This window comes from Ambystoma mexicanum, chromosome 11 (genome assembly GCF_040938575.1).
Source record: "Ambystoma mexicanum isolate Mex_15411 chromosome 11, UKY_AmexF1_1, whole genome shotgun sequence".
NCBI lineage: Eukaryota > Metazoa > Chordata > Amphibia > Caudata > Ambystomatidae > Ambystoma > Ambystoma mexicanum.
In genome coordinates, this window is record NC_090934.1 from 197,778,853 (window position 1) to 197,923,031 (window position 144,179).

Consider the following 144,179-nt stretch of genomic DNA (forward strand, 5'->3'; position numbering starts at 1 on the left):
TTGATTCGGACCCTGTGGTGGAGGGCGAGCGTTATTAATGGGTCTGTGGAAATTGGAATGGCAATGTATCACATGCATTGGGGTGGTACCTGAGGGTGATTTGGGTCAGGGTCTTGGAGGTGGTTTCATTTTTGTGTGGATTGAGGGTGCAGTTGTATTGCAGCCTGCAGTTAGGGGGTGCCTGCTGCACGTGTAGAGGGTGTTTTTAGGAATTTTAATTATTTATTTATTTAATTTGACTTTTAATGTCCGCTATCAGGCCAATGTAAGTGGACGTTCTCCTGGACATGTGTTTCTGTTGCACTATGTGGACACATGGTACTTCACATGATTGGACATTGTGGTTTTAGCATAGTTTTATTTGGCCCACCTACCTGATTCTTCGGATGTCTGCACTCCTTTCTCCATCCCTCCGACTCCCTCTATGGTCTCCATTCCAATGGTGGAGGCACAGATTTCTTCCCAGGGGGTCAACTTGATGGGTGATTCCGATCCTCCCCCGGTAGCTGTGGCAATGTTACGGTTGGCGGATAGTATGCTCCGTACGCGTATCCGCAAGTCGTCCCATTCGCTTTCTGCATTGCTGTGGGTTGCGGGGTGCGGTCCCCACCGCACTTACCCGCTGTGCCACCAGTGCCCATATGGCCTTCTTGTTCGCAAGTGCCGTCCTGGTCATTTGCGTCGAGAAGACGACAGCAGCATTCTCCTGGAGGGTCTCTGTGAGCACCGTGAGTTCCTCACGTGAGAAGTGGACCTGCCGCTTGCGGTCGCATGCTTTTTTCGCTACTTTTCCCATTGTTTTGGTTTCACTAGGGTGGATGACGGGTTGGGATGTCTCTCAGGGTAGTATTTTTAATGGTTGTGTGAATATTCTGATTTTATAGGTGTACGGCGTGCTGTTTCCCGTTCCGGGACCATGTTTTTGCTTCCGTTTCCGTATATTTACGGTCACCGTATTTTCCGATTGCCGCTCATTACGGTGACCGCTATGTCCGGTGGCGGAATTGCACCTAGGTCGCCGTACGACGGCGGTGAGGGGCGTTTTGGGGACATTTCCGCCATTGCGGACTTTGCACTTCCGCCAAGGCGTAGTGCTCGTGCCCGATGGGTCAGAATTAGCCGCACTTTACTCTGTCGTGCCATGGCGGAAACGCTATTTACGCTATGGCGGTCAGGTCAGTTGCTTTCCGCCAGGGTCGTAATGAGGGCCAAAGAGTTTTAAAATCTATCCGTTCCTTCACCGCTAGCCTATGTAAAGACCGTCTTAAATTGGAGATTGTGGAGGTCGATGGGTTGCTGGTTTCTTTCAACACTAGGAACTGGCAGTTGGGCATTACTAAATATGTGCACACCAGCCATCCCTGTTTGTTGACATTTATTTTCTTGCAATATAATCTGAACTGACATATATGTCCCATAGTAGACCTACAAGTCCCAGAATGCACATGGGATTTGTACATAACACTTGCCCTCAGTGTTTAACCATGTAAGGCACCATATACACAAAGTGCCAATACCTATTGCAGCTGCAATCTGCTGGTACACATAAAACCCTGAGTATATGCACCAGTTTGGCCGGCTTACTTCAGAGTTGGCAGTGATCCCCTGGAGCTGGCACGAGCGCACCATGTAACCCTGAATGGCTCTGTCAGTGCTGGATCCAGCATTTCGGCCACTACTAAGCGTGTGAACATACTCTAAATAAAAAGACTTCATGGAAAATTCCATTCAAAATGCCGCCAGGTCTTTAATTGAATGAATTTGCATAGTTAAGCATTTGCATGGATGCATTTGCGTCATTACGCATTTGTATTTTTTGTTTTTTTATTTATTTTGAGGGCAAGCACACCGAATTCCCCACAAGCCTTTCCCCTTCTTCACCTTTACCTTTACTATCACTCTTTGGCAGTTTTACAATTATTTGGTTTGTTTTCTTGAAAACAAGCAGAACCAATGCAAACAGACAGATGCTATACATGTAAATGTACAATGATGCAAATACATTGAAGTAAAGACATGATAGGGTCACAACAGACATTGCATAACAACATTCATCAGTTGTAAGACCCGTTTTTGTGTACACATCATGGTTCCCATATGTGATATATAGAACATATATGAGGAACCATCAGAGCCCTCAAAGAAAGAATCCTTGAAAACCATGGAGCAATCACGTTCAAGGATGTAAAATGTCCACTGTCAGCACACTGGGAAACACATGATCCAGACAGTAACAAAATGCAGCCTTGCTCTCCAACATATACAACAATCAGAAAGAGCAGGAGACAGAGAATGCCTGCTATATTGATGTGAAGTCAAACCCTGGGCCATCTGAACAGTTTCTGGGGCCCAGGGCACAGGCAGCTTTGCCCCTCCACCATTCTGAAACCCATGCCCTCCTCCCACCACCCTGAAACTGATGTAACCCCCCGAATCAAATGCCCCTTCCCATCCACAAAATGAAGGCGTTACATACAGCGAGTCAAATTCAACAAAAACGAATCTCGGCGTTGAATGGGTTACCTAGTTGTCAATAAAATATAAACATTACACCTCTCAGTGATCTCTTTCCCCAAGAGGGTGCAATACTAAAGACATTTCAACTTTGTTTTATGAATAATATATTAATTTTGAAAGAAAATAAAAGAACGTTATTTTTAGGCAAGTATTTATTTAATACAATGAGAGCATAACAGTTCAACCTGCCCATTTTCTGTATGCATGTGTCCAAAGTACATGCCCTTGGAAAAACATTGCATGACTAGGCAGCAGAAAAAAACAAAAAGGCATGTCACAAACATTAAATTTCACTTTGCCTTTCAGTTCATGCCCACACAGACACATTCAAGTAATCATGGAAAGAACAAAATGAGAAGCACTCCGTCAGTATGTGGGATGTTTTAACCCACTAGGCTCTGCCCTGCGACATCCCTGCGTGCTGGTGGCACCAGAATCAGCAAAATGGCCGCAAAAGTCCCATGTGTGCCAAAACCTAAGGGAATGGCGCTCCACCAAGCACAAAAAGATGGCTGCCAAACCTACCATGCATGTTGTCAGTGGTGAAATGGAGACCGCACTCTGAAACATGTCATTTGGTTGTCAAACATGTAAAAATGGTGCACAGATTAAAAGCAGTACTTGCTGAAAGAAATCCGAAAACTGCTTTTAAATCTTTTCTTGGTTGCTAAAAAATACAGAATGCTGTTCCCAAATATCCGCAAACATCCAATCTTCTTGTGGGGTGTCCCATGCTACGGAATACAAGGAAATATTGTTCATTTGCAATATCCAGGAAAGTTGAATTTGTCACAAAAACATCCACAGCCAGTTTGCCTGCCTGGGAAAGCTGTCAAAATCTGGGCACAGTACCAGCGGCCGCCTCCGACTGTTTCAAAAGCCTGTTTTAAAACTATAAAAGTTGTGCTACTGAGATCTAATGTCTCAAATCAAAGTGACGTGTTATCAAGAGCAAACTAGGTTGTCACTATTTAAACTTCATGGTTTAGAGCCTAGAATCAGTGTTCTGGATGATTGGTTCTAAAATTGTAAGTTTATTTGCAACAAAGAAAAATGTAACAAATTTACTTTTATAGTAACCCGGATTCAGCAAAACTAAAAACAAGCTTCCCCCAACAAAAGGCACCTCCCTTCTGCATCCCAAAAAAAGGCCAGGGCCTTACATTCAGGTGTTAATTAAGAGGGGAGGATATTTTGGGCTGCTGCTCCTGGGAGAGACAAAGGACCTTCCTGGGCTGAAAAGATATGCAGATTAAAGTGTCAACAGTGCTCTCTGCCAGAGAAAGAAGGTGGGGATTGCTCTTGAACTACAAGAAACCTTGGAGGCGGAGAGAGACAGTGTTGTTGATTCACAAATGGACCAAAAAGCAGACTTATAATAAGACTGATAATTTATTGTGGACAATTGTTAAAAATATAAAAAAAACTGGACTTCTGAATCTAAATTTTGGGGGCACATTTTAAGAGGTGCCAGAACTCTGTGCCATGTTCTGGGACATAACTGTAGAAATTGTGGTTTGATTGCAAATGCATTGATGTCAGAAATATGAAACTTCACACATGTATGCCCCTATGCAATGCACACATGTGTACCAAGTTTGGACAAAATAGATATTGCATCCCGGACAGAAAGTGTGAAAAATTGTCAAATCCAGACCCAAGATCTTACAGAGACGGGGCTTGGATGAATACTTGCTCCACAAAATATGTGATCTAGATATGCTGTTGCTATCAAGTTTGTAAAATTGCAAATATGTATTATATGAAAAGTAGATTTCATGTGCAAAAACAAAGGGGATGGTTTTCCTGCCTCCTAAACCACATCGTCATGATGACACTCTGTTTTCTTCTCCAATCAAGGGAGAGGAAAGACCCTAGCCAATAGAATACCTAGGGGGTGCGCTTAGTATAATTCAGAATACCCACCCTTTTAGGAAACAAATAAATAGAGACAGCAGAGGGCTCACAGACGCACATTCACCCACCAACTGATTGCTGGTGGAGCACTTTGCAAGAGAAATCCAAATTCCAGACTCCAGAAACTTTGAAAGCAGAAAGGCCCATTTTCAAAGCTGAACCATTCTCAGCTTGGCCTTTAAAAATCCAGAAACCAGATTTTACCACAGACCTCTAAGGGGAACCAAAGAACAGCCTGGCTGTGCTGCAGCTGCTTTCCTGTTAAGAATTATTGCCAGAATCCAAAGATCCAACCCAGTAGAGCTGTGCTGTGACCAGATAGCTTTGAACCAGAACCAGAGCAGATCCAGTCCAGTCCCACCATGCGGTGCCCAGAGCACCTTGCTGATTGCAGACCAGAGTGCCTTGCGGTCCAGTCCGGTGTGTCCAGCAGAATTCCTGTCCAGAAATCTTGACTGACCTGAATACCTGACGGTTCTGTCCAAAAATATAGTGAGTATCCTTAGTATAGGACTGTCACTAGCATATGTACTGTCCATAAGTCATCCATATCCAAATCCATCCTATCTCATATCCCGAAATGTATTGTTAGAAATCCTTTTTGTCTTACCTGAACTCTCCATCTCATTCCCTATTATCTTCTGTACTAATAGTGTTAAAATCATCTTTGCGCTGATATATTTCCTGAAGAAGGCAAGCGTCTCGGCAGGCAAAAACCATCCGGTGACATCTTGGTATGGTGGCTATGTTGTTGTGTAGTTTGCATCTTCATAGTTTACCCCTAGCATAAAGAAACCTTGTTTGTAATTTTAAAAGCACATTCTTGTTTTGCAATTTTGCCTCTTTCTGAAAAAACGACCTCCACAAAAACCCCCATAACTTCTTCACCGTTATGGTAACATCCTAAGCTTTCCAATGCATCCAAAACCGCATCTCAACTCCTTATAGTTTTTCTGCAATCGTGCTTACTGCGCGCAGACAAGTTTGCCGTAAAATTTCATTTGGCTCAAATCTATATCATGTGAAATAGCTGTTCATTGCACCCATCCTTAAAATTAAGTTTTCAACTTGCTAGTAACTCTATAATCATTGCTAGTGTTTGCCTGATACAATACATAGTGGTTCCCATTAGTATTTGAATAACTTCAGTGAATTAAAACGATTTTCAGTGTTTTCCCATTTCATTCAAGCCAATTTTAAAACCATTTTTGAGAAGTTTGCCAATCAATTCTGTTTTCTCTGGTGTTTGCTGGGGGAAACCTGTTTTCTCTCCTTCCATTTCTTTATATTGCATATTAGTAACCTGGCGAGAGACAATTTGAATGCAACAAGCATTCTGATTGGCTCTCGCCAGGTCCCTACCTGGCCGGGAATCCCTCTGTCGGGATTCCACGGCCGTTGTCCCCAGCGGGGGGCGTGGCAATCCGTCAGCCAATGAGGAGGCTCGAAGCGGGGCCATCCCCGCTCCGAGCCTGCCTGCGGCTGAGAGGCTGCTTTCGCCCCCCGCCGGGAGTCGGTAAGTTTTTTAAATTTATTTTTAATTCCCTTCCCTCCCTCCCACCCACCCCCCCAACTTACCTTCTTGGTCCTGCGTCCCGGGCGGGGGACGAGGGAAGCCTCCAGCTATGTGGAAACTCGGAGCTGGGCCATCCCCGCTCTGTGCCTCCATACGGCTGGGGGCTTCCCTCGTCCCCCGCCTGGGACACAGGTACGTTTTTTTTTTCCCTCTTCCCTCTTCCCCGTCCCACTCCCGCCCTCCCAACCCCACTTACCTTCTTTTTGATCCTTTCTCGGGAGGGGACGCGCTGGGAACACTTGTGTTCCCAGCGCGTCCGCTCCCGATGGCTGCCATGAAAAGGAAAAACGGACTCTGTTTTCCCTTTCCATGGCGGCGGCCATTTTCTTTTTTTTTTTCTCCTGAAACGCTGCAGCACCCGAAACACCACAGCGTTTTGGGACAAAAAAAAGCTTTTAGTGCACCGGTCACGCAATTTTTGCGGGCCGGGATACTAATAGCAATAGAACCCGAGCGTCGGGGGCATTACCGACTCTCGCTCGGGTCCTTACCTATGGGCCATGGGGCATTACCCCGACGCTCGGGTTCTATTGCTTAATTGGGGGATTGAGTAGTGTGCAGGGGGAAAGAGTAATCACATTGCATTTTGATTGAAAACACAAAAGTGATATTTCTGTGCTGCATGTTTTTCCCATCATTACTCCTTGTGATTAAAGAGGTTGTTAGTGTGACATCACCCTATTGGTGATTATTGTAAATCCTTTAAATAGTGTGATATATATTGTGCAAATCATAAATAAATCTTTTTAACTTTGCAAACCAGCCTGATTCCTGGTTCAGTGTGACTGTGGGGGATCCAAAGAGAGGGGCGTGATATAAGTGGTACATCATTCAGAAATAAAAGAACTTATAGACATAAATAAATAATTAAGGGTTTCAATTGTGCATCCCACGCTAGGCATTGACTTGGGTGAAGTGCCGGATTGAAATCACTTACAAGATTGGGGGCTCGTCACGAGATTTCTGATTTAGACATACCATTTGTGACAGTCTAATAGAGCATGCTAACAGATGGGGTACATAAACCCTGTTGGGCTACCACGCTGTGCTACACTGTAAAAAGCACCCCTCAATAGGAACGCTCTAAGGAACTTGGTCTGTTTTGCAAAAATAAAATAAACTCCTGTAAGTCAAAAAGGAAATTAATATTTCCGGAATGGTGACCTTGGTAGAAATCAATATGGCAAAAGAACACCTACTGCACAAACTATTTGTCAAGGGTGAATGGGCAGAGCAGGATCAGAATGTGTGGTTGCAGGGAATTAAAGAACAGGCCACTGCAACAGGATTAGACACATGGCAAGATCAGGTTCCATTACATATGGCACTGAGTGAACTGTATATAGCCCCTAAGGTAAAACAAGAGCAAAGTAAGATTGCCAAAATAGCGGCATATCTGTACCTCCAATTGGAGCAATACAGGACAAATATGCCGAAAACTTAGATCTGGCAAACAAGCAATTACAATCATTGGAAAAAGCCCAAACTGATCTGGACTCTGCAGACAAATATGCCGAAAACTTAGATCTGGCAAACAAGCAATTACAAACATTGGAAAAAGCCCAAACTGATCTGGACTCTGCAGAGCAAAAGCTACAAAAGAGCCAAGAATCAGAAAATGAAACCAGAGGGGTGCTGTTGCGCACAACAGCGATGGCCGCCTGATTGTAGAGCTCCTGCTCCACTGAAAAATCCTGGGCATTAACATCCACCCCAGAACTGCCTGGTGAGCCTCAAACATAGGCACCGATAGACCAACTACCCGTGGCCAGCCCTGCAAAATCCTGAACTCCGGCGGCCGAGGGAGCCGAAGTTGCGGCGTCCCAAACATCGGCAGGCCCACGCGGCGGACGAGACCCGGAATTGAGTACCAGGACAACCCACTTGAGTGCCGCGGCCTCAGCTTGGCGACGGGCCCCAGATGGCAGGATCCTGAATTTTCGACCCGTGCCCACTCTCCAGACCTGGGCTTCGCGACTGGCTTCCCTGTCCGGCATGGGAGGGTGAGCCGAATAATCCGACACATCACCGGTGGTGAGCCTAGCACCAAGCGATCCTGGACTTCTGTTCTCCGGAAAGGACCCCAAGCCATCTTCATACGGAACACTCGGATAACGCTTCGCCGCCAAGTAAGTGGGACCGGAGCTGCGACCAGGGGGGGAAAGGAACACAGCGCTCACTGAAAACGGAGGGGGATTCTCGCCTGTTGGCGGTTCCCCGGGGACTGGACAATACCGTTCACCAGGGGTGAGGCGGACCTGACGAAACACGTGTGGTCCCTAAGGGATTGGGGCACGTCCACCACCCGGGGAACAGCCCCAGTGCTACCACATATCCTCACCGGATCTCCCCACAAACTTCCCTCCTTGTGAGATATCACTTGGCGGGCAGTGTTGGACTCCTGCCCCGGCGAAATCGGTAGGCATGAATCAGAGGTGCACTGTGACCCCCTGGGGTAGACCATACACCCTAAATTGCACCACGCTCGGGAGCCAGTGATAGGGAGGCACACATAAGCCAACTACAGTCTTGGGTGGCCTGAAATTTCCTAATAACCTGCCACGAACCTGCCACGAAGTGACAGTCCCACAACATAATACATCGGGGGACACAGTCCACTTGTGTAAACCGGGCGGACGTACAGAACGCCTGCAACCCCGCGGCCCGCTCCCGCCCCAAGGCTGTGCAATCGTTACAAAGAGGTGCAGCAAGCAAAATACTGCATTTCTACAGAAGCTACAGAGGGCAATAAAACCATCCAAAGCAGGCAAAGGCTCCAAAACTCCTGGAAACAAAAAGAAAGGCCTGATGGACGCCTACACTGGCAGCCAAAACCAAACCACTGTGGCGGATATCCACACTGACACCGCTGAGGCCTCTAACCCTGAACCTGGTGATCAAGTAGACAAGCTAACAGCAATAGCGCAAAGTGGGTTTCTCTCCATCAATACAAAGCTGGATGACATTGTGTCCACCATAGGTTCTGTTAAGGCTAGTGTGGAAAAGGAGAGTGCAGAATAAGCACCAATGAAGACACCATCGCACACCATACCCGCGACATTACCCAGATCAAAGAAAATATGGCCAAACTACTAAATAAATTTCAGGATCTCGAATCGAGATCAAGGAGGAACAACAACTGTGTGGTAGGAGTATAGGAATTCTTCGGGAAAGGTCAGATGGAATGACAACTTGAGGACCTACTCAAAACCTTGTTTGGACAAGAAGCATTCTCTTAGCACTTCTTGATTGAAAGAGCGCATCGTACACTGGCCCCAACTCCTAAGCCAGGTGCTCCGCCACGCACTATAATTACAAGACTCCTGAACTACAGGGACAGGGACACAATCCTGCGAAAGGCAAGAGAGGCGGGAACACTCCAATTTGAAGAAAATCACATACATATCTATCCTGACTTCTCTGCGGGGGCTCAGGCGAGCAGAAGATCCTATGATCCAGTTAAGAAGCTCTTATGGGAACATCAAAACCCATACACCCTTATTTTCCCAGCCCAAAATGAGGATCCAACAGGCAGGCAGAGCACACTTTTTTGAATCCCCAGCTGAAGCTACACAATAGATTGAGACTTCCATACCTCTACCTCCCAGAGGGGGTAGACCAGCACAAAACAACAGGCCAGACCGGCAGACTAAGTAAATACTCGCAAGGCAAAGATATGTAAATTCTACAGTGCATTGAAGGCCGTAGTTGAAAAGATGTGAAATATTAAACGGCCCAGGCAATGTGTTTAAGTGGAGACTGGGACCCAGTCGGCGGCCATGTGAAGCAACACGGCTACCCTTGGAATATTCCATGAGTTTGGTTTGGTACATCGTCAAGTTGGGGGAGATGATGAGGGTGGGGGGAGGGTAGAGGAGTTGGGATCAGACGTTATAGTTCTAAAATGGACTCATTGTGGTACAAAGTTGGTGATTGGGGCTTGAAAAGTAAAAAAAGTGGTTGCATTTGGACTGGCACTGATGAAGCTGCACGAACATTATACATTTGCTATACGAGACAGTGTCAAATATTCACTTATAATGCACAGGTGATGGATTGAATATTAAACTGTTAACCTGGAATGTGCGAGGGCTAAATAATCAGATGAAAGTCAAGAAAATTGGAAACTACATAGCCAGACATAGCCCTCAGGTACTTATGTTACAAGAAACTCATATGGTGGGGGTGAGCAACATGCATATATTGCCCAAGTGGGGCTCCCTAAGGTTTTACACAGACTACTCATCTCAGTCTGGGGGGGTCATCACGCTTATTCACCCAGGGTTGGGGTTCGGGCCAGAGGGCCGCAAGGTTGATCCTCTGGGAAGATATGTCATGGTATGGGGAAAGATCGCTTCCCAACACCTCCTCCTAGTCAACACATATGGGCCTAATATTGATGACCCCGCCTTTCACGTAGATATGTATCAAATAATTGTCTCACTTGACATATCAAGGGTCGCCTGGGGTGGAGACTTCAATCTGACCCTTGACCCGGTGCTTGATAGAGCCTCAAAGGTTGTCAGAGCCCCCAGTAAGTCAGCCCTCAGCCTGTCAAATGTCCTATCTCAACTTCTGTTGGTGGATTCCTGGAGGGAGCTGCATCCCGATAGTAGAAGATACACATTTTACTCTTCAGTTCATGACTCTGATTCCAGAATTGATTACTGGTTTGTCTCCTCTTCCTTGGTGATTGCATTGCGAGGGTGTGAAATTTTGCCACGTACAATGTCAGACCACTCCCCAGTGCTGTTGGATCTATTGCTCCGGAATGCACCCACACCTTCTAGAAGGTGGAGGATGTCTGGAGGCATGCTTGCGGACCCTGGGGTGGTGGAAACATTGCATGTTGATATCATGGAATTTTTTGTTAATATTGTGGGATCGATTGACAAAGTTTCAACAGTATGGGAATCCTTTAAGGTTTGGATAAGAGGTGTATTGATATCCAGGTCTGTTGGTATGTTGAAGGGGGTGAGAACCAAATTATCAGATGTTGAAAACAAACTAGACGCATTAGAGACAGACTACACGTGCACCCAAAACAAGGACATATTGGCTGACATACACATGCACCTTCAGGAGTGCAACAAGCTGGCCGCCAGTGAGGTTCAATATATGGCGGCCCCCATGCGGGCACGTAGATATGGTGAAGGGAACAAGGCAGGCAGCACATTTTCCAATTTACTTAAACAAGATAAACAACCCACCCAGATCACAAGCATACACACAGCACAAGGGGACATACGCCTCACTGATGAAGAGATTAACAGGGAATTTGTAAACTTCTATAAAAACCTCTATTCGAATAAAGATACGAAATCACTCATAGAAATTAAAACATATCTTGGGGCCCTCTCCCTCCCTAAGCTCCCCGATGAAGACCGCCTGGCCATGGATCAACCGATAACCCCGGACGAGATCACTGAGGCAATGAAGACACTGGCGTCGGGCAGGGCACCGGGGTCGGATGGGATAGGAGCCAAATTCTACAAAGAGTTCAAGGATGAACTCATCCCGATACTGATGCAAGTGTGGGAGGAGGCCCTCGAAAGTAGCATACTACCCCCAACCATGAGGGAGGCCGTGATAACTGTGCTCCCCAAGCCATGATGACCACCACAGGACGTATCATCATATAGACCCTTGTCACTTATAAATACTGATGCTAAGATATTCGCTAAAGTCCTGGCGAACCGACTTCTTCCGGCAGTCCCTACCCTTGTCCATCCCGATCAGAATGGGTTCGTTCCCACAAGATCCACTGCCCTGAATCTCCGTAGGCTTTTTGGCATTATGGCGCAAACAGACCTGGGGCGAAGCGCGGTGGCCATTTTCCTTGATGCTGAAAAGGCATTCGATTCTGTCTCATGGGTCTACCTCGTGGCGGTTCTTGAGGCATTCAGGGTGGATCCCAATTTTGTAAAATATGTAAGGTTGCTATACACAAAACCTGGTGCACGAGTACTAACCAACAGCACCATCTCCGAAATGTTCCTATTGGGCAGGGGGACTAGGCAGGGATGTCAATTTTCGCCCCTACTGTTCGCATTGACCATTGAACCACTGGCAGCCATGGTTAGATTAAGACACACAAATAGAGGGATTAATATGAAGGGATCCACGCAGTTGATCTCACTCTATGCAGATGACACACTACTATATGTTCGGGAGCCCGAGATAAACATAACACCCATAATGGAAGAGATACAGGAATTTGCAGAATATTCTGGGAATACTATAAACAGAGCCAAATCTGAAATGTTCCCACTCACCCTGGCCACCAAATGTCCTGTTGTCACTGGAGGGCTCAAATGGTCGGAGTACCACATCAGATACTTGGGTGTCCTGGTATCCAGAGACAAACTCATGTTGTACTCAGATAATTACGAAAATTCATTGAATACTTTGAACACGAAACTTCAGGTGTAGGGATGCCTCCCAATCTCGTTAGCCGGTAGAGTTGCTGTCCTCAAGATGGTGATTCTGCCCAAGCTATTATATTTCTTCGTTAAAATCCCCATATGGCCGGGAAGAACCTTTTTTCGCCAAACTACGATCCATAGTGGTAACATTTCTCTGGAGTGGGAAGACGGCGAGAATAAGCTGGGAAAAAATGACAGAACCTTATTCCACAGGAGGCATAGTGGCCCCCGACTTCGAGCTTTATTATTATGTCTCCCAGGCACAGTTTGCAAAGTACTGGTATGAGGCAGATAGTACACCCCGCACATGGATAGAGGCATACACTACGCACCCCACAAACATACAGTCTGTTCTTTTTGATTCAAAGTACAGGGACACTTGTGAACACAACCCTGTGAGTTGCACAGTTAGGGCATGGGAAGTGATATTGAAAAGGCTGAAGCTTGAGAGACCCTACAACCCAGAGGTACCTCCTTGGAACTTCCCAGGCTTGCCTCCCACACATGACACAAGCATATAGGAATCCTGGCACCCTAATGATGAAATGAAATTGGGGGACATGTTTGTAGATGGGAAATTCGTGGACTTGAGGTTATCCTTAAGGGCACTGGGAGATGGACCACTTAAAACACTCCAATACTATCGTATGAGATCCGCATTCCAGAAAAAGTGGCCGCTGTTTCCGGACGAGCCTATGTCTCATCCGTGTACACAGTTAATAACGTCTAAAGATGGTCTGGGAATCTCCAGGCTGTACTCTGCGGTTCAAGCCCATACCCCCACGTTAAACCACATTAAGGAGAAATGGGAAGTAGATTTGCGGATACCCATCGGAGAGGAGAAATGGGCTAGGTATTGCGTGCTTACTAAGAATATTTCACTGATTTCTGGGCTGAGGTTGATTCAATTTAAAATCCTAAACAGGTTTCATTATACGACTGCCAGGGTGGCAACATTTGCACCAGATACCTCAGACACTTGCCCCAAATATAATTCACCTCATGCTGATGCTTTTCATATGTATTGGAAATGTCCGGTGGTGGCAGGTTTTTGGAGGGAGGTGGCAGAATTGCTGGAAGAGATAACACAGGTCACCCCCAAATTGACCCCCCAGAAATACTTATTTGGTGACCCCGGCAAATGCTCTCAAAAAATTAGAAGACTAGTCAACATTACTTGTGCCGTAGCCAAAAAATGCATCCTACAGAAATGGAAAAGCGCCGCTCCACCCAACATGAATCAATTCCTACAAGAACTAACACATATTAATGAGGCAGAAGAGCAGTTTGTTTCAACCCAACCTGTAACATGCAAACGCAAGGACATCTGAGGCCCCTTCAGAGTTTATTTATGTAACATGATTGTGATGATGACATGTCTTTGTAATACTGGAAACAGAATTATACTAATGATGTATTTTTGTTGTACATGCAAGATAAGATGTGCTATGGTGCACAGATCTTTTTTGTAACCACTAACAAAGAGAGTTTAAAAAAAAAAAAAAATTAAACCAGGCAGTACCTGATAAAAATAAAAGATGACATGGATATCCTGCAGCAGGAGAAGGTAGAGCAGGATACCAAAGTACTGGCCCTGCAGAAGGAGTGCCAAGAAGGTTTGGACTCTCTACTGCAGAGCCAGAAAAAGCTGGAACAGCACATACATTTTAATAGAGCATGCGCGGTGCAGGTAGTCACCCTGCAAAACCGCCTACACCAAGAAAAAGAAAAGAATAATAAACTAATCCTGAAAGACCTGGACACCCAGTCAGAATTCGATGAGGAGCGCCAGAAAGCTGGTGCACTCCAAAAGCAAAGGGACGACCTGGCTGCACAGAGGGGTACTCTTATTCAGGAAAGGGACACCTTAGGCTAGGAGGTCAGTTATTTAAAAGATAAGATGGAAAATCACCTGGCCCTCCATGGTCTGGGTGAGCTCCAAAAAGTTTACACAATACTGTTAGAGCACTCCAGGAGGATGGAAGATGCTCTGGCAAATAGTGACCAGGCCAGTAAGGACAGGACTCCGGAGGTAACCCTCCTGCAGCAATAATTGGCCCAGTACTCTAAAATGGCACAGGAAGCACAGAGAGAAAATGAGGCTCTCTGTGAGAAAAATGACAGGCTCCACAGACAGGTGGCTACACAAGAACAATTGATAGAGACTAGCAAGGCCTTGATAGAGGAACAGAAAGGTCAGGTTCTTATATGGCAACAAGGAGCAGGGGCTGAGAGAGATGAAGTCCGCTGGGAAAGGGAAACACCTGAGCATAACCTCAGGAACCCTAGTAGCAGAGGTTTTCATCTCCTCAACCCATGAGCCAATGGCCACAGGGATGGCAGACTTCAATCCAATGAGAAATATGGGGCTCATAGATCAGCACCTCCCAAGAATGGATGGGCGGGCATCTGGAATAGTGCTGTAAAATTTAGTAGGGAACTCCATGAGAGTAGGCCCCCTAAGGGCATTCTGAAAACCTCCGTCCAGCTAGGACAGTGGGGTGGGGGGTAGTCAGCACATCCTGGGAGCAGGGAGGAATCAGAAGACTCCTATGAGCACCACAGGAACAAAGAAACTAGGCCCCCACATTCTGCCAGCAATTCCCAAGCTCGCAGAATCCGGGAGAGCCTAGAAGACCAGACAGGAACCTCTGGGAGCAGTGCCTCTGAGTCAGAGAATGAGTGGACCAGGGCTACCCGAACCAAAAAAGCCAACAAGCTCAAGGATCCCCTAAAACAAATAAAGGCCACTAGGAGCTTCATCATGCCCTATCATAAGAACGCGGAATATTCAGTTTGGGAGCACCTTGAGCTCTTTGAACAAATTAGGAAAACTTTCCATTTGAAGGACAGCCAAAGCTGTATTCAATATGTGAAATGGACGTTATCTCCCGAGTACTCCAGCTTCTTTGCGGGGCTGGAGGACCAGAATCATTCCAGATGGTGCACCTATAGGGCGGACATCTTGAAACACTTTTCTGTGCACAGGAATCCTCGGGATGCTCGTAAGGCAGTCTATAACTTGCAATGTGGGGAAGATCAGGCCCCACAAGAATTTGTTCAAGAATTGAAGCGTTCCTTCGCGCAGACCACTAGAAGGGTGCGTACTGACAGAAAAGAGTTTGTGAATACTTTCTTCCATGCTCTCCCCAAGTACATCATGACACAGCTAGTGAGAGACTTTCATGAGAAAAGATCACTAGACAGGGTCAATGAACAAGTCACACGCATTTATGAGGTGCAACGGCCAGTGGAACACAAAAATAATCCAAAAAGCCTCAAAACAACCAACACCCCTGCTGCTGCCAAAGTGGCGGAGGTGAAGGATGCCCCCATTTTAGATTTGGAGATGGGGGGCCTAAAAACCGGCCTGCACAGAATCAAAGCAACCCCAAGCCCAGAAGGCCCTCGGGCCAATCACAAACAGGGAGCCAGGGAGGCAACCCCAGAAATGGGACCCCTAACTCCCCTGACCACATCAGCCCACGTTACAAGGGCAATCGACCCATCCTGGGTTATGTGTGGACTCCTCCAGCCCATAGGGGGTGGGGGGATCCAACCAAACAGCAGTTAACCCAGGGAACTTCCCTACTCACTTCCCCGTGGAGGGCAGTAATCCCCCAAATACTGGACAGAATTTCTTACCAAGGTACCCCCCAAACCTTAACCCCAAAACAATCCATCCTTCTTTCCCCACTTTCCTGAGCCCAGACAACCCAATCCGGGAGAGGGAGGCTAAGGGTGGAGGGGTACCTACATTTTCCTGACACGGGGTATTTTGGGAGAAGGGATAGCTACCCTTCCCGGGATCAGCCCAAGGGAGACATGAGGACCCCATACCAGCAATAGCGGGTGTCCCAACTCGAGCGCCAGGTCCAAAACATGGCACAGGATCTGGATCGCATGCTGAGGGCTAAACTGAACCCTCATATGAGCATGGCAACGCAGAATGCCTCCAACCCAGAACCTGGTGCTCCAGAGCAATGACGGGGAAAGAACCCAGACAATCCGCCGGTTCCCAGGGAGGAGGCACATGGGGAAGGGGGGTGTAAAGCCTTGGAGGAAGCTCCCTTCCCCACTTGTAAAAATCCCCTGGAAACCCAGGAACCGGAACCAAAATCTCCTGCCCCCGAAAGTCTGCCACCCAAGGAGCAGACGGGGGGCAGGAGAAATAAAGAGCCCAAAAAGACCCATTTTGAGGAGGAGGTACAAGTCTTCCAGTTTGAAGGAGAGGGATCCTCAGAGGATCCTGGTAAAAGGATCTTCTCCTTCAGAGATGGGGGAACTCCTCCCAAAGAAAAATGGGTCCCAAAGGATCCAAATTCAGACTGGGCAGATGTGGGGACTGAGTTAGCACCGCCCATCATCAATCCCCAGAATCATCAGCATGAAAATCCCCTGGTTCAAACCCATCCTGGTGACTGCCTCCAAAAAGGGGGGTGGGGAGGCAGCCCAGAACCAGAACCAGGGAACCCAAAACTTCTCCCATATCTAGCTGTCCCCTTCTTCTTTCAGATTCCCTAGACTCCAAACAGAATCATGTCCAAATCCCCTCCCTTTCAGTGTCCAAAACCAAGAAACTAACCCACCAGTTGTCCAAAATTGTACATTATCTTTGCCCCCTTGAGGAGAAGGAGGGAAGATTCTATGCCCCGTACAAATACAAGGGCAGTGTACAATTTTGGCACTGGTGGACACTGGATCCCAGGCTACCCTTCTGTCAAAAAGGGCCTTTGATAAACTGAATTCGGGAAGGGGGGAGAAATACCAAATTCGTCTCACCCCTCTTCCTGGACAATTTCAGAACTTGGACGGGAAGGGAATTCACGTCGAGGGGACTGCATTTTGGACATTAAAATTGGTCAACACAAGGTGAAGCACCTGGTCATATTTGTGACTCCAGAGGGCACACCTTGTTTATTAGGGAATGACATCCTGCAAAGATTGTCACCCCACAGAGATTGTGTAAACAAGGTCCTCTGGACCCTTATTAGACGAACATAAAAATGGAAACAAAGTTTCAACCATGTTAGTTTAAACGGCACATGCCACATGGTTGAACAAAAACCTGACCAAATAGAATTTCACTTCCAGGACAACCAAATCCCAGACGTGACAGTAATAGCAGTAGGACAACAAACTGGTGATGGTGAGTCCTCTCTATTTCTCAAAATCAACCTTCCTTCCAGTTTAAGGTGGCATTCCACACTAGAATGAATCACTCTGAAATTCTTTACAAATTCACAATCAGAAAATCCCACTCCTATAGTCCAGGAAGATGAAAAATCAGCTCAAAGCCTGGCTGATATTCAGAAAATTGGAGAGCAGTTGTTCATCCCTATTAAATTAAATGAAGGGAAGCACTCTGTTCTCGCTAGAGTGTGTGCGAACAGCGGTAAGAGCTTTATCAGCGAAGCCATGTTCCGCAAACTCCCAAAAGATCCAGCCATTCCCACATTTAAACTGATAGACAAATGGGAAATGCACCTGGAAACACCCAATTCCAAACATCTCCTGCCTAGCAGGTGTATGCTCAAAATTCCCATAGGCAACAAGAGCATAGTCCATAATTGTTGGGTCGTGCGTGATGTCCCTGCGCATTTTACTTAGGCAGTGACATTCTCAATCGCTGTGCCATTAGTTTGGACCTAATAAACTTCAAAGCTTGGTCCCGATTAGTGGATAATCCCATGGGCTTTGATGACCCAGAGAAAGCATTCAGTTCAGCTCAACTGCTGCCTTATGTAGTTGAAATTCAGATTGGAGAGGAAGTCACCATCCCAGAAAGGACCCAACAATTCTCCCTGGAAGTGAAAGTTAAAAGAGGACAGAAACTGAAAAACCCTGACGCCTATATTCATCTTAATGCTCACTTCCAACAGCAAGGGTTGGGGGTAAACCCAACAACACTAGTCCACCAATAGAGGTGGATAACAGCGACTAAAAAGAGTATCACTCTGGCCGCAGGCACCATTATTGGAATGGCAGTTGATGACCGACATTTTTCCATATATTTAAGCAATGAACTGTTAGGATCAATCCTTAAGGACTGTTTTGACAGTGATAGCGACGATGACACAACACCAGACAGGATATTTACCCGGCATGGGGGGAATTTCCTGGTGTACACTTGCTGCCCTTATGGTAAGGAAGATGTGACCTGTGACTTCCGGAGGGATGAGGTCATTTTCCAAGTCTGCGAGGACTGCCTTCCCCACCTGAAGCCACCAGTTCAAATCAGCACTTTGACCAGGGACTTCTCCATCCAGCTGGAGGAGGCCGCTGAGATAGCAAAACTGGAAGTCTGTCCAGGCTTCAGGCAGATGGTTGAATAGGGAGTCAAACTAGCTGATGCCTGTTAGACTCTGGAGCAAAAGCAACAATTGAAAAGTTTTCTTAGATTTTCAAGACCTCTTTGCGGTGGACTCATATGACTGTGGTCGCACTGACATCCACACAACAACAATTCCCACTGACCCTGGCATGACTCCAGTGTTTGTGAAGCAATATTCCTTGCCTCTCGCATCAATGGAGTCCCTTACTGAAATAATTAAGAACTGTGAGTCCCGTGGGATAATTCGTCCAGTCCACAGCACCTTCAATAATCAGGTGCTGGGGATTTTTAAGCCAAACGGCCAATGGAGACTCTGTGCCGACCTTAGGGAGCTCAGAAAACGGGTCCATACTTCCCGATGGCCTCTTCCCTACATTGACCAAGGGCTGGCCCAGATCCAGGGGTCACAGGTATTCACTGCAATAGACCTGACCAATGGGTACTGGACTGTACCTGTCTGTAGGGAGCACCAATACAAGCTGGCTTTCACCTTCGGGGGGCAGCAGTACACATGGACCCAGACTCCCTTTGGATACATCAACTCCGGCAATTAATTTAAAATTTGTATACATAAGGCCATGCCCAACCTGGGTGAAAAGGGTAACCTGGCCAATGTAGATGATGTTTTTATCAAAAGCTCAACTGTGGAGGAACACATAGTGGAGATCCGTTATGTTCTGACACAGTTGAGGGCTGCCGGAGCAAAACTCTCATTTCAGAAAGCACAGTGGTGCAGAACCCGTGTCAATTTCTTGGGGCATGAGATTATTCCTCAGGGTCTCTGTCCCGAGGAAAAGAAAGTAGAAGCACTTTAGAAATTAAAAGACCCCACAACTCTGCAGGAACTAAGGAGCCTCCTTGGACTAACTAATTACAGCAGAAAGTTCATTGAGCACTACGCAGAGATCACAAGACCCCTATCCATTTTTTGAAGGGGGGGTCAAGTGGGAGTGGGGTCCAGAACAAGCCGAGGCAGTAAGACATCTCAAAAGAAGCCTCTCACAAGTGCCTTGCCTAGCTTACCCTGTCAAAAACAAGGAGTTCTTCTTGGAGATAGGGTTCTCAAATATATGCTTGACTGCAGTATTATATCAAAAGCATGACGAGGTCAATAAAGTAATCTCCTATGCGAGTAAAACTTTATCCTCTGTAGAGGAAAAATTTTACAATTGTGAGAAGGCACTCCTGGCAAAATGGTGTGGGCATTGAAGAATTACCACCCATTTATCCAGGGGGAACACACCAGCCTCTGCAATATCTCCAAAGTGACAGAATCCGGCCCGTAAATGTAAGTAATTCCCGAATTACTTCCTGGATTCTGTCAATGCAAGGCTTTCCTGTGGAGGTCAGATATGGCCAAAACAGGAAGAGTCCCCTCGCGCAAGGTCTGGCTGACTTGCTTGATTGTGCCAGAGAAAACTGTCTCGAGGAGGAAAGTCTTAAAATCAAGGACAACATGGAGGCATACCTTAATTCCCCACACAAAGTCTTTTGCCCACTGGCTATGGGAATGGGTGTTCCTACCATGTTGACAACAAAGGGGAAAAAGAACTTGTGGCCGGCTTAGGGAATGCATGGGTGAATGATGCCCAGAACCCTCTGCTGGGTACAAAATTGGTCTCTGAAGTGGTCAAGTGGCAGAGTTGATGGCTGTGCATCAAGCCATCCTCACTGCTGTCGAACACCAACTCCACAAACTGGTCATAATCACTGATTCGGATTATGTATGAAACGGGTTTGTGGAGCACCTGGTTAACTGGAAAACCAGAGGCATGCTATGTGCTAATAACAAACCATTGAAACATGGACAATTAATCCAAAATATTGATGATCTGGTCACCTCGAATGGGATGACCATCTACTGGAAAAAGATCAAGGGACCTTCTAAAGTAGAGGGACCAGACAAAACTGGAAATGACCTAGCTGATCAGCTGGCCAAAACCAGAGCCATCCAAGGGGATTTACTTCAGATCGAGTCCCTGTTGAGGGAAATCCAGGTCACTACTATCACTAGGTCGCAGACAAATGCTCACAATGAACTCTCAACTGCACAATGGAGTAAGGAAACCCCAGATGCTGATTTGTTTACGGCTCAAAAAGGGGATCCAATAATTGGTAAGTTTTATCAACACATTGAGGACCCTGAGAACTTTCCCCTGACGGATACCGATTACATAGGGAAAGAGGACCTCAGAGTGTTGATGAAATGTCCAAAAATGTTCGGAATCCAAGACAGTTTGTTGGTAAGGAGATCCCTAGCTGGCCATGATCAGTGGGTGGTCCATACCTCATTCCGAAGCCTGATTCTAACTCACGCCCATGATGCGGCCACAGCCGGTCGTAGGGGGTTTCATACAACACTTGAAATCTTAAGAGAGGTTGCATACTGGCCACACATGGGGCAGGACCTCGACCAATACTTGAAGGGGTGTTTTGTGTGTGCACAATTTCAGCCAACATCCCTCACACACCGTGTGCCTCTCCAAAAGAGGGGGATGACACTGCCTTCGTCAGATTTACAAGTTGATTTTATCAGGCCTGTGATTCGTTCCTCTAGGGGGAACAAGTACCTGTTGACCGTGACATGCTTGTTCACTAAATGGGTGGAATGTCTCCCGGCCCCAAATTGCAAGGTAGAAATAGTAGCTGCCCTGATGATCATTAACATCTTCTCGCATTTTGGACTACCCCAAAGGATTGAGTCAGAGCGAGGTAGCCACTTCACTTGCGAAGTGATGACAAAGATTTGGGAGATACTTGGGGTCAAAAGGAAATTACACATTGCCTACCGGCCAGCCTCTAGTGGTGCAGTGAGAGATACAACAAGACAATTGTGAGCATATTAAAAAAGTTTGTGGCAGATTCTGGGCCAAGTTGGGACATTCGACTACCTCTTGTCCTGATGTCCATCAGATTTACCCCTTCTTCTGCAACTAAAATGTCACAGTTTGAGCTGATGACTGGACGAAGGATGGTGCTTCCCCAGCATCTGCTCTACAGAACCCAAGAGCAGACATTGATAAATGCCTCCACAGCTCATGAGTATGTTCAAAATCTGAGAAAACACCTTCAACATGCTTTTACCTATGCTCAGCGAAATCTAGAAAGATCTGCAGACAGTATGAAAACCCACTATGACCTAAAGACTACTAGAAAAGAATATCAAGTAGGAGACCGGGTCTACTTATACAATTTCCAAAGGAACTAGGCCAAACAGCGCAAATGTTTGCCTAGTTGGAGGGGACCTTTTGAAATTGTAGACAAAATCTCACCAGTCGCCTACAAAATCAATATCCCAAAAGGCAGTTTGACAGAGGGGGAACATAAGTGGGTCCATATCAACCAACTGAGGTGTTGCCATCCTAGACACACTCTGCAGCAACTAGAGAATTCATCTGGAAACCCAGAGGGGGACATTCCAGCTCCCTAGAATTCTAACTATAAAACTATTCCACCTGTTGAAAATGAGTAAAATCAATTGCAAATAGAAAAGATTTTCCCGATATGTCAAATGTATGTGTCTGCCCCACTACATGAATAGTGGGGGGAAATGGCTAAAAATATGCTCTATTTTGTCATCCTAGAATTTGAAACCATGGATCGTAAGTATCCAGGAGGACCACCCGCGGAACAGAAGGAAAAACCCAAGGGGCCCGAAGTATCGCTCCATACTCTCATCAGGAACCGGCGAGGAGAACCTGTCGATCTTTTTCCACTTGGACCAGAACAAAAAGAAAACTGAACATCCCAATCTCGCGACTTCCGCTTGATGGACGGTCAAAAGTCAATTGCGAGGGGGGGCTTTGTGGAATGTTTTAACCCACTAGGCTCTGCCCTGCGACATCCCTGCATGCTGGTGGCTCCAGAATCAGCAAAATGGCTGTGAAAATCCCATGTGTGCCAAAACCTAAGGACATTGCACTCCACCAAACACAAAAAGATGGCTGCCAAACCTACCATGCATGTAGTCAGTGCTGAAATGGAGACCACACTCTGAAACATGTCATTGGGCTGTCAAACATGTAAAAATGGAGCACAGATGTAAAGCAGTGCTTGCTGAAAAAAATGAGAAATCTGCTTTTAAATCTTTTCTTGGTTGCTAAAAAATACAGAATACTGGTCTCAAATACCCGCAAACATCCCATCTTCTTGTGGGGTGTTCCATGCTATGGAATATAAAGAATTATTGTTCATTTGCAATATCCAGGAAAGTTGAATTGGTCACAAAAACATCCACAGCCAGTTTGCCTGTCTGGGAAAGCTGTCAAAATCTGGGCACAGTACCAGCGGCCACCTGTGACTGTTTCAAAAGCCTGTTTTAAAACTATAAAAGTTGTGCTACTGAGATCTAATGTCTCAAATCTAAGTAACTTGTTATCAAGAGCAAACTAGGTTGTCACTATTTAAACTTCATGGTTAAGAGCCTAGAATCAGTGTTCTGGATGTTTGTTTTAAAATTGTAAGTTTATTTGCAACAAAGAAAAATGTAACAAATTTACTTATAAAGTAAGCCGAATTCAGCAAAACTACAAACAAGCTTCCCCCAACAAAAGGCACCTCCCTTCTGCTTCTCACCAAAGGGCCAGGAACTTACATTCAGGTGTTAATTAAGAGTGGGGAGATTTTGGGCTGCTGCTCCAGGGAGAGACAAAGGACCTTCCTGGGCTGAAAAGATATGTAGATTAAAGTGTCAACAGTGCTCTCTGCCAGAGGAAGAAGGCGGGGATTGCTCTTGAGCTACAAGAAACCTTGGAGGCGGAGAGAGACAGTTTTGTTGATTCACAAATGGACCAAAAAGCAGACTTATAATAAGACTGATAATTTATTGTGGACAATTGTTAAAAATATAAAAACCCCGGACTTCTGAATTTTAATTGTGGGGGTACATTTTAAGAGGTGCCAGAACTCTGTGCCATGTTCTGTGACATAACTGTAGAAATTGTGGTTTTATAGCAAATGCATTGATGTCAGAAATATGAAACTTCACACACCTATGCCCCTATGCAATGAGCATTTGTGTACCAAATTTGGACAAAATAGATATTGTATCCCGGACAGAAAGTGCAAAAAATTGTCAAATCCAGACCCAAGATCTTACAGTGATGGGGCTTGGATTAATACTTACTCCACAAAATATGTGATCTAGATATGCTGTTGCTATCAAGTTTGTAAAATTGTAAATATGTATTATATGAAAAGTAGATTTCATGTGGGTTTTCCTGCCTCCTAAACCACATTGTCATGATGACACTCTGTTTTCTTCTCCAATCAAGGGAAAGGAAAGACCCTAGCCAATAGAATACCTAGGGGGTGCACTTAGGATAATTCAGCATACCCACCCCCTTGGGAAACACATAAATAGAGACAGCTGAGGGCTCACAGACACACATTCACCCACCAACCGATTGCTGGCAGAGCACTTTGCAAGAGAAATTCATATTCCAGACTCCAGATTCCAGAAACTTTGAAAGCAGAAAGGCCGATTTTCAAAGCGGAACCATTCTCAGCTTGGCCTTTAAAAATCCAGAAACCAGATTATACCACCAACCTCTAAGGGGAACCAAAGGACAGCCTGGCTGTGCTGCAGCTGCTTTCCTGCTAAGAATTATTGCCAGAATCCAAAGATCCAACCCAGTAGAGCTGTGCCATGACCAGATAGCTGTGAACCAGAACCAGAGCAGATCCTGTCCAGTCCCACCATGCGGTGTCCTGATCGCCTTGCTGATTGCAGACCAGAGCGCCTTGAGGTCCAGTCCGGTGTGTCCAGCAGAATTCCTGTCCAGAAATCTTGACTGACCTGAATCCCTGACGGTTCTGTCCAAAAATATATAGTGAGTATCCTTAGTATAGGACTGTCACTAGCATATGTACTGTCCATAAGTCATCCATATCCAAATCCATCCTATCTCATATCCAGAACTGTATTGTTAGAAATAATTTTTGTCTTGCCTGAACTCTCCATCTCATTCCCTATTATCTTCTGTACTAGTAGTGTTAAAATCATCTTTGCGCTGATATATTTTCTGAAGAAGGTGAGTGTCTCGGCAGGCAAAAACCATCAGGTGACGTCCTGGTATGGTGGCTGTGCTGTCGTGTAGTTTGCCTCTTTATAGTCTACCCCTAGCGTAAAGGAACCTTGTTTGTAATTTTAAAAGTGCATTCTTGTTTTGCAATTTTGCCTCGTTCTGAAAAAAATGACCTCCACAAAAACCTCCATAACTTCTTCACCGTTTATGTTAGAAATGAAATGTAAGTGTCTACTTGAAGCTAACATCCTAAGCCTTCCGGTGAACTGCATTATATTTTTTCACAATTGCGCTTATTGCACACGGAAAAGGTTGCCGCAGATTTTTTGTTTGGCTCAAATCTATAACGTGTGAAATAGCTGTTCATTGCACCCAACCTGAAAATTAAGTTTTCAACTTGCTACTTACTCTATAATCATTGCTAGTGTTTGCCTTGTACCATACAAAGTGGCTCCCATTAGTATTTGAATAACTTGAGTGAATTAAAACCATTTTCAGTGTTTTCCCATTTCATTCAAGCCAACTTTAAAACCATTTTTGAGAAGTTTGCCAATCAATTCTGTTTTCTCTGGTGTTTGCTGGGGGGAAATTGGGATTGGTATATTGTAGTAATTTCTGTATTCCTGAAACCTGTTTTCTCCCCTTCCATCTCTTTATATTGCATATTGGGGGGATTGAGTAGTTGCATTTTGATTGAACACACAAAAGTATTATTTCTATGCTGCATTATTTTTCCCATCATTACTCCTTGTGATTAAAGAGGTTGTTAGTGTGACATCACCCCATTGGTGATTATTGTATAACCATTAAATAGTGTGATATGTATTGTGCAAATCATAAATAAATCTTTTTAACTTTGCAAACCAGCCTGATTCCTGGATTCAGTGTAACCGGGGGGGGGGGGAACCAAAGTGAGGGGCACATCATTCAGAAATAAAAGAACGTATAGACATAAATAAAAAAAATAAGGGTTTCAACTGTGCATCCCACGCTAGGCATTGACTTAGGTGAAGTGCCAGGTTGAAATCACTTACACGTATATGCTTTCTACTGCCCATGGCTGATGTGCTTGAAACACGGCTAAGATTAAGGTATATATTTCCATATAGATTTGAATATTGCAAAATCATTAATTATGTCAGAATATTCAATCTCTTGAACCATTACATACTCAATGCCTGACAAGCCAATGAATTCAATCTGGCTTCAATCATAAAGGTAAAGCAGGGACAGTTAAGCGATATACCTCCTTTGACTTTTGTGGGAATGTGGGCAGAGAGCAGGCTATTCTCTTAAGAGGGGTGTGAATGTGGCCCAAACAAAACAGGATCAAAGTTCAAAATAAAGAGAATGTCCAATCAAGGCTCTACACAAGTACTTTAATGAAGCACACCGCCTGTAATAGAACAAATAGAAAATACTGTACAAAATACCCCTCCGAAGAAATAACAGAAAAGATGTAAGAAGGAACTAACATTCTGAGCGTGGTTTCAGGGGTGGTAGGAGAATTACTAGCCACATAATGGATATGTCTATGTTGAATATCAATCTGATCCTGACATAACCAGTTTCTAGGGCCCAAGTGGACTGAGGGGGGCGTTCAGGGTCAACAGTGCCTGGTTTGATTTTTTGGTAGGCACAGAGTAGGTGTGAATGTGATCGATTGTGCAGCAGAAGGGGTACTATCAATGATGCAGGTCTGAGAGGTCACAGGATTGCCTTGCAGTTGAGCCAGGCTGAGTCAGGCTTTAGCCACATGGAGGGGTCAAACAGTGACACTCCAGAGATTCGAGTGTGTGGGCATCAGTCACAGAAGTGGTGACTTTGGGGGCGTCGATGTACAAGTCGATGAGGTGGTCGTTCAAGGGCTAGCTAGGCTGAGCGATATGTTTGTCAGTTTGTGACTCACCAGTGATTTGGAATGGGTCCGGCATTGAGCAGTCAATTCGGGCCTAGCAGGTGATGCGCTTAGCTAGTCATAAGGCAGCCTCAAGCTGGTTCAAAGTGCAAGCAATAGCTCAACATGGTGGTGGACCACAAAGGCCAGTGCCAGTGCCTTCCTTCTCATTCACCTTTCTATAAACATTGAGCACCAGTTTGATAGAACAGAATGCTTCAGTTGGTCAGGCCCACCAGCTGCTGTGAAGCCTGCTCAGGATACATGAAGACATGACGGTTCTGTTCAGGGTCTTTGCAGAGTGGTAGGTCATGGTCCACAGCAAAGGTAACTCCCGATGGGCCCTGGGAGTGGGTGGGGGGCAGACCTTCCTTCCACCTTGGACAGCTTCTTCTCCACCTCAGGCTGAGAGCTTTGGACAGCACATCTTTCCCAAGGGAAGTCCAGTGAGATCTTCTCAGGTGAATCTCTGTGTCTTGAGAGGATCTGAGAGACTCTAAAGAAGGGGTGGAAGACCCCTTCTTTTAAAGGCAAAAGTTCCCAAGTGATTGAACTAAAGCTAGCCTGACTTACTGGTCCAAACCTTGTCCTTGAATGAAGTGTACTTTGCCCTTCTGAAATCTCACCAAAAGTGCTTTCCTCCATGGGAAGTGGAGGGGACAGGAAAGAGAAAGAGAGACAGAGAGAAACAAGATGGTGGAAGTTGCCTTCCATTTACCAGGGCCTCCGGCCTACTCTAATCCCGCCCCTTCCCACTAAGAACAGAATGCCCTTAGAGATGCAGCAGCCTTGTATGAGGCTACTGCTTTTGAATGGGTGTGCTACATTGAGGCCTAGGCCCAGGAATGCTGCAACGGTGGAGGGTGTTACCTGCCCTCACAAAGAGATCAAAGAAGAGGCCCAGCCCTCTTGGTTCCTGCCCCGCCATTTGGTGGTCTCCACCCAGCTGACCAGAATACACATCACCTTCCACAGCACAGCTGGCTAACAGGAGCTGACACATGTGTTATATCAATTGGGAGGTTGTGGCCATTATCATAAGTAGAACCGTGCACTATGCCCAATCTCAGGGATAGCTTTATTTAGAGTTTACCCTGCCACTAACATGGGTTAATCATGAGGGTCGTAGTTTTGGTATGGGGGCATATCTTAAATGCTGCCCCTGAATGGCAGAAACTCGGCTGTCACTGCAGCTGTCGAGTGGGCATTGTGTAACCTTTGAATCTGCTCCACGCCATGAGAAGAGCTGGGTCTTGGGATCAGGCTACTGATGCAGCAGGGCACACGTGCACTATGCTCTTGGCATGGAGATGATGAAAAGGGAAATCTGGTTGTCAGGCTCCTTGAGCCTTGTCATACACCTTAGATATGTCTTCCAAACATTTCCACAATCTGTGTAGGTCTGTGCCACCTCTTCTTCCGATAATCCCCTCATTCGTCCAGCTCTGTCTCTCTTCATGCCTTGCTCTCATTGATTATTCAGTACAATAGACTCTTCCAAATTCAACGGGACACTATACAGTTCCATACAAATGTACTTGCCTGTTTTTGATGGTTTGGTATAGTGCAGTTGCTTTAGAGCCACAAGAACCTGCTCTTCAGGCATCACTACCTTTCCCGTAAACTCCTGTCTTCACAGCAAATCTGTTGGTGAGAGAGCACATTGCCTCTTTGCACAGAGCTCATTCCCATCCTGTAATGCTTTCTACTGCATTTCTATAATTTGGAGCAAAGGGATCGCTATATACAGGGTTGGTAACTTTACTTGTTGGCACACAGTTTCTATTTTCGGGAAATCTGTCATGGAAAATACATGGACACAACCACTACACCATAAAGGAACAATGCTAAACATACAGGCACCCCTCTTATGTACAAACCTGGGGCCGAGCATGCTATGCCTACCTCCGTGAAAATGATTGTCATGTTCAGCTTGCTTAGGATATCTCTGACCAAGAGATGTTCAGGGTATCTGTACAATACAACGGAGCAGATAGATTGTTTGTACTAACCTTAATACATTGGGCCTCAGTATGAGTCTGGTGGTAGCCGTGCCAGTAAAAATGGCATGGCTGCTGCCGTAGTCATTTTTTTTCTGGCGCTGGCAATGGGGACTTACCGGGGAATTACACCAGTGGTCCCTGTAATTGCCCATTGCCGGGTGTTGGGAATAGTTACTCCCCATTCCCATTTGTGTCCCAATGGACTCAATGGGAATGGGAAGGTTGAATGCACCAGGACCATTTATGAATGGTGCCATTGCATGCGACAAGGTCTGTGAGCAAGAGCCGTCCAGCCCGCCAGATCAGACCTGGTAGGCGGAAAGGCACCTACCCGCAGAACTTGTAGTTTGCCGGTCTGGAAACAATGATACCGGCAAGCTTACCGGTGCCATTGTTTCTGGACCGGCAACCTTGTTTTGAAGCCCATAGAATAGCCCCAGAGAATTTTCCTTCCTTGATACAAACTTTAGTAGCCCCTGTATCATTCATAAATTAAAATGTTTGATCACAAACTAAACCCCTATTTGATCACCTGGATGTCCTTGGCATATCTTACACAAATTATGCCGACAACACCCAAATCCTCCTTTCTCTCTAAGGCCCCTACCACCTAGATGTTGCAACCATCAACTTAGTTTATGACATTGTCCAGAATTGGATGGCATCATACCAGTTATATGCTATGTTATGATATGATATGATATGCCATGTATAATGCGCCTATACACAAGTGTTTCAAAGCACGATGAGGAAAGGGAGGGGAACAGAGGGAAGACAGAGACAACAATCTTACTAGGCCAGGTGACCTGGAGATCGCACAAGTGCAGGGGAGGGGGGGAAGGGAAAGTGCGGGTAGGGGGAGAGGGCTGTGCAATACATCGGATCAACAGTAAAAAAGTATCAAATAAATAAAAACAGTAGGTAAAAGTGCAGCCAGCTAGTGGCAAGTGCAGAAGTAAGTGCAGACATCAATTATCAAAAGCTGGAGGAGACTGTAGGGATACAGAACAGCCCACAAGTGCAAGGGTTGCCCGGGAGGCAGTGCAGGTGTGCAGCTGGTGGGGGAGGGGACCTGTGCCCGAGATCAGAGGGTAGCCATGTGACCAGTGCATTTTCAGTCAGGAGTTCAGCAGGGGAGAGGAGGAGAGAAAGCAGAAAAAAGAAGAAGGTCTTGAGGTGCTTCCGGAACCGGAGATGGTTCTCCTCAAGTTTCAAAGAGGCACAAGGATGTTCCAGAGGGAGGCCCCAGCCAAAGAAAGAGATCTACCACCAACTCATTACTTGGAGAAGCGACTGACCCTAAGGGAGTTGAAGACGGATGAGCGAAAAGCTGGAGAAGGAACAATATTTAGGAAGAGAGAGTTGGAGGTATTGCAGGCCCATGCCCCTGAAGGCCATGGGGACAATGCAGAGGGATTTGGAGTTATGTCTAAACGATTACAAAACTGAGATGCTCATTGTAGGCTTGCACACCAATCTCCACAACATGGATCCACCTTACAAAGCCTTTAACATTGACGGTAACATGATCCAAACCTCTCCTACAGCCAAGACCATGGGCATCTACCTAGACAACCTCTCTCACGAGGTAAACGCCATTGCCTTCACTATGGCCTATAAATTCGTCCTCACCACATCCATCCGCCTCACCATTGCAAGAGCCATCACCAGAGCCAAATTGGTCTACTGCAACACGCTCGTTGCAGGCACTTCTGAGTGTATCTTGGGCAAGTTACAAACAATCTAAAACAATGTCCTCTGCACCACCCTAGGCTTGTACAAGTACGATCATGTCTCAGAAGCCAGAAAAGATGTCCACTGGCTTCTAATCTACGAGAGGATCAAATTCAAAACCCTTCTCCATTGCACAAAAGTACACAACCAACACTACCCCAGCGTACCTCTCATGTCGGGTGGAAAAATACACCCCACCTCGGCCACTAAGGTCCACGAACTGCCACTTCCTCAAAGTGTCAACCTTCACCATAAAGAAAGCAGGAGAATCAAGCTTTGCAGGGATTACTGCTAAACTCTGGAATAATCTCCCCATCACCCTGAGAAAGGAACCCTCTTACTGGACCTTTATAAAAAAAAAAACTAGAAACTTGGCTTTTCGCCTAAAGCTCCAAAGCTAGACTCTGGACACTTCCTCACCTGCCTCCCCTCACCCTCTCTCCAATGTACTTTCATGTATAAACTTTTGTGTAGTATCTGTGTATAATCCCTTGTGTACTTTCTATTTATTCTTTCATCCAATGCAACTAGATCTTTGATACCTAAGGGTTCAGTGCACTGCAACAAATGCAAAAATAAAAATAAAAATAATAATAGACATGTACACCTATACAGGGTTCTTCTTCCGGACCGACAGTAACAGACAGGACTGGACACATTAGAGATCTCTATTGACTGTTCTAATCCAGTTACATGTTAGTACATAGTAGCGGGAAGGGATTCCCTTCCAAAAACAATTGCTCCAGTGTAATGAGTGACCATTCCTTGGAGTAGAGGATTATTTTCCTTGCCTGTACCGGTGACTGTGCTGGCATGATTGACTGAAAAGTATATGTCTGTGCAGACCCAGACGCCAGGTTCTGCTCAACCCAAACCTGCTGTGGTTGCACAGAGCCTGGGATATATGGCATGGTCAGCGTTGCATTTGCTGAGCCCATGGGTTAAAATACTGTGTCCTACTCTGACAGTCCCATGAAAATGTCCCATTCTCCCTCATGACCAACCCTCGAACACATACAATTCTCCATGATTATCTCACAGTGGACCATTGAACCAGGGTCTTATACCTCCAGACCTGCCAAATGACCCACCTCCTCTTGGAAATCCTCCCCTTCCCCTCAGAAACCCTCACATTTGCATCTGATCAGGAGCATACCCAGTCAATCCAACCCTGTGCCATCCTTGATTCAATATGTCCCTGCTGTCTCAATTTTCCCTGCTGTCCCTCCATGGAGCTAGTTATTACCGCTCCTTCTAAACTGATTTTAGCTAGTATTTTCTGAACAAGATTTGCTTCTGCTTTCTGCGCCTGTTCAGTACTCTCCTTCTCCTTTTACTGCCATCTGTTACAAAAATGCACAATATGCACCTGAATTTGCAGCTAACCCTGGGCCTCCAATCGCACCACCTTATCTAAATCATGCTGGAAGTCCCTTTTTTAACATTTGTTAAAAAAAGCCACATTACTGTCCCAAGCTTCTCCTGTATCTGCTCTCCACATTTTCTGGCTCAACTGGATATGCGCGACAGGATCATCATCCAATTTCATGGTTTTAGCCAGGATCTAATTTTTATCTTGCATGGCGGGATACATTACCCGCAGGGCGCCCCTTACCTGTGCCCTGTAATTATTAAAGGGTGACCCATCATGGGTGTTCATAACTAGCAGAACTCCCAGATACCCTGAACACCTCCATAGTTCATTTTACCGTTCCCCCATTAGAGCCATAAACACGCTTTTCATGTCCCCTATGGCCAATATGACACTGGAAGTCTGTTTCTCCAATGCATAAATCCACTTCACCCGCTGCAGTGAGCGAAGGGTGTGTCTTCATCAAGTTCTTCCGGTCCATGTGTGACCACTGGACATAATATGCCTTGCCCCGTCCCTTCAGGAGCAGTGGAAACTGGGTTACTTTTGCTTTTACTGGGGCTCTCACCATCTTTCCCTTACTTCTCACTGAGCGCCCAGGGTGTTGTGAGAAACCTGACGGTGTTCTCCCATCTACTCCCCTGGGATCTTTCATTCAGGTGACCTGAGAAGGGCCATTGCTTTTGTATCCCGACCCTGGGAGTGGACAAGTGAGGGAGATCACCTGAGTGGAGGATCGCAAGGGATTGGGAGGAGAATACCCAGGGGCAAGATGTGGTATTCCCCCCTCTCCCCATTTTCCATCAGAATCCCCTTCCTCAGCCTTCATGGGGTATTTCCAAACCCATTCAATCTCCCCCTCCCCATTTCTGACTAATACTGGGAAGAAGCGGCAACTGAGAGCAGTGAGTATTACCACTACCATTAGGGTATCCCATTAATAGAGTTGGGCAGAGTCAGGCATTTAACACTGACTACTCACACCTGACTCCACTTGACTCTCATTTCAAGAATAAAAGGTGTGGTTTTCCACAATCCGAAAAGCAAGCTGACTGGACCCAAGAAGCCAAGGAGCAGGGTGCTGCAGGGAGAGCAGCCTGGAGGATCTGGAGGAGAATAACGTCTCAAGCAGCTAGCCTGCTGTTTGTGCGGGGCTGCAGCGTGGCTAGGGAGCTGTGTCTCCAGGAAGATGCAGCGAGGCAGCCTGTGCCTTGCTGGCAGTGTGCAGAAAAGTGCTTGTTCCCTTGGGACGTGTGCTGGTCCCAAGGGGGTCTGTGGAGCAGGTGGTGAGACCAGAGAGACCACTCACCAGCGCAACGCTCTCCGGGGAGTTTCAATCAAGTAAAAGAGAGAAACTCAGGAGCATGCAGCAAGCATGACCAGGAAGGGAGAAAGACAGGTTTTGTAAAGCGGCATGGAGCAGAAAGCAAGAGAGAAAACAGAAAGTGAGCGGAAAGCGAGAGAAAGGCGCTAAGAGAGCGTAAAGAAAGAAAAAGGGCTGAAAAGTTAATAAGAAAGGTGCGAGTGACCCAAATTAAAGGAAAGGTGCAAGTGAGCACCGAAGAGCGAGAAAAGTGTGCAAGAGGCACGACATGGAAAAGGACAAGTGCAGGGTGCACGAAAGCAAATAAGTAAATGTGATAGAGGCACAATGGAGAAAAAGTAACTGAAAGAAAGGTACCAGGGGCACGAAATGGTGAATGAAGTGAAAACAAAAGAAGGTGCAAGTGTGAACAGCAAAGTGGAAGATAACAAAGGGGTGCAGGAAGCACCTGAAGATTAAAGGATAGAAAAAAAGCAACTACACAAATTAAAGAGAGGGGCCAAATATCAGAGTGGTCGCGCTTGGGAGGAGCAAAGAACCTGGCCTCTCTGATTCTACCCCATGAGAAGGCTCTGTGTGAAAGGAACTGTATGTGAGCAAAACGTACATCCTGTCAAACTGAACTTGGAACTAGAGGGGCCTAAGCTTGGGGAAAGGAACCCTAAGAGGCCTAACAAAGGTGAATACTTATTTATTTTTTTTTATTTATTAATTTATTTGACTTATATTCAAGAAAAAGCCTGTAATTTTGTCAAAGAGTGTGGCACAGTTTTGTCCTGCAATTTATTCCTCTTAGTTTCATCGAAAATGATTTCCTCGAGAATGGCTTTTCACAGATCCGACTTGTTAGAGTACTTGTGGGAGACCTCCGAAGTCATCTGACTAGTGGTCCCCTAGCCATGCTCTGCTTCAGTAGGTTCCGTGGGCAGGGCCTCATTTATCTGTTTGAAAGCCATTTCGAGTAATTTTGTCATGGTCATTGTCCACCTAGTGGCTTCACCGGCGATGAGTCTGTTCCACAAAGTTTCTTCTTGAATCATCCAATGATTCGTGATCAGCGGTGATAGGTAGGTGATTCTATTCTGTTTCGTGCAGGGGCAGTTTAGAATTAAATGTCTGATCGTTTCCACAGTGTCTGAGTTTTTACATAGTCGACATACTTGGTTTTCCGCCATATTTCGAATGGCGAGTATTTGTTTAGTTTGCAGTAAATTTAGTCTTGCTTTCATAAACAAATATCTTTTTTTCTTGTCCGGGAATTTACTCACGTATTTCATTGGAACCTTTGGTTTGTTGAACGTTGGTGGGAGATGTTGTAATAGTTTGTTTTCTGTTGCTGCCTCTATTGTTTTAATCTAATCCCTTTCTTCGAGTTTCCGTTTGATTTTATCTGGATTTTCTTTTAGGTCTGTTTCCGTGCACAGTATTTCAGACAACCTTTCCTTTCTTAATTCTGCCCACTTCTTGAATAAGATGCAATCTCCATTGTCAAGTTCTTCTTTAATCAATGCATAGATTGGCAGGGAGTCAGCAAGGATGATTTTTCTGAATAGTCTCATTGCGTTGACATCGACTATCGAGGCCAGGGATATTAACCCAAGCTCCCTTCTGATAGCCGTTATTGCGGTTGATTTGGGAAGCCCCAGAACGGTTCGCCAAACCATGCCTTCTATTTTGTTCCAAATGTTCTCCGGGATACACAGTGATGCTTCCGTTCCACATGTCAGCGAGGGCACCAATTTCATTTTATAGAAATGTATTGCCGGGGTTAGCGTAAATTTACCAAATTTCTTATCCAACGTTCTCATTTGCGCTGTCAGTCTCTTCGCTTTATCCCAGAGTGCTACTTGCATTGCTTTATCTGTTGGTGTGTTATCTAGTTCAAATCCCAGGTATCTGATGTTGTTTACTTTTTCGATTTTTGTATCGTCTAAGAACCATGACTCCATTGCTGTAGTAGTTTTCCGTTGTTTCTCAAGTGTCATGATTTTTGTTTTGTTTTTGTTTATCTCCAAGTGATTTTCCTCTAAGTATTTTGTCAGATTTGTCAATTTCCGCTGCAGGCCCACTTTCGTCTGGTCAATCAGAATCACGTCGTCTGCGTATAGGAGACGAGGAATTGTGGTTTTTTCCTAATTTAGGTGGAAACGTTCTGATCTTGTTTTCTGAGTACTGCAGGTCCCCCAGAAAGTCGATAAAGTGTGCGGGAGCAAGTGGGCAACCCTGTTTTACACCCCTTTCCACTTGTATTTCTTCTGATAAGGTTCCCTGTTGATTAAGCTTTACTCTCACTGTTGTGTTTGAGTGGAGCGCAATTAGTGGGTTGAGTAGTGATCTGGGGCATTTCCAGGCTTCCAATTTTTTCCATAGCATGTTTCTGTCCACTTTATCGAATGCTTTTGACAGATCAACAAACGCTAAGTAGATTTTTGGCGCCCCTTCTTTGACTTTTGCTTTAAAGATGTTTATTATCAAGATGTTAATTGCTATTGTTCCATTTTTTTGGAAGCCCGTTTGCAAGATGTCTTTGCACTCTGCCGATTTTTCCCATATCCTCAGATGGTCCAAGATGAGAGAGGAAAAGATCTTTCCTAGGATATCTAGCAACGCGATCGGTCTGTAGTTCACGGGGTCCTCCCGGCAGCTCCTTTTATAAATCGGGACGATGATTGCTTTAGACCAAGACTCCGGAATTTCGTGGGTTTGTTCACAAATGCTAAATATCATTCCAATTAGTTCTGACCATTCCTTCGGGAATTGCTTTAGCATTATATTTGTGAGTCCATCGGGACCTGGTGCTCTAGATGTGTTGAGGTTTCTTATTTTTGCTTCAATGTCTTCTGCGTTCGATGTCGTCACCCATGTTGTGTTTTTTGTTATTTCCAGGGGCTCTACCGATGTCTCGGGTTTGTCAAACTCTCTCGATAGGTATTCCATCCATTTTTCTTCTGAGACTGCATTTGTCGGTGCTAGATTGGATGCCCAATTGCTCTCTTTGATTAGGGACCAGAAGTCACTGGATTTATTGGTTGATAATTTTCTCATCATTTCTTCTGCGTCCAACTGGTATTGTGTTGCTTTAGATTGTTTTCGCCAGGTTGTATATCTTTTTTTTTCACATTTTCAATTTGCCCAGTCTTGTTCAGCTTTTGATTTCCTTGCCTTCCTTTTTAGTTGTCGGCCTAATTTCCTTTGTTCAACCAGCTCTTTGTTGTATACATGGCTGGGTTGAGAGGCCACTGGGTTTCTAGTTCCTATTGGTTTTCGGTAGGGTGCAAGGAGAGGAAGGTAGTTTGGTTTCTCGCTTAATTTAGAACGATGGTTTGCTGTTACTTTTTCTTCCCAAGCTGATTTTATTTGTTGAATATTGGCTTCCGTTATTCGTAACCGAGTTTGTTGAACGTTAGTTTCAACCCTGGTTTTGTATACAAGTTTCGTTGGTCTCCGACTGCTCCACGTACACGTGAGTAAGTTATGGTCGCTGTTGGTCGTTTTTACAACTTTAAAGCTGACTATGTTTGCTGCCAAGGCGGACGAGGTGAAAATGTAATCTAAGGTTGCTTTTGATGCTCCCTTTCCCAAGTAGGTAAATTCTGTTGATTTGGAAACAAAGTTGCTATATCTTGTAGGTTTCTGGAGCTGATTACTTCCAACCAGGCTTTTCCACGTTCCAGTGTTGAGGTCTTCCACGTTCTCTCGGTTACTTTATTACAGTTGGCGTTGAAGTCGCCGCATATCATAATCTCAATTTCATCAAACTCTTCATAAAGCTGATCAATGGTTGCACTCATTGAGGAACAGAAGACTTTCGCTGGCGTACGCTGCGGGTTCCAATAGCAATTTATGATTGCCAAGGTGTTCCTTTTGGCCCTCATGCTTTTCCCCGTGGCTGGGGACCATGTGGACAGGGTCACCAGCATTTCGTATGATTCTCTCCATTTCTTTGGTGGGTCTAGACCTAGGCCGTTTTTGATGGCTGTTAACAGGCCAGATGATGGTCTTCCTAAAGGACCCCTAGTTGCAGCAGAGATTTCCAAACAAAATCCATCCAGCATTGGTTTCTCCAGTAACCACGTCTCTTGCAGACATAGAATATCAAAGGCCCCCAGATTCACGTCTCCAGGTGTTGTTAAGTGGTTATGTCCTATGGTGTTCCAGGATCTTACAATATACTTGTCTTTGTCGGTCCGTTTCTTAGAGGGCGTCGCAGCATTCTCTCCCTCGAGGCTCGGCCCTTTTTGTTGCTATTTGACAGCTTTCTTTGACCAGGTAGATGTGAACCAGTCCCACGGGCCTCTCATTGGACGAGTGTCCTTTGTTTTGTCAGCTGAATTCCTCTCTGGTGTTTCTACACTGTCAAAACTGTTTGATTTTGATGGTTCAACCTTTTTCCCACTGTTTCTGTTTGGTCTCGTTTCGTACGGTCGCTTGGTATATTCTGAGGCCCTTCGTGGGTGCGAGCTTGGTCTCTCGCACTTCAAGGTTCCATCCAGGTCAAACGGTGCTGGTCTTCGGCGATGTTTCCGGTCGTCTCGAGAAATCTCATCCTCCTTCCTTCTATTCCACCGATTCTGACAATACCGTTTTTCTGTTATGGAATGGTAATGTATTCTGTGATTGTTGACTGTTGTTGTTTTTTGGACTTGCTCCTCCTGCTGCGGCTTTGTTAGTTCGGTCAGCCGAAATCCCATCGATGAGAGGTCTTCGAACACCGATTTGTCCATGTGTGTGATACTCTCAGCTTTTACGTGTAAGTAAGATTTCGCAATGTTACCCTTATGGTATGGTTCGACCAATACCAGATCTTTTGTTCTCACGCCCTTGAGAGTCTTAGATTTTTTCAAGATCTGCAAGATGGTTGGCCGGTTTAGGATTAAATTGATTTTTTTGAGGTCTTGTTGCTCTAGCTTAAATAGGCGAGTTGCGCCCTTTTCTGCTGGTTCCGTTTTCTCCGTTACTCTTGTGGGCATTTGTTTTGTCGGGCTGCTTCTACTTCTTGAGGTTTGGCTCTGTGGCGTGTATTTGTTGTCCTTCTGAGTTTTACTAGTTCGCACGTTGGCTGCTCCTTTGTTGGATGAGTTCTCTCTATCTTTTACTACTTCCCATTTATCCTCTTCGTCGCTCAGAGCTCTTATTTCTTCTGTGTTGCTTTTTTCTTCCCTCCTTATTTTGGTTACCGGCAAGGCGGTAGCCACCTGTAATCTACTGGCTGTTTGAGTTTGTTCCTCGTACAATGAGACATTCATCAACAACGAGTCCAACAAAAAATCTTCTGCCTTCCTCGGTGACCTCTGAGCGGGGGACTTTGACGGGGACAGACCGTCCCGGGTTAAGCACTCATCTTTCTTCACCTCTGTTTTTTGTTTTAAGGTTGGCACCCGAGGTCCCAGTTGCACGTTGCTATCCCAGGAAAGTGTGCGTGGTGCACTCGATGTTACTAATTTGTTTTTGATCAATGGCTGATTTGCCATGTTCTTTTCTGTATTGGCCACCTGCGTATTTAGTCCAATGCACAGGTTCTGTGATTTGACTGTCGCGTGCTTACCCGCTGCTAAATCTTGGGTTACTACGGAGCTGATGTTTTGTTTCTCCAAGTGTTCTATTTTTCTTTCCAGAATCTCGATTTTATTTTACCAGAGCGTTTCCTGAATACCTTTTTGTGCTTTTACTGCTGTTATGTAACTTTCCACATGTGACAATTTTGCTATCATGTTGGTAAGGATTGCTGTGTTGTCCTGCAACTCTTCTTTTAGTGCTTCATATAGTTTACAGAAGGGTGCTAAGACAATGGACATTGCCGACATAATTGTTACCATATCAGGATTCTTGTTTGAAGAGTCTTTGTGAATTGCCATGGCAATGTCGCTTAGCCGGCGATTTTTTGATGATAATTGGGCTTTTTCCGTCCTTTTTGATGTGCCTGGGGTTTGTAGGCCTGAATAGTCCATTATGGAACTATTGTCCTGGTCTATTAGCTGTCGACCCATCCTGGTATCACTCGGAGTGCGTGTCGGCTCTTCGTTCCTTTTTATTAATTCCGCCGTGTTTTGCAGACCCTTAGTCAGGTGCGGTTTCGTCCATGTTAACCGCTGATCTTTATCATTCATTGCTTCGAGTGGTCTTTGTGTTGCCTTCGAAAACGGGTTTGAGGTACGGTTTTCTTTTGTCATCACTGCCTCACCCCCCTTAGTGACTTCCGAGGATGGTTGTGGCTTGTTATTTTGTTCCGAGCTGGCCTTATCAGGGTCCCATGTGGGATTCGTGTGCGTTGACTCTATGTCTCTGATCTGAGGTTGGTTCTCCCCCCAGATCGTAGTCTGCGTTTCATTAGCTCTCTCGTTGCTGTTTTTTGCATTTTCTAAGGATTTCAGTTGGGGTTCTGGCCTCACGGTCTTTGAGGGGTTTTCATCTGTTTTTCTAAGGTTCGACCCTGACGTCGAGTCTTGCATCACTTCCAGCATCTCTGCATCTGATACCTCTGAGTCCACTGTCAGTTTTCATTTGTGTTGCTGGGTGAAGAACGCTTTTAAAGGGCAGGATAATGCAGGTAAGGATAAATTAGTGGTAGAAAGTCTTTTTTTGGATGGTCTTTCTTTCCTCTATGAATTTGTAATTTACGTCTTTTGTATTTTTTTTGTTTATTTGCGGTACAGGTATCTTCCTAGGGGTTTGGTTTTTCTTGGATTTCACTTTTTTCTTTCTTTGTTGAGTTCGACCTGTCTTTGTTTGCTCGTCTTCTGTTTCCTTGTTAGAGTCCTCCTGTTCACTTAGACTAGGCGGTTCTTCTGATGTATAGCACTCTACGAAGACTTCGTCACTCTCCCTATCTGAGGGTGATTCACCAGAGTTAATCTCAATAGGTCTCTTATTGATATTCGTTGAAGAACGGCCTGGTTGTGTCGATTTTGATCCATTGGGCTTGATGTTCTGGTCAGTGTCCTGAACTGTATTTGAAGAATGTATCATTGCTTTGATGATAGAAGACATCTGCATAGTATCCGTTTTGGGTTCTAAGTCCAAAGGTGCGGATGATAAATTTGCTTTTCTTTGATCCATAGTAGTCTGATTTTGAAGGTTGCTTGCCTGTAGTGGTTCCGCATGTTGGCTGCAGTGGTTATGTAGTCCTTGCAACACCGGGGGATTAGATCCCAGCGAGATCTTCCTTTTGCTCGTTGAGGTTGGGCCTCTCTCATCTTGGGTGCTGAGACTTTTTACGGCTCCCTTTTGTATCGGGACCCTGTGTTCCACTGGTCTCTTCAACACCTCCAGTGCCTCGAATCCGGGCTCTGATTGTTTTGCGCCACTTTCCCGCGGGACTGTCCCGCACGCGGTTACACCGCCTCCGTTCCCCCCCACCCACCGACCCCCCCCCTCCCGCCCCGCAGTCTGGGCCCCGTGAAGGGTCCGCCGCTGGCCGTCCTCCGACAGCTTCAGCGTCTTCCCCGCTCGTCACCAAGACGGTACGGGCGCGGCTGCTGCTTTCCTCACACCGCACACGTCCATCACCTCGGACTCGCTGGACCGCGGCTCCTCCTCCCTCGCTGGCCGGACTTCCCGGGCTCCACTCTTGCCCACCGTGGCGCCAGGTGGATCAGAGGACTTCTGTGTTAAGACCGGGGAAGATGACTTCGTCACCAACGTAGTAGGTAAGCCTGTTTGTAAAAGTTTCTGCTGTATTTTTAGTAGAGGCTTACCTCTGGGGTTTCTTGGCTTTGCTGGACGTACGTCCTCTGATATCTTACAGGCGGCAGCCATCAATGCCTTTTCTTTGGTGGTCCGAAATAACGGCAACAGTTCTTCTACCTCTGGCGTTTCCGGTTGGCCCCCTGATACCCCTGATACCGGGGCTGTTCCGGAGGTTTCTGTAATCACTAAGAGCGGCCGCACTTCTGTCTCCATTGCCCGCTTGCTACGCGTCTGCAGCGGACTTCTGCAGACTGGCTCCACCTCGGCTCACACCTCCGCTCACCGCTCCGCGCTGTACTGGCTGTGATAAGGACTTCCTTACACAACGATGTGGTCGGTATGCACGACTGCTGCAGACTGGCTCCACCTCGGCTCACACCTCCGCTTAAACAAGGAGGCATAGGCTTGGGGAAGGAAACCCGAGAAGCCTGAGAGGAACTGTGTTATATTTTCTGTTTTGTCTGAAACTTGGAAGAATTGAAGCTTCGGGAAGGGAATCCCCAGGTACTAAAGACATTGGAAGTTGTTTGAACAGATTGGACAAGCTTTGTGGAGAAGAGTTAACGAACAATCTCTTTTTGATTGTGGTAAACTTTGATGATACTGACAGGGCCACACCTGGTGAGAAGACCTCCTGAAACCAGCCCTGATATATATTTATTTTTTAATCACTATTTTCCTTTAAAGAGGTTTCCTACCACATTTTGTGAAAGAGTGAGGGCAAGCATAGGTTTAGACACAGATGGATGGACTTTCACACATACACGGCCCTTAGAAACATCAGTTATGGGAACAATCCCTTTAGAGTTATGGCCAGTTAGGTATTACACCAACCCCAGCATTAAAGTAAATAAAGGTTTTGAAACTATACCACTTGAGTATTTGTCTCTCTTGATACCATGCCTGCCTCACACTGTCCTAAGACCCGAATATGTAATTTCTGTAGCTGCTGCTGCTCGTGCAGGAAGAGGGGCTGCTGCACCATGATCTCCCTGCTCAATATCCGATTTCCATTATTTCTCCTCGTTCTCTTTACCTTCTACCACATCCCTTGGCCTTTCCATGGGCATGGAAACATACTCAGCATTACCGTAGTATGCCAGCACTCGTTCTCCTCATTCAAGTCCTGTACCCAGAGCACCACTTCCCTCTTCAAGATCGACACGGACATCCTTGATGACTGACTAATCAAACCTAAGGACCTTTCCATGCCTCCACTTCCCTTCTTCTCCATCTTCTAGCTTCCTATTCCCTTTTTCCTGCTCTTTACTTCTATGCTGCTGCAACAGCACTACCTCTTCCTCTGGTAGTCTTAATGCTTCTTTCAAATGTCTCTGCTCTTGATTTTCCATTACCATTCGCAACCTAGCCTCTATTCTAGCGGTTGGAGGGACGATCCTTCCATTGTATACCGTTCTTGACCCTTCCACTAACCTCTTGGTTGCCTGTCTCACTCTCTCTCACTCCTCCATTCTTAACCACTTTACTAACCTAACAGTTGGAGGAGTCACTCTGCTTTCAACCCCCATTTGCAATCTTTCCATGTTTTTAACCATAAACGGAGTTACCCTTCCGGTTCCCCCGGTATCCCATCTTTTGCAACCCATAGCTGAAGTAGGCATTATCTGTGTCGTCTCGTAACCACTGGAGTGACCGCAGGCAAAAATGGGGGTTCAAACTCAGGGTTGGTACATCCCCCTGGGATAAAGGATTGCACCCAATAGGGGCGGTGTGGAAGGAATTCCAACATCAACTTATCAGAGGTCCCCTCTTTGGCCACGAACTAAGCATTCTACCCTTAGTTTCCCCTCAGCCATTCTCAATGATATTTAAAAATCTTTACCTTATACCCTGGACGCACCTAACACAAATGATCATGTGGAGCCTCCATACTCCTAAACAACTTAATGTTAACAATCTTATTCCCAGAAAAAATCTAAACATGGAAGTCGTACCTGTGGCACAAAATTTCAAACAAAAGAACTCCTTTTTTCGCTTTACCAATTTTCATAACGCTTCCCCACAATCACTCACCTCAATTGCTTTCACCATGATCACCTCACTAGCTATTCACCTTGAATCGTATTTCCCACTCTTAGACAAAAGAAAGCAGGTTATCAAAAAAACACAATGCCTGCGCAAATCCTCCTTACGTCTTCAATTCTTCTTCATCGCTTTTACAACATTTTTGTCTACAAAGTTGTCTTTTTCCGACTACGGAAAGATACCCTTCACTACTTCGACTAACCAAGAACTAAAAATAACAACCTGGGTAATAAATATTGCCTCAGTGGGGTGAGAGCTCCAGCAGCCCAGACAAGCAAAATGAAGCATGCTGAAACATACTCCACAAAGTTATCTACAGGAGGACTTACTATTAAAATGCCACCTCACCCCACTTGCAAAATATAAAAAAGGACTTGCAACACGGAACAGTTCCTCCACCCATCCAAAACACTCACTCTTCCAACCCACCTAACTTCATCTGACTTCTCACATACACACCTAATTTCTCCTGTCAGAAAAAAACACATATCACTCTCTTGCTTTACCCACCAAGTGCCCTCACCTAATATTTTCTCTGAAGCACTCTGAATTTAATTCCCTCCTGCACAGCCGGATTGCAGCACCATGCTTTAGGGAGCAGACAGGCAACAATCAATATGGCAACTGTAAACCCTTCTTTTAAATGTCCCCGAAAAACTGGTTGCTGCAGAGAGGCACCACAGCCGATATATGCGGACAGGAAACTCCCAGCATCTCGGAAAGCCTGGAGATCATCGGGTCACCAAATGTGGGGATGGGTCTCCAATCATCTTACCGAAAATATGCCCACCTCATGAAAACGCGAGTTTTGTCCGTAAAGCAAGTTTTTGTATGCAAATGGCTGAGAGTGGCTAGTTGACACCGTAGAGTCAAACAACCCGTTTCTCGCAGAACCACAGAAAGTCTACATGTTATATACATTTTGCAACACTTAAAACAATCCCATACATTTTATTGCAGAGTCACCCTCCCCAAACAATATTGGTCAAACCAACACAAAGAAATCTAATCTCCCAAGTTCCAATGTTTTCATTGGATACATTCAACTCCTTTCAACACATATTTGCATAAAATCATACTATTAGCACTTCCCTTTTCAGGATCTTTCGGTAGTCAGTAGTGACATCATTACATGGTTACATATTCACGTACAACAAACCTAATTTATTACAAGTTCCATCTGGTTGGGGACCTCTAACCCTGATCGTGATGCACATGGCTTGACAAAGACACTTCAACAATATGAGAAGAAATAAACAAGTTCCCTTTGAACAGATAATGGCCATCTTATCCGCCCCAACTTGCTGGTGTCCCGGCATCTCCCATTTCATGCTAATCTATAATGACTACTATTTCAGCACGCGTAACCTCCTGCCATATCATGGACATTTCTGAGATCCTGATTGGCCCACATAAACCATTGACCAGCTCTGCTCTTAAACAGCCCTTGCACCAGGTTTATTACCTGGCTTTGAGCTGACTCTACCAGGTGCCCAGACTTCCCTGGTCCCTGAATAACAAACTCCCATGTACTCAGGAAGATTACATCTCCTCTCCACAATAGCGCTTAGTCATAAATGCTTGCCTGGCCGCAAGTGACCATCTGATGTGATCTCAGCTGCCTGGATGCAGTTAGCCGACCTTAACCCATCCTTCGTACTCAATCAGCCAGCTTCCCAGATCACACATAGTTTATCTTGCCTTCCCAATTCTCTGTGGCCTACACAAACCCCAAATATGAGAGACTCGTGGTATACAGATTCATGTATTCGCCATCTACCCCTTGTTCCCCAAATATCCCAAAGACATTTCTCTGAAATCTCCCGTGCACATATGGCTGCACATGTGTGTTTAACATTACTGCATCCCCTCACAGTGGCTTTTCTATCTGAGAATCTCCTTACTCGTGTGCGCATATGAAGCGCCTTGCTTCCCATCTTTTAGACTCTGCATTACACGCCACACGATTACATTGTGTTCACATTATATCAGCAGATGGGTCTTGCGACACATGTGCAAATCTACAATGTATCAGCTAAATACAAAATAACACAGATAGTAACACTCATTTCATTCCCATTAACTACACTAGATACATTCTAACTCGCAACATTGTGATAACATTGCGTCTACACCAGTCACCAATATGGCTCACACAATGCAAACCCTGTGTTCCCATTGAAACCATCATCGGCCACCGCAACAAAGTGCCTGTCAGTGTTTTTTCAAAGGTTTTCTGAGAGTTAATGACTTAATTTGAGTTGTAAACACACTACTGGTGTAGTAAAATTACCAAACAGGTCTGCCTTGAGCCACTTGATTTATAAGCACTATGCAAGTTCTTCACTGAAGTGCTGTTGAAAACAAGCAATGGCAAAGCCAACATTTTTGGCTTGTGTATAGTTTTTAGGCATTTGCCATGCGCTGCTATTCGAGCTCAGGTACTCAACCATTCTGCACCTGCTCCCATCAAAGGCCAGTTAGTACCACTAAGCAGTGCTTGGCAAGTGCCTGTCCCATGCCTACACACAACAAAAGCACAACTGTTGGCATTGTCAATGCTTGTTTTGTTGTGTTAAATGTGCCTGCAGGCATACACGCACAAAGCATATGTTCTTTTAAGGGTCCAAATGTTGATTTAAGTGAGTAAAAAAAAGAAAGAATGCTAAATGTTTTCTGGCTTTGCGAATTGGCCACACACCATGAAGTGCCCCCTCCTTCCCCAAACAGTGTTTGACAAACAATTAGTACTCGGCGAGTGTCAATCAGAATGCAACAAACAATCTGATTGGCCCTCGCTGGGTCGTTAACCCACGCAGAATCCCTCACCTTCACATCTCTGGCAGGGAGGTGTGCAGCCCCTTAGCCAATGACGAGGCTCGGAACAGGGTAATGCCCGCTCCGAGCCACGCTACGGCTGGAGGCTGCCATCCTCCCCCACCGGGGATTCAAGTAAGTGTTTCCTACCCCCCCATGCAATACCCTCCCCTCCCTCCCAATCCACACTTACCTTCTTTTATCTCCGTTTTCGAGAGGGAACACGCTGGGAACCCTTCTGTCCCCAGCATATCCGCTCCCGATGGCTGCCATGGAAAACTGACTCCGTTTTCCTTTCCCGGTGGCCATTTTTTTGACAATGCTGTGGCGTTTTTGAACAGAAAAAGAATCCTATTAGTACCCCGGTATTGCAGGGCGGGGTACTAATAACAATAAGCCCCTCACTGCAGGGGCATTACCGAGTCAGGTAATGTAACCAGTGGCCCCGGGGCTTTACCTGCCTCAGTAATAGCCTGTGGCTCGAGGCTTATTGCTTAAATATAGTGGGACACACTGAGATCCTAGATAGAATCTATAACTGCGCTCCAACTTCAGTCATAGAGACAGTGGGCTTAACCTCCTTCAAATGACTCCCTCACCCACTGATGCTTTTTGGTGCTGAGTACATGTTGTCACTTAATAGTCTAATTTTTCCATTGCCACACGAAGATGGTTACAGCCACTGAATTTAATCTTCCACTGCCTGCAAATAATTATACAATTTTTTTTCTGAAACTAGCAATCGTTATGACCACTAAAATACAAAACAAGTTTACAGCCACTGAATATATTCTGCTGCTGCCTACTAAGAAACATGACTTTGCCTCTGCAGCTAGTATTGAGTATGGCCCCTGTAGAATGGTGTCCAATTTGACCCCAAATATTTACTTTGCAGGTTTCAATTTCACAACTTGCAAAAAGTATTTGGTCTGGTTACTAAAAGAATATGCAGTCACGTATACCCACTTGCTAACATTTCCTCCTGCCTACCAAGACATATGAGAAATGTTTGCTCTAAAACTAGTAGCTGGTATGGACACTAAAAGACAACAGAGTCAGTAACAGGCACTGAATACAATCTCCTGTTCGTCCAAGAATCATAGAACTTTTCTCTGCAACTACTAATAAATACTATTAGGTCTGGCTGCTAAAGGATGGTGCAGTGACTTACAGATACTGATAATGACTATTTACTAAAACTTAGTAGACATTGACTGCAGGTTGTATTTGCTCTTTAAAGCAACATAATCAGGTGCAGCCACAGAATTGTGCCTGTCAAGATATATAAGACCTTTTCTCTGCAACTAGCATTTGGTATGACTGCTAAAAGAGAATGCAGAATGCACTCTGTTGCCTCAAAAGAATTCTTTGATTTGTTATTTACAAGTCCATAATATTGTAGATTTCAACAAGTATTTTGTCAGACCACTGAATTACATAATCGTGACTTAACAATCACTGAATGTAATCACATTCTGAATATCAATAAATGTGAGATACTTGTATTTGGTATGGCCCCTTTAAAACAAGATACTCAGTTACATCCTGTGATGAATCGCAGGATGCTGTCACTTCTCCCCACTGGGGAGCCGTTTCCTGTGAGACTAGGGAGGTGAGCCTGCTACGCAATACCCTCCATAGGGGCAGATGCAAGCGGTACCTCACAGGGATAAACTCCCCACATGGGGAAACGTCTCGCGTTCTTGGGAAGAACTCCCTAAACAACATCCGTCTAAACCTCCTTCCAGAACAACTTGTGAAGAAAGGGTGGAAGAATGCCTCAGAATTTGTTATTGTTGTTCAAAAGCTATAATGGTACCTGTAAAAGAAAACTTGAATTATACAGAGACGAGGAAAAGCAGTGAATGAGTAATGATCATGAGTCAAAAACAAAGGAAGGACTTCAACGCTATGTTGAGGAAGTCCCACCATAGCATAAAAAGAGGAGGAACCAGAGACCTACGCAGAGTGATCTCCTGTAAGTTTCAAATAGGCTTGTAATGAGAAACAGAAGGACGATAGGGCGTGCAGTGCCCGATGCTGACCAAAACCCCATGTACAGCAGTGGAAGCCTGGCAATGAAGAGAAGAGAAGCAAAATATCGAGAGCAACATGATGCGTCCCTACCTGGACCAAAGAACAAGTGGTGACGTGACCACGAACAAGCCATGTTGGACTAGTTGGTCCATTAACTACACTAAGGGCCTCATTACATGGATGGCGGTAGGGATTTACCGTTACCGGTAATGGAATACCGGTAACGTTAAATCCCCATGCGGATCACGACCCGGCACACCGCTATTAGCGTCATCGCAAATTACGGTGCCACTAATAGCGGGCAGGCCGTGTGCGCGCGACCCTCCATCCCGTAAATTACGCCATGCCGCTATTAGCACAGCATCACAAGGCCAGTGGACATGCTAATAGCGGCATGGTAAATCCACCCAAACCCCTTACCGCCATGGTGCTAATACCGGCATCGCGGACCACCCGTTAAGAGGAATGAGCAGTGTTCCCACCTGCCACAGGTGGACACAATCAGCACAGGTGGAGGCAATGGAGACTGTGGCAGCTCAAAAGGAGCACACCACACCCCTTCCCACACCCCTTCCCACACAAAGATGGTTCCAATACTGGCAGCAGTACATGGCCTGGGGGACCTCATTGCAGCGCAGCTGCTACTACAACAGGCAGCACAAAGGAGACGCAGGAGGAGGAGGAGGAGGAGGAGGGCAAGACAGGCACAGCAAGCACCACAACGGCACCTATTCATACCACAGAGGCACCCACCAATCCCCAGGATCAGAGCCAGTCCATTCAACCTAACCCCTGAGCAGATACACACCCTGTACCGTCTGGACAGGGTTACCATCACCAGCATCGTGGACATGATCCATGACGACATTGTGTGCCTCATAGACATCAGAACTGCCATCCCCCCGCTACTGAAGGTGGTGAGTGTGCTCCACTTTCTGGCCACAGGCACCTACCAGCATACAGTGGGACACATGCATGGCATCTCACAACCAGTATTCTCACGCACGCTGAACCAGGTACTCGATGCACTCCTGAAGCATGCACCTGAACACATATCCATGCCACGGACTGCCCAGGAGATTGCAAACACAAAAGTTGGCTTCTATTCACTGGCAGGCATCCCAAGTTTCATTGGGGCCATCGACTGTACACATGTGGAATTGGTGGTCCCACATCACAATGAAGTAGTGTACCGAAACAGGAAGCAATTCCACTCTATCAATGTCCAAATGGTATGTGACGCCAACAAGATAATCACACATTGCTGTGCCAGATTTCCAGGATCAACACATGATTCCATGGTCCTGCGGAACTCAACTATCCCACGCTACATGGAGCAACACCCCGGACAACGTTTGTGGCTACTCGGTGAGTAGCAGGGCAAGCACCTGGCAACGTGATTGGGGGGGGGAGATACATACTGCAACTGGGAGTGATTGGGGGGGAGAGATACATACTGCAACTGGGAGTGATTGGGGGGGAGAGATACATACTGCAACTGGGAGTGATGGGGGGAGATACATACTGCAACTGGGAGTGATTGGGGGGGGAGAGATACATACTGCAACTGGGAGTGATTGGGGGGGGGGGATACATACTGCAACTGGGTGTTGACTGTCGTCCGTGGGAGAAATGGACATACAGATGTACACCAATGTGCATCCGGGAAGGCCACGATGTACTTGAGAAGAACCCACATGCAATTTGAAGCTGCACAACATCGACAACAATGCAGGTTGCAAAATATCACACATCCATCCACATTGAACATCCTACCACGCCACATCTCACACGAATCTGCAACATGGCGTCAAGATAGTAATACACAATCAGCGCAGCACAACATCAATCCAGCAATGCTCACTTGAATGCATGCAAAGGGATCACCCCTAGACATAGCACTGAACCACACACCTATAGCACCACTGAAGTGATGCCTCACAGCATGGCCACATTGGTGTCAGAATGTCAGTACACTCGCAGTGTGGTACCAAATTTGCCTGGGACAGGGACACCTAAGACCTGGCCTCACCCAGGACATGTCAAATACTGTTGGAGGCATTAATGTTGCATTACTACTTGCAGGGTCAACCTCCCCCTTGCACGTTGCTGCCACACAGACCATCTGCATTTATGCTGTCAATTCAGTACTTGAATCACAATGCAATGTCAATTAGTGTGATGTGAACAGGCCGCTCTTGAGGTGAACCGTAACAGGACCCTGTTCATTCCCCCATACAGGTGATGCGGGCTATCCCCTGAAGACCTGGCTCCTCACACCTGTACGGAACCCACAGAACAGGCACGAGGAGGAATACAATCGTGCACATACCCGTACCCGCATCGTGATCGAGCAGACTTTTGGACTTTTGAAGTCACGTTTTAGGTGCATTAGCAGGTCTGGTGGTGCTCTCCTGTATGGACATGAGAAGGTGGCCAAGATCACCATGGCATGTGTCATGCTGCACAATATGTGTATCAGACGGAATGTGCCACTGCCCCCTGACGTTGAAATAGAAGCACCTGATGAGGATGATGATGGTGATGAGGACGGAGGTGAAGGGGATGCAGGTCTTGCAAGAGGGGATGGGCAGGAGGGACGTGCTGTGAGACAGCATCTGATCAACCAAATATTCTGAGGAACATGTTTTCGTACTGTCACATGGTAATGGGGAGTAATGCACTGGTGTATGTTTTCGAGCACACAATGGACCCTGTCCCCAATAAAGTACACACACACAATGAAGTTGTCCAAGCCAGTGTTTAGATCAGAAACCAGTGTATTGAGTAACATTAAGGTGTGAAAGTGCAAGTCCCAAAACATCCCACCACCCTTCCCCCCACCCCCACAACAGACCCATAACACCCTTCCCCCCACCCCCACAACAGACCCATAACACCCTTCCTCCCACCCCCACAACAGACCCATAACACCCTTCCCCCCACCCCCACAACAGACCCATAACACCCTTCCCACCCCCCCCACAACAGTCCCTCATGTGTTTGCCAAGTTTGCCCTGGCCTATGCACATATAGGGATCTCTATCGACCCCCTATTTTCAATAGTCCTCGGGGGGATTCAGAGGGTTGGCAGATGTGCGCCTGGTGGTGCGCGTTGAGCGACGGAGGGGGCTTGTTTGTCTCGACCCAGAAGATGAGGATGGGGCAGACTGGCCTTGTTGGGAAATGTGGCGGTCCATAGTGTCAGCCATGCGTACCAGGACCTCCCTGAGCCTCCCTATCTCATCGCACAGCCTGTTGGTGTTGGCGTCCATCCGCTCTGTGGAGTGCCTCAACGCCTCCACGATGTTCTCACTGCGATTGGCAGCCTCCTCAACATGCTGGCCAACCAGCACAGACAGCTCTTGTTGGCGCTGCATGATGGTGGTCAATTGGAGGGCTGTGCTGGGTGACTGTGCACTTGAGGCTGTGCCCTCGGATGCATCCACTACAGCAGGTGATGCCAACATGGGGGACATGATTGCAGGGTTGGTGTCCTCAACTGTGGAATCAGACGCAGGGGTCTGGATTGGCACTGGCTCTGGTGATCCAGGGGGGCTTGGGGTGTGCATCCCCATGGCCTGGTCTAGGGTGTCCTCCAGATCGGATAGGGGGGCAGTGGCGGCTGCCTCACCAGTGGAGCTTGCCGCAGCTGATGGTGGGCCCTCGGTGGCTGGCATCGGTGCGGGTGGGTTCACCACCGGTGGTGGGGCCGCAGTTGGTGGTGCAGCTAGTACTGCCGTGGCAGTGGCACTCCGACGAAGTTTGGCACTCGTCTGGTGCGGCCTGCCCCCCTTGCCCCTTGATGTTGTTGGGGTATCCGCCGGCTCCTGTGCCCTTGGCCTCTTGCATGTAGCTGTTGCCTGTGTTGCATCAGCGGCATCCTCCCCATCTGTATGTGAGCCTGTCAGGGACGAGACGGGGGATGGCATTGGTTGCATTTCAATATACTTGATGCAGATTACATAAATGATGCAGTTGTGGCAATTGGGACTTAGTGGTTGTGGATGCAGGTGATGTGCCAGTTCAGTGCCTCATCCATGCATGGTTGTGTTTGGGACTTGTCTGTGGTGTTGTGTGCATGTGTGTGTGTGTGGGTCTGACACAGGCATGGTGAGGGATGGATGCATGTGTGGATGTGTGTCCATGCATGAGAGGAGTCTGTGCTCACATATGGGGGGTACAGTACATTCACATCGCATCCTGTCATGTGTACACTCACCTCCATCAGAAGTGGTACCCACGCCGAGCTCCATGCTGCCTACTCCCTGTATTGACTCGACGGCAATCATGTTAGCGCACGTCTCCTCCCATTCCTTCATCCGGATTGGGGATCCATCTCCACCAGTACTGGCAAGGCGGTGGTTCTCAGCCAGGATGCCCCTCACCCGCAGCCTGAGGTCGTCCCACCTCTTCCTGCATTCGCGCACAGTGCGCGTGCTGGTGCCCACTGCACTGACTTTGGCAGCGACCTCCTCCCAGATGGCTTTCTTCCTCAACAGGGTTGGCCGGCGCATGTCATTCGCGAAGACCACCTCAGCATTCTCCGCAAGGGTCTGTGTCAACATCACCAATTCCTCATTGGTGTATTTTTCTTTGTGCTGCCTGTCAGTTGATTTCTTGAGTGCCTTAGGCATGATGCAGGTGTCCACAATTGTTTGGCACGGCTCACGAATCAATACAGGTCCAGGGGGCAGAGGATGGCAATGGATTGTGTTTTTAAAGATGGCCGCCGGGCTCTTTCCCGTTCCGGCGCGATGACGCTATTTCCGGTTCCGCAATTTTACGGTCACCGCTAATAGCGGTGACCGCTAATGGCGGTCACCGCAATTTGCATGTAGCGTGAGGGCGGAGGTGCTATCTGCACTTTCGTCAAAGCCGGTAAGGGACTTTTTTGGGACTTTTGCGGCATGGCGGTAGGGTCATTACCGGCATGGCGCTATGCTCGTGTCCGCGTACTCGTAATGGTACGTAATTAGCGCCCTCTTACGAGGGCGGACACGTTAATAGCGCCATGCCGCTAATATGCGGTTTTTAGCGCACAACGTGTAATGAGGCCCTAACTCTTCGTTTGCTGAGAGAGAGTGAAGCGAACTGTGAAAAGAAAGAGAGCCTGCACAAGAAACTGCAGTGAAGCCAAAGAGGCAACCTGACAGATGACCAGAACGGTCCTGCAAGGTTGTACCACCCAGTTACATTATCCCTGAAGAACACAGGTACTGGGAATACAAGAGACTCGGGAGGCGGACCGAAGATAACGATTGGAACATTCATACGTGACTCAGACTACATAAGATATGGTGAGTGCATGATAAGAAAGAGTTATTATTGGGATGCTCATATTCATCCCAGTCAAGATACCATATCAAGAGTGTGAGAAGAGCATAAGGAGCTTTACAGGAACGCTCATACTCGCCTGAGCAAAGGTCAATTTTGGGTCTCATATCGAGTTTGGCAGTGCGGGAAAAAAGCAAGGTAATTCAGTAAGCCTCAATGTTTCCTGCATCAGCAAACTACAAGTATGTCGGTATTACCTCCAGCGGCATCATCGGATGGACCAATTTTTGGAGGTACAAGTGGAAGAGTTACCTCCAGCTTTGTAACCTCTCCACTTTTACCTCCAACAATCTGCAGTATTACCATCCAGTAATGCCTCCGGAGGTAATACTGGCAAAAATCCCCTATGGAGTCCTATGCACTCCATAAAATAGGGATTTACACTGCCAGACCACCACTTGTAATCTAGCAGTATTGTCTCTGGCGGTAATACCTCCAGTGGTAACACAGCCTGGCCAATGGGCGGTATCAGTAATTCCGTTTGACAATATTCCAATGGATTTACTGCTAAACTACAGGCAAACTTCCAATTTTATTTATTTATTTATTTATTTATTTATTTATTTATTTATTTATTACATTTATAAAGCGCCCAAGCCCAAGGGCATCAGAGCGCTGTTGCAACCGGTTACACTGAAAATCATAAGGTATGCAGAGCTTGTAGTTGGAGGTCAACTGCAGGGGGTTGCAGTTTAGGCGAATATCCAAGTTTTTAGAGCCTTTTGGAAGGGCCAGTAGGAGGCTTCTGCTCTTAATTCGTACAGTAGGGAATTCCAATGTTTAGCTGTGACTGATGGAAAACTGATCTCTTCTTCTCTTGTCCTTTTTATCTTGGGCACAATAAGGCGGTTTGCATGGGTTGGTCTTACTGGTCTGGTAGGAGTGGATCTTTCAATCATCCGGCTTAGATATTGCCGAGAAGTGTTAGAGAGGCATTTGTGCATGATGGAAAAAGTTTTGAATATGATCCAAATAGGTAGCCAGTGAACATTTTTCTGATGGCTGAGATGTGGTCTCTTTTGGAGATATTCAGGGCTGCTTGAAGAGCATTATTTTGTATGATCTGTAGTTTGTCCAAATTGTGTTTAGAACTTCCAGTGAGGAGGACATTGCAATAGTCTGATCTTGCTCCGATAAATGCTGTGATGAATTTTGTTGTGCAGGCAGCCGAGGAGTTGATTGTTTTCCCTTGCTTGGTAAAGGAAAGGGTGGCGTCCAGGTGTACCCCAAGTGTTTTTACTGAGGTGGATATTGGTGTCTGTAGACCATCTATGAGGAAGGAGGTGAATTCACCACTGTGCTTTTTGAGCAGAGCGGGTGAGCCGGCTAGCAGAATCTCTGTCTTGTTGTTCAGACCTAAATGGTTGGCTGCCATCCAGGTTTGGATTGTTGCGTAGATTTTGTTGATGGTGAGTGTGTCGTCCGGGTAGGATCCGGAAAAGTGGAGGAGGATTTGGGTGTCGTCAGTGTAGTTAGTGTAGGAGATGCCCATCAAGTCTAGGAGGTTGAACAGGGGTTTGGTGAAGATATTGTATAATGAGGGGGAGAAACAGGACCCTTGCGGGACCCCACAAGGTAGGGGGTTAGGATGTGCGCTATCAGTGTCTGAGAAAACTCTCATAGATCTGTTGGACAGGAAGGAGTTTATCCACAAAGTGACTTTCAGGGAGAAGTTGGCTGCTGAGTTGAGATAGTGGCATAGAGTGTGATGGTCGACCAGATCAAAGGCAGCCGAAAGGTCCATGAGGAGAATAAGAGCTGGTTTGCCTTCATCTTTAAGTGAGTCAAGTTGCATTTTTAAGTCAAAGAGAGCAGATTCTGTGCCATGGCTTCGTTGGAAGCCTGATCGGCGCAATCCTTAAATATGGTTGGCTTCGAGGTAGACTTGAATTTGTATGTATGCTGCCATATCTAAGATCTTGAGGAGGAACCATACTGTGGCAATTGGGTGATAGCTGTTAGGGGAGAGTGGGTCAAGTGAGGGATTCCCAGGATTCTTTTAGACTATTTGGAACTAGGCTGGAAGCAAAGCATGAGTTGATAAATCTGGTTATAAATGGGACTATAGTTTCAAAGCATTCTTTGATGATTGTGGTTGGACATACATCCCCTTTGAACCTCTAAGGTTTAAGGGTTTTGAGGATCTTTGCTTTTTCAGCTTCGTTACACTTATGGATTTAAAGGTGGGATGGTGTTATATGACTGTGTGGGGGTGGGCAAATAAGTAGGGGTAGATTCTACTTGTTTCTTGGCAATTATGTGCTGCAGTGAAGTTATTTTGACGTGTAAGGCGTTCTGGATACTACTGCCCCAAGTTTTGTTCTTGATGATGGTGCTAGGCGGGGTGGAGGGGGGCTCTAGTTCTCTGAGAATTTTGAAGAGCCCTTGTGAGTTGTAATTGGCATTGGATATCCTTAAGTTGTAGGCTAAGGCTTTGCCTCAGTGATGCATGCTTATATTTGTTGGCTAGGCTTATAAAGGTGGATTTGGTGAGGGTGGTGAGATTTTTCTTCCAGGCACTTTCCGCTAGTCTCTTTTTAGATCAAAGGGCTGAAAGATCAGAGGAGAACCAGGAGTTGATGTGGCTTATGGGTTTAGCTTTTATTGGGAGGAAAGGGGCTACCATATTTACTGTGTTGGTTAGGGTTGTGGAGAAGAAGTTGGCAAGGAATTCAGGTTCAGAAGAGACAGCGTGATCTAAGGCAAGGGGGTGATGAGGGGGGGATGGTGTCTTTGGTAATGTTTCTAGAGCTTCAAGCTAAAGTGGGTGGTAGACTCTTGGTATTGAGTGGTGATTGTTTAAATAATGTGAGTGAGAAGCATATGACATGGAGGTCTGACCAGGGGTAGGGGGTGTTAGATGTGATGGAGATCGACTGTTGAGGTCTGATGTCCAATCCAGGGATCGCCCTTTGATGTGGGTGGGTTTGCAGACTCAGTGATTGAAGCCTAGGTCTGTGAGTGACTTTGTAAGTGTTGTCGCAGTTGTGTTATGAGACTCGAGGAGACCTAGGTTGAGGTCACCTAAGAGAATGACTCTGGAGGTGGGATTAATGTTGGTTCTGATTGTATGGATAAGTTCTTCTTCGAAGGACAAGAGAGGGCCAGGTTGTCTATATATAATGTGGATTGTGATAGCGTCTGCTGGGGAGGAAATGAGTTTAACTGCTGTAAGTTCAGAGTTTCTTATCAATGGGGACTGGATAGGTCGAATTTGCAGGGAGTCTCTGTAGATAAGGGCAATGCCTCCGCCTCTGGATTTGATTGGTGAATCCCTCTGGAAGAGCCAGGGAGAGGGCAGGGCCCGAGGCAGGATGCAGCCAGGTTTCAGAGATGGCCAATAGGTTTAATTTCTGAGAGGTGATGAGGTCATTCATGTCCAGCGTGAGTCCTGGGTGCGCAATGTAGCATTAACGAGGGCTGCATGGAGAAGATGAGGCTTGAGGGTGATTATGGGTTGGTTACTTTGTATCTTTGGAGGTCTGTGAAGCGTGTGTTTTCATGTACTTGGGTGGGGCTGGGTTGGTAGCGTAGGTCTTAGCACAGAATGTGTATATGATGTGTGGTTGTTTCTTGTCAGTTTTACTGTGGTGTTGATGTCCCTTTGGACTGGACAGGGGCTCAGTGTGCAGTTGAAGAGGCGCAGTGACTGTCCTATGCGTCCTGGTGGCCTGTGGAGAGGTCTTCTGAGTAGGCTTAATGGGAGGTACTTGGCCTCTGTAAGGGTTGAGATGTGGGTTTATTATAGAGGTTCGTGCTCTAAGGTGGGCGTTTTGGGTAGTGATAGGAGCCAGATGACAGTGCAGGGAGGGCACTGTTGTTCTAAAGCTCAGATTGGAGTTTCTTAGGGCTTTAGAGGCTGGGGTGTATTGTGTGGGTTTCGTTATGCGAATAGGGCGGGATGGAGGGTGAGAAATAGTGTGTGTAGATTTATGGACTTGGTAGGAGTTAGCAGATTTTTCTGTGATTTGGATGAGTTGTGTTCCTGCAGATGAACACAGGTCTTTGGGGTGCTGTTTGCTGCTGACAATTGGGCCATGAGTTGAGGAAGGACTTATGGAAGTGCTCCAAGATGTGGGGAGGTGTTGGTGTCTAGCACCCGAGGGTGACTTACGTGCAGATCACGCAAAGTGTGGTACGGAGGGCTTGGATCTGCTAGGGCCTGTGTAGGCAGTGCAGGTATTACACAGGTAGTTACTGCTCTAACAGGTGCAGTAGGAGCAGGCGGTGCTCTCTTACTGCAATATCGTATGCCTAGCATTTGAGTGAAGATCTGAGGTGGTGCTGCTAGCAGTGCACAAAGGATGGCTTTGTTTGGGGGGGTTAGGTGTGAATATGCATGCTGGTGGGTAGAAGGCGGGAGTCGGGGGTAGGATAGGAGTCCGGCAGGGTGTGGGAGAGTGCCTTGGACAGAACAATATTGCGAGCCCATTATTTACGGCATCAAATGTGCCATGGGTACAATCAGGTATGAGGGGGCTTACCTTGCGTAATGCAGGCAGTTGTGTCTGCTCAAGGCATGGATTCCAACATCTCCCTCGGCGTGCAGCAGAGAACTGCAGAGAGGGTCGTTGACCTTGTTGTCTGGTCTTTGGGCACGGCCGCCTTCACCTTCCAGCTCGGATGATCCAATGGCTTAAGGACCTTGCTGGGTCAATCACAGGGCTCACAAGGCATCGACGGAGTGCTGGTGCAGTCAGGTATTTCTGGGGTGGCCATCTTAGCAGGGCCTGCCATAGCTGTAGAGGTGATGCAGGGCATTGATTCTGTTCTCTTCTGAGAGTCTTGCAGACCCGATATGGACAGCAAACACAGCAGAGCTGCAGAGAGGTTCGCTGGCCTAGTTTTCCAGCCTTTGGGAGCAGCGGGCTTCGCCTTTCAGCTCATATGATCCAATGGGTTAAGGACCTTGCTGGGCCAATCACGGGGCTCACAAGGCATCAATGGAGTCCTGGTGCAGTCAGGCATTTCTGGGGTGGCCATTTTAGCAGGGCCTGCTGTAGCTGTAGAGGTGACGCAGGGCATTGAATCTGTGCTCTTATGGGGGTCTTGCTGACCCTTTAATTAACCCCTGAAGTGTCACAAATACATGAATAGAATACAAATCATTACTGGAATGCTCATACTCGTCCCAGTCAAGATGAAAGATTAGGGACAGATGAAGAGAGTGAGAATCATTATTCGAACACTCATAACCGTCCAAATCAGGGCAGAGTATCAAGCATAAGTATAGAGAGTGAGAATCTTTGCTGGAGTATTCCAATTCAACTGAGTCAAGCACAAGGATGGACATTAAGTAAAACTAAGTATTCAAGTCTGAAAGAAGAGAATGAAGAACCAATAAATAAGACAAGACAAACATGTAGAGGAGAAAAGGAATAGTCAAAGAGAAGGGATACGTGAAAGTTGTAAAGATCCAGTGTCAGACCTATGGGACTTGATAAAAGTAGTAATGAAGAACGTATTAAAGATCCAATATGGAACTGAACACTGTGAAGAACCAGCTCACAGGAGAAGGGGGTCATTCACCTGTTCTTTATGTTGTTCTAATAGTGGTAGGGTCATAGTAGGGTAGATTTTGGACAGAGGACTGATATTGATTTTGTACTACCACTGACGACTGACGAGCACCTTAGTTGGTTTGGTTAGGTTGGGAACACCCTTGGTAGAGGGTAAGTTAGGAGTTTTTGAATTTTTATTTAATAAACCTACACTGAAATGGCAGACCGGAGTCCATGCCCATCTTCTGACCCGCCGTAAATTCACAGAATATAATCTCCTCTCCCTGTAGATAAATATAATAATTTTTCTCTGCTAATCGCATTTGGTATGGCTGCTGAAAGTGAATTTTGAATGCATTAGTCAGCCAGCAGGGGATCCAGGAGAATAGATAAGAGAGCCAGTCACCATCTAGAATGTCTTCAACCTCCTCTACCATTTTATTGTGTAGATCTGTTAACAGTGTTATGGCCTCTTTGAGGGTCCCATTTTCCTCATCAATGGCAGTTCGGTATGTGCAGCAAGACGGGCCAAATCAGCTCTTCTCCTATGGCATTAAAGCCTTTCACTGCTGTGTTAACCGTTTGCAATTGCTCCCATCTCGTAACTTGGAGCATTTTGTGTTTGCAGCTGTCTGTATTCCAGGGAGGAATATAGCAGAGAAATTACCACCGTTTTGCTAAACAATTTATGCTCGTCTGGTATGTCATCGTGAGCATCCTGTGATTTTGCTGAGAAATATTTCTCTTTTTCCTGGGAAGGTGATGCAAGTATTCCTTCTCAAATGTGCATCCATTTTAGGGTAGTTAGAAATGTGTAGGTTTCATTGGGCAACTTCAAGAGCAAGTGTGCCTATCATTACTAAGGAACAGAGTCCTCCCCAATTAGGAGGGCAATTTCATATAGGTTCTCGACCCATAGGCCCAATAGTGGTGTATTAGTGCAGCTGTTCCTACATTCATTCTGCGGAAATCAAACATTTTCTTACACCCCTTGTTTTCTCCTACTTTTACTGCTCTCGGCTTTTTTCATACATAATGACGCGTTTTTCTCCAGGAGGATATGTAGCGGGCCTGCTTCTTCCTCCATTCTGATATATTTATCCCAATCTTTATGACATTCGTGATTTATTTTGTGAACAACCACTCAGGTTTGTTCGGTAAGCACTACTGCCTTACAGCTGATCAGTCAGTCGATCTATCCTTCTTGGGTAAATATGCAACTTCATATGTGGCGTTGGCCTCTCTCCCAACACCCAGGGATTTCTTGTATCATTGCAGTTTAACAATTGGTGCTCTCCAGTTGTTATTTCCCCTCTTCTTGGGCCTGATAATATATATATATATCAAATTACTTCATTGTTTTGGACTAACATGTCTTGTGGCGGATACTGATTTTATGAAATTATCCACACGTGTAGAATTTTCCTTTGTCACCCAAAGCATTCAGGCCTTTCTACCTTGAAATTGCCCTCTTGCATACATGTCACAATATATGTCAGGCAGTGTGCAAAAGTGTGTGGATACTTCTGTAGCTACAAAGGTCCTGGAAACGCTCATGGAGTAGGGAATGAGAGAGCACACATAGCAGCTCTCATTCAATGTCTCTCTACTCACCTGACCCAGGTGCTGGTAGCACATATTATTGGTCACATGGGCAGAATCGGTCCTATAGGCATTCACGTGTTGGAGGTTACTTCTAACATTTCTTCTTAGACTTTTCATCGGGTTAGTGGCAACACAAAAGTGTTGGGTCATCGTATCATCCAACGTGGGAATAGGGGTCACATTGTGTATATTGGCTCAGATACATTATAAAGGACCCATTCTCGCAAAGCTAAAAGAATAAAGAACTAAAGACAGCAGAATGGTAAAAATGTAGCTACAAACATTACTGCTAATGTGTCCACATGTTGCAAAGGGCCACATCCTTGTTTTGTTTTCAAAATGTCAATACCTGTAAAGGAATTGCACAATTACAACAGAAAGGACTCTTTCAGAATGTTTCCACACTTTTGGCATTTACAAGAAAAACTGCACAATGATGGCAAGAAGGACTCTTTCTAGGATATAATAAGTCTTCAGGTTGCCAAAGAGAGTGGCAAGAGTGACATTTTGGGATTGCAGAGCAGGATAAGAGTTGACTATGTAAGAGAAAATTGCGAACAGCAGTGTGTGTAGGGGAAACATTTCATGTCTGCTTGGGCAAGTTTTATTTCTTTATTTTTGCAGGTTAACTCCTCCGGGGAAATGTTTGATTCACTTCTTCTCTTTCGTTGGTTGGGGATGATCAGATTTTGTATTGATATTCTCTTTGTAACATAATCCTGGTTCACTGTTAACTCGATAGCACACTTTCACTTGTTAGTTCCAGAAAACATTCTTGTCAAGTGGCTAAATAGAGAAACTGATAAAGGGGGAGGAGTTTCTATCATTGCAAGATCCTCTCGGGAGCTACTCAACTTTGAAACACTAACTTCGGACTCAATTTCTCAGATTTGTGCCTGTACACATCGTATATCTCCTAATGAATCTTGCCAGCTGATTCTTTGCTACAGAGCTCCGAGTTCGGCTGGCTCCTTCTTTAATGGTCTGGATGCCTATCGTGGCATGGAAGCATTATGCTACTCAAATATGATTATAATGGGTGACCTTAATGATTGGTGTAATACTCCTGATATTCTTCTTAAAGACATTTTGCACTCCCATAATTTCTAGCTTCTGACTGAATCTGTAACTCACACAGCTGGTCAATGTCTGGATACCATGATATTTAGGGGAAACATCTCGCTCCATCAGGAAAATATCCCCATCTCTTGGTCAGATCATTTGGTGGTAACCTCTACTATCCCAGCACTCCACGTACCATCTGGCAAAGCCTTGAGTACTAACGGACAACTCTACTGCAGTAAAAAATAAACTTGTGACACTTGTGCATAGGCGCGTTATAAATAGCATATAATATCATATCCTAACTTGATCTCATTTCTAGTGATCACCTCTTAAACGATATGACCGCCCCTGCCATCAGACTCAAAATGTGCTGAACTTTAGCAGTTTTACATGTTTTGAAAAATCAAGGAAAACAAATAATAATTGGTATAATGGCTCAATAAAAACAGTCTAGAAAGACTATCGAAAACAAAATACAGTTAAAGACTAGAGATATTAATGGCTGTCAGGAAGCAAAGTCAGCGCTGAAAGCATATACAAAATGAATAATATCAGCCAAATCCTCAAGCCTTTTGAAACAGATTGTCCTAGCTGAAAATAGACCCAAAACACTATTGCAACCATAAGGAACTTTGACTCTCCTATGTACACTATTCCTAGACTTCCAATATCATTTAATCTGGCAAATGAATTCAGTGTTTTTTTTTCTGGATGAAATAAATCTATTCCAGATAAAAATGGACTCCCAGCTAGTTGATTAACAGGCCACTGCACCAAGTTTGGAGGTAATACCAGCAGCAGAATCAACTCTGCCCCTGTTTACATGTTAATCTAGAGGCAGTTTCTAAACTTATTTGCAAGCTCAAGCAGACTAATGTCAACCACAACCCTATCCCAGCATACCTGGCCTGACAACATGTGTCAGCACTGAGTGGAACTATTGTATCAGTGGTAAATGCTGCATTAGTGCAGGGATATTTGCTAAAGAAATCCTACCTCATGCTACTGTTAATAAAATCCACTTTAGGCCATAATGTGCTCTCAAACTACCGCCCTATAGCCAGCCTTTTGTCCTAAAATATAGTCACCATGCAACTCAAAGGATTTTGGGAAAAGCATGATATTCTGGATGTGTATCAATCATAATTTAGGCCAAGACACAGCACTGAGATGGTTCTTATCTCTGTATGGGATGATATTTTGAGGGCTGCCGATGAAGGTGATTTAGCGCTCGCTTTGACATCCGTGCAAAGCCTGCTGATGCAGGTTTGAATCCCGGCAGGGCGAAACTCAGCCTTTCATCCTTCCAAGGTCGATAAATGAGCACCACACACCGTGGGTAATAATAAGCAGCTATATAAATGCGAAACTATTATCATTTTTATTATTATTATTATTATTATTATTATTATTATTATTATTATTATTATTATTATTATTATTATATGAGTATGCTGGCCATACTCAACCTCTCGCATTCTTCAATACGGTTGACTTTCACATCCTAATTTTCAGACTGCCTGCAGTGGCTCGGGCATCTGAAAACTCCCTGAAATGGTTTATATCTTCTCTAACTGATCGTTCCTAGCAAGTAAAAGCTGAGTCTGCACTTTTCTGACTCTCTACCAGCCAGATGTGGTGTGCCCCATGGTTCTTTTTTGTCTCCACTATCATTTAACGTTTATATAAATCTATTGCTGAGTATTTTCTCTCAATTTGATTTACACTACCATTCCTATGTAGGTAACACACAACTCTACTGCCGGCTAAAACAAATAGTGGAAGGAATTGACCGAGTGTTATCTTGTGCAGCCAAAACAAAAAATTGGATGCTGGAAAACAAACTTCAACTAAATACTTCAAAACAGAAGTTATTGTCTTAGGCTCAAAGAAGAAACTTTCCAACATCCTAAAATATATTCCGTGACCAGCACTTTTTGAAATCCCAACAAAGTTCTCACTCAAGATAAAGAACCTTGACTTCATTTGGCAGTCAAATTTAAATTGCAACCCTCAGGTCAATCAAACGGTTAAATCTGTCTACTTTCAACTCAAACTGTTGAAGGCTCTCCTATCTATCATTGCAGAGAGTGACCATCAAGCGGTAGTTGGTCTATTAACAAATTCAAAGTTATATTAAAAAGACCAGATACAGAGACTTCATGTTGATGAGAATTTAGCTATTAGGCTAATTTTCTCTGTGCTGAGGAAATCACCTGTTTCCCAGTTTTGTAGGAGCCTTCATTGACTCCTGGTGCAGCTGGGGGTCCTTTTTAAATGCATCAAAGCCTGGGTCCTACCTATCTCGCTTCAAAGGTTGCAGTCTACCATCCAAATCGGTTACTCCGATCTCTGTGACAAAGTCTCTTGGTGGTTCCACTATCAGGTCCATTTATTGGGGAGATAAATAATTCCCCTATATATGAGATATAACGTGCTTAATACCCAGAGGTTTCTAAGCACGGACCCGGGGATTGAACCTGTGTTGCTCTGTGTCGCCTTGCTTCCAAGGTGAGCACCTTGCCCCTGAGCTATCCTCCCAAGACAGTCAATGTAATATGTAGGCCCGCAGAGCTGGAATATGTTGCCAACTGACTCATGAAGAGTCTCTTGGTGGTTCCACTATCAGGTCCATTTCTTGGGGATATAAATAATTCCCCTATATATGAGATATAACATGCTTAATACCCAGAGGTTTATAAGCACGGACCCGGGGATTGAACCTGTGTTGCTCTGTGTCGTCTTGCTTCCAAGGCGAGCACCTTGCCCCTGAGCTATCCTCCCAAGACAGTCAATGTAATATATAGGCCCGCAGAGCTGGAATATGTTGCCAACTGATTTATGAAAAATCAACTCTCCTACCTTTTTGAGTACTGCCTCTGATGCTTCTTAGCTCCCTGTTCAACTAATGTTTCATCTGCGCCAGATGCAGATCCTGCATGGTTCCATATGAGATGCGCTAAATAAATAAAAAAATAAAAAAATGAATCTCTGAGTCTGCTAGCTGCTGTCTGCTTCTGGTGGCAGATCGTGCATGCAACCATGTTGTTGGGGAGTACAACCAATGCTCCCAACGCACACATAAGTACAAGCTCCAAAAGTCCCTTTCAAGCAAAGTAGGGACATGCTATAAGGTGCAGAACATATACATGAATGACACACCTATTCCTAACGAGTATAGTAACAGGTAACACTAATCTGGAAGCCATTAATGGTACTAATGATGGTAGTAAATTAAAGAAAGCGTTTATACTTATTCAATTAACAATATATAAGTAGGCCTTTAAATAAAACTCAGCCACCCGTGAAGCCTGAGAAGCATCATGAATTAGCAGAAAATATCAGCCAGGCTTTTACAAACAGCACACATCCTTAAATACCACAGGGTGATTGGTTAAGACAGGTAGGCAAATACATTCTCAAGATCTGGATTTTTGGCAGTGAGATCATGCAAAGACAATAAAGAAATAACAGACCATTGAGCTAAGAGACAGATACTGAACACTGATTGGTTGAGACACATCAGCACAGCCACTTTCGCAAGCCTGTCTTCAAAAGACATATAACAAATGATGTTCCTAACCATTACATCAAAATGTAACACAATGAAGGTCATGCTTGGTTAGGGATGAAGCAATGAGCAGTGAGAAAGCATGTGCATTAAGGAAGTATGATCAATTTGCAATACTGGCCTCTGTAGAGAAAACCACACTGAAAGAAATCCAACCATCCAGCAGGAGCCATATAAAACACCATTGCAATTATAGTACAATCGATAAGGCACTTATGACCTTTTAAGAAGATTAATGAACGTACCTAACAACACACACCGTCCTATTTAGAATTACATTCATATAATTTTGATTTGTACACACATATATCTTGGCAGAGAAATGAAGTCCAGATACACTTTAGTCCCCAATTAATAAGGTTAAAGGCAGAGCTAATGAGGTCATGCCCAAGCCATGAGAAAGGAAGTGTTGAAGGGTAAGCAAGTAATGTTTCCAATGATGAGTTGCAATGTTAATTGTCTGTTGAATAGTTCATAATGGTTGGAATGATAATTTGATACCAACCGATTAAATCTTTGGGAAATAATGTAAAGTTATCATTTTTGTTGCCACACTATAACAGCTCACATAGGGATTGGTTGAAATCTATTAGGTCACTCACCCCACGGATCACGAATACTCCTCATGGAACAGCTAATCAACAATTAAGTTTAGAGGATTCACACTTTAAAGAGTAGCATTCAATCAGCATCATTGGAAGGAAGATGATCTCAGTTCCCATTAATTAATAAACTGTCTTGGCATGGTCACAAGGGTAGGATAAGCCAATAGGGCTAGGCATAGTATAGATTCACATATAATGTTAATGACGTTGCCCAATCACAGGCTATGGATTTGTTAATAATCTCTCACTTTTATTGTCACCTTACCTCTGTTTCTTACTATAAATGCATTATAAATGCATCCATTTTATGAGGTCGTGTTGAATGTCTTTTTGATGAATTCCAGCCTAGGCTGTGTGTGAAATACTTTTGTTTTTCTCACATCTCATGCATTTAATTTTGGCACATTGGATTGATTTTTATTATTCAGTTTTGGGACTTGCATCACATATTTGGTGGCTGGTATAGGGATCCAAGTCTCTTTGTGACAGCTGGGGCTCCTCCATCGCACTCCTGGGCAAGTGAGGCCCGCCTGCAGGGAGCAGAAGACAGTGCAGACCATGAGTAAGCAGCAAGTGCTGGGTTTCCCAGAGGCTGGCGTGGTCGCTTCGGACCTCGGCCCACCCTCACATATGCAAGCCCTTTATGGGGAGAAGCAACCCCGGAGGACTGGGAAGACCATAGCAAGTCAGTGCACCTGATCCAAGAATTATAGCGTGAGAGTGGCTATTAATGCGATAGGGGAGTGAGTGATAGTGTGAACCACTTGGTATTTTTTGCTTTGTTTTGTTCCTTTTTTCCTTTTAGTGGAAACTGAAGAGGGCTCCCGTAGTGACGAACATTGATGTCATGGTAAACAGAAACTTGGTAAGTAAAGTATACACATCCCTCAGTAAAAAGAGGGAAGGCAGTGCTTCTTTAGAAATAGAGTCAGAAGGACCCACACTAGCGAGGACTGTACACTGTGTTCATGGTAAGTGGCGAGAGGCAGAGAACATACCATATTGTACAAATAAGTGTGATTTCTAATTGCATTGTACAAAACTGTATATAAGGGTAATGGGTGATTAGTGGCACACATGTTTGATGTCAGGTTTTTGAGTGAGGGGAAAAGATTGAGGTGGAGATTGTATTGGAAGGGGGCGTGCTTTTGGTGATCTTTTTTGTGTGCAAAGGCGCAGTGTGGTCTTGTGTACAGCACTGTTTTCTGCCCTACTTTTCTGTTTTTTGTGTTCAAGAGGTAAATCAGGGGTGCACTATGGGGGAGGCATCCATTTGAGGCATTATTGAAACTATTTTTTTGATCTCTTGTGAGTATTATGTACTGATCAGTTGTGTTTATGATTCTATTGTCTTGAAGAAAAATAGTACTCCATTACAACATATGTGCAAAGAGCTACCAACGTATAGAGAGAAGATATTTAAGTACAATAATGAGTGATTAGTGGGAAATGAAGGGAAAATGTTTACAGCATGGCCTGCCGAGGGCACGCATGATAGAAATATAATCCAGCATATGTACACCAACTTATTGTCCACATACAAGTGTAACAAGCTAAAAAAGAGACAAGAGTATACTAGAATTATGGAAATTGTGTGAGGAAGTTGAGGGCGGGAATAAAGAAAAGGAAGATACAGAAGTTACAGAATCCCCCACTTTCAAGTAGCACAAGTATGACACAGGCTTTGACGCCTGCACAGTCGTCACCCCGGACAACCTCAGAAGAAAGCACCCAGTCGACACAAACTCTGGCACCTTCACAGCCGACAGCCCCATCCAAAACTGGAATTGGTCCTTTAAGACATGCAGCAGGGTATACCAAACCCCAGTACAACTTCCCCCCCACCTATACAGAAACAAAAATGCATTTGGGGTAATAGGTACACAGATTGACCAGTGAGATCCAGCTATAGTAAAGATAGAGACTAAAGCATGTAAGGATTTAGAAGTAGCAATTAGCAAAACAGAAGAGGAATTGCGAAGGGCAGCAAGGAAGAGGGAGGGGTCTTTTCCTATGGTAGACGCTGCCACTTAGACAGTGGGAGAAATATTATTAAAATTCAACAAAGCGGTGATAAAAAATGTGAAAGTAGAAATAGAAGAGCCAAAGCACCAGGATATAGAGTATGAATTTGAGGTGATTGAAAGTGATGCAAATAGGAAGGGAGTGAGGAAAATTGGAAATCTGAAGTGGATCAGGAAGGGAGGACTCAATGGGAGAGAAGATTGAGACTTGCCCCAGAACAATGGTAGTAGTCAGAGGAAAGAAAAAGGCTAGGACACATTGTAGCCCAAAAAGGGGAGACAGTTTCCATGAATATAAAAGGGGTAGGCAGATCACAATACATACCATGGCCCCACATGGACACAAATAATTTAATAAAGAACCTACCACCTCTTACAGGAGGGGCAGGCAAGTGGATCCATGCATTATAAACACATACAGCAGTGGCCCCTCTAGCTGCAGGAGATGTGAAAAGTATACTAGCCCATATAATAAGGGATGAGACAAACACTGCTTGGGAAAGAGCAGGATACCCCGGGTCCGATTAAAGAGTGGCACACATGATGGAGATCTGTTTAACAACTGTCGAGCCCATGTGTGGGATGCATTGAGAAGAACATACCCAGATAAACCTAATGTAGGTTACATCATGGCACGTACAATGAAAAAACGATGAGGACCCGGCTTTATATATTCAGTGCATATAAGAGATGTGGCGAGAGGAGACAGCGGAGACATGGGAAAAGAAAATACTGTTCTTCTACCATGTACTGTGAAAGGGTCTAGCCACAGAGGAGAAAGCAGATTTAGACAAAATAGTAGGCATGGAAGTGAAAGGGTCTGCTGAAATACAGGTGGACGTAGTATATTTGTGTAAAAGCAAATGCAACAATGAAAAAGCAGGGAAAGAAAAGACACAGCGTGTAGAAGCGAAGTTAGTACAAAATGAATTGGCAAATGTTAGTATCCAAGGCAAAGTAGTAACCAATCCCACAGATGCCCTGCAGCAGACAGAGCCATCACAAGGATGGGCAAATAATTTTGCTAACAATTAAAGAGACAGAGGGGTCAAAGGGGCAAGGATCAATTCACTAAAAAGGGTGAGGGGAAGGATTTGGACGATCATGTTGGATATGTGGAAAGGTGGGGTACATAACAAAGGAGTGTCAAAGCAGACCTCCCATGCAATACCACCCGGGAGAACCCAGAACTCAGTATTATGCACCAGACCCCTCATTCTGCAGACCAGTACATGGAGATTATATCCCAAACCAAGTCCCAGGACTCATGTATGCCCCATGATTCACACCACTCAGAACGTAGTCAAAGTGCAAGTAACCAGACCCACACAGGCACACCACATACAATACACAACCCTGAATATCATGTAGAATGTCACAGATCAGTTCCCAACACAAGCAACTACAGTACCATGAAAACAAAATTCCTTTCCACGAGCAACACTGACACAATATACTGGACCCTTTGTCCTAGAGAGCAATGATTTTCCCCTTCCAGGGTCAACCACATATACACAATAGGACAGCCCACAGTGAGCCCTGATGTGCCCAGTCCTCATAATCACCCCAGACACAGACAAGGAACCTAAATTCGGAGTGAGGATACGGAACAGAATGTTCAACTTCATGGTAAACACAGGAGACACCCAATCCTGTATAAGGGAGGAATGGCTCCTGTGACAAACTAAAAGTATGAACATTCAGGGATTCTTTGGGGCTATTCTAAAGCCATTACTTTACAGCACAGAGACACCAGTGACCTTATTAGGCAGGGGTGTTGCTAGGTCTGAAAAGGATCTGGGGCTATACTAATTTCGGAACTGTCATTACCAGGGGCTAGCTGGCCGTTTGGTTGTAGCTGCTGAACTTCTATCCGGGGCTACAACCAAAAGACCCGGGCTATAGCCCCCTCAGTCACCCCCTTACAATGCCTCTACTATTAGGTAGGGACCTCCTTCAGAAGCTAAATATGACCATTTCATTTGCTGACAAAGGAATCATGAGTCTACACCAGGCATGCATTCCAACAGCATAGCCACATTAATACAAGTATTCTGTAGCACCAACACAATCCAAGCCATACCATTACATAAGACTCTATTCACATATGCAGTGACCATTTTGATTGGTTGGTTACCAGGCGTGCATAATGTAATATTCTGCTTTCCAGCAGAATTCCTATTCAGACCAGCAGTAACACATGAGCGAGTCCCAGGGGCAATCTTTACATTACACATAAAGGCAGTGATCGTGAGGAAAGAGACAGTCATCCTAACAGGCACAGATGAGGAGGGAATGGAGCGGAGGACAGTACTGTGCATAGACCCCACAATGACATCTCAGACAAACAGTTATTCACAGACATGGAAAAGGATGGAGAGATACAATTTGAAATCAGCATACCCTGGCACACGCATGGTGGAACAACACAGAGAAGTACCCCAGATTATACTGACAGACACCACAACACCCACACTACAGGAGGACCTGGCACAAGTGCCAAGTCGACTATGGACAAACAATCCACACAGCATAATGCGACTGGACAGTTTAGGGGTGGTTAACATCAAACTCAAACAGGAGCAATACTCCCCAGAGTAAAACAATATGTGCTGTCCAAAGAGGCAGATTAGAGAGTCTATGACACCATAAAGGCACTAATTGACCAGGGCATTATAGTGTCTTCAGATTCACTATGTAACACAGCTAGATACTCCTGAAGAAAGGAGATTCATCCAGGATCTCCGCTCTCTGAACAGCATAGTGGAAGCAGAATACCCACTAGTGTCCGATTTTGCATCAATATTAAGGGAAATCCCTGCGGATGCAGTCTTTTTCACTGTCATTGATCTTAAGAATGACTTCTTCACCATATCATTACACCCAAAGTCCCAGTACCTGACTGCGTTCCCATATCATGGAAATAGATTCCAGCACCTGTGTTTACCACAGGATACTGTGAATCCCCTAGTGTCTTTAGCAGAGTCCTCCAAATGGACCTAGGAAACATCCACATGATCAGCACAGTACTGCAGTATGTAGATGATCTATTAGTATGCAGCATCAAAGAAGAATAGCGAAGAAAAGACACAATACAACTCCTACCTATCCTTGCAGACAAAGGTTACAAAGAGGACAAAGAAAAATTACAGTACTGTCAGAGAAAACAGCGATTCCTAGGCCTTTGTAATTACTGTAGAACATCAGTATTTCATTAGTCAACCAATGTTAGACCCCTGTTACACGCACTCAAAGAAGCACAAAAGATAAAAGGCACAATTGAATGAACAGATGAGATGACAGAATGCTTTGAAGACCTAAAAACAGCTATCAGCAGTTCAATAGTACTAGCGACCCCAGACTACAACAACCAGTTTTCCTTATTCTCATGTTCAAATCGACAGGTCATGATTGCAGTACTCACAAAATGAAATTTACAGAGACAGAAATCATTAGCATACTATAGTGGTCTCTCAGACCCAGTATGGCAAGGCCACTTCCAATGCGAACAAGCCTTAGCTGCTGAAGTGTTTGCTGTACAGAAATCTGCTACCATAGTGATGGGATGATCAATAATTTTGTAGAAAAAAAACAAAGCAACCATCACCACCCAAAGAGCAAGTGAATATGAGGTAATCCTGACTAATTCAGCTATCACCATAGTGAGATGGCACATTGTGAACCGAGCAACATTCATAGCTAAACAAGTTGAGCCCCAAGACCAGGTAAATGACTGTGCAGTTTATGAAGGAAAACAAGACAAATGCAACAGGGTGAGATGAAGACACCCTTGATACAGAAGAAGTGCTCTATGTAGACTGTTCATCGGGTATAGATAGGGAGAGTGGGCAAAGACACACTGGAGCAGCAGTAGTAAGATATATGATGGACGGAGAGGAAGAATTTCTAATAGCGATGCAACAGAAATTACCCTTGCATTATTCAGCACAAGCAGCAGACCCTATAGCACTCATAGAAGAGCTAGAGGCATCATCAAATGAAGATGTCACCATAGATACCAACTCAGTTTACATGACATCTACAGTACATTCAGGCATATTTAAGTGGAAGTGAAGAGGATACAGAAGGGCATATGGATCATTGGTCTCACATGCCGCCCTACTAGCCAGATTAATAGAAGCATTGAAATGTCCCCTTTATGTAGCCACCATGAAGTATGCAGCACACTCCAAGGAGAAATACCTGATCTCATGTGGAAATGCAGCTGCTGATGCAGCCAGCAAACAGGCACCTTATATGTGCCTGTTACACTGAAACAACAAGAGTGATTACCGGATGTATATAGTGCCTCATCAAAAGAACACCTTATTGAATTCCAAGAAAGAGCACCACCAGAGGAAAAGGCGCTGTGGGTAAAAAGAGGATGTGTCCTATGACCCACTGACATCATTTGGAGACAAAACAGGACAGGTAAGATAGCAATGCCCCTGCAGCTATTGATAATCACCATGGAAGAACTTCACTTCCCCAGGCATACACTTAAGCAGCACATTGCTACTGACATTAATGAGGACTGGTTTGTGCCCAACTTGGCAGAACAAGTCAATATGTTTGCGACAAATCTTTTTCATGTGCCAAATGTTTTATCCAGGACATACTCTCAAAACATTAAAAGCAACATTGCCACTCCCCACCGAGCCAATCAAAGAGCTCACATTGATTAAATCAATGTGGTAAACAGATTCAGCACCTACAGGTACGCAATAGTAGTTGTGTGCCCATATTCTCATTGGATCGAAGCAGGGCCCTGTGGGAATCCAGATGCTGAATTTGCAGCATGATTCCTCGTGAGAGAGGTGTTCCAGAGATGGGGTATACGTGAAATACTAAGGTCAGATAATGGCCCTCATTTAGTAAACTACTTCTTCAATGAGGTAACAAAATTGTTAGGCATTAAACACAGGATGTGCACAGCCTACCATCCACAAGCCAATGTGGTGGTTGAACTACCCACAAGCCAATGGAGTGGTAGAGTTTGAACTGTTTACTCAAGATTAAGTTGGTCAAATTGTGAAATACACTAAAGAAGAGCTAGCTCTATTGCTTGCATCTCACACTGTTCAGTCTGTGCAAAGGTTAAGCAAAGACCACCACTTGTCACCTAATGAGGTGGTGATTCATACAGTGGCTGCCCCCAAACAAACAGTATCAAATGCTCATATAAGTGCTGATTTGTTGGGGAGGAATTTTATATGTATCTCAAAAACTTGTCAACCTGTGCTAAGCTTATATCTCCCCAGATAAACATCAAAGTGCACCAACGAGCTTCAACCGCCCAACATGACACAGTGACAGAAGAACTCCTCCAACTACAGCAAGGCGACAGAGTCTACGCCAGGCAGCACATGCGTCGCTTAAATCAGCCCTAGTTCACGGGACACTAAAAGGTAGAAAAAACAACACCAACTGCAACAAAGTAGAAGAACTGTCATGCCTCGGTGCACTTAACCGATATATGCAATGATACCAGCACATCACCACTGCAGCATTGAACCACTACAGACATTGGGCCTCATTACGAGTTTGTCGCTAGCCATGCCAGTAAAACCGGCAGGCTGCTGCCGGACTTGTGATGATTTACCACCACCTGACTTGCCGGAATAATCAGGGCATTACAGCCCGGCAGTCCGGTAAGTCAGGCGGCGGCATTCGTAAATCTCCATTCCCATCAATGGCAATGAATTGAATTGAAGTGAATTGATTGTTTCTTTTGTATGAGGCTTACACACAATGTGTTTCAAAGCGCTTCACGGAAGGAGGATACAAGGGAAAATAATGTTGCATTCTTACAAGTCCTTGAAACAATTCAGAATGAAAATGAACTATCATAATCAGCCTGGTGACATTTCAGATAGAGCAAGTGCAAGGAACAATTAAGGCGGAGATGGGAAGGCAAACATGAGACAAAAACCAGCAGTAACATTACTATGCCTAGAGAAAGAGGGGGTGGAGAGGGGTGTGGAGTGAGGGCGAAGAAGAGGAACAAAACAAGCGACTTTCGTAATAGGTCAAGAAGAATTATAAAAGTACTGGGGGAGTGGGAGGAGACAGACAGGAGGGAAAGGTGAGATAGAGAAGCTGCTTTCAAATGTCACGGGACAAAAGATGAGTAAGTGCTTATGAACCTTAAACGATGGTGGTGGGGGAGGATGGGAGGGCAGGGGTTTGCGAAGTCAGCGCTACGATTACTATGCCTGAGGCAATTGAGGTAGTGACCAGGCTAAACAAAGTGAAAGTGTGCTGCAGCCAGAATGGCACCCACCAGCAGACTCATAGTTTGCCGGTCCACAAACAACGTTGCCAGTAAGCTTACCAGCATCTTTGTTTCTAGACCGGCAAACATGTAATGAGGCCCATTGTACCTAGGACAACAATCAGCCGAGTTGAACATATAGACTATGAAAAGTACCTTAAGAGAGCGCAACCTTTTTGGCAAAGCAGAACTAGCTCAGCAGCAACCATTCAGGAAGCCTAAATTAACAATTATAGAAATGTCACGAATATGTTTTTAAGGATATGTTGTCTATTCTTTTCTCTTCTTCTCTTCTTTTCACTGATGAAATTAATGAATTTAGGTAATAGAAGTAAATTAAATAATGATGCAGAAGTAGTAAGTGTACCCACTATTAGAGCTAACCTCCTGACCAGACATAAAAGATAATTGAATACAGGTGTAAATACTAGCTCTTTAGATGAGCATCGTTCTGATGGTACTAACATTTGATATGGCACAATGAAAGCAATCAGTAGGGCCCAAATGAATGATTCATGTTATATATGGGGGCTTATCCCAATTGCGTTTGGCACCCCCAGACTGTTCCTATCTAAGGAAGTGCCAACATTAGAGGCACAGTACTTGGCAAATATAGTAATTTGCAAGGTGCACTGGCAGTTTCAGTGACACACAGTACAAATTAAAATGGAAGAAAGATCCAAGGAAGAATGCAAAAGAAAGGGGGAAAATATGCTGTGCATTGTCTTGTTAAACCACATTTGCTTATAGAGGGAGCAATGTATTGGAACAAAAATGTGGATAAAGGGGCAAGCAATATTCAATGCAGAGGGACAATTGGGATTCACAGAAGAAGCTATAATGAAAACAGATGAGAGTTGTAGAAATGCATGGCCATGTGAATAAATTGACTAGTCTGCAACAACATGAACAACCTGTAAAAGTACAGAATCTCACCCGATCTTCATTCTGTTTCAGGGGTAAAGGAAGCGTTCCAGCCCGCCAGAACAGTAAATCCATCTTAATCCATCTGATGCCAGCCTTGGATGAGGGGACTGCCACAATCATGGACTTGCGGTAGCAATGTGGCATGAAAGCGTATTTGTATTTACCTCCATCATGGAATGGAATATGTTCCTTAGTAACTCTGCATGCCCCTGTACGGATGGTCCCGGAAAGCCATGTATAATTGCCCAAGAGACAGTCCCAGCCCCCTGCAGTGCCCCCAACGGTCAAAGGACTCACAAACAGCAAGATAAAGGAGAATGTCCAACTATTTTTCAAAAGAAGGAGACAAGGCCCTGAAGAAGATACCACCACAGTAGAGAGTCTTCTCCAAAACAGGGAAGTTGTTTGTCTCCCTTCTGGCCCCTGAAATACAAACAGCTATGAATCCAAAATGTCAAATAGTCATGAAACTTCATGGAACTGTGAAATGCCACTGAGCATGGGCTCAATGCAATCCGGGAAGAACTTTGTGTACTACGAATGATGGCACATCAAAATCAAATGGTATTAGTTTTAATAACAGCAATGGAAGTTGGCGTGTGCCGTAAGACTGGAAGTATATGCTGCACATACATGCCTCCTAATGATGCAGATGACGGAACACTTACAATTGCAATTAAACAGCTGTTAAAACTAAAAATGGACATGGAAGTAGCAGAGGGGATCAATGAAGATTAGAATTGGTTGTCAATCATTACCTCCTGGATGCCACAGTGGCTCACTAATATATGCAGAGTCTTATGTCTCATGCTCCTTTTCTTGATCATCTGGTGTGTTCACCAAAGAATCATGACCTGGTGTGTGTTTTGTGGAAATAAAGCAAATCTCCTTGCATTCATGGCAGGTGACACCACTCCTCCTTGGAAAATTGAAAGCTGTCCAACTGATCCAGAAACAAAGGTAGGGGAAATAAAAATGGTTTCAATAAACCATCCCATAGTCCCAGAAGCTACCCTCTTGTTGCCACCTCCTGATCCAGAAAATTATCTGGAATGTTATATAGACCCAACGGCAGATGAAGACGGCAACATTTTAGGATGAAACCCATGGGAATATGGTAAGGGGAAAGAGATTTAAGAATTGTATTCAAGCTATGAGTACCCAAGATTATATATGATTGGAAACAAGAAGAGGATAGAAACATTTGGGAAAACATAGATAGATTTGTCCCTAGTGGGATGAAAGGGGGTAACGTTGGGGAGTACCTCCAATGCCCCTAATGTGCATGGAAATAAAAGCTCTGAAAGTCCTTTTAAAGCAAAGTAGGGCCATAAGAAAGCAACCATGTTCATGTAAAACTCACTTTATAGGTCTAAAGTACACCAGCAACAGTGTGATAGTAAGCAATGTACATGACAAGAAGTAAGCTAAACATATACATGAATGACACACCTATTCCTAACGAGTATAGTAACATGTATCACTCATCAGGAAACCCTTAGCGTTACTTATAATGGTAGTAAATGAAAGCAGGCTTTTATACTTATTGAATAAACAATACATAAGTAGGCCTTGAGACAAAACTCAACCACCCCTGAAGCCTGAGAAGCATCATGAATTAGAAAGAAGATACCAGCCAGGCTTTTACAACCAGCACACATACTTGAAGACAGAGCCTCCCACAGTAGGGCTGAATACTGTGCAGTGATTGGTTAAGACAGGTAAGCAAATACATTCTCAAGATGTGGATTTTCTGCAGTGAGATCATGCAAGGGCAACAAAAAAATAACACACCCTTGAGCTAAGAAACGGATACTGCACACTGATTGGTTGAGACATATCTACTCAGCTGAGTTCCGAAGCATGTCTTCAAAAGACATATTACAAATGATGTTCCTAACAGTACATCAAAATGTAACACAATGAAGGTCACACTTTGGTAGGGATGAAACAATGAACAGTGAGAAAGCATGTGCATTAAGGAAGTATGATCAATGTGCAATACTGGCCTCCGTAGGGAAAACCACAGTGAAAGAAATCAGACCATCCAGACAGGAGCCATATAAAACACCATTGCAATATAGTAAAACCAATCAGGCACTGATGACCTTTTAAGAAGATTAATGAACGTACCTAACAACACACACAGTCCTATTTAGAATTACATTCATACTATTTTAAGTTGCACACATTATCATGGCAAAGAAATGGAGTCCAGAAAATCTTTTGTGCACAATTCATAATGTTAAAGGCAGAGTTAATAAGGTCATGCACAAGCCATGAGAAAGGAAGTGTTGAAGGGTAAGCAGGTAATGTTTCCAATGATGATTTGGAGCATTAACTGTTTGCTGAACAGTTCATAATGTTGCAAACAGTAAGCTGGTGCCTACTAATGAAGTCTTTGGGAAAGGATGTAAAGTCATAATTGTTGATGTCACACTGTCACTCTTCACACAGACATTGGTTGGAATCTATTAAATCACTCACCCCACGAATATTCCTCATGGAACAGCCAATCAACCATTCAGTTTAGAGGATACCAACTATAAAGAATAGCTTCCAATCAGCTTCACATGAAGGAAGATGATCTCAGTGTCTATTAACCAATAAACTGATGTATTGGCATGGTCCTGAAGGTAAGATAAGCCAATAGGACTAGGTATTGTATAGATTCACCTATAGTGTCAGTGGCATTGCCCAATCACAGGCTGGGGATTTGTGAATAATCTGTAACATTTTTGTCACCTCACCTCTGATTCTTACTATTAATGCAGCCATTTTATTAGGCCATGCTGAATGTCTTTTTGATGAGTCACAGCCCGGGCTGAATGTAATGAACATTTGTTTTTCTCAAATTGTGTGCATTTATTTTTGGCTCATTGGATTGATTTATATCATTCGGTTTTGGTTTGGGACTTGCCTTACAGTGTCACCTCTTCTTCACCTTCAACGTCAGTGACTGGCAGCAAGGAGGTCTCCCCGGTTGTAAGGTTTGACATCACTGAGACAGAGCCAGGCTCGTCTGCCCTATACTCTCATGGCAGTAGGTGTTATTTCCTTGATGATGTGGGGGCCATCAAAACAAGGTTTGTGCCACCTCCTAACAAAGTTCTTCATAAGAACATTATAACCAGGATACAGGCTGGGGGTTTTGAGTAAGTCTTTGGGGATTGAACTGTTCGCTGTATTCCTCACTTTTCTTTGTCCTTCCTTGCCAGGCTCAAAGCTGTTGAGACATAAAAGATACACTCACTGTCATAGCCGCCATCCATTCATGCATTTCAGAACCAAGCACATCAACAGTCTTATGGGAATCAATTTGCTCTCGAGTGGGACGAGCAAGGAGTAAGAGATATAGGCATTCCGCATCCTATCAGCCGCTCATGAGGAGTCAGGTGATGGTCTGAGCTGGAAAGATTGTGTAAAGCAAATAGGGCTAAGAATAGCCAATGGAGACATTGTTTCTTCAGGGTCATTTTAAGCTTAGCAATGTGTTCTTTGAGAAGGTTGTTGATGCGCACACAAATCCCATTTGCCTGCGGGTGATAAGCGGAAGAGAAATTATGCTTAATCCCCAGAAGGATTTTGATATGCTCAAAAACCTCATTTACTAAATGCGGTCCATTGTCAGTCTGAATGACTTCGCGCAATCACCATCTCAGGAAGACCTTACTGACAAGGACTTTGGCAGCACCAGTGGCCATAAGGATGTGTGCATGTACTGGCTTCGATCCAGAGGGAAAATGGGCATACAAATACTAGCATATATCTGTAGCAGTTACAATTTTGGAGCATGTCTACATAATCGATATGCAAATGCTCAAAGGGTCCAGTAGGACAGGGTATTGCTCCTCTCACTGTACACAATGTGCACACTGCTGTAAACTTCATCCAGACTATACAATTCAAATTAAATGCTGCAACGTGTTTGGTCAAATAGTACAAAAATCAGTCTTCGAGATCAGGGCTGCAAGAGTCTCTCATGTCATGTGTGCTGGGTAGTGAAGTTGGTTTAATGCTACTTTAAGTAATGTAAGGGGCATAACTGTTTTGCTGGTGTGATCCTGCTGCCACATTGCATCTGTGGGGGTCAATGAGCAACCACTACGCTTCCACAAATCCTGTTCTTGTGGTGGAGCGATTCCCTACAGTTCAGAAATCTGTGCTATGGGCAAGGATTTAAAGCCTTCTTTCATTAACATGCTGTGTGCTTGTGTGTATTTGTTGGGTGCTGTGTCAAAGTCAGATATATCAGGAATATACCCTGCTTTTTTGGCTTCTGTGTCTGCATCTTCATTGGAAACATAAAGTGCCAATATTTCATGGGCACTCCCGTCCCTTGCACGCCTATAATTACTGAAACAAAGTCAATATAACAAAGGATGTATATCTGGTTTGTCAATATGTTAGGATTAAGGTAACTGAATTTCTTTGGTAAAAAGACAATTTTAAAGGTGAACCCCATAATTAAATATGTCCTAGTCTAATGGTACAACCTGCTATGCTTTCTGGCCAGAAAATGCTGCTATGAATTTGTGTGAATTAAAGTAATGAGTACTGGAGTTGCGCACACTATTCCTTGGTCAGTGAATGAGATAGTCATGTTGAGCTTGCTCATCATGTCCGTTCCGATTATATTGACAGGTGTCTTCTGTGAGTATAATAGTTGCCTAGAAAGGTCATGTTCTCCTAGTGTGATGGGTAAGTCGTCAGTAAATGGAACCAAACTTGTGGCCCCTGAGAAATCCTGCATATTCATGGCAATGCCTGACATTGGGTACTTCCCTTCTCTAACACAGGACCTGGTCGCCCTTGTATCTACGAAGGAACATAACTTGTCACCATTTGGTCCCTCCATCCTGTGGTGCTTCTTGTAGGTCTAGTGTAACTGATAGGATTGAACACATCAAGTCACTCTGTGGGTTGTTCATTTGTTGTATAGGCGCCTTACAAATATCCAAGAAATAAAAAAATTAATGAATCCCTGTCCGAGTGAAAAGGTTTCCTCCCACCATGGTCACAAGCCCTGTCTGGGTGTAGGTTCAGTGCTTCTGTATTTGCGTTCCATGTTGCCACGGTATTCTATTGTACTGGCACTTGTGGTTGCATCTGTGTTTGTTGAGTCTGCATAGGGACTTGTACTGGTACCGGTATCTGTTGTGCTTACATTGGTGCTTGCTGTGCTTGTTTTATTTGCAGCATATATGTCTGATACAGTTTGTGATCTTGGGCATAATATTCAGGTGGTTCTGTACGGTATGGTGGATGGTATGCCACCCCCCCTCTTGGATCCTGCCAATTCTGTTGCATCCATCCCCTGCTACTACATATCCAGCATTGCAGAGGCTGTCCTCCAGGTCTGGGCTGTCTGCGTGAAACACCCCCCACCCTTCCTCTAGGTGCAAATCCCCTTTCTCATGACCAGTAATTATATTCTCCCCTTCCTGCAAAATTCCCTCCATTCATTGAATGTGCCTGCTATGCATTTGATGTCACCACTCCTTCCTCACTCGTCAGCATGGCTCCTTCTACTGAAATCTTCTATAGCTTTTCTACTGAAATCTTCGATAGCTTTTCTTGAACTAACTTTGCTTCCTCCAGCTTTCTTTCCTCAAGATTCTTCTTAACATTCGCTTGTTTTAATCGATAACAATGAAATATAGTTAATTGAATCTCTGAACATGGTTTCACTTCCATTGCCATGAAATGTTTCAAATGTCTCTGCACTGGCTTGGGTAACATTGAACACAATACATGATAGAAAATAGCTTTAGTTTTGCCCTACGGTTTCCTCATCTCAAGACGCCACCTTTCTTGAATCCCTTGAATACAAGCAACAGTGTGTTAGTCATTGCTCATCTTGCACGTCATAATTGCACTCAAGTCTGCCGTAGCAGGATATTGAACTCTGAGTGCTCTCCATACATCTTCCCTACAATTATTAAATGGCACTCCGTCATTAGCCGTATTCAGAGCTGTCATCCAGGGGTACCCCGCTAACTTCCATATGTCGTCAGCCCTCTGCGCAATGGTGGCCGCGAGTAGCATTTTATGTCGCCCACTGCTAATGTCATCCCTGATGTCATTCTTTCTAGTTCATAAATCCATTTACCTGATCCTGATGTCAAAGATGGTAACTTACACCTTAAATTATCCTTGTTCATTTGTGGCCATGGTATGTATTGTGGCCATCCTCCCCCTTTCTCTAGCAATGGGAAATGTGTCAATCTAGCCTAATGCTGAAATTCAGGTGTGTCCTTCATTGCTGAGGTACATCTGTCATGCTAGTTTTCTTTCGCTCTCAATATATATACATATAGGAGTTGCTTCTTCCAAACTACATGATCAACCCTTTGGACAGTTTGGGATACGCTACATTTTCTGCCTTCTCCCACCTGGTTCTTCCAGGTCAGACCCTACTATCTCTTTGCCTGGTCTTGAACTTGGGGAAAGGTCTGGTGTGGCTGTTACCCACCTCATTTTCACTTTCATGCCTTTCCTCATCCGAAGACATCGCCCCAAAACTTTCATTGCTTCCTTTGTCATCTCTCTCCTCACAGTTGAATTTTTTCCGTGGGCTCATTTCATACAATCCCATCAGTACTTTTCCAATAAGCTCTGGTATCCTCTCTGAGGGGACCCTACTACACTCCTCTTTACCTTACAAACTGCTCTAGTATGCATCCTGCTTCTGTACAATTTACCAATCCTTCTTCATATCACTGCTCCACCTCCTCATCTGGAAGAGTATTGTTTTTTCATATCCCTTCCACTTCCCTGTTCCACCTACCTGAATTATCTTCCCTTTCCTGCTCATGCTTGTTATTTTTCTCCTTTTCCGGGAGCATAGGTTCTCTGACAATCTTGTCAGCTACTTTTAATCTTGACAGCCTCATTCTGCCATTTCTCTCGGCTTAGCCCCATCTCTTTCGCTACTTCCTCCTGTATTTCTTCATCAATGTTCCTTTGTCTTTCTCTTTCTTCTCTTTGCTTCTTGATCCTTTCCATCTCTTCCCTTTGCCAGTCCACTCTGTCCCTTTCTGTTGGTTTCTCAGTCATTCCCTCTCTTTCTCTCCCTCTCTCTTTCTCTTTCCTCTAATTCTATCTCTTCTTTCCATTTCCTCTCCTCTCTATCTGCATCAAACTTTCACTCCCGTTCCTTTTCTTCTTCAATAATCCTGTCGAATTCACTTACTTCCTAATCCTACTCCCTTTTCTGGTGTGCCTTTTCTTCCTGTTTCCTTTTATCTTCTTCATCTTCCTCCTGTCTTTCTTTAACTTAATGTTTCTGTCGTTAGGATCATCTATATTTCTTCCATCCAGTTTAAGCAATATCTGCCCTCCCACCTACTCATTTGAAGTGATCACTGTCTCTACCGTATTGCTCTGCCTTCCTTTCAGTCGCTGTATCACTTTCTCAACCTCTGTCAGCTTTGCTTGCAACCTGCGGTGCTTGCTATAGTCATCTCCCATGGACACTGGCTTGCGTTCATTCAATTTCGCTCCACTTATAGCATCTTCACTACTGTAAGCTCGGGGCACATATACGGGGTTAGTGTACCCTGATGCTGCTTTCAATTCTTTAAATGGATAGAATCCGTGCCCTTCGTCTGGTGGATCGATGCTCTTGGGATGAGGAGGAAGAAGCGAGAGCGCTGTGCCCTCCCCTTAGGATGGTTTCGATGGTGAAGGTGTTCACATATGCAATGGTGGAGGTATTGATTTTTTATATATTATCGAATACAAAACTGTATGAAACTAGGAGAATTTGTCAGTTTAATAAAATGCTTGTGTTGTACCCTCTTGTTGCAATAAAATACTGATTAGCACAGATCCTTTGAACGTTAGTGTTATACATACGTCTACGTTTGGATATAGTCCGCAGTGCCTTTTCTTCTGGTACGTTCTCGATACAAATCACTCATAATCTTTTGTCAATGTTGCCCTGTTTCAGAAGCTGAAACGTTTGCATTGAAGTGCAAACAGGGAGGAATAGCATATGAGGAGGGACACAGATTCATGACATATGAGGAGGGACACACAGTCTCTATGTGTTGTTTGGTGATGTGCAACCCCATTGCCGGCCCATGTTAATCCCTATGGCAATTCCCACCCATTCCTGCTTCTGTCTGCCCAAAACCCCTCCTTTCTTTGAGCTCCCTTTAATCAAGCCTTCCCATCAGGCTTTGCATACAATGTGCCTGCATGTGTTTGTCCAAAGCAATCTTCTGGGAGTTCATGAAATGGAGTTGTAAAACATGTTACTGGCATAATAGAAATGTCTTACCAGGCCTTCCTTCAGCCACTCGATTTATAAACACTCTGAGCCGTATTACGAGGTTGGAGGTAAGGGATTACCGGCACCAGTAAGGGTGCCGGTGCCGGTAATCCCTTACCTCCATATTCCGAGGTCTCTTAGTGGGTCCCGCAATGGGTGCCTGGTTTTACCAGGCGCCCGTAGCGGGAGCCACTAAGGGACCAGGGAGCTAACAACGGGCCTGCTATTAGCGGGCCCGTTATTGGCTCCATCCCCATTCCCATTGAGCCCTACAGGGGCTCAATGGGAATGGGGAATGGTTCTCGGAATGGGGACTTACCGGGTCCTCCAAGGTTGGAAGACCCGGTAAGTCCCTTTTTCGAGAACCCGGAATGCGGTAAGGGGGTAGCCATGGTGCTATTAGCACCATGGCTGCCTCCAACCTCATAATGAGGCTGTGTGAATTCCTGTTAAAAGCAAGAGTGGCAAAGTCAACATTTTTGGCTTGTGCATACGTTTTAAGCTTTTGCCTTGCTCTGTTATTAGAGGCACAAGTATTTGCACCATTTTGCACCTGCTACCAACAATGGGTAGGTAATACCACTACGGCTGTGCCTGGCAAGTGCCTTTTCCCATGCCTACACAAAGCCCAAACTGTTGGCATTGCCAATTCTTGTTTTGATTTGTATTTGATTGTTGAAGTGTTGTGTAGGGGTTTGTCTGTATTCTTCCACTGGACACATCCAGAAGCCAGTTGTTTTCAATAGTGGTAACCCCATTATGGGGGCTGATAGGAATGTAAATTAGAGAAGTGAGTAGGGGCCTCATCAGGGGTTGGGCAGAGCGGCAGAAATGCGGTAGTAACGTTATTGCTACTACATTACTGCTCCGCTGACTCTTGAGTCTGGGCTTTTAGCTGGAGGTAAATCTCCATCTTTCTGTCCTTTTTAAGTGCAATTACCGCTGGTGCCATAAAAAGCCCCATAGAGTTGTATGGACAGAGCCAGCGCAACTCAGGATCCAGTGCAAATTGCATCAGACCGAGTTGTGGTAACACTAATAGCATTGGCGGTATCCGGGTGCAATTACTTCCGGGACACCGCCAAGGTCCTGATGTGGCCCTATGTCTCGTAACTGGCTCCATGAGGGCAAAGAGTGAGGAGGCAGGGAGCTGCACAATGCCGCAAAGGGGTCTAATGTGGGTCATTGGAGGAGTAAGGGGTACGAGTCAGGGAAGCATTTACAACTCTGGGAGAAGGAGGTTCAGGGGGTGCTGAGGATGGGAATGTCCAAAATGGCAGACTCTCAGAGGAGAGATAGAGATGACCTTGGAGAATGCAGGCCATCAATGGATGCTTCTCCACACATTCTGCGCCATCCATGTACTCAATACAGTGCCATACAGTGCAAAGAGGAAGGAGCTGGAGCCTGGAGCAGGTAAGAGGAGGGGGGAGCACAGTAGAGGACGGGTGCAGGGGATCCACCAAAAAGGACCTGGAGAGGGGCCCTGGAACAAAGGTCTGGTCTTCTGGGGTCAGTCTTAATGGCCTAGATTGCCCCAAAGTGTGTCTTCTGTTCTTGGCATAGAGACATAGATCCGAGCCATCTGATTGGTGGACACCCCTCCCCCAGTTGTTAATGTATTTTATATTCTGCTGGGGGAGTCATGTGCAGGATGGGCTGTGGTGGTGAGGAGCACCTTGCAGTCTGTCTGATGTGTACAGACCCTTGGGTCTGGTAACTAATCCTATGCCAGATGGGGTTGTTTCCCGCCTTAGGTCCTTCTGTGTAGGGTGCAGCAGGTCCTGACATGCAGGGTGTCCACCCGCTAAAGTACCTTCCCCCCATTTTATGCTTTCAGATTCTGTCCCTTGATATTGAAAAAGGGGGGGCACACGTGCACTGCATCCTTTAGATGTAGCACACCTCTTTTTTTTATTGGACCTCAGGGTTTGTGTTTCAGTTAGGAGACATGACATTGCTGTAATGAGGGTTTGGGTGAAGCTACAAATATCAAACTCCTCTAGGACGTGCTTTGGAGTTTACACATCGACGTGCAGTTGTACAATGTCATATCCCCCTCTAGCTGCCCTCTGTCAATTTCAGGTTTAGGGGAGTTCAGGCTATGCGGAGCTGTGAAACAAGATCCTTCTAAAAGTCGGAAGCTTCGTTTTTGTGTTGTGTTGGAAATGGTGACCTTGCTGTGCACATTCAAATCCACTATGCCTTTTGTGTGTACTCAGTTTAGTTCGGAGAAGTAGGGGAGACGGTAGTTGTTTTGTCCTGGGCTAAGTGGTTGCATTTTCTTAGCATTCAACCATCTCCACCTGAGAATCTGCCTGAGTGATGGATCTTCCTGAGCATGACAACCTGAGATAAGTCACTTTCTTGAACATGAACTTGGAAACAATAATCCAGTGTTGTGAGATCAATGAAACATGCAATACATGTGATACATGCGAGACATGCGATACAGTGGTACATGTGGAATAGCATTTCCGATTTTCAGGAAAACCACTGTGCAAGATATTTCTGTGCAAGATGTGGCCTGCTGGGTAGGCTTCTGCCCTTGACTCATGCCTACATAGACAACTTAGGGGCTGATTCTGAGCTTATGATGAAAAGAGTGTGGAAATACAGCATTCTGCCCTCCAGTTTCACCACCTTTCTACAGTGGGTGGAAGGATTGGAATACAGATGTGCTTTCCAGCAGAAAAAGCTGCTAAAAGCTCTCCATGTGGCGGAAACATGTGCACAAGGGCCATTGAGAGCATTTCTTAAAAGACTGCCACTTTTCTAATTTAAAAAAAGTTTTCTTAAACTTTCATCAAACTAGAAAATTGGTTCTGCAATCTAAGAAATGCTATTTTAAAAAAAATGTAAAACGTGTGTAGTAGAGTTTAATGACACCTCACAGGTGCTGTATATTAACTCCTTTTTTAGACGTGCTAAGCCAGTGCTGCTGGGAGGTGAATCCCCTCCATGTGGTTTCCCTGCATTCCTAATGGTTGCTAGGGCAATTGTCAAGCAATACATCAGGCATATGATATATGTTATGATATGATATGATAGTTTATTAATATAGCGCCTGTACACAATGGGCCTCATTATGAGAATTGCAGTAAAATCGCAGTCATTACGGGCATGGTGGTATTAGCGCGTCCGTGCACCCTCGACGTCGATAATAGCAGCTGATTAAGAGAGCGCGAGCACGCACAAACCCCCTTGCCGGTAATGGCTGCACCGCCATGCCGCTAAAGGCCCCGATAGCACCATCACGGGACCCGCCGATACCGCCTCCGCCTTAAGCTACCACTTAATAACGGACCCGGCAATACCATCATGCAAATACCGGGTTCGTAATACCAGACCCGGAAGTAACGTCATCGCACCGGAACGGGAAATGCGCCGGTGGCCATTTTTAAAAACACAATCCATTGCAATCCTCTTAACACAGCAGTGCTACAGAGTGGAAAGCAGGCCCAAGCATCCCGTCATGTCAAAGGCAACTGGGACGTCCATCCCCCACTTGCGCAAGAAGCACATCTCTGACGAGGAGCTCAACATGCTTGTGGATACGCTGGCAGCCCATGTGGAAGAGGTGTTTGCGAATAACCTGAAACGCGAAGCCCAACTGTGAAAAAAAACAAATATGGGAGGAGGTGGCACGGAAGGTGACAGCGGTTGGCACCACCCCCCGCACGGTGAAGGACTGCAAAAAGAGGTGGGACGATCTACATCTCCGGGTGCGAAACATACTAGCATCAAACTGCAGGGAGGCCATGGCTACAGGTGGCAGGGACCACTCACCCACCAAATTGATGCGATGGGAGGAGACCTGTAGCACCACGATAAATATGGAGTCGATAGAGGGCTTTGGAGAAATGGAGACGGGTGCGGCGACATCAGGAGATGGAGGTGAGTGACCCTGTAAACTCCAGTAAACCAAAGCATGATGTACCCAACAGATGTGAAAGTGAACCAAGCCAATGGATGGGCCATCATACACACATATACAGATCCATGTCCAGATGATGGCCCAAACCCTGGCACAATGAAATGCATGCTGCGTGCCAATACCATTACCAATAGACACCCAACACACAGGGAGCAATCACATGACACACATCACACAAACGGCAATACAACGGTATGCCACCTAGAACACATCAGTCCAGAAATGAGAGTCCACAGCGTATCCCAATTGGCCCCCCCACATTAAAAGTATCCTGAGCGTCAAACCTACAAGAAAGCAATGCATGAAATGTGAAATACTGAACAGCACCAAATCATGTATCTCGCACGTACCACCATCACTGATGCCCTCCATCTTTTGTTCCCCCACAGGCACAGAAGCAGAAAGTGATGGCCAAGAGTCTGCCCCAAAGGCCACTACATCCACAAAGGGTACCAATGCCAGACAAGAAGCCAGTGGACCTTCCACCTCCAGGACAACAACAATGCCCAGAGTGCAACAAAGGCCAGCAGTACAGGCCAGGGAAGCAGAGGAGGAGACAACAGCAGGTGATGACACAGCCACAAAGGAGTCAACAACTCCTGTAGAGGCAGAGGGCGATGGAACCCAGTCAGCTGCCAAAAGTTCCATAGGGGAGGTAGCAGCCATTGCCCCCCTCAGTGACGTGGAGGGCCACGCAGAGGAATTCTCTGACATGGACAACAATATCCATGTAGTATGGCCGCATACACCCAGTCCCCAGCCCACCACCCCTGCACTCCACACAGGGCACACCAGTATGCCCCATGCTAGAACATGCCACATAACTGGCCATCCACATCTGAGCACAACATCAGAGGGCTGTCCAGCATTGGGCCACCCTGCCATTGCACCTTCCACCTCCACAGCCCCCACAGACATGGAGGCCCGCCTCACGAGGGTTGAGGCCCGGCAGGACAGTTTGATTGAGCTGGTCCGCCAGTATGTGGCGGAGGGAGAACTGACCCGCCGCGAGATTCGGGACGCAAATGCGGCTTCCATCACTGCCATGAATGTCAACACCATAGTAATCAGAGACAGCTTAGCTGCGTTTACAGAGGTACTTGGTAGGATTGTGGAGAATATGCAGCAACAACAAACTGTGCAGGCAGTCGCACACCCATTCACCTCCACCCCGTCCACCACACCTACCAGCTCAACTCCCTCAAGTCCTGTGCATATGATATGATATGATATGATATGATATGGTATTTGTAACGCGCCTATACACGAGTGTTTCAAGGCGCGACGAGGCAGGGAGGGGGGGAAACAAGGTGAAGACAGACAAACGATCCTACTAGGCCAGGTGTCATTCAGATCGCGCAAGTGCAGAGGTAAGGGGAAAAGGAGAAGTGCAGGGGGAGGAGGTGGGGGGGAAAGTGCAATACAAGGTAAGTAGCGTAATAAAATAATAAATAATAAATAAAAGGGCCAGCTGGTGGCAAGTGCGAGGTAAGTGCAGAGCAAGTGCTGGGAAGGGGGCTGTAGGGATGCAGTGACAGTCCCGCAGTGCAGGGGGAGCCAGGGAGGCAGTGCAAGTGGAGAGTGGCTGGGCCCTGGGCCGAGGTCACAGAGTGGCCCAGATGCAGGTTAAGTGCAGACTTCGGAGGGGAGTTAAGCAGGTTTAGCAGGGGAGAGGGAGAGAGAAGGCAGAAGCGAAGAGGAAGGTTTTGAGGTGCTTCCGGAACCGGAGATGGTTCTCCTCAAGTTTCAGGGAAGCAGGAAGGCTGTTCCAGAGGGAGGCCCCTGCTGCGGAGAGAGATCTGCCCCCAGCTCGTTGCTTCGAGAAGCGGCTGACCATGAGGGAGTTGGAGACGGATGAGCGAAGGGCTCGTGAAGGCAGATATTTAGGAAGAGAGAGTTGAAGGTATTGTGGCCCCAGGCCCCAGAAGGCCTTGTGGACAATGCAGAGGGTTTTGAACTTAATCCTCGCAGCCACTGGGAGCCAGTGAAGAGATTTCAGTCCTGGAGAGATACGGTCTCTGGGCTTGAGGCCAAGGACAAGTCTCGCAGTTCTGTTCTGGATAAGTTGCAGAGGGCGGAGAGTGGAGGCAGGCAGATTAAGATAGAGGCTATTACAGTAGTCCAGCCTTGAGAGAACCAGGGCTCGGGAGACAGTGAGCTTCTGGGGGAAGGAGAGGAAGGGAAGAATACCTCTGAGGAGGTGCAGTTGGTAATGTGACTTCTTAGAGACGTCGGAAATATGAGGAGAGAAGGAGAGTGTGGAGTCGAAGATGACCCCGAGGTTTTTAGCTTTGCAGGTAGTGGCAGGAAGGGGGCCAAGGGAGGACACAGCGCACGCCAAACGGACATGCGGCCCCCAGACCCGAAGAGAGGCCGGAAGTAGCAGGACCACCCTGCATGTGCCAACTGCCACCTTGCAAAACTCACAAATGGCACATTGTGTGTGGGATTACAATGGGTGAGGAGGTGTTAAACGGGAAATCATATTGTGCCTCCTACTAATATTTATTGGCCTAAGCCTAGTCACTCTGCGAAGAAAACCGTGATGCAAAGTTCCAATTCTAGATCGCCATTTTAGGATCATCCGCCATTTTGATTTCTGTTCATATGTGATTCTGTGTTTTCTGTGTTATAAAATGGTGGACTGTGTTTTCAACTTGTAACCGAGCCTTCCCAACCTTTGAGTCTAGTTAATGGTTAGACTGTCCGAGGGCTGAATGTTTGGACTAGGTAATGAGACCTTGGGCCTCATTACACGGTAGGCGGTAGCCATGGCGCTGTTAGCCCCATGGCTACCCCGTTACCGCATTCCGGGTCCGTGTTCCCGGAATAGGGACTTACCGGGTCATGCCTACACTGGAGGACCTGGTGAGTCCCCATTCCGGGAACCATTCCCCATTCCCATTTGAGCCCCCATATGGCTCAATGGGAATGAGGAAGGAGCTAATAACGGTACCACAATTTGCAGTACCGTTATTAGCTCTGAAGTCCCTTAGCGGGTCCCTTCCATAATGCCTGGTAAAAACAGGCATTAGGGGAGGGACCCGCTAAGGGACCTCGTAGTAGAGTGGTAAGGGATTACCGGCACCAGTGCCCTTACAGGTGCCGGTAATCCATTAAGCCTACCGTGTAATGAGGCCCCTTGTCCCAAGCATGACTTGTGGTCTGAGGATTGTCTGCATTAACAAGCCTCATCCACGAACATATATCGAGGACAATACTATGCAAATGTCGAGCGTGGACACTGGCGGAACTGCATTGTGAGGGATATGTGCTAAGGCTTACTGCTAAACCCAGGAATACACTTTGCCATTGTAACTTGTTCGAAATACAAACCAAAGTAATCTATGTGCATATTGTTGTATGAGCCATAAGTGAACTCGGCACAAACTCTAGACCACAGATTATTAACTTGTAGAGGGGCTGGACATTATTACTGAATAGTATAGAAATGTTAATGTTTAGATGTCCAGTACCTCTCACTCCTCACTCTGACAGGCTGGTACTCATTGTGATGTATTGAGAGCCAGATAGCTATCTGTATTTCTGTTTCTTTATAACTGTACAGTAGATTAAAGATCTGTGAATCTTTATAGCCCATGTTTGGTGTATTTCCTTTTGTGGTACTCAGACTCAATATTTCCATGCTTTTACAAATGGCGCCCGAATAGGGACCCTCAAGATTGATGCCATCTCGTTGAAGGTTGACGCGGCTATTGGACCGGGATCGGACGGTGAAAAAGGGGGCCCCTTCTTGGATGAGACGCGATACCTCAACAGTACGGCATGATCCGATCCCTGGATGGTGAGCACGCGGTCCGAGGCAGCAACTTGACGAGGGTCCATATATCGAGGTGGGCAGTTTTGCCAAAATCACCAACCACGAGGGTCCTTAGTTGTCCTTTGAAATCCGATCAGACCACCTTCAGTTCTTTGATCAGGTGAGTCGTGACTGGATTCTTAAGTATCCTGATAATTTGTTTTGGCGCATTGTTCTCGCGAGTACAATTATTGACCAGGTAACACCAGGAATCTGATATGCCTGAGAAATTGTCTGCCTGCTTCAGGGAATTATTCTGCAAGGACAGACAATCTTTGGAATTTGGTCATCCGGCGCCACAGGAGGGGTCGCCGGTGTGTACTATGTACTGTAAGCACGGCATTGGTAGTATAGTGTTTAATGATATCTGGCACAGACAAACTAGACATGCTTCCGAACTTCAGTGGTCAACCAATGGTAGTTTTGAGATTCCTCGTATAGAATATTTAGAGTCTATATTGTTAAAGAAAAAGGCTAGACCTGCAGCATTTGATGTATTACAAAATTGGAAGAAAGAAGCTATGCAGCAACTTAAAAGTAGAGAGAAACATGCGGGCCGACATATGTCCAACACAGAGAAAGTGTTATTGTACAATCAAAATAAACAATCAGAATCAGTTAGAAATATGGATAGGGCTTTTCAACTTGGTATTCAGAAAATGTATCCGTCTAAAGACCTTCATGTGTCTGATGAATTAATTGATAAGCTTCTAAATGAACGAAGGCCTGGTGCCACTGTGCCACCTTCTTATGTACCTATTCCTGTTGCTTTACCCCTTCCTGCTGTCATTCCTCCTCCCGTACTAATTCCTGCTCCTCCTATCGTTCCTCCTACCTCCACCTTTGCCCACTGTTACGGGTCTGGCAGATTTGTCTTCTATATCAGTGATAGTACCCAGTGGTTCAGTTCCGCTTGTAGTTGATAAGGGAGCGGAATCAAAGATTGTAACTCACAACACAGTGTCTAAAGAGAGAAACTGTGATCAGACTGCTTGTGCTAGACAGTGCATGGAGAAGGGTGAACAATCTGATATATTTGCCACACTCTATAATCTACAATGTTTTCCTGAGAAAAATGTTTTTATCGAAGGACTGGGAATTCATTTATCTGTAATGTGGAACAGACTGGATGATGTAGATCTCCCACAAGGGTTGAGTGATTTGAATGTTTTAGCATATTCAAGAGATACTGCGGAGAAAGTATATGAGCACGTTGAGAGGGTTTTTGAGTATAGAAGGGAGTTAGAAAGGTTACAGAATGAAGAAACTGATGGTGATAGTTTGAGTGCTATTTTTGTACAGAAACGGTTCCTTCCTCTTTGTAAGTCGATAAGTGAGGAAACACGAATTTGCATAAGAGATGCGATTAGGTGGATTTCAGACATGTTGATATCTCCTGTAGAAGTATATGACACATATAGTCAGTATACGCCAGAATGCAGAGGAAAGTGATACATGTTATGGTAGAATACCTGCAGGATGAATGTATAAAAAGAAAGATTTGTTGTCCCACAGAATTATTGAATATTTGTAAGAGATCTTTTTTGTCTGACACGCCTTCAGCTGCTTTAGCGCTAGATTTAGCTCTGTTGCTCAGTAAGCGTTCAGAGTTTCCTATCTCTCAGTTGACTATGAGAGAGGTTTCTCCGACATTTGTCCCAAAGGTTGAGGTTCCAGCTAATGCCGCAGCAGGTACTGCTGCTTACGACATTCCTGCACATTATGTATCACAGTTTGTTCACGTCCCGTTCTCAAGACAGGAAGTGAACACTATTAGACAATCCATCCCAGATATTAGGAAGAATCCAACATGATTCTATAAAGAGATAGAATCTATATTGCCGTCTTCAGTATTTACTTTGAGAGATATAGATTTGTTAATTCCCGTGCTCCTACCCATTGATTTGTGGAAACAGATTAGGACTGTAGACGATGTACCAGGGTTAGGGGACACATGGGATAATATGGTTAGACAAGATAGAGATAGGCCAGCTGGCGAGAGACCGCCACAGGTAATACTGACTTTGCCTGATAGAATAGTCACAAAACTAAAAGCCATAATTTCTGAGAGAAGGATTATTTGGGACAAACTTACTGCTTGTGTCCAAGGGAAGTCTGAGGGTGCTATCAAAATTTTAAATCGGTTTGAACAAGTGTTTTCAGATTTCAGTGGAGAAGATTTGAGCACAGAGTCTGGAAAACTATTATTTGTAGACAAATTTGTGTGTGGATTGTTGCCTGACATCCAGTCGCAAATTATGACTTCTGAGAGCGCTTGGCAGGCTAAGTCTTAGTCTGAAGTATTGCATATGGCTCAGTACTATGAAAACCGAGTCAATAATGAAAAAGAGAGAATCGAAAAGAGAAAGGGAGACCTGAAGACTAAAGTTCTATTGCAACAAATTGTTAGAGGCCCTAGAGGGGGTAATTCACAATTTAGGGGACAGTATGCTCCGCAGGGTAATGTGGCGTTGGGTCCTTTACACGCAAACCAATGTGCTTATTGCAGACAAGAGGGTCATTGGCAAGCACAATGCCCGATCCTCCAGCAAAGGTCGAATAACACATTTGGTACTATGGGTAGACGATCCAGAGGCCGCCCTGGGGCAGGGGGTTCTGGTAGAAGTCAGTTTTATCAGAATTCACAACCTTTTTCACAGGACAATCAGTCACCGAGTGTGGATAATAGAAACATTTTTGATCATCCTTCTACTGCATATCTATCTGAAGACCTTCCTTTTGACGATATATTGTTTCGCTAGGATTGCCCAAAGGAGGGTTTGGAACCGACGCCTATTCCCATTAATCAGAAAGGTCCCTACTTTGAAATGATAGTGGGAAATAGGAAACATCTATTCTTGATAGATACAAGAGCACAGAAGTGTTCCATTGACCATTCACGGGTTCCAAACATTCCACTGTCAGGGCAAACCAATGTTTCTGTAGGGTTTTCTGGCACACCAGTAGTTTGTCCGGTTTCGTCGCTGGTACAGATTACACTAGGTCCATTCACGGACCACTGTCCATTTCTTTTGACAACGAACTGTGGAGAGAATTTGTTGGGGTTGAATCTGTTGAAAGAATTAAATGCAGTAATTCATTGTTCTTTGGATGAAGTGCGTTTGACGATTTCACCACAGCAACTTTCTGTCTCTCAGTTCCTGACTAGACCTTTTCCGCTGGAATTTAGTGATGTTCCGGAGTGTTTATGGGCGATTGATGACAATGATGTTGGTGTTCTACAAATTGAGCCCGTTAAAATCATTTTGAAATAAGGAGTAAATTTGCCACGTATTCCTCAGTATAAGATTTCGGTTGATGGTGAGAAAGCTTTGAAGTGTATAGTCTCTGATTTTGTACACCGCAGGGTAATTGAAGAAATTGCAGGTAGTTTGTGCAATAGTCCGATTTTCCCTGCGTGTAAGAAAGGCGATAATGCAATTCCTTTTCGTTTGATCATTGATTTACGTGCTATCAATAAGATTGTTGCTCCACAATTTCCTATTGTGCCTGATGTAACAAAAATTTTAACTACTATCCCAGCTTCTGCTATTTATTTTAGTGTTGTAGATCTTATGAATGCTTTCTTTAGCATTCCTATACACAAGGATAGCAGATACCTGTTCGCGTTCACCTTAGGGGGACGCTCATTTACATTCACCCGTGCGCCACAAGGATACACAGAAAGTCCGAGCATTTATAGTAGGGCTTTCAAAGGGCTGCTTGACACACTCGAGTTGCCTAACACTTGTACATTACTTCAGTATGTAGACGATCTTCTTTTAGCTGCTGACTCAGAAAGTGCCTTTAAGGAGGGCACTGTGTGGTTGCTTATTCACCTAGCAAAACATGGACATAAAGCTTCACTCAAAAAGTTTCAATATTGTCGACAGGAAGTCGCCTATTTAGGCTATCTCCTGTCAAAAGAGGGAAGAAGGTTGACGCCTGAACGGATTAAAATCATTTCTTGCATGTCTGTCCCAAATACACAGAAGGAAGTCAGAGCCTTGATAGGAATGGCTTCTTACTGTAGGCAGTGGATCCCGAACTTGTCCTTAGTGATTAAACCAATGTTGGCTTTGACAAAGAAGGGCATTTCTTTGCCATTGCTGTGGAAATTGGAACACCAGAAAGCGTTTGATCTGCTCAAGACTGCACTGTGTTCAGCACCGGTTTTGGGCCCACCCAATTATGAAAAGGCCTTCGAGTTGTATGTGCATGAACTTGATGGATGTGCTTTGGCTGTATTAACGCAGGAACATGGAGGGAGGAATAGGCTGTGCGGCTACTTTTCTTCTGCCCTTGATCCTGTTGCATGCACTTTACCAAGATGTTTGAGAGCTGTCGCTGCTGCTGCTGCATCTGTAAAACAGAGCAAGGGTATGGTCCTAGGCCATGCTTTAACCTTGTTGGTACTTCACTCTGTAGATTTTCTATTAAACAGAACACAAACACAACACCTCACTTCCGCACGATTAACGAGATATGAATTGATCTTGTTTGCACCGCATATTAAAATTCAGAGGTGTTGTGTATTGAATCCGGCTGAACTATTACCTCCCCCGCAAGATACTGATTGCAGTGACGAAATGTCATATGACTGCCTCTACACCACAGAGCAAGAGACTAAAGGCAGGGTCGACCTGAAAAATACTCCTTTGAATGACCCACAAGTGGAGCTGTTTTGTGATGGCTCCTGTTTCAAACTTCCCGATGGTACATCCACGGCTGCTTATGCCATCACCACATTAAGCACGATTGTGGAAACCAAGATAATCACGTATAATTCCGTGCAGTCCGCAGAAATTATTGCATTTACTCGAGCTTCTGAACTTTCCGAAGGGCTTAGAGTAAATATATATACTGATAGTCAGTATGCTTTTGGGGTAGTTCACAACTTCGGTAGACTTTGGGCAGAACAAGGGTTCTTGACCTCACATGGAACAAAGATCCAATATGGCTCCTTGATAGAACGGTTACTTTCAGCGCTTGCACTCCCCACTCAGTTAGCGATCATGAAATGCGCAGCACATCAGAAAATCATAAATGATATAGGAAAAGGGAACACTTTCGCTGACCAGAGAGCCAAACAAACTGCCAGTGATCTCTGTTCAGAAATGTATACTGCAAGGGAAGCCACAAATGTTTGTACTATAGATGAAGGTATTGAATCTGTAAAGAATATTCAAGCCGATGCCACATTAGAGGAAACTAAACAATGGGCTGAGGATTGGACAAAATTGGATAATGACGGGTGTTGGGTGGATAAGTTAGAGGGAAAATGGTTGCTGCCAGATACGAGCATTACAATGATGGTCGCAATGGCTCATGGGCCCACTCACATCTGTGCAAGAAAGGTTTGCAAAATGTTACAAAATGTCTGGGTGAATGATAAAATCTCGAAAATAGATGAACGTTTTGTACAGAGTTCTATGATCTGTCTACAGCATAATATGGGAAAAGGCACATCGACACCGAGGGGTAGTTTTGGTCCACCTTCTGTCCCCTTTGAAGTCATCCACTTTGACCTTATTGAAATGGAGCTTTGTAATAACTTTAAATTTGTCCTAGTTGTTATTTGCACCTTTAGTAAATGGGTTGAAGCCTTTCCTGTTAATGATGCTACAGCAATGACAGCGGCGAAAACCATGCTTAAGGAATATTGCTAGGTTTGGTTTGCCAAGGGTCATCTGGTCAGACAAAGCTCTACATTTTGTCGCTGCTGTAATTCTGCAGATATGCACGGGATTACAGATCAATAAACGGATCCATTCGGCTAGACATGCTCAAAGTGCTGGATTGGTAGAGAGACATAATGGAATTTTGAAAAACAAGCTCGCTAAGATGTGTGCAAGCACCAAATTGAAATGGCCGGACGCCTTACCGATTGTGTTACTGTCAATGAGAACAACCCCACAGACTAGGACTGGGCTCTCCCCTTTTGAAGTGGTTATGGTTAGGCCAGCTAACATTTGGAATTTGTCTAAGCCAAAGGCCATGAGGGACATTGAACATGTACTTCTTTCTGATTACTGTGACCTGTTAACTAAAAATCTGTATTTGATTCATCAACAGGTGCGAGAAGCCCTCGCAGTCAAATATGAGGGGCCAGGTCCAGTATCTGACCTGGTAGCTAGGTGCTTGTAAAAGCATTCGAAAGAGCATCCTGTCTTGCACTGCGTTGGAGGGGCCTACATCAGGTACTACTGGCCACACAGACCTTTGTACGAGTGACTGGACGAAAGCACTGGATCAATGTGTCGCATGTCAAGAGGATTCCCTTCCCTTTGCCATACGATACTGAAGATACCGAAAATCTTACCTATGCAGCTCCCAACGATCACGCAGCTTTGAGCAGTACTGAGAGTACTTCGGAGACACTCCCTGAGCCTGTGGGGCCTGGGGAAACTGCTGCTTCATCTCCACACTCTCCTACAGATCCTTTTTCACCACTGTTAGGTTTTTTTTGCAAATCCACCAGTTCCATCAGGAAGTAACAACACGTTGTTCACCGATCACACTGTACCAGGAATCACAAGGTACAATCTGCGTCCACGGAGCTAGACTTACTGCTCGGTTAGGCTGTGCCAACGGGAAAACCATTGTAGGGCTTGTCATTCGGGCCTGTCTTTTGCATACAGAGAAAAGCTGTTGGCTAGGGATAGGGAAGGACTAAGGAAACGCGCGATCAGGAGATTGCCAGCAAATGAACTCTGGCGTTTTTTCGATTTGAAGAAACAATGCCTGTTATCGCTCTCCCTCGTGCGGAACAAAAAAGTGACTGTGTAGCCAATCGAAACAATGGACAATCAAATACATGGGGCCTCATTACAAGGTAGGCGGCAAGGGATTACCGGCACCAGTAAGGGCACTGTGCCGGTAATCCCTTACCGCCCTACTACGAGGTCCCTCAGCGGGTCCCGTCCTTAACGTGTGGTCAGACCACACGTTAAGGAAGGGACCCGCTGAGGGACTTCACAGCTGGGGACAACTGCATAAAAAGCAGAACTCTGGGGCTGGAAAGGCAGAGTCGCCACTGGGATGAAAGAACTGAAGACGAGCTGACAGAAGAGGACCCCTACCATGACTGAACCGCCCGGTGAAGCCCTGCTGCAGGTCCGAATCTTCGGACACCAACTACATAAAAGATCTAACAGGAATCTTCTTCCCCTGAGCTGGTGGGACCAACCTGTTCACCCAAACTCCAAGCCAGGCATCCCTCCTCTGGTCGAATTTGCTGTACAGACCTACAGTGAACCGGATAGCCAGGAAGGTCGGACCCTGCTTGGGTTTTAAGGAGCGCACTTTTTATTCATTGCTTTGCTCTGCTGCTGGTTTCTTCCCTGGGCAGTGCAGGACCCTCCATTCTTCATACTTCATGTCAGTCCGAAAGTCAGTTCAGGAACCGTGAGCCTGCAGGACCTGCCAGGAACATCCGCCTCAGCTACTGCTTCTTCTCCATTTAAAGGTACTGTTCAAATCCGGTTGTTCGTTTCATCCTGCTGCGGTGAAGGTGTGTGAAACCTTTCGCCAATCCAAGGGCTAGTTCTTCTCCATTCTTTAAGCTAACTTTTCTACTGACCAACTTCGTTTAGAACTCTTGGCAAAGACCTATCCACACACTACCCTGAACTGTATGATCTTGAGCAAAAGACTTTGTCCCATTGACTTTGGCCCTAGCCTTTTGAATTGATTTCCTCACTGTAGTTCCTTTTTTATAGATTGCCCTGCCTACTCACTTGTTGGCGCTACTCAATTGTTGATAACGTTGTCTTTTTCTCCCTTTTTGAATTACTGGAGTGCCATTTTGCTCACACTTCATTTGAGCCTAACTTGTCCAGAATCTATTGGGTGTGGTGTAGTGTATTAAGAGTGTGATTCTTCAACTGCTTTACTTTAGTGAAATGTTTTATAACTGATGTGTAAATAAATCTATATTCTTTTACTGAGAAACCTTGAGACAGTGTTTGCTTGAATCATAGTAATTGCTGTCTTTTGTGTAACTATTGATACTGCTCACTTGCTCTTGAGATAAGTCTGGCTGCTCAGCCATCGCTACCACTTTACTGCATAGTACAGGCTTATACCAAAGGTGAATTTGTACTGTCATTTGTGGTCCTAATTGTGTGTGGTGTTCCCAAAGGGTACTGCATATAATTCTGCCTAACACTGGTGGCAGCGGCGGGATTCGAACCCACGCCTCCAAAGAGACTGGAGCCTAAATCCAGTGTAATGATATGACTGTCAAAATACCTGTTAGTGTGCAGAGTGAAGTGCCTGGGAGAGTCCTGTTGGGTAATGACCTGAAAACTCTTGGAGTTGTGTCAAGCACCCCCAGGCCTCCCAGTAAAAGGAGACAGGAGCTCACTAGGCCTGCATGGGAGAGGACCTTGAGAGGCTCTCCAGAGGAGTTGATAGAGGAATCTATCACTCCCACTCTACAGGAGTTGCTCACTGCTATTTCTGGAAAGAAAGAGTTAAAGGGGAAACCCAATACCTCAAGGAAAAAGTCAGACAGCAAACCTGTGCTACCAACAAGTACATCCCCAAGAATGTTCAAGGTCACACCTGTGACTCCTACACTTGCTAAGGCAGAGTGTGAGGTACAACCATGTGTAGCTGATCCAGTTTCTGAAGAATCAGATCTGGAGGAAGACACTGTTTCGGTTGGAGATATTGCCCCTGTTGACCATCCTGAGCTGCAATCTTTACTGGCAGAAGGTGGATCCAACAGGGCAGACTTCAGCAGAAGACAAAGAGAGTGTCCTTCTCTCGAAGGTCTTCGACAACAGGCTGATAACCAACTTGATGGGCAAGAAGTTGGAAAGCATAGGTTAAGCTGGGAAAATTGCCTCTTCTACAGTGAACCGACTGAGTCTATCCCTGGGAACTGCAAAAGAATTGTAGTGCCCCTTGCCAACAGACTCCCGTTCCTACAGGTGGCCCATGAGATACCTTTGGCTGGTCATTTGAGTTTCAAAAAGACCAAGGAAAGGTTCTCCCTCTACTTCTACTGGCCTAAAATGGGTTCAGAATTTGACAAATTCTGTAGGAGCTGTTACACTTGCCAAACCTCTGGCAAGAGTGGAGCCAAGAATGTGGTACCCCTGGTGCCTCTCCCAGTGGAGTGAGTTCCTTTGAGAGGGTGGGCATCGGCATTGTTGGTCCCCTTGACCCTCCCACATCTTCAGGGAACAGGTTTATCCTGGTTGTAGTAGACCATGCTACAAGATACCCAGAAGCAATACCTATGAGGACTGTTACGGCTCAGGCTGTAGCTAAGACTCTACTTGGTATTTTTACCAGAGTAGGGTTTCCTAAGAAATTGATATCTGACAGGGGATCCAATGTTATGTCCCACTACATGCAAACCATGTGGAAAAACTGTGGTGTCACTTACAAGTTCTCGACAGCCTACCATCCACAGACATATGCACTGGTAGAGAGGTTTAATCGTACTATGAAGAGCATGATAGGGGCTTTAGAGGAACCCCTTAGAAGAAAGTGGGACCTTCTACTGCCATGCCTTCTCTTTGCTTATAGAGAAGTCCCTCAGGAGGTAGTTGGATACAGTCCCATTGAACTTCTCTATGGCCATCCAGTCAGAGGTCCAATGGCCATGATTAAGCAGGGGTTGGAGAGTGTTCCGTCCCCCAAGCCAGTCAGAGTGGCTGACTATGTTATAGGTCTCCGAAGGAGAATGTCACACATGATGGCAGAAGCTAGTGATAACTTAAAAGCAGGTCAAGCTCTGGTCAAACATTGGCATGACCAGAAGGCCAGCATGGTTGAGTTTACTCAAGAACAGCTTGTATTAGTTATGGTGTCAACAAGGCAGAGGGCCTTGCAGGACAAATGGATAGGACTCTTCAAGGTTGTGGGTAAGCTTGGAGAGGTGAACTATCTGGTGGACTTAGGCAGACCTAAGGAGGCTCCCAGAGTCTTTCACACCAATCGTTTGAAGGCATATGTCTCGAGACCAGAAGTAGGAGCTTTGCTTATAGCTGCAGCTCAAGAGGAGGAGGAGGGTGAACCTCGACCTGACCTCCTCAGAGGCCAACCTTTGGATTAGAAAATAGAAGGAGTCAATCTCTCTTTTAAACTGACATCTGAACAACAGGAGGAGTGCAAAGTTCTGTTAAATCAGTTTGCCTCCCTGTTTTCACTTTCACCAGGCTTGACCCCTTGGGGCCAGCATTATATTCTCACTGGTGACTGTTTACCTGTGAAAAACAGAGGTTATAGAATGTCAGATCATGTGAGATCCCACATCAAAGGAGAGGTCAACAAGATGCTTGATCTCGTGGTTATAGAGCCCTCTAAAAGTCCATGGTCTAGTCCAGTTGTTCTAGTGCTAAAGGCAGGATCCAAGGAGTTGAGATTCTGTGTGGACTCTAGAGCTCTAAATGCAGTCACAAAGACTGACGTCCATCCTTTGCCAAGGACAGATGAGCTGGTGGATGGACTTGGTTCAGCCAAGTACCTCAGTACATTTGACCTAACATCAGACTATTGGCAAATAGCCCTGACAGACCATGCCAAGGAGAAAACTGCATTCTCAACCACAGCAGGCCTCTACCAGTTTAAGGTTATGCCTTTTGGATTAAAGAATGCACCTGCTACATTCCAAAGGATGGTCAATCAAGTTCTGAATGGGATGGAGGACTTCTGCATGGCATACTTGGATGACATTGCAGTGTTCAACCCTACCTGGAAATAACATATTGATCACTTAGGATATGTTTTGCAGGCTCTTGAGCAGGCCCATCTGACCATAAAGGCAAGTAAATGTAAAATTGGTCAGAGCAAAGTGGTCTACCCTGGTCATGAGGTAGGAGGGGTGAAGTAGGCCATTGCCCAGCAAAGTACAAGCTGTACAAAACTGGGCCATCCCTACCACTCAAACCCAAGTGAGAACCTTCCTAGGTCTCACTGGGTACTACAGGAATTGCATAGAGAACTATGGGACCATAGCTTCTCTCTTGAATGTAATCTCCTCTCCAAACTTCCCTAAAAAGATTAGATGGAATGAGGAGTGCACTCAAGCCTTTGAAAACCTGAAGAAAGCCCTTTGTCAAGCTCCAGTCCTAAGAGGTCCTGATTATAACCAACCATTGTGCAGACAGATGCCTCCAATACAGGTATAGGTGCAGTCCTTAGTCAGCTGGATGAGAAAGGTAGGGAGCACCCCATTTGCTTCATCAGTAGGAAACTGAAGGAACCAGAAACAAGGTGGGCAACAATAGAGCGTGAATGTTTTGCCATTGTGTGGTCTCTGAAAAAGTTTAGACCATACTTCTATGGATCTACTTTTGTGATTCAGACAGACCACCAACCGTTGAGATGGTTAATGCAGATGAAAGGGGAAAACCCAAAACCTCTACGATGGTCAATCTGCCTGCAAGGGTTTGATTTCACCATTGAGCACAGAGCAGGATATCACCAGCAAAATGCTGATGGTCTCTCTAGGATGTTTTTAACTGACTAGAGGTAGAGATTCATCCAAGAGTGAATTATATATATCCTCCTGTCCCTTAATCTGGGGGTGGGCGAGTGTTAGGGAGAATTCTCAAGAATGGCTAATTTCCCTTACCTACTGAGTCCCTCAGCAGCTTTGCTGGATTTCTCTGATTTATTTTTTTTTTACCTGGTGAGAGTGTGAGCCTTTTTTCCCATTCTTACATGTGATTTGCTGTGTGTGTTTAATATTTTCTTGTCTTCATAGACTATGGAGCCTCACCTACTCCATAGGCATCGTCTTTTTACTGTGTGTTACACAGCACCTTCATTGCAGTGACACAGGGTTGTCTTTTTCAGACTTCCCACTCAGACTCCATTTTCTGGGAATGAGTACTGTCTCACAGAACATGTACAGTTGCCATTAACTTCATTAGTCTCTTTTAAAACTCACAGACCCAGTACAAACACTCTTAGATAGAGTACTGGAGAGGGTTAATACTTATCCCTTTTAGTCTGTTTTTCTTGGAGCATTGTTTGGCTCCCTTTTCATTAAGACTTGGCTTGTGGCAGTGGTAACTACCCTATTTTTCCTACCACGGTTATCTTAAATAACCCTGGTATTGTTTAGGCTATCTTGGTAGCCTCGTACTTAAACCCGCTTGACCATATTGTTTTTAATTTTGTTCCGGCTGGGTTTAGTTGCCATTTCTTTTTGTAAAAGTCTTTCTCGTGTTCATCTCTACGCACCAAATCTAGTTTGGTTCCTTTGCTTGCCATGCTTTCGCAGGCTTCTGCACAGAGGCCCTCCTTAGGCACCTGAAAGTCTGGGTAGGCAGGATGTGAGGGAGGGGTTTTAGGACCTCTGCCATGGGTTTCCTTGGTAACCCATGTCGCACTCCTGTTTGATTGACTAGGTGACTGTCCCACCGGGTGTATTGCTCGCCAAGAGTGCACAGACAGTTATTTATCACCAGTACATTTACAGAGCAGAGCCAATACTTTGAACGCAGGTAGACGGAGCAATAACTCACAACCAGACATACAGTTAGCAAAATAATGGGCACTTATACAGCTATTTATTCATAGCTAAGAAGCAACAAGTGATAAAACAGAAATAAATCACAGAAAAAATAGAGAATTCAAGAGAAAATACATCACCATGGGTGTAACTGAATCCCTCATCTCGCCAGAAGTGGGTGGAAGACCCCGGTAACAGCCAGGCAGAGAGCACAACAGCCCACAGGAAGGTCGGAAAAAGGTGTCCCTCCCTCCGACTGAGGTCTTTGTGTTTTTTCCACCTGACCTTTCCAGAGCTCCGCATGTATGCCCTCCTCAAAAAGGTGTGGCAAATTCTCGAACCTTCTGGCATTAGCTGAGTGACCGTTGGTTGCCGGCTGGGTCAACCGACAGGAAACCCAAAGGAGCAAAGCTTCCCTCTTCTAAAGCACCACAGAAAACAATTCCATAACTCATCCTGAGCAAGACATAACAAAACTCTTTTTTTATATCTGGTGCCAGCCGGCACCTGTGGATCCCAGCACAATGTCCTTGACTGAGGCCTGCATACCACGCTCAGCAACGAATAACATTGAAAGTATGTTTTTTAACAAAACAAGTGCAGTTTTCACTGAGGCATGGAATAAATATCCATTATAGCTCTGAGTGCCCCCAGAATGCACTGTGCATCAGCGCCATGTTTTAGCTCAAGCATAACAATTCACCCTTGGATATTTATCTACCATAGCCCAGTGGCAGAGGAGACGGTCTTTGAAACCGACGAAACATTAGATCCAAGTTGGGAATACATTGATTACAACAACAACTGATTATTATAATAGCCAAAATAATACAAATGCAAGCAAAGGCATAACGCAGTGTGCCCCCAATGTCAGGAATCCATGAAAATAAGGAATCCCACCAATTCCCGGTAAGGCACTTGGGAAATTAAGTCCCTTAAACCTCTAATATGACTTTCAATGGATCGTGAATGGTCACTTAGATTGAAACAACACATACCTTCAACTGCGTTACAGCCCAAATTATGTTTCAGCAAGAGATAATCAACGGCAGCCCTGTTTTTGCAAAGTTGCTTTTCTAATAACTTTGCTATCAAGGAGCAACTCTTCTAATGCTTGAGAAGTATGATTAAGTCCATTTACCACTAAACATGCTAGTTTAATTAAAGATTTGTAACCCCCAGCGGCTAAACCCCAAACTCCCACTAATGAAAGTGCTAATGCTAGAACCTTAGCCTCTGATAACAAATGCACAGGTGAATCACAATCTGGGGATAAACCCACAGATTCAAAAGTTGACCTTTTGCTTCCAGACATTGCTGGGTGTAAAGGGAACATCATTAGCCCTAATCGAGTTAAGGCACATGGACCTCCGGAAATGTAAGCTGGAATGTAAGTGTATGTGATGTTGCCACATGAGAAGAGCCATCCTGTTGGATGTTTTACATGATTCATATGACTGGCAGCTATCACTGTGTGATTGCAAGACATAGCATTATTCCCACTGGTACATGTGCTTGGAACTCGTAAACACAACCTTTTCTCAAATGCAGTTTGATTTTTCTGTTCGGTTAAATTCAGCTGTTGGCATTTGCCAATTTCTTTTACATTGCAGGTCATAAAGTAACACACATCGCCTTGAGTTATATTGTATGTTATAATACGTGTCAAGTTTCTCCACTTGCGATCTGTTTCCTGGCAAAATCTGCAGTACTTATAGAATGAGAAGGATTGTCTGATATCGGAATCCTGAACCAAAGAATCATTGTGCGTGATGCCGAAAATGTGCTTTAGAACCAGAACTGGCGTCGGTACCGCAACTAAACATGTAGTCAGCAAAGCTTCTGCATGTTGCACATCAGTAAGGCAAAAGTGCGTAATGTTGAGTCCTTGCTGTGCCAAATATGTCCACATATTCTCTGTTTGGGTAATAATCAGGGAATATTTTCCCCGTCCTAAAGACATCTGTTTCTAGCTGGCATCAACGTTGTTTGTGTTTGATCTTCGCATTCCACAAATCCATTTCTTCGGTCTGGCTGGCTTTTCGCAATCGGCATAGGGCTGCTTTTGGACATCATTGCTCATCATCATCGGTTTCCCCTTGATTCGCTGGCACCGATGCGACATGTTTCTTGGGGAGCAGCATGCCGTTTGACTCTCCCATACGGAGTCCAGTTAGTCCCACAATTACACCAGCCAGACACAGGATCTAGAAAGGCAAACCCAGAAAAGAGATATCAGTGTTGAAAATGACTCTCTTAGGTAACATTTGTATGGGGGCATATACTGCCATTTCTTTCTACCGGGCTCCATCACTAAGACTACCTGGTCTTTGCCTGTTATTGCCCTTTGCAATAACATCTGTGGGCACTGGTGGGCCAATTGGTTTTTCATCCCACACCTTCGCACCTGGTACCATACTGTCTGAAGAGCCAAAACCACAATCCCCACGGGTAGTTAACACTGTGGGAGGCTCCCCCTTTTTAATCATGGACAATTTAACAGGAAGAAAAATCAACTGGGCCACCCGATCGCCCTTATGGATCAGTAACAATTGGTCCCCACTATTCATCAAGATGATTTTGATCTTGCCTTGGTAATCGGCATCAATAACCCCTACCAGCACTTGAACTCTCTTCAATGCTAGGCCAGATCTAGGGGCAATCTATCCCATATTCTCTGGAGGAATGTGTACCCCAATCCCTGTTCCAATCACAACAATTCCTCTCGGGTCTAACCTGATTTCCTCATGAGAATGCAAGTCTACCCCTGCTGACTCTGGAGTCGCCCGATAGGGAGCTAAAGAACCCGGGGTAATTTCCCTGTACCATAGGGTCTCTCTGACTGAGTTGGGTTGAATCTGTAAAGCAGGAGTCATTAGCCACATCAAAGGAGTTTCATGATTATTCACAGGCCTATTGTTTAACACTTGCATTGCATCAAACACACAATCACGCCAGCTTGGTAAAATGCCATCTCAGATTTGCGCAGCTGTTCTTTCATCAAACCATTGATTTGTCAATTAATCCTGAAACTGCACGGTAATAGGGCACATGGTAGAGCCATTCAATACTTTTTTCCTGACAATATTCCTGAATTAATTTTCCTTTGAAGTGTGACCCATTGTCACTTTGAATCTGCAAAGACACCCCGTAATGCAACCTGATTTGATCCAACAACTTAATGGTGTTCAGTTGTGTGGCACGTTTGCACAGTAAAACCATCATGTATCCAGAGTATTTATCCACAATAGAGCATGCATACTGACAGCCTTTACTTATTGGCAGGGGACCGATGTAATCAATCTGCCAAATTTGACCTGGTAATTTTCCTCTTCGCAACGTACCCTGAACAATCTGAGGGATAGGCCTGTGCTGTTGGTGTTGGCACACTGGACATTGCAAAATGATTGTTTTCACTACCTCTAAAGGAATACTGATTCCTCGAGCCTGTGCCCACTTGGTAGTAGCCTTTTCTCCAAGGTGCCCACATTTCTGATGAGCCCACTTGGCCAAACCCTCCAAATCGTCTTCCTGATCCTCTGCATCCACAGATGAAATCTTGGTGTGTTCATCTGCAACAGAATGAAACCAACGTTCTAATGAATCTGCAGCACAATGCGCATCCACATGATACACAGTGACGTCACTTTGTGATAACATTTCAGAAATATCTTGCCACAGTTCTTTTCCCCAAAACTCTTTTGAATGAATCATCCACCCATTCTTTTGCCAGGTTGGCAGCCACACTGCCAATCCATTCGCCACTGACTATGAATCTGTGTACAAATGACATCGACCAGGGGTCTCTTGTTTCAATGCTTGGTAAACTGTGTAAAGTTCTGCAAACTGACTGCTCTTCCCTTTCCCTCACGTTAAAATCTTTTTTGTCTTGGGATTGTAAGACACCGCTTTCAAGTATCGCTCGGTTCCCACATATCGGGCCAAGCCATCTGTAAACCAGGCATGTTCTATCTGCTCTATGGTCAGATCGCCATAAGGTACTCCCCATTTCACGGGAGCCTCGCGTTTTTCAGACACTTCCAGTGGTATGTAATCTGAGGGTGGTATGTTGGCCACTTGCTCATGTAATTTGGCAACCCCACCCTTCCCTGACTTAGCTCTGTCTTGAATGTACCATTTTCATTTGATTATGCTGGCTTCTTGAGCGTGTCCTATTCTGTGTGTTTTAGGAGAGCTCAGCACCCATTACATAATCGGGATTTCAGGCCTCATCAACACATCATGCCCCACTGTCATTTGCTCAGTATCGACCAGGTCCCAATAACATGCCAGCAACTGCTTCTCGAACGGAGTGTATGAGTTACCCAGCACAGTGTCCTTGACTGAGGCCTGCATACCAGGCTCAGCAACGAATAACATTGAAAGCATGTTTTTTAGCAAAGCAAGTGCAGTTTTCACTGGGGCATGGAATAAATATCCAATATAGCTCTGAGTGCCCCCAGAATACACTGTGCATCAGCGCCATATTTTAGCTCAAGCATAACACCGGGATAGCCACCCTGCTGTGTGATTTACAGCCAGGCTGTGTGAATGGGGGAAAACTGCATAAAAAGCAGGTCTCTGGGGCTGGAGAGGCAGAGTTGCCACTGGGACGAAAGAACCGAAGAGGAGCTGACAGAAGAGGAACCGCCCGGTCAAGCCCTGCTGCAGGTCCGAATCTTCCGACACCAACGACAGAGAAGATCTACCAGGAATCTTCTTCACCTGAGCTGGTGGGACCAACCAGTTCACCCAAACTCCAAGCCAGGCCTCCCTCCTCTGGTCGAATTTGCTGTACAGAGCTACTGTACTACTACTGTACTACTCCTCCTAGCCCTCTCAGCAGCATTTGATCTAGTAGATCACACAATTTTATGCAACCAATTGGACTCGGCTGCCCACTTCTCCAAAGAAGCTATCGGTTGGATTGAGTCATTCCTGAGCAACAGATCTATGTGTGTCTTTTCCGCCTCAGCTTCCGCTGACCCCATCCACATCACATGTGGGGTCCCTCAGGGTTCATGCGTCTCCCCCATAATGTATAACGTGTTCACGAAGCCCCTGTTTGATGATCTTGTCGGTCTGGGTATCACCTACACTAATTACGCCGATGATACCCAGTTCCTCATCCCGTTGACGAGAGATTACAACAAGGATTTGGCCTTGGTGAAGAGGGTATACCTCATCATCCAGGCATGGATGGCCTCCCACAGTCTATGCCTGAATGATGACAAGACTGAACTCATCATCCTCAGATCCACCCACTATCTAAATAAACTGGACCATAACTACACCAGCTTCATTATAGACGGCAATCCCATCAAGGTATCTAAAGAAGTGAAAACCCTAGGAATCTACCTAGACTCTACCCTCTACTTCCATAAACAGGTTAGCTCCATGGCCACCTCCACAGCCTACACATGTAATCTTATAAGAGCAGCCAAACATTTCCTATCCACCCAGAACTGCATTACCTTAGCCAGAGCCCTTGTATTATCAAAACTGGATTACTGTAATGCCCTCTACGTAGGAGCCAAGAAACAGGTAACCAATAAAATCCAGACCCTACAAAACAATGCTCTTAGAGCAGCGCTCAGCATCCCCAAGAGAACACATCTCTAACATCAGAAGAACTCACAATTGGCTTACCACCACTGACAAACTCCTGCTCAAAGTAGCCTCCTTAACACACAGATGCCTCAATAATGCACCCCCCGCTACTTAGCCGACAGAATAAAAAAGATACACCCCTAACAGGCCCACCAGATCCACCAATGCCAACATATAATTCTGCCTAACAGGAAGGAAATGGGAAACAGACAGGCGACAACTGTACTAGGCATGGCAACATTTCTGGCAGAGTAGGAGATTAACAAGAGGTGAGGGAAGGGGGAGGAAAAAGGAGGGAGAAGAACAAAACAACCAACTATAGTACTAGGCCTGACAACATTTCAGATAGTGCTGGAGGGGGGAGGAACAAGTAAAGGAAAGGGGTAGAGACACATATTTGTTGCTATCATACTAGGTCCAGGGACAATTCTGATAGAGTATATGCATAGAAACAAGTAAAGGAGGGAGGGAAGAGCGAGGGAGAAGGGAGAAGGGAGGGGAAGAGAAAACATGCAAAAGCCGAGGCGTTCAAGTCCCTGTACCATATTAATTCTTCATCAGAATATGGTGTTTGTAAGGAAAGTGTTTCTCCTTTATGGAAGAACACATTCCTACATTTGTACATTGTTGTAATGTCTGTCTTGTGCTAGAGTGGAATTCTACCTTGTAGGATTCCACTCCTGCTCTGAGCCATGTTTACATTCCTTGAGGCTTCCGTATTCGGAGACGGTTGAGAGGTGTTGAAGGTTGTGTTGGCTGGGCACTGCTGGGCTCAGGCTGGTTACCAATAAAGGGAATTCACTTACCTCCCGTGTACGCCTCCTTACTACACACATGCTTCAGAACCAGCCCCTTAGTCTTGTCATCATTTTTGACTTTCAAGAGATAACATATCATAGATGTTTTATTCGTATTCGGCCAGCAAATTCTACTGCGTCGCTGATCCCGAGCAAGTCTATACTTGGTGGATTGCAGTCAAGAATCACTGGGCCGGCAAGGCCTGCATATTTCACAGCTCTCTCTGGGCATGCTCTGAACAGTCCCGGGTTTACCTCTTCCATCTTGGAAAGATTACAGATGGAGCTTTTGCAAACCCTGCAGGGACCCTACCAAGAGTTTGTAGTCAGGCACAGGTGTTCAAGATCAAGAACTGGTGTCACCTCCACTGTAACACTGAAGCCAGAGTTGTGGTTAACCTTGATCACATAGATTGACCTCAATGGATACCTCTCCCACAGTCGATCATCATCACTCAAGTGGTCCTCCTTTCTTTCATCATGAGGATTCAATTCTTTTCTAGTTTTCATGGGCTTGTCGAGTCACTGCCATATGTGGTGCCTTGATGCAGCGGCTAGTTGTTGGCTCATCCAAAATATATAAGTTTTTGATGGTTGAAATAAAGAGTGTTTTAGTTTTTGAAGGGAAATTCAGTTTTCTGGATTTCATATGTGTAAATTCCCAACGGCAATATAGGAGGGTACATGTGTTTCAGCTTTTAATGGCTCTGGCTTTATTTCACTTAACCACCTGATGGGATCCACATCTATTTCAATGGCCTGACCTCTTCATTACAGAGTGGGTGAAGCGCCTGGTTCTCCCACACTCTCGCTGTAACGCCGGGATCTGCAACTTTTGTCTCTCTTGGGACCACAACTCCCATCAGTTCTAGCTATCATAGTATAATGCGAGGGATCACGGGAGTTGTAGTCAAAAACATACGGCGCGCCACAGTTTGCAGACACCTGCTGTAACGACACAAGGCACGGTTAAGGGACAGCGTTTGACGCCTATGGGGGAGTTGTTCAGTGTTTGCACAATGCACTTCCGCATTGTTGAACACTCAATCATGCAAATTCGTGTAGTTTTGCAGTCAAGCCATGCCATGGGTGTTGTTAGGTTCACCTTGGGGGTGTTCATTAATACCTTGCACGGAGTCATTCCTTTACACATGGGGTGCAATGCAAGTGCAAGAGGTTCTATGTGAAAACGCCCAAAGGAAAATTCTGTTTGTAAAATATCTGGCAAATGAATGCTGGTGCCAGAATACCAGATTGCCATTTAATACATGAAGCATGTTAAGAAGCATTAGTTTCATTTGCTCAATGCCCAACTGCATGCAGCGCTCACGGACAGAGAGAACACACCTGCCACAAGAAGACATGTTTAAATGTCGACATTCCTGTACTTCATCACCATTTTACATAGGTATTGACATCCAAATCAAATCCACACCAAAACGCTTGCTAAATAAACATGTCTATACTTCCCATCACAGGCAATACATGCTAATTTTCAGCAGCATGTTTGTGCAATGCCATTAATTCACTGGATTGTGTGAATTGGAGCATCAATAATCAGGCATTGTCATTTCAGATGGGACAAAGTATCCTTGATAGATGCTATTAGAGGGTGGGGGGGCACAGAGGAGCAGCATCTGGACATGATATTGCTAGCTGGGATTGTGCAGCGGATGGGGGTAAATAAATACATGCATGCAATCATAACAAAGTGTGAGTTATCTTATTAAGGGTCCGCACCTTGCGGAGAAGCATCTACCAATATGAACCATCCTACCGCGAAGATTCTTTTCCCTCAAAACATTTCTCCCAATTTGTCATCATATGTAAAGGACTACAAGTCCCAAAAGTGCAAAGAAAAACTCGTTGGCAATGATTTGCCAAAAGGTTCTGATTATGCCACGAAACAGGCGAATAAAGTCTACTGTAGGTGTTAAAAAAAGAAGGAAAAAAATATTGGCCATCTGGGGTGGTGATATTTTACAGATGGACTGATAGTGCACCATCGGCTGCCCCTCTATGAGAACTAGTCAGCTGGGAGGAATCGAACTAGGTACATCTAGGAAAACCAGCGTTTAAGTGCATTTTGTGGGTGGCATCAACTAGCTCCACTGGATGGCCGACAACCTGCCTGAATCTGTGCACCCGGTTTCATGTGTGAGTTTTTGGTGATGGGGAATAGTCCATGACTGCGGTGCTGTATATTAAACACTTTACATAACAAGATCATTAGTGTGGAGGATGGAACCCACACCTCCTGCGGCCTTTCCACCAACACTCTGGCAATGCCTGAGGAGGTTACATGGGATTTTAACGTATCACAAAACAACAAATTAATTTTGAACGAACCCAAAATATCTATAAAACAAATTTTAAAAAAATATGTTTTTTGGCAGATCCCCCCACAAGCCCACATTTATTTCATTCATACTTCCACCCACCCACAAAACGACTATTCCCATTCCCAATTACATATATATTTATAGTTTTTAAAAATTCTTTCTTTTTTTTTAGGTGTTTTGATATTCCCTAAAATAAATGCCTAACGCCTGAGGACACATGAACCTACTTTCATCCCAATTAGCATGTGCACATTGTGGACAGTGCATGTCTGTATGTCTGTGCACATGAAAGAGAGTCCTCTGAATGAAAGATAAACACACCTATAGAAGAAATGTTAGACGGTGACTCCTGCAGTTGTACAGGTGCCTTCTTGGGGTGACTTTTGAGCCATAATTGTGGTGACATGGGTCGAATAAACCGATGTTTCACGCGAGAAGAAATAGCGATAGGTCCATATGTCACACTCGGGTACAACACCTAAAATTCAACCAGCATTATCTGGAGCTAAGGTCTGGCAGGTAAGACCAAACAAATCCCTGTGGCAGCCAATCACGTGAACAAGGATGTGAAAAGCTAGAAACAAAGAACAAGGTAGAGAAACATATATGAGACTGGCCTAATAAACAGGCGTGTATAAAAGCCGATGGTGGTCTTTGAGGGAGCCTTGGCAGACTAAAGAGAGGGTCCGAGGAGAAGGCCATGTTTTTACGAAAGTGACCTAATGAGCTGATTTAAGCCACTTAGGAGTGTGGGTAAATGAGAACGATGGGATAATGAATACATCTGTACCATGGATTTGTGAACCCATACTAGACATTTAAATCTGGCCCTATTTTGCATCATCAACTATCTAGCCTAGAGACGGTACGAGAAAGTAGGTGTGAAGTGAGGGAGTTCAAAGAAGAGTCCTGGTAGTGAAGTTAATGATCTTGTTGAGAAAGCATAGTTGGGAAGACCAAAGAGGATGCTGGCACAGTAGTCCGTTTAAAGAAGACAAGAGTATTAAGCAATGCTTGGTGGTGTTGAAAGGAAGGAGAAAGGGGGTGCCTGATTTTCTTAATATTTAGGCGGTTGAGTCGCACTGCTCTTCCAGTTTAGGAGATGAACATAAAGAAGGTGTGAGAAGGGTCGTAGATGACACTCAGGTTTGTAGCTGAAGAAGAATAGGTGAGAGTGAAAGGTGGGAGCTGGATAGGCAGAGGAAGAGATGAGAGAAAACTTTTGGCAGGGAAGAAGAGCGCCTTTGTTTTGGGAGAGTTTAATCTCAGAAAGTGCGAAGACATCCAATATTTAACGGAAGAGCGACAGTTGGAAATTTTGATAGAGAAATCAGAGTAATTTTTAGGAAAAGAGAAGAAGGTTTGGGTGTCATCTTTGAAGATTTGGTATGAGAAGCCAAAGGAGTAGATTAGTGCACCAAGAGCAGAGGGGTAGAGTGTAAATCAGATTGGACCCATGACCCAACTTAACCTCCACACTGAATCTGTTTGTTGACTTCATAACCATCAGTCTGACTTTAGAGCCTCGGCAGGGAAACTGCTCTTCTGAACAGCCATAAAGACCTGCTCTCAAATCTTGACTCTAACTCTGCCTCTGTCCTCATTCTTCTTGACCCCTCTTCTGCTTCTGTCTAAATCAGTCAGAAACTTGAAGGCCTAAGAATTATTATTGTATTCCCTTGATCCCTTCCAGCCTTGAAGTGCTTTGAAGCACTCCACCTGTGTATAAGCGCTGTATAAATAAACAATTACAATTACAGAGCATTGTGGAAAACCAACAGTTAGAGGAGTAAGTAGAGAGTTGTTGTTGCTGCAGGAGACAGAGAATTTGCAAGGTGCAAGGTAGGGTTTAATCTAGGCAAGAGCACGATCACGAATCTTAAGAAAAAAGAGATTAGAGTGATCGACAGTGTCACAGGCAGCAGACTGGTCAAAGAGAATTAGGATAGAGGATAGGTTGGACTGCTTAGCAGAGGCAAAGAAGTTGGACACATTAATGAGAACAGTTTACATGGAGTGACAGGAGCAGAAACCTGCTTCTAGCAGTCTCAAAGGTTATGGATGTCTAAGAAATTGTTAAGACAGTTGAACATAACCCTGTTGAGCACTTTAGAGTACTGCATAAGGAGAGACAAGGGTGAAAGTTAGCTGGTATTTTCAGGTCAGACCCTTGCCTTTTTAAGAGAGGGATGGCCGTGGCTGTTTTGAAAACAGAGGGAAAGCAGGCAGAGTTGAAGGACAGGTTGAAGAGTTCTGTGAGGTGAGAAGCCACTAAAGGAGCAATAGGCTTAACTAGCTAAGGCTCAAGAGGGTCTGATAGGACGCAAGAGGGGTTCACCTTCAACAGTAGAGATAGCTCTTTGTCAGCATTAGTGTTCCTAAAGTGGGAGGTAGAGTCAGGGGATGATGTTAGAGTATTCAGAGTGTAAAATGTAATCGGAGAGAGTGTAAGAAAAGTCAGGAGAGAGTCTCTAATTTTGGAAATATTTCCAGCAGAGTATTCAGCTAGGTCATTAGCTGTGAGAGTGGAGGTGATAGTCATAGAATTTGCAGGTGTGAAGAGTGAGTTTAGGGTGCTCAGTAACCGGCGAGCATGGTTGGAGTGAGAGTCAATGAGGGATAGGTTGAGTTCCCTTTTTGCTCTATCATGAGTGGACTTCAGAGAGTTAAAGGAAGAGAGGTAGAGTTTCAGGTCCTCATCGGAGTGTGTACACCTCCATTTGCGTAGCAGACAACAAATCTCTGTGCAGAGAGAGCATATGAATGGGGTGACCCATGGTTGAGGATGTTGAGACTTATGGGTGAAAGTAAGAATGGGGAAGTGAGAGGAGAATTAGTCATATAATGGAGAAGGCAGTGTTGGTGGAAGAGGCATCGGGTGTGAAGGAGGAGAGTGAGAACTGTAGGTCGGAGAGAAAGAGGGAATGGCAGGTTTACATGTCCTTTCAGTAATTAGGTGAACCAAGTGGTGAGAAAAGGTCAGATGATGCAAACGAGATGGTGGTGGAAACAATTGAATGGTCAGATATGGATGTTGTGGCAGTACTATTAGTGGCTAACAGGGAGGTGGAGATGAATAAAAGATCCGAAGAGATACCCGCTGTGTGGGTAGGTAGGTTATGGATAGAGTGGAGAGTGTGTCCACTAAGAAAAGACAGAAGTACAGATTTCTGATAAGTGGTTGGAGAGGGAAGGTTAAAGTCACCTAAGAGAATGAGGTGCTGTTTAGTGGAAATGGAAACAAGGAGTTGCCGAATAGTCCAGTGGGACAAGGAGGGTGATAGATGGAAATGATGGGAACCAATTGAGATAGAGGAATAGTACAGATGGTGAATTCAAAAGAGGTAGGAGAGGATGTGACATGGGTAATTTGGGAGCCATTGAGGAGAGAAGAGAGTGGGTGTACCACACCTCCACTTCTGCAAGTGAGTCAAGGAGAGATAATGAAGGATAGTTTAGAGTCGTGTAGGGCGGCCGGAGTGGCAGTGTCAGATGGAGAAGTCCAGACTTCAGGGATAGCAAGAAGGTCTAGGGGAGGAGAGCTGGAGTGAAAGAAGTCAGAGATAAAATGAGGTTTTGTTGCACACAGACTGAGCCTTCCAGAGTGCAATGTTCAGCTGATGAGGTAAGGAAGAGTAGAGAAGTTGAGCCTTAGACTAGGAGAGGCGAGGTGGATAGGTGTTAGAGGAGGTATGGTTAGCTCGTCGGTTTTGTTTGCTGGAAGGAGACAGAAGAGAGATTGAAAAGTGGGAGTTTCGAGTTGTGAGTTTTACCATAGGGTTAGGAAAGGAGGATGTTATAGCATGATTGGCGAAAGGGTAAAGAAGGGTGAGTAGGAGGAGGGGCAGTAGGAGCAGCAATGAAGGCATTGTAGGTGAGTAGCATGGTGTGAATAGACAGTACAGTAATTAGAAACAGTGGTCAAAGTGAGCGGTAACAGTTGGCAGCGGCGTTCCACTACTTTTATTTTTTCACTGTTAACAGTTCCACTTCTTTTTGCAACCATTTACACCATTCTGGAAATGTTTTGTGAAGTTAAAGCACTCTTCTCACTTTACCACCTGATAGCAGTTACAACTAAACTGAAATATGTTTCAACTCAATTGGCTGTAAACCAGCATGGCTGCAAGGCTTGAAAAATGTGTTGCACGTTGCCCCCTTCCTGCCTACTCTGCCCCCCCTATGGGTTCACTGTTCCATTAAGTTTCTGGCACACTTCTACCGCAGATTAGGAAGCTTGTGGTACTCGCAAGTGCAACTGGAAGAAAGGCAAAAGCAAAGTCTCATAAGAGGCTGGTCAATGGCTGGTCTTTACACTTCACTGTTCTGCCCTCAGCTGGGACTGTCTAGCTGGACTCCCAAAGAGAGTTCAGAAGGGAATACACACACACTCTTGTGACCTGATCACCTAGTCCATCCGTGGTTGCAATCTCTGATATTGTCCCTGGTGTTGCTGGGATGAGGCAATCTATTTCGGATTGGTTTTCTGAGAGGAGCCTCTTGTGGCCCTGAGATGATAGATTATTTATAACGCCCTTAATACCCATAGGTTTCTAAGCGTGGACCCGGGGATCAAACCCTTGTTGCTCGGTGTCGTCTTGCTTCCAAGACGAGCACATTGCTGCTGAGCTATCCTCCCGAGATCCTGTCCGTTAGCTGGAGATGGGGTAGATTCAAGAGGGCTACAGCAAGTGATGTCACCGTTGATAGGAGCCTATTTCAAAAGTGCATGTGCCTCTAATATAGTTTTTGTTTCACCTCCATTTCATCCAATCACTGCTATGCCTGCATCGTGCAATGGCGCAAAAAAAGAGTTGACACCATGCACACCGAGGTGTATCTTGACTTTTTAGTATGGTCTGGTATGGTGTGCAGTTAAAAAGTCGAAAACATTATGTCGAAAGTCATAATGTCGAAAAAAAAAGTCGAAACATTTTTTTTCAAAAGTTTTATTTTTTTATTTACATGTTTTATTTGGGTTCCGCAAGTAAAAAAAAGGGGTAAAACAAAAACAAAAAATACAAAAAGGGGGGTTGAGGGGGGTACCCCCCATTTCGAACAAAAAACAAACAAAAATAGACATTCGCCATTTTTTTTTTGGACTTTTTTTTTCGCCGTTTTGACTTCCGACATAATGTAATTCGACATTATCACTATAAACCGTCTGGTATTATATTCTTGTGATTATTATCTGAGTTCAAGGTGCGGGGGAGAAAAATAGCAACCCTGGCATATGGGTTGTAGAAAACATGAGAACAAAATAAGTTCACTGTTAGGGAACTCCCGTCCCGTGCACACCATCTGGGGCTATGTAGCCAAGGCTTTCAGAATATATAATTAGATATTCATTCTAATTCTTACGTAGCCTTTTAAACATTTCATAGCTTGAGTAAAATTTTAAGCATGACGTAATTTCATCATAAGGTGTAATAACAATGATTAATTCATTTTACACTTATGTACAAAGGACAACTTATAACTTGGTCTTTAGTTTGTTCAGGATTTATTGGTCCAAACAAGATTGCCCAACACGTTTCGAGAAGGGTTCTCTTCTTCAGGGGCTGTAATATGTAAGTCAAACTTTAAATCTGGTAAAAACATTTAAACAATATTCTAGATTAGATCCAGGGTACAAACTTAAATGTCTAACATCAATTCTGACATTTGTAGCTCAAACAAACAATAAATTGTAACTTTTTTTGACATCATCCAAGTTCGAAACAATTGTCATAATGTGAGAAGAAAAAGGTTCAAGTGTTCAAATTACACAATATAATAAAGCAAATTGGTGTCAAAAACCAAAGGATGATGACCTTATCTCTTTATACCTAGTGATTCTTCATATCCATTATTGATGGCTGTTTGACAATGGTAAAATGTGGACTTATCTTTCATTCCAACAAACAATACTACAATGTTTGAAGAAGTCAATCTATTCAAACTGATAAGAAAAATGGAATTGAAAGTATTCTTTGATTCACTCCCAGAAACAGCCGAAAAAAGGAAAACCTGTGATTATTTAGAATTAAGAAATAAAAGCTCTTTTCATCCCCAAATCAACCATCCCATAATCAATCTCTTTAACTTCAAAACAGTGAAAGATCTTAGATGAATCAAATACTGTTCCACCAACAGAATAAACATCAGGAAACACCAACTTAAAATAATCAAAGAATTAGCTGAGGATTCATCAATCATTTTGTAACCAGCAAATAAAGGGGGAGCTCTGGTACTTATGGACACCAAATTCTACAACAAAGGATGTTTGAACTTGTTAAACGACCAAAGTACTTACCTGGTTTTGGATTCTGACCCAATATTGTCCATCAAAGAAGTGGTTAAGAAGACCATTGTGAAAGCCTTAGAAATGGAATGGATTGTGAACCACACAAGTGACTTCCTAACTACCAAATTTCCAGTCACACCAGTTTTCTACTCATTACCCAAAATTCATAAGAACAAGACCAATCTTCCATTCAGGCCAATTGTAGCAGGTACCAAAAGCATATTCGTTTCGTTGGCAATCTACCTAGATCGAGCCCTACAACCTCTGGTACAAAAAACTTCAACATATCTAAAAGACACTTCCCATTTTCTAAGGCTACTCAAGGAAACACCTCCATTCCACACAATCAGGGAATAGAGGCACTTGAATGGTTCCTTTTGAACCACCACAACATCTTAATTCAGAAAGTATTCGCAATAAAGTTGATAAACATCATCCTCTACAACAATTATTTTCGGTATGAAGGAAAATACTACTTACAAACATCTGGGACATTGATGGGGTCAGCAGTAGCCCCAGCTTATGTTAACATCTTTATGTTCCACTTTGAACAAACATATGTGCAGAACAAAGACCCATGCGAAAACAAAAAATTATTTGCTGGAAACATTACATTGATGACATCTTTGGGATTTGGCAGGGGACTGAAGAATAACTCCAACAATTCTTCGAATACTTAAACAAATGCCACAACAAATGCCACAAAGGAATTACCTTTACCTTGGAAATCATCAAAATATACACTTCTTGGATGTCAACATCACAAAAGTGGGCACTGATCTAGTCACCAGTATTTACAGAAAACCCACAGACACCAACAACACACTCCACTTTGGGAGCTTTCATACAACACACCTAAAGGATACCCTTCCTTACAGCCAACTACTACGACTGAAAAGAATCATCTCAGACACAAATAATCTTCAAAATGAGTATGAGGACATGAAACAAAGATTTAAGAAAAGAGGATTTTCTGATGAAATACTAGATAAAGCTGTCCAACGCACATTACCCCTATCTCGGACTAAACTTCTGGAGGAACAATCTAAAAAAAACAACAACAAGACTAATTCATACTCTGAAATTTTCTAAACAGAGCTTTCAGATAAAAAGAATTATCACCAAAAACTGGGACTTTATCAAATCTGATCCCAATCTAAATCATCTGTTTCTCGAACCACCAATGCTGGCGTATAAGAGAGGTAAAAACTTTAGAGACACTCTCATCAGAGCTGAAAGACCTAAAAAGTCCACTCAAACCACACCAAGGGAACACAAAGTTGGAACATACCCATGTTTGATCTGTCAGCACTGTGCCAACATCATAAAAGGTGATCACATAAGACACCCCAGCAGTAAAAAAAATACCTCTGAAAGACTTTGCGACCTGTGACAGTAAGAATTTGATCTACACACTCCGATGCCCATGTGGAAAATATTACGTGGGCAAGACAATCCGGAAAGCAAAGGAACGTTGGATGGAACACAAATCAAACATCAGGACATGTAATAACAAGTCGCCGGTATACAGACATTTTAAAGAGAATGGACATAACATCACCCAACTAAGATGGGCAAAATTGGAAGTAATTCATCCCCTTCCAAGGGGTGGACATTTAGCCAGAAGATTATCCCAGAGAGAACTGTTCTGGATACATAAACGTGACACACTAGCACCACATGGTCTTAATGAGAAATCATATTTGGGTCCTTTTCTATAAATCAGACCCAAGTGCTCATTAAATGTCTGCCTTTATCATATGGGAGTTACCACATAATGTTACACTGAGGAATCTGTTATGTTGAAAATTCTTAGCACATCGAATGTACCTATTATATATGAGAAAGTGTTAATTAAGCACAAAATGAATTAACTCTACTGCAAACTAAGGAAAATAAATGTTTTGATGACAATATGCACTAGTGGTAACATAAGCGAAGAGATTGTGAACTCCATATGACACAGTGAAATTACCACAATCATGTTCTAGCTATGTATCTTGAATGATGCCTTGGATTTGACTCTCTTTCTATCATGTTAAAAAATCCAGCATTAGATGATTACAGTTTGTGACAAACAGTAGTCCTAGTTTGACTAATGAGGAAATTCCCTCAAGTATATGGTACTATTTACCAATGTTCCATATGAATAACCCTCACAATATGATCAATAAGGCTAAATCATAAAAAAATGCCTCAGACCTGACCTCTCCTACTTTATACCTCTTTACAAATATTACAACCTATTTTGTTCGTAATTTTTTAATAAAATACTATACCATCAGTATTCCTCCAAAACAATCTTAATACTCTACATAACCTATATTCATTCTGAACTTAACTTAAAAATAAGGGCATCAACCTTTATTCCTTTATTCATCTTCTTTTCACTTTGATTATGTGACCGTAAATCTCGTAGTAAACCGTCATCAGCATATTTGTTTACATTGGAGACGTCATGCACGCACGCAACGTGATGATGTCACACTTACAAATGCCATAAAAACGGCCATTTTGTGTGTATAACTCTAATCCAAGGTTGCACCAGCCTACGTAGGCAAGCAACACTTCTTTCCAGGAAATGCACACTGCAAGAGACCAGTAAGTACTCCATAGCGGCTCTCTATCGGACCCTATACCTGTTTTAATCGGTCAAAACAGCACTGAAGCGCTCTAGCCCAGGGTTTCTTGATTCCCAGGTGTTTGTTGAGCACGTAACGCCAAACTCTTGTAACTACAACGGGGAAGTTGACTACATCACGCTATACCGGCGGTCTACTCTAGAGCCTATGGCACACCATCTTCTCCATTATCTCAGAATATTACCACCTAGTAAGTGTATTATACTTTGCTTTTTTGATCATTAAGAAAGGAATACTTTTATATTCGTAGGGACCACTCTCTCTCTACTGTACAACTACCCAGTTCATATAATATTTTAATATTTTGTTCACTTAACATTAGACTTTTTCACAGCCTTTTAAGCCTTGATTCACATTATTACTAGGAAATTGATGAATTATCACTTAATATGCTGGGGACCATCTCTACTTACCAGACCTTCAAGAAATGTTATACAGTAATAGGCTTTGAATGGCTTACAACTTATCTACACAGGTTATACTAGCATGCCCTAGTGACTCCTGGAGAACCAAAGAATATAACCATTCCTAACCCAATATCATGGAAGGAAGATCACCCCTATACCCGATTTTCTAAGAATAAAGAAACAGGGTAAGCGCTCTTTAATTATCACCATCTCTAGGTTGCACATCTTGAAATATGTAGGACAAGATAGGGTGCAGCAGAATAAAACATCATTGGAATTTCCCTTAACTAGGAGTATGATTATTTGGCCATTGAGCTCATTTACCATTGTCAAACAGCCATCAATAATGGATATGAAAAAATCACTAGGTATAAAGAGATACAGTCATCATCCTTAGGTTTTTGACACCAATTTGCCCTAGTATATTGTATAATTTGAACACTTGAGCCTTTTTCTTCTCACATTATGACAATTGTTTCGAACTTGGATGATGTCAAAAATGAAGTTACAATGTATTGTTTGTTTGAGCTACAAATGTCAGAATTGATGTTAAACATTTAAGTTTGTACCCTGGATCTAATCTAGAATATTGTTTACATTTCTTTACCAGATTTAAAGTTTGACTTACATATTACAGCCCCTGAAGAAGAGAACCATTCTCGAAACGCGTTGGGCAATCTTGTTTGGACCAATGAATCCTGAACAAACTAAAGACCAAGTTATAAGTAGTCCTTTGAACATAAGTGTAAAATGAATTAATCATTGTTATTACACATTATGATGAAATTACGTTATGCTTAAAATTTTACTCAAGCTATGAAATGTTTAAAAGCCTACTTAAGAATTAGAATGAATATCTAATCATATATTCTGAAAGCCTTGGCTACATAGACTTGTGCAATGGTGCAAACAGCTTCTGCATTCAAACATGTAACATTTGCTGAGGTATCCACTCAATGAGCCTGGACTCAAGTTCATATCAAAAAAAGAATATTTCATATGATTCCCTGCTCTCAACCCCAACAGATGCTGGAGATTAAGCACCAACCTGCAATTGCGTAGCAGTCATGTTCATAGGATTACCTGCTCTCAACCTCAACAAATGCTGAAGATTAATCACCAACATGCACTTGCGAAGCAGTCATGTTCAAATGAGTCCCTGCTCTCAACCCCAACAGATGCTGAAGATAAATCACCGACCTGCACTTGTGTAGCAGTCATGTTCATATGATTCCCACTCTCAACCCCAACAGACACTGTAGATGAACCACCAACCTGCACTTGCAAAGAAGCCATGTTCATATGATTCCCTGCTCTCAACCCCAATAGATGGTGGAGATTAAGCACCAACCTGCACTTGCGTAGCAGTCATGTTCATATGATTCCCTGCTCTCAACCTCAACAGATGCTGAAGATTAATCACCAACATGCTCTTGCAAAGCAGTCATGTTCAAATGAGTCCCTGCTCTCAACCCCAACAGATGCTGAAGATTAATCACCAACCTGCACTTGTGTAGCAGTCATGTTCATATGATTCCCGCTCTCAACCCCAACAGACACTGTAGATGAACCACCAAACTGCTCTTGCAAAGCAGCCATGTTCATATGATTCCCTGCTCTCAACCACAACAGACGCTGAAAATTAACCGCCAACCGGCACTTGTGAAGCAGTCTTGTTCATAGGATTCCCTGCTCTCAACCCCAACAGACGTTGAAGATTAACCACCAACCTGCACTTGTGAAGCAGTCATGTTCATATGATTTCCTGCTCTCAATCGCAACAGACGCTGAAGATTAACCACTAACCTGCACTTGCAAAGCAGTCATGTTCATATGATTCCCTGCTCTCAACCACAACAGACGCTGAAAATTAACCGTCAACCGGCACTTGTGAAGCAGTCATGTTCATAAGATTCCCTGCTCTCAACCCCAACAGACGTTGAAGATTAACCACCAACCTGCACTTGTGAAGCAGTCATGTTCATATGATTTCCTGCTCTCAATCACAACAGACGCTGAAGATTAACCACTAACCTGCACTTGCGAAGCAGTCATGTTCATATGATTCCCTGCTCTCAACCTCAACAGACACTCAAGTTTAACCACCAAAATGCACTTGCTAAGCAGTCATGTTCAAATGATTCCCTGCTCTCAAATCCAACAGACGCTGATGATTACTCACCAACCTGCACTTGCGAAGCAGTCATGTTCATATGATTCCCTGCTTTCAACCCCAACAAATGCTGAAATTTAACCACCAACCTGCACTTGCGAAGCAGTCATGTTTCATAGTTCAAGTTGGAGGCGCTGTATCGTGTGTTTCGATGCAGGATCGGATTCAAAACATGCTTTATTTGGAGTTAATTTCCATGATAGCAGACAATAAAAACAGACATAAACCGGTAAAAGCGAAATATGTTTCATCATGTGGAACCTAAGAATTCCCCAATATGACTGCAAATGTACCATAAGATAGAGGTTAAAAGAGTGTGTAACTAAAGTAATGAAAATAATAGACAGTGCAAGCAGATAGTAGCACGTCAAGCATCACAAAAAAATGCTTCAGGTTACCCCGCGAGAGTCCAGTTAATACGATCAGTAGCCTGAGCAATCTCCTGAGCAAAAGAAAAAAACAAAACAGAAATAAAAAAAGAAGCTGACACGAGGACTGTAGGTCCCAGATATACGAAATATACCCTCCTCCCAGAAAATACATTAATCAGGGATAAGTGGGGGTCTTTTAAAGAAAGAACCTGCCCTCAAGGGAAAACCTAATAAAGTCAATGTTGCTTCATGTGGAGGACGGCCTTTTATGACAAAACAACAGAAGTGTTTCCAAAACCTTTTTGTTTTTTAAGAAATTATTATAAATAAAATTTCCCAAATCCTAACGTGAAGATCCATTAGTAAACATCACCTCCAAAGCTTAATTTGCAGGAGTTTAATTCTTTTGCAAGAGAGTAAAAATGAAACGCAAAGGTGATATTGCCCGGTCCTACTCTTCAGTTTTCTCCCCAACCTTGCAAATGTTATCAACAGCACATAACTGCCAACACTTCACAAAATTAACATTTGTTGTACAATTACCACAACAGTGTTATTTTTTCCGTACAAGTTGTGTTATTTCACAGGTGACGCAGGAAAAAATAAGTTCCAGCATTTTTCACATACTTGGAATGGCCACTACCCACCCACTGGATGCCCAGACATGATTCTTTGTAGACCTGGCCAGATGCTATTGATCTATAGGGCATATATGAACAGGTAACCTACTTTTAGGTTTGCACACCAAGCAGGGACATTCCTACCCACTGGCTTAGGAGGGCTAAAGTCCTTTCAATTTTGAGGGGGATGCAGGCTGAAGGCCTTGCATAGCTCGGGGTTCTGGTGAGAAAGGGGTGCTACCACAAGTGCCTGTCAAATTTGTCACCTGAGAGAACCAATTATTTACATTTAAACAGCCTCACATGGCAGCCGCAAAAGTGCCGAGAACTAAAGCCTGACAAGACGACCATCAATATACCCCCTCTGATGAAGTCAATGGCTTAACTGCTGTGCTCCGCTTTTAGATGGGCCACACCTCTAATGATTACCATCCTTTTGTGAAACTAAATAGCATCTGAATTGGGGAGTAAGATGCATTTAATGCATCTGAAATGAGGGCCAAGGGACACTGTAATAGTTATTCATCCTTCTGGCATCAAAGGAAAGGGGGTTGGCAGTTATGTTTTGTTTTGTTATGTCGTGTTTATTTCTAGAGCGCAACTTGCATCAACAAGGCACCTTGGCGCTACACGCAAACCTATACAGAACTTCCAAAATAAGAAAACACCCCATAACCTAAAAAACATAAGTTTTCAAGAGGCGTCTGAAGGTAAGATGATTTTTATTAGCCAGAGTGAGCGCTGTAGTAAATTCTATAGAGCAGGGGCCGCCACAGAAAAAGCATGTCCTCCAAACCGGACCGCTTAAACTGAGGTGCTTCAACAAGACAAGCATCTTGAGAGCGAAGCACGCATGCAGGAACGTAAGCGGGAAACTTGGGGAAAGGGGGAAACTTGGATTCAAGATATTACAGCCCCATGCAATAAAAGGTCCGATAAACAATGCATAACAATTTAATATTGAAACAGTTGGGAAAAGTGAGCCAGTGAAGTGACTGTAAAAAGGGAGTAACATGCAAGCCATAGGGGGACTGAGCCCCGACTCTAATAGCCAATTTCTGAAGAACTTGCAGGTGTTGGATTAGATATGCTGGCTGCGATAGAAACAACGCATTACAGTAACCCACGGCCCCAAAGATCAGGGACGCAACTACAGGGCAGGGACGTCATTTAGGGGGCGCCAGGGGTCGCACTTGGGACCTCTGAGGTCCCTCTTGCTTCCCCTGTGGGCTCCCTTGCTACTTCTAAAAAAAAGAAAATTACTAAAAAAAAACATTTGTTTGTTTTACAAGCGAAGCTCCTGGGCTGTGGCCAATGCCATGTGGTTATTTGAACGATTTGACTTGTTGTCTTTCTGGAATTCCAAACCATAATTGCTAGACTCATTAAAGGTTTATTTAGGCACACTTCAGGGGGTAAGTCACTGATTTAGTCTGTCCTTAAACACCTCAAATTCACAATGCAGACAAAATCCTCCAAAAAGCATTTAGAGTAGAATAAGCATCCATTTCGGACTATGTATTTTGCTTTTCGAAAGTTGCTGTTAGAGCATGTTTTTTTTCTGCTGATACATATGGTGATCCATTCTTGTATAAAATGTATATCACATTACAGTGATATTGTAACCATATTTTTCATAGTGCACTTAGAAACAATGCTATATGATGCCACTTCCTGTTTTTTCAAGGGTAAACGTTCATGTTCCATCGCTTTCCGTGATTTCCCTTTGTGGTGGGGTCAAATTACATCACTTCCGGTGATGTCACCAGATGTCAAGGGTCATGTGATGTCACTTCTGCTACCCCTGGCATTTTGGTGAAATTACGTCCCTGCTACAGGGGGCCCGCATATGGGCAGGCAGGTAGGGGAGAAACTTCCAAAGGGTCTTCAATTTAAAATGTCCAGATTTGTAAACAGCACTAACTTGGGGCTCAACCAATTAGGAGGCTGAGATCTTGACACCTATATCTTTGACCACTGAAAGCAGAGTTGGGGAAGGCCCAATCGAAGGGGGGGGGGCAAAACAAATGAGCAAAAATTGAAGTGGCTGCAGGTGGCCCGACTACCAATACCTAGGCAGTACAATGGGTTAATGGCCCCATTAACTGACAGCATTAAAAACTGTCCTCCCGTGTCCTAAAAACGTTGAGGCTGTCTCTGCCCCCGACACCAAGGCAGGCAGAGACAGCAAATGAGGTGCATGACGCATCATAAAAGCTAGATGCAACTACTGGAACATCTCAAGTATTGCCTTCTCCTAACAGTTCACTAGGTGTCACTGCTGCCTAAGTATGTGTGTGTTGCTTATTTGCTCACTGCCGCTCTAAGCAGAAGTTACTAAACAGACTGGTTCTATCAGCGAAAGAGGCATACACTTCCACTAACACTCTACAGATAGATGCAGAGAGCATTTCAACTAGTGGTGGCACAACTCCTGCATGGGTATCCACACTGTGCATGGTACCCACGGTGCAGCCAATAACGCCCCCAGTAACAATGCTGCAGATCCACTGTAAGTGAGGCAGGGGTGTTGCTAGCAGTGCTTTAAGTGGGGTAAGAAAGTGAGGGGGGGGCCTCGTTTGGGGGCGTGGCATCCGCTATGGGCGTGGCCTAAAAGTGCACAAATCATAGTAGGGTGCGCAAACAAATAGATAAATGTAGTAGAGCATTTATATATTTGTATGCGTACTACTATGGTTTGTGTATTTTTGAAGCCTTCTTTTATAAACATAGCAATGTTACATATTTCTATGTTTATAAAAGGTGGCTTGAAAGTGTACAAACCATAGTAAATTACGCACACTTGTGTGCTTACCTTACTATGGTTTGTGTACTTTTCAAGCCACCTTTTATAAACATAGACATTTGTAACATATTTCTATGTTCATAAAAGACGGCTTGAAACGTACAAGCCATCTTTTATAAAGCGTTGAGGACGGACAAAACCCAAGGTGGTTTTGTCCGTCCACAAAGCTTTATAAAAAATGCCTTGAATTGTGTACGTTTCAAGACGTCTGTTATAAACGTAGAAATATTTCTACGTTTATAAAAGATGGCTTGAAATGTACACATTTCAAGGCGTCTTTTATAAAGATTTGCCAAATGAGACAGGCACCTCGGGCTCAGTGATCGCTGCTCTGAGCAGAGATCACAGAGCCCGAGGCGTCTTTCACCCTCTGGGAACCCGCGGGCTGCGTGATATAATCTACATATTAGATCATGGAGCCTGCAGGTTCACAGAGGCCGAGGGTCAGTGACCTGGCGAGGGCAAACAAAGGAACTGTAACTTCCCTGATGACCCCTCAGATGGGGGGTCATCAGGGAAGTTACAGTGACTGACAGAAGTGCCAGCCAGCCTCAGCGACGCTGTGGCTGGCTGGCACTTCTGTCCACTTGCCTAACGTTACACTGGCGGGCACATCTCCCGTCGCGGCTGCGGCCGTGACGGGATAATGCGTCCTGCCATGGCGTGGTGGGACGGGGGGCCCCGGCAGGGCCCCGGGTCAGCCCCACTTTTTGGAGACTGGCGGGGCCCGGCCCCGGCAGGCCCCGGCCCACTTAAAGCACTGGTTGCTAGGTCTGGAAAAGATCCAAGGCTACGCTAATGTCGGGAATGACGAGACTCAGGGCTAGCTAGCCTTTTGCTTGAAGCCCCTCAGCTTCTATCCGGGGCTACAACGAAAATGTCCAGGGTTAGAGTCCCCGAGACCCCACTTAGCGATGCAAGCCCCCACCTAGCAACGCCTCGCAAACGAGGGAGAACAGAGTGACAGAAGAGGCTTTTCCTTTATCACACGTTACAAAGCGTTTCCGGTGCCACAGTCCGAGCATCGGGGCATGGTAGGATCATGTTTTCTTTCGCAAACAGGACATTGCAGCTTCATGGGGATTCCATGCCTTCCACATATATCCAAGGTTCAAGGTGCTTTGTGTCTCTGCACCCTGCAGCATTCTGTGTTTGGACAAAGGTGGAGAGACCCCATCATCATGCACTCTAGTCTCCGAGGACATCTTCAAGTTCCACTTACGTAATGATTGTTGGAAGGTAGTAGTTTGGGAGGGTCTTGTGTACTCTGGTATCTGTGGTGGATGGGTTAGTCTGATTTTGTAGAGTTTAGGTTAGTGGACACCCAAGAATTCAGCTATGGCAGAAGACGCCACTCCAGGGACTGTGGGTTGGTGTAGAGGGCACAAGATGGAGACAGATTGTGTTGTTGTGCTTTGGGGGCTTTGGTCCTTCTGGTCCAGAATAGGTCTTCAGTGTGCTGTTCGATGTCCTTTATGATGATGTGGAGTCAGAGTGTCGGTAAAGTGTTCTTGATTTAAACAGTACAAATATTAATACGTAGCTGTACCCAGCATATCATATGCCAATCTAGTGCTGCTGTCTCTCCCTCTCTCTCTCACTCTACAACTCTTTTTCTATCTATGTCTCACTCTATGGGGCTCATTATGTGTTCCCCGCTATCCAGCTGGTAATTCCGTGGGATACCGAAATAGTAGTACCGTGGGAACTAATGTACCGTCTCCAGTGCCCGATATCCCAGTATTACTGTGATATTACAGGTGGAGGAGACGGCGGTAACTACCATTTATCTCCAAGTAGGGGTGTAATCTACCGGCAGGTCCGACCTCCCGGTAGATCAGAACTCTACCAACAGACTTGGAGTTGGCCGGTCCAGAAAGGGGCCGGTAGATGATGTTTTCGACACCTTGTTTCCGGACCTGCAAACTTGTAATGAGGCTGTATGGCTCTGTTTCGCTCTCTGTGCATGCACATTTTGCATTGTCAGGTGTGTGTTTTTCATTTTCTAGAGCCACTTCAGCATTTGCTGAACAGAGGGAAACAAGAAGAAAATACAGATCTCTTGAATGATGGGGAAGGGGCTTCATTTTGTAATGGTCAAAAGGAGAATGAGAGCAGCTGGTTCAGATGCATCTCCCGAGGTGGCAACTGACCTGGTATTTAGAAGCATGCATTGCAGTCACATGTGTCCTATCTTAATGGGCATTATACTGAGGTCAAATTGTCCATAAAGGGGATGCTGATAACCTCTGGTGGCTGCTGGGGTTCTATCAGACCATGTGAGGGACCAGAGGGCTAAAGTGCCATCTAAAAGTATGTTTCTTATTGTCTATTTGTATCATTAATTATAAGTTATGTTATGTTATGTTATATTATTTTGCATTTATATAGCGCCTTATATACCATTGGTATGGTCTGAAGGCGCTGGTAGGTTGAACGCCCTTGGGAACCGAAGTTCGGGTCAGTAGAACGAGTAGAGAGAGTCCAAAGGTGCGTGTGCGCACCAGGTATGTGTGCAGCTGGTGCGAAATTCGTGTATTAGCTGCTTCTTTGCGGTAGGTGTGGTGGTTGAGAGATCAGGAGTATGTGTTCGCTCTGGCAGGATTTATCCAGACCGAGTGTGGCTGCGTTAGGCCTGAGGAGAACGCCTGGCTGGGGGGTGTGAAACCAGCGGCGTTTACTTAGAGTGATGGGAGTGAGCGGGGGATGTTGATATGAGAACAGTTATACCGAATGGTGTCATAGTATCTCTGTGTTCCAGTTGAGTGGTGGTGTAAAGAAGAGAGTAAGCGTGGGGTGTGGTATGATATATGCTCTTTCAAATGATCACTGCATTCCAAAGCATATTATGTACGTCAATTCTATGCGATCAAGTCCGTTCTATGCACTTTTATTCATTTCAGTGCTTGTACATAGTGTAAAAATTGCAGTAGTCAGCATGCATATTGAAACATTCGCGTGTAGGTCACAGAAGAAAGAAATTGTACCTCATTATGAGGTTGGAGGTAGCCTTGCCAGTTTCACCGGCATGGCTTCCCCCAAACTCAGCTCTGGCTCCGGCACCCGTGAAAGGGGAATCACCAGGCCATTCCGACCTTGGTGGACCCAGTAATTTCCCTTACGTGGGTGTCGGAGCCGGTATGTCCCCATTCCCATTTGAGCCCCCATATGGCTCAATGGTAATGGGGAGGATGGTAGCAAGTGGTACCGCTCATAACGGCACCGTTGCTACCATCATGATCTGCTCGCGGATGCCAGTACGGCCACCTGGTCAGACCAGGTGGCCTAGGACACCCTCGAGCAGAAGTCCTAGTATGGTGTACGGTAGCAACAGTACCGGCACCCATTCCGGACCGGAAGACTGCAACTGTGCCTGCTGGGGCCACTGCAGGAGGTAATTCCTCCACCCCACTGGCAAACGTGTACTATGCAGGTGTGGAAACATGACGATAGTTAATTCTGCACCAGCAAATTTGTAATGATGCCCCTATTTCTTTTAACCTGAGAGCAGTTCTTTCAAGAAGGAAGGATATTTTAATAAACAAAATGTTTGTTATACTCAGAAAAATTTGCTATCAAAAAAGAAAATTATGTAATTGTATTTACATGGTAAAAGGGCACTTTTTAAAATAACGCATTGTTAATTTCTATAGGTCATTTCTATCATATATTGTTGTGCTATTAAGAATGCTACACTTGCATTATTGAGCAACACACATATCAAAACCTAGACTAACTATAAAAAAGAATTTCTTTTAGAAGGTTATCATTCCAAGATGGATCATCTGATTCCCTCCAATTGTTCCCTTGTAAAATAGACCTATGAGAAAGGAGGAATGGACAAATAGAGCCAATCGGCGTTCTTGGCTACTTTTCATACAAAGAGGCGCAAATCTACCATCCTTACACATTCATACAACTTTTCAGGGTTTGCATATGAGGGTACCATGGCTGCCAAATCAGTGACTCAATATCTGTCCGAGTGCTATTGTGTTTCCGGAGATAAAGTTTCCTCTCTCACATGAGGAGAGCCTTCCTGGGTTTCAATTTCAGAAGAGGGGAGCTTGATTTCAGTGTAGGAATGCCTGTGCCCATTAGCTGTCCACATGCTCAGTCTCTAATGTGGAAATATCCCTGGGGATTTTTTTTTAAATTTAGGATAACTTGTAGATTAATTTAGCACATCACATTTATTCTCCCAGTTTCTAAGCCTCATAATAACGCTAGGACTGGCCTATATACCAATAAGGCAATGCCCAAACTATAAACGCAAAATGCTAGTGCTGGCCAGTTTTTTGGGTCAAAGTAGCCCACTTTTTTGGCCAATGTGGCCCAATTTGATGAGCTACTTCACTATGCAGCTATTAGTTTTGACCATTATTGCTGAATACATATTCTTTAAATTGCACATTTGTTGTACATGTATGATATGATATGATATTTTATTTGTACAACACTCATACACAAGTGTTTCAGAGTGCGAAAAGGCAAGGGAGGGGAACAGGGGAGAACAGAACAACGATTTGACCAGGCCCAGTGACATTGAGAACGTGCAAGTGCATGGGAGAGGGGGAGGGGAAACGTGCATTGAAGGGGGGCAGTAGAAAGATAAATAGATAAAAGAGGCAATGAACAGTGATAGTGCATCCAGCAAGTGGCAAGTGCTGTGTTTACGGCAGCATACTCAGTAAGTCTGAATAAGTGCAGAAAAAGAAGAAAATTAGTGGGTGTGGGCAACTGTATGGGTACAGATGCAATCCCTAGTGCAAGTGGTGGCCAGGAGGCAGTGCAGGAGGGTGGCAGGGTGAACAGGTTCCTGTGCCCAGGAGACAGAGGGTGGCCAAGTGCACATTGCCAAGAGAGAGAGGCTCAGCATGGGAGAAGGGGAGACTAGTACTCCCCCTTGGGTACTATTCAATCAGTCTGCCACAAAAGGAATGAATTGGCATTTGCAACTGTGGGCCACTTTTTCATTGGTGCCCGAGCAAATTGTATGCCCCTGTCCGACCCTGAGCATAAAAATGCCTTTCACCATTATTACTGCCACATGGTGTTCCATTTACCGACCACGGGAGGAAGAAGGGCTGACTGGGCCGGATTAGGGTTTTGAACACATGTTGCAAGGCTTAATTCTGTACGATATGTGAGTGTGTTGTGCTAGATCAACCTGTTAAATATTATGCATCTGTGAAACCAACCCGATTGAGTATGGCGGGCCTTTGGGTCTGGGAACATGGTAAGCGGATGTAATGACTCAATGATTCCAATGCAGAGTCCCATGAGAGTCCCAGTCTGCCCAGTAATTCTGGTTGTGAGAGGAGCTGCAGCGACAGAGACATATGTATTCTGCTTATTGTGACTGGCCCTTTATTTTTTTGACTTCATCAGACTCCACCTTAAAAGGTGTTTGCCGGCGCGCAGCGCCCTGTGGAGTCTCGTGAGAGTCCGAGTCTGCCCAATGATTCTGGTCGTGAGAGGAGCTGCAGCGACAGAGACATATGTATTCTGCTTATTGTGACTGGCCCTTTATTTTTTTGACTTCATCAGACTCCACCTTAAAAGGTGTTTGCCGGCGCGCAGCGCCCTGTGGAGTCTCGTGAGAGTCCGAGTCTGCCCAATGATTCTGGTCGTGAGAGGAGCTGCAGCGACAGAGACATATGTATTCTGCTTATTGTGACTGGCCCTTTATTTTTTTGACTTCATCAGACTCCACCTTAAAAGGTGTTTGCCGGCGCGCAGCGCCCTGTGGAGTCTCGTGAGAGTCCGAGTCTGCCCAATGATTCTGGTCGTGAGAGGAGCTGCAGCGACAGAGACATATGTATTCTGCTTATTGTGACTGGCCCTTTATTTTTTTGACTTCATCAGACTCCACCTTAAAAGGTGTTTGCCGGCGCGCAGCGCCCTGTGGAGTCTCGTGAGAGTCCGAGTCTGCCCAATGATTCTGGTCGTGAGAGGAGCTGCAGCGACAGAGACATATGTATTCTGCTTATTGTGACTGGCCCTTTATTTTTTTGACTTCATCAGACTCCACCTTAAAAGGTGTTTGCTTACACACAGCGCTGTGCGGAGTCCCGTGAGAGTCCCAGTCTGCCCAGGGATTCTGGTCGTGAGAGGAGCTGCACCGACGGAGACATGTGTATTGTACTTATTGTGACAGGCCCTTTAAGTTTTTTGACTCCATCAGACACCGCCTTAAAAGGGATTTGACGGCGCGGAGCGCCGCACAGTCACGTGATAGTCCCAGTCTGCCCAGTCCGCCTCAGAAAGGCGAAGAGCATGGGGCACGTTGGTTGCTGGTTTCACTCCTTTCTTTCTGTGCAATGGCTGTGCGTAGTCCACAGACGTGGCTAAAGATGTTATTTGAACGCCGGCAACACAAGGCAGTGAATAGACCAGGCAACGTTTCTGGCGATAATGCATCTACTGACGTAAGCTGTGAAAAAGCTTTGCTATGTGGTCCGACGCGAAACGTGCATTCCTTACCGGCATTAGTTAACGTGTATATGAACTGCGAGTCACTTGTAAATACAAGACCTATTATTCAGCCAATATGTTCAATAAATAATGATGAAATCCACAAGAAAACAAAAAGCGATGTCGAGGCGGCTATGCTGCGAGACCAAGGTCAGATAGTTGAAACAGATGATACCAATGACGTTGGCAGTGCGCGCTGCATTACATGTGGAACCGCCGCGAGTATCATTATTAATACCACCCTCTTTCAGTCACCTTTTGATGTTACAGATTCAGAGCTGCTGGAACTACAGGTTCCATTGGGATCTTTTGAATTAAATTATTTGTCACTCCTACCACCTTTAACAGCTGTTAGACTCAATACAGTGGAACACGAGCCGCACCTAAGATCAAATAATATGTCTTCAGCTCCAATGTGTGCCACTAAAGTAAACAATAAGAGGGCCATCGGCGGCAAGGTGCGACCCATGTCTACAAATACATTGCTGACCTGTCCCACTGCGTCATTAACACAAGTGCAACCAAGTGTTTTCTGCACAAACGACACAATGGGCCTCATTACAACTATTGCGGAATGGGTTAACGGGTGACGCTAATGGTGACGGCGCCGTTAAACCCATTCCGCAATATTACAAGGTTCCCTCGTGGGACCCGATGTGGTCGTCTGGTTTTACCAGACTTCCAGAGCGGGTCCTGCGAGGGGACCAGGGAGCTAACAATGGACTGGTCATAATCGGCCCGTTGTTAGCTCCCGCACCCATTCCCATTGAGCCCTATGGGGGCTCAATGGGAATGTGGAAGGTCCAGGCCTGGTTCCCTGAAGGAGGAATTACTGGGCTCTCCAAACTCAGAATGACCTGGTAATTCCCCATTCAGGGAACCCGGACTCGTACCCGATTTTGGAGGTAGCCATAGCGCCAATAACGCCATGGCTACCTCCAAAGTCGTAATAAGGCCCCATTTCTCGAGTTGCCCAACAAACAGAAAAAGCAGATATTCTAACAAGCGTCATTGTGACAGCATTAAATTAATCTTTGATGAGTAACAGCGTGCCAAGAAGTGATAAAGCGGTCCATTTGTGCACTGAAAAAGACTCACTTAACGTTAAAGCTACCTCCCCGACCGAAAGGGGAATTAACAGGATTATATGCCGAGATGCTGGTCACAGTGCTAGACTAAACGTTTCTACACTTGCATTGAAAACCCCAAGAGTGGATTTAGCTGGGCGGGAAACAAGATAAACGGAACGCTTGAAGGAAGACTACTTACAAATCAAAGATAAGCTGATCAATAGCGTTGTTCAAACGACAGTGAAAAAGCCGTCTTCTGAGATGCTAAAGTGATTGACAGAGTAGCCCGGACACCCTCATTTAGCACCTCCAAAAAACCTAACGAGTGGACAAGTACGCCACAGTCGAAAAGTGTGCCTGTTGAAGACTCATCAACTGCAGAAAGCATAAAGACAACTTTGTTAACAGAGCAAAATGACTCTGTAGTAGAGGCCATGGAAGCATCACAAAACAAGACAAGTCTGATGGCAGAAACAAACGACTATTTAGCAAAAAGTAATCAGCATAACAAAGAATTGGACATGGAAAGCACTAAGAAGGCTAATCTATCAGTGGCCGCGGCAATACAAACACATAATAACGTGCTGGCTGCAATGTCCCTCACGCTGATCCCATTTGTAAAATTATATGAAACTTTATGTGAGTCTTTAAAGGACCAGGGAGGTTTCTTCTCAAATTTGGAGGCAAAACTGTCAAACTTGGCACTCCTTGCTACAACAAAAGAGTGAAATGGATGCAAATTTGACATTGCAATGGCAAAACAGATTGGGTGATCTCGCAATGAAAGAGCACACAAATTCTGTTGATCTCATGGACGCAATTCTTGAATGCATGAAATGGTTCAGGCATCTCAATAAAAATCGTCTCCATGCTGACCCGCAAATTGAAAAACTGCCTCTGTGCCATAAACCGGGTGCTTTTCCTCCACTGCGTAACAATGGGGTCTGCCAAGTGGATCCGGCTACCTGCATTAATAGACAAGCAAAGGCAGAGCTGGTCAAATTGGTAACCTTGGTGGATTAATTGGTCATACCAGTCACTTTAACAGTAGGCGGCGCCACGACAAAGCCAATAACATGTGCAATGGCAGCTCTGGAAATGGCTGTATCTATCATTGACTTAGAGAGCCCAAATGATTTAGTAGAAAATCAGCAGATTATCCAAGCGAACAAAACACAGAGGCACACCTTTGTCATCTTTTCCGGAAGTGCAAAGACATTGGACTTAAACTCACAAACACTGAATATCAAAAGACAGTCAAATCGAAAGTGGCAACTAAGAAACGCTGTAACAAGCGAAATCCGGTGAAAACAAAACAATTCATAAGTAATTTATCGACACCTCAAAAGCCAGGATTATTTCAACACGATACCGCTCTCAAGTCACAAAAACAATTAGCATTGGATGAAAATACAGATATACCTCCCAAAAGGACTGAGCGGCATCAAGCAGGACAGGTGGCAAACCCGAAAAAACGTGTACGGCTGGTTTCAGAAGTTAAATTAAATGACTCCCATGAAGGTCATTGGACCATGGTCTTCATATTCAATTGACGCACACATGAGGAGTCATTGAAGGTAGATGTGGTCGGCCATCAAGAGGTTCCACCAACTCTTCCAACTAAAGCTCCCACAGAATGAAAACAAAAGGTTAGCGACACATCGGCTACTAGAAACATTGTGATATGTAAGCCTGGAGTTGAATCACAGCAGACAAAGGTTTCACAGCATGCAAACCCATGCAAAATTCAATCAGCTCGGAAAACCAAATAGATGCTGTAAAGAAAAATCATTCGACAAATCTAATTCCAAAAATGACGTCGGCGCAATGGTTAAAACAAAAAGAAGAAAAACCAACCATGCACTTTGAAAAAAAAAAGGACACTAAAACTTCGATTTGGAAAGTGCGGATCGAAAATATATTCGCTGATGGCAACGAGGTAAACCTCAACAGAAGTAACATGATGCGCTTATTACATGTTATCCCTTCTTTGTGCAAAATTACTTCGGAAGACATTTATTTGAATCATGGAATATATAACAGAGGTGTGCTCTGACCAAATCCTGTTACATACCAGCTCTCAGGCAGTAGAAAAAACCCTCTTATCGGCTAAAGGTTAACTTCTTTCTTATGGGTTCGACATATCTGCAGTGAAGGAACAGCAAAACTCTCAAACAGAGAGTTCGTCCTCGGACGATGATGTTAGAACCACTGATGAATGAAGAAAGAAGAGACATTTTGAAAGCTGTGTTGAGAATAAACACATCTGAATTAAACATGCTAAGTCAAAGCATACAATGTGGAAACCTGTCCCCAAAAAGTAAAATAAATTACTCACCGCTGCTTTCTAAATTTAAGGTGGATGCCCCCGTAGGAAAAAGGTCCTCTCAATCACGGATGCACGTGTTCAGCGCTTCTTTGCATCAAGAAAAAAAGAATTTGAAGCATGACATTAGGAAATTTAATAAGTTATTGGGAGCAAATACTATGCCAGAAATAAAAAAAATAAAAACGAGATATCGAAACAGGCTGAAATCCTTTTCTATAATAAGAGATCAAGAACAAGGCAAAATAATCTTGAATCTGAATATCTGTCATAAAACAAGAGAAATTTGGAGACGCCTGAATAGAGGATCCTTGAATCAAGAAGACAAGCAGTCAAATGGAATATCAAGTAAGAAATGGGAACAACATTTTCGTAATGTATTTAGCACACCAAGTCTGCCTCAAAGCAATCTAAATGAAATATGCAATGGAATGTAACTGAGTCTGCAGAAGACATTGCAATTGTAATTCAATATCTAATAAAAAATTCACGGGCAGCAGAACCCGATGGCATTACTAATGTCATGTTGAAGTCAAAAAAAGAACAATGGTCTTGCTTTATTGCAAAGCTGTTTGAGTTGATTTCATCATTGAAACAAGTACCGCGTTCGTGGCACACAGCAATGATTGTTCCGGTGTTCAAGAGGGGCAGTTGGGATGATCCTGCAAATTTCCAATGTTGAGATACATGAATAACAACAAAGCAATATACATTAATCACTACATTATTCACTACAAGGAACATCAAACTATATACAGAACCCCCCCAACCCCCTCTAAGAGTCACAACTGATTCAAAATCAGGCCCAATACAATAAAAGAAATTTACCCCAGATCTTGTTGAATAAAGCACGTTTCTTCTCCCTTTGATACAATACTCTTTCAATATCTGCTAGAATATGCATCTCTGCATTCCACATCTCAATTGTAACAGGAGCAGACATTTTCCAATGTCTCAAAATCAGCTTCTTCCCCACAATTGCTCCCCGAAAGATCAATTTTCTCTGGGAAGTACTCAAGTCATTCAGGTCATCAGCACTGCCCAGCACAACGGTCTTAAAATCCATGTGAATCCTTTCATCAAGAACCTTCTCACAAATCTGGTCAAATTCGAACCACATACCTCTCACCCTTTAACATTCCCACAACATATGTTCAAAGGTGCCTACCTCATGTACACATGCCCATGATTCGGAGTTGTCACGCATTCCCCTTTTCATCAGTCTCTCAGGCGCGATTTGACGCAATATTTCAGCAAGACTTAAAGAACACAACTTCACATTCTCACAAATTCGTGACCAACGATGTTCTGTAATCTTCTCACCAATCCTCCGGTTCCAATCCAATCTCAAAGCATCATTTCCCCTATAGTTTGACACAATTTGTCTATAAACGTAGCTAACTTGGCAACAGCCACTCACCTCTGGCTTCCAACCAAGCAAATCCACATTGATTACTTTTTCCATATTCACTTCACCCACCGCCTTCCTGATCTTCCAATACTCTGCCAGACAAAAAGTAGGAATATCAAACTTCATCCGCATCTCCCTAGCAGTCATCCAAGTCATACCATTGAAAAGGTCCCCAATCCACTGTACCCAAGCAAGGAACCAATCATACCAGAACAAAACTTTCCCTTCATGTGTAACACTTGGATTCAGCCAAAGTGAAGCACTTAGATCTCTCAATGCATTGAAACCCAAACATTCATTCAAGACCAACCACGAGTTCCATAGACTCCTAGTCAAAGGATTCTCCATCTTTGTTCTGCATGGCTTACTCGTTAGCAGAGCCCTGGGTGATAATGGGCCTACCTGGTGAGACTCTGCACATAACCAGTCCTCTCGGTCTGATTTAAGAAAGGCAAATAAAGTATGTCACATAAAAGCCAGATGGTATGCTTTGAAATTCAGGACTCCCAGCCCACCTCTAGACAAAGGTAACTGTAATTTACTAATCTTCAGACGTGGTGGTTTATGATCCCACAAGAAATCTTGCATAAGTCTGTCTAATTCACGCCAAAATTTCTTTTCAATATCCAATGGGATCATACTCAGTACAAAATTTACTCTGGGAGTGGACACCATTTTCAAAGCGTTCACCTTCCCCCAAAGGGAAAGGTGTAATAGGTACCACCTCTCTAAATCCGATTTGAAAGTAGTGCACACCATATTCATATTTACTCTCACAAAATCAACAACATTAGGCAAAATCCAAACCCCCAAGGACAACAATTTTTCAGCGCTCCACTTGAAGCCTAATCGTGTAATGAAATGTTTGTCACATAACGGCACTAAGGGCAGAACCTCTGATTTTTCCCAATTTATCTTGTATCCAGAGCACTGATGAAAGACTTCCAGAAGATTCATGAGTACAGGCACTGATTCACCAAGATTCTTGAGGACAAATAACAAGTCATCAGCGTATAACCAAACATTTTGTTGCAATCCCCAACAATTAATGCCTTGTAGGCTGTTTTCGGCTCTCGGTGTTATGGCCAAAGGTTCAATATTAAGTACAAATAAGAGAGGAGACAGCGGGCAACCTTGTTGTGTGCCACGTTCCAATTCAAAAGGCTTAGTCCTCTGACCATTAGTTTTAACATCTGCCGTGGGCTTGGTATATAGCAGTCTAATCCAGGAATAAAATTGATTGCCAAAACCCAGCCTTTCCAGAACCTTAAACATAAATTGACAGTTGACTCTATCGAACGCCTTCTCGGCATCCAATGAGAGGACTGCCGAGTCTTCTGACAGCTCTGATTCCTCATGTTGCTGGACGTCGTCCTACCCTTAACAAAACCAGACTGATTCTGATCTATCAGCTTCGGTAGAAGATTTTCTAGCCTTAACGCCAGAATCTTGGCCAGGATCTTATTGTCCACATTGATTAAACTAATCGGCCTGTAACTGGATGCCAGCGTTTCATCCTTATTTTTCTTTAGAAAGACTGACATCGTTGCATGTATAGTCATATCTGGAAGTAATCCCCTAGCCTTAGAGGTCCTATACATATCCATTAACAACACCAATGCAGAATTAGGCAACCACCTATAAAACTCCACTGGTAGCCCATCAGGCCCCAGAGACCTACCAACATTTAGTTTTGATATTGCAATTTTGACCTCTTATATCGTTATAGGCTCCTCCAACAATGTAGATTCTTCCTCTGAAATTTCTGGGACTTGAATTTTCCCCAGAAAGTCTCCATTAGTCGCATCAATATGAGTTTCATTGTTATACAAATTCTCATAAAACTTCTTGAACACTTCACTTATCCCCGCCGGTGCAAATGTAATCTGACCTTCAGAGTCTGTAATTGATGTGATCGAGTGCTCCGACTCTCTCATCCTCAGTCTATAAGCTAGCCAGCGATCACACTACTCACCATGCTCAAAATAAGTGCACTTTTGCCGGAAATACCTTTTGTCTACTTGATTTGATATCAATGTTTTCAATTCTCCTTTCAATCCATTTATTTCAGGAAGCAAATTCATTTTTGCAGGATCCACCATCAGTTCACGTGACAAATCTTTCATTTTAAACTCTAATTCTTTTTGTGTATTGTCCCATTTTCTTTTTAAACCACTCGCCAGATGTATAAACATGCCTCGTACAGTGCATTTAAAGGCTTCCCAAACCATGCCAGATTCAACTTCTTCATTACAATTTTCCTCCACAAAATAATCTATTTTGGAAGAAAGTTTGTCCATCTCATCAACATTGTCCAATAAGATGGCACTCAGTCTACAAATATTTTGCCTACTCACATTAAAATTCCATTTCAAATCCATAACTACATGAGCGTGATCAGTTAGCACAATATTTCCTATACTACTTGTCTTATAATTTTGCAACATTTCTCCTGCCATCAACACCATGTCAATTCTCGAATATGCGGCATGCGCTCCAGAACAAAAACTGTATTCCCTCACTAACGGATTTTCAATTCTCCAACAGTCTTTCAGATTGTGCTCCTCCATCAAATCCTTTAATGCCCGAGACTGCATATCTATTCTTATGCAGTGTCTATTGTTACTCCTATCCAATGAAGAGTCAATAACTGTGTTGAAATCTCCCCCCAAGATTATGCTACTTGACTTTAGATCCTGGATCGTTTGAGCCACTTTCCTAAAGAAGGTACCATCATCTAAAGTCGGTGCATGAATATTACAGAAAGTAACTTTTTTGCCCTAAATGTTTGTTAAAATAGCGACCATCCTTCCTTCCTTGTCACAGATTACTTTGACAACCTTAATCGGGGCATGTTTACAAAAATTACCACACCCATAGACCTTGATTCAAAAGATTAACTTTATTCTCTCCCAACCTAACCCTTTCTCAAACCATCCAAGTCTTCTTCAAAAAGGCGTGTCTCCTGAAGAAAATAAATATCCCCTTTTCAGTCATTCATATAAGACATCACTTTCCGTTTTTTCTGTACATTGTTTAGATCATTCACATTCCATGAGATAACTCGCAGTTGATGTCCCATTACCAATCCTGAATGTCCATCCCCACACAATCTAATCTATACAGCAGGCCCTGATTCGTGTTTGTGACCCTGACCGTAAACCCCAACCCAACCCCCCTGAAACAGATGCAAGACACCAAGAACAGCGTACAAGATAAAACTCCTAAACACATTCCAGGTAGTCCAACGCTCTGGACACCTCTCCTAAATAACCTGAACTCCCCAATCAGTCTCCCATATTCAAAAAGTAACCTACCAAACAACAATTAAAAATATGTCAACCAAATCCGAAACCTCTATCTACCACTGCTACATCCCAGCAAGTCAAGTAAGTACAAATGTCATGATCCACCATCATACTCCAAACCATATATATATTTTAAATATCTCCATTCCAATACTCACTAATCCACCAAAGCTCACATCTTAAAACAAACTGTAAACCAGTACTTAAAAGTAAAATTTGAACATAAGATATGCATACACAAACCAACACCCCCAAAACCAAATCACTATCAACTGTCATAAATCATAAACATCTGCCTACTTCAATTCCAGGCCATTCAAATACTATCTGCTAAACACTCAGGGGGTAATTCATAGAATTTAGCGCACAAGTGGCGCACGCGGCTGGCGCACAGTGTGCGCGGGCGAATCCCTGCGCCAGACGTGTGTGCTAAAATACTTTTCCGCGCACAGCGTATTCATGGATTACAGCCACCAAAACCAGCCGTGGCGCACAGTGGCGCAGCGACCCTGCAGCAGCGCCAGTTACGCCCCCAAGAACGCCCCTTGCGCAGGGAAAAGCCATCAAAATCCCCAATCCAGTGCAAAGGGCTGCGCTAACCATGTACCAGCACGGCAAGCGGGGAACGCGTATCACTGGGGATCGGGGGAAGTTTCACACGCGATTGGCCCTGTGCAAGCGGGGTACGTGTATTATTGGGGTGCGCAGGAAGTTTCACACGCAATTTCAGCAGGGTACATGAATTACTGGGGTGCGCGGGAAGTTCCACACGCGATTTCAGCAGGGTACGTGTATTACTGGGCTTCGCGGGAAGTTTCACACGCAATTTCAGCTGGGTACGTGTATTGCTGGGGTGCGTGGGAAGTTCCACACGCGATTTCAGCAGGGTACGTGTATTACTGGGGTGCGCGGGAAGTTTCACACGCGATTTCAGCAGGGTACGTGTATTACTGGGTGCACCAGAAGTTTCACACGCGATTTCAGCAGGGTACGTGTATTACTGGGGTGCGCGGGAAGTTTCACATGCAATTGGCTCTGTGCGAGCGGGGTACGTGTATTACTGGGGTACGTGGGAAGTTTCACATGCAATTTCAGCAGGGTACGTGTATTACTGGGGTGCGCAGGAAGTTTCACACGCGATTTCAGCAGGGTACGTGTATTACTGGGGTGCGCGGGAAGTTTCACACGCGATTGGCCCTGTGCAAGCGGGGTACGTGTATTACTGGGGTGCGTGGGAAGTTTCACACGCGATTTCAGCTGGGTACGTGTATTACTGGGGTGCGCGGGAAGTTTCACACGCGATTTCAACTGGGTACGTGTATTACTGGGGTGCGCGGGAAGTTGCACACTCGATTTCCGCAGGGTACGTGTATTACTGGGGTGCGCGGGAAGTTTCACACGCGATTTCAGCAGGGTACGTGTATTACTGGGGTGCTCGGGAAGTTTCACACGCGATTGGCCCTGTGCGAGCGAGGTACGTGTATTACTGGGGTGCGTGGGAAGTTTCACATGCGATTGGCCCTGTGCGAGCGGGGTACGTGTATTACTGGGGTGCGCGGGAAGTTTCACACGCAATTTCAGCTGGGTACGTGTATTACTGGGGTGCGCGGGAAGTTCCACACGCGATTTCAGCAGGGTACGTGTATTACTGGGGTGCACGGGAAGGTTCACACGCGATTGGCCCTGTGTGAGCGGGGTACGTATATTACTGGGGTGCGCAGGAAGTTTCACATGCGATTTCAGCAGGGTCCCTGTATTACTGGGGTGCGTGGGAAGTTTCACACGCGATTTCAACAGGGTACATGTATTTTGGGGGTGCCGGGGAGTCCCACATGTGATTTGGCAGTAAGGGTCCTCCCAGGTGTTCCCTGTACACCCTCCACGGCCCCTGCAGGCAGCCCACACCACAGGGGACTACCCTGAATCCCTGGTCACGTCCCGCAGGCAGCCCACCCAACATGGCCAGGCCCCCCAGCAAAGGCACATGTCTCCTTGCACTACTGATCACCAACTGATGTCCCCTTGCACCACCAACCCCCAGCATTGCGAGGCACCTGCCAGCAGGCCCCCACTCATGTCCCACTCATGTCCCCCTATACCCCCACCCCCCAGCATTGCGAGGCACCTGCCAGCAGGCCCCCATTCATGTCCCACTCATGTCCCCCTGCACCCCCACCCCCCAGCATTGCGGGGCACCTTCCAGCAGGCCCCCATTCACGTCCCACTCATGTCCCCCTGCACCCCCACCCCCCAGCATTGCGAGGCACCTGTCAGCAGGCCCCCATTCATGTCCCACTCATGTCCCCCTGCACTCCCACCCCCCAGCATTGCTCCGCACCTATCTGCTGGCCCAACCGCTCCCACACGGAAGCCACTCCCATTCCAGGGTTCTCCTGCCCTCCG